Here is a 143713-nt window from a genome sequence, read left to right on the forward strand (position 1 = left end):
GACTAGCCTGAACAAAATAGTGAGACCCCTGTTTTAAAAAAATAATAAAATAAATAAACTTAATTAGCCAGGTATGGTGGCATGCACCTGTAGTCCTAACTATTTGCAAAGCTGAGGTGGGAGGATCGTTTGAGCCCAGAAGTTTGAGGCTGCAGTGAGCTATGATTGCACCACTGCATTCCAGCCTAGGCAACAGAGTGAGACTCTATCTCTAAAAAGAAAGAAGGAAGGAAGGAAGGAAGGAAGGAAGGAAGGAAGGAAGGAGGGGAAAAAACTATATATTGTTGTCAACTATAGTCATCTACAGTAGAATAGAACACTAGAATTTATTCCTTCTATCCAGCTATAATTTTGTATTCTTTAACAAATCTCTTCCTATTCCCTCCTATTCCCTCCTTCCACCTGCCCTTCCCAGCCTCTAATATCCTCTGTCCTACTTTTCACTTCTATGAGATCAACTGTTTTTTAGCTTCCACATAATGAATAAGAACATGTGGCATTTAACTTTCTGTATCTGGTTTATTTCACTTAACATAACATCCTCCAGTTGCTTCCACGTTGCCATGAGTGACAGGATTTAACTCTCTTTATGGCTGAATAATATTCCACTGTGTATATATATATACCATGTTTTCTTTTCTTCCTTTCCTTTTTTAACCCCTGGCAAGCTGTGAAACTACATTTTGTTTATCCATTCATCTATTGTTAGACAACTAGGTTTGATGATGTATTATGATTTGGGTTTGATTTGTTAAACTTTTGTTAAGATTTTTTATGTCTATGTTCATGAAATATATTGGAATGTAGTTTTCTTTCTTATAATGCCTTTGTCCAATACTAGTTTCAAGGTAATGCTGACCTAACAAGATGAGTTGGGAAATGTTTCTTCCTTTTCCACTTTTTGGAAAATTTTGTATAGCACTGGTATTATTTCCTTAAATTTTGGTGGAATTTATCAGTGAAGTTATCTTGACCTAGAGGGGTTTGTTTTGTTGGCTAGTTATGGGGGAAGAAAGTTTTTAGTCTATAAATCCAATTACTTTAATACATATAAGACAATTCAGGTAAGCTATTTCTTCTTGAGTAAGATGGTGGTTTGTATCATTGTCAAATTTATTGGCATGCATTTTTTCATAAATGTTACTATATTTTTTAATGCCAAAGGTACTATGGTGATATCCCCTATTATATCCCCTATAATATTTATTCCTGATATTAGTAGTTTGTGTTTTCTCTCTTTTCTTTCTGATTCGTATACTACATATTATCAACTTTATTGATATTCCCAAAGAACCAGCTTTTAGACATTTAAAAAGAATGAGTTCTTGAAATGCATGCAGTGGTTCACTCCTGTAATCCCAGTTACTTGGGAGGCTAAGGTGGGAAGATCACTTGGGCCCAGAAGTTCAAGGCTGCAGCGATCTATGATCACGTCATTACACTCCAGCCTGGGCAACAGCAATACCCTAAAAAAAAAAGTTCCAAGACCTTGGACCATTAGTTAATGTCTTATGAGATCATTCTAATGCAATGTCTAAAAAGACACAACTATTGGTGCAACTAAAGTATCTCTGATTGCTAAGGAATTACGCTTGAACATAAATTCACCCTCCATCTGGATATATGAGTCCCCAGCAGGATCAACAGGCTGGGCTTCCTGATACCACAAAAGCCAGTCTTTCATTGACAATCAAAAACCTGCAGATGTTCTTAGACAAATGCTTGAGTTAACTGTGTACCTATATAATTTTCCAGGCAAGTTTGTGGCTCCCTAAATGCTGCTCTTTCTGTTGAAAACTGAAGATTAGCATGACTAAATGAGAAGGAAGGGAGAAGATATAAATTGTCAATATTAGAAACAAAAGGAGAGAGATCTGACAAATATTAAAAAGGATACTAAGTCAATGATACAAACAGCTCTATGCCCCTAAATTCAAAAGCTTTGATAAAATGAACCAATTACTTAAAAGATACAAACTACAGAAGGAATAAATAAGAATAGTTCTGATAACCTTATATTTATTAAAGAAATTAAATTTGTAGTTAAAAACTTTCTCAAAAAACTCATGGTAAGATGTTATGACTGTGAATTCTACTAAATATTTAAGGAAAAAAACAACACGAACTTTACACATTCTCTTCCACAAAATAGAAAAGGACAGACCACTTCCTGACTTATTTGATGAGGTCAGCACTACCCTAAATACAAAAATCAGATAATATAACTCATAGACACAGACTAATATAACTCATAGACACAAAAATCCTTAACCAAATATTAGCACATTTAATTCATCAATACATAAAAAGGACAATACATATGACCAAATGGTGTTCATGTTAGGAATAGGAGTCTCTATCAACATTCAAAAATCAATGTAATTTACCATATTAATATGCTAAAGTGAGAAAAATTATATGACCAAATCAGTAGATACAGAAAAAAAGCTCCTGATAAAATTTTATATCAATTCATGGTCAAAAATTTTGGCAAGCTACAAATAGAAGGGAACTTTTTTATCCTAATAAATGGTATCTACAAAAAAAAACCCTATTACTAATATCATAATTAATGGTGAGAGCTTGAATGCTTTCCCTCTAAGGTCCAGAAAAAGGCAATGATGTCCTCTTTACCACTCCAATTAAACATTATACTTGATGTCCTAGTAGTGTAAACAGGCAAGAAAAATAAATAAAAGGTATGTAGATTAGAATAAATAAATGTAACTTTCTTGAGCCACACGCAATATGATTGCATATGTAGAAAATCCTAAAGAATTTATACTAACAAATATCTTGGAACTAATCAATGAGTTTAGCAAGGTTGCAGGATATGAGATTAACATACAAAAGTCGATTGTATTTCTATAAACAAGCGATGACCAACTGGAACCTGAAACAAAGAAACAAAAGCAACAACAAAATGCCATTTCCAATAGCACCTCTCCCACTGCAAAAAAAAAAAAAGACTGAGGTATAAATCTAATGAAATATGTCCAAATCTGTACCTGAAAATCTAAAAAAAACACTGATGAAAGCAATAAAAGAAAATCTAAATAAATGGAGAGATATATCATGCTAGTGGATTGGAAGACTCATACTTTGTTAAGATGTCAATTCTACCAAATATGGTCTATAGATTTAATGCAATCCCAATCAAAATCCCAGTTAACTTTTTTTTTTTGAGACGATCTTTTGCCCGGGCTGGAGTGCAGTGGCCTGATCTCAGCTTACTGCAACCTCTGCCTCCCGGGTTCAAGCAATTTTCCTGCCTCAGCCTCCTGAGTGGCTGGGATTATAGGCATGCACCACCACGCCTGGATAACTTTTGGTATTTTTAGTAGAGATGGGGTTCACCACGTTAGCCAGGCTGGTCTTAAACTCCTGACCTCACATGATCTGCCCACCTCATTCTCCCAACGTGCTGGAATTATAGCGTGAGCCACCACACCTGGCCCCAGCCAACTTTTTTGTAGACATTTCCAATCTTATTCTAAAATTCACATGGAAAGGCAAAGGAATTAGAATTGCCAAATAATTCTGAAAAAGAACATTACCTGATTTCAAGATATAGTATTACTATAACACTACAGTAATCATGACAGTGATTATAGATATAGGTCAAGCAGGAGGTCAGGGGGAATCCCAGATGGAATGTAAACTATGACAAATAAATCTAACTTTATTTTGTAATAAAGTTATAACAACATTTAAGGGTGTGGAAGAAAAGGAACTGAACTAAGTAACTTTGGAAAGTGCATTTTAACTGGAAGCTTTAAGGCTAAAGGCAAAAGAAACTGTATATCAACACTGTATTCTAGTTGGTAAACTTGTTTTTCATTGGAGTACACATGAACAATTCTGAAACTGCTTTACATGTATATGGGAGATGGGCAATTAAGTAGGTGAATGGTTGGTGGTCAGAGCCAGGTTCTCACTGCTGGGGAGGAAAGTGACAGAAAAGCAAGAAAGGTGAGCTAGAATGAGGTCTGTGGGACTGGATTGGAGTCAGAGGCATCGGTATGAGTGTGTGTGTGTGTGTGTGTGTACTATACACTTACACTTACATGGAGAAACAGTCTTTGAGTCAGCATACTTATGTATATTACCCAGCTCTGTCTACTGAGAGGAACTAAGCAATGACATCCTAGTGGTAATGAACAAAACCAGTGCCCAGATTTCCGGTTCCACCAAAATCTAGGACAACTTAAGCAACCAAATAAATACCAGTATTGGATTTATAATCCAAAAAGTAAATATACATGAGTCCCTACTGATATAAATGATTCAATAAACAATTTAATAAGTAAATAAACAAATAAAAGCAAGAAGACAAATCTTAACATAAGAACCAGATAATATATATAAATACTCTCCACTCTAGCTAGTAGAATTTAATTCCTTCTTCTTTTACTTAGTGACTCACTTTTAAAGGATAAAGTGTGGAAAGGGAGAAATACTAACTATACCATGAAGAAACCTGCAAATCCTACTTTAACCAAATGGTCAAGGTTACCCATGAGGTCATGTAGCCATGATATATCTCCTTATATGATGTGATAAGAAGGGGGTCTTATCCCTGTGATCTTCCTTCCCAAACCCCATGCTCCTAATCTAATCATGAGAACAACATCAAAAAAACCCAAGTTGAAGAACATTTGATAAAATGCCTGACCAGTACTCTTCAAAACTGTCAAGGTCATGCAAAACAAAGAAAGATTGAGAAACTATCATACATCAAAGAAGACTAAGGATATATGATTTAAAAAAAGAAAAAGAATAAAAGCAATGTAGTACCCTGGATAGGATCTGGGAACAGAAAGAAAACATTTATGGAAAAACTGCTGAAACCCAAACAATATTTGAAGTTCAGTTAATAGAAATATACCAATGTAGGTTTCTTAGTTTTGACCTATGTCCCTTGGTAATGTAAGATGCTAATAACATGGAAAATGCCGGGCATGGTGGCTTACGCCTCCCAGCACTTTGGGAGGCTGAGGCAGGCGGATCACCTGAGGTCAGGAGTTCAAGACCAGCCTGGCCAACAGGGTGAAACCCCGTCTCAACTAAAACTACAAAAATTAGCCAGGCACAGTCGTGTGCAACTGTCATCCCAGCTACTTAGGAGGCTGAGGCAGGAGAATCACTTGAACCCGGGAGGCGGAGGTTGCGGTTAGTAGAGATGGCTCCGCTGCACTCCATCCAGCCTGGACGACAGAGCAAGACTCCATCTCAAACAAACAAACAAAAAAATAGGGAAAATGGTGAAGGACTTATGAGAATTCTGTTATCTTTGCAACTTTTCTGTAAATCTAAATTTATTTCAAAATTAAAAATGTATTTTTTTAAAAAATAAAGGTGATATAAAGACATTTTCAGGCTGAGTGCAGTGGCTCACGCCTGTAACCCCAGCACTTCCAGAGACCAAGGCAGGTAGATCACTTGAGCTCAGGAGTTCAAGGCCAGCCTGGACAGGCGAAACCCTGTTTCTACCAAAAATACAAAAATAATTAGCCAGGCATGGTGGCGGGTGCTTGTAGTCCCACCTGCCTGGGGACTGAGGCAAGAGGATTGCTTGAGCCCGGGAGGTTAAGGCTGCTGTGAGCCATGTTCGTGCCACTGCACTCCAGCCTGGGTGACAAAGCAAGACCCTGTCTCAGGGGGGAAAAAAAAAAAAAGGACATTTTCAGATAAACACAAAGCTAAAATAATTTGTTTCTAGCACCACTATATTATAAGAAATTTTAATGAAAATTTTCAGTCTGAAGGAAAATGATACCTGAAGGAAAATTATTCCTTCTTGAAGAAACTTAGCTCTCCAGCACCCCCAGACACAAATCAGAAAATGGTAAATATGTGGGTTAAAATAAATAAATTTTTCTTATGTCTGTAATCCTGTTAAAGTATAATTGTTTAAATACAAATAATAACAATGTATTGTGGGAATTTATATTATATTTATTTATAGAAGGAAAACATTTGACAAGAGCCCAAAGGTCAGGAGGAGTATATAGACAGATATAGCTCATATTTAATGGGATAGAATAGTATTTACATCACAGTGTAATAAGGTAAAGATGAATATTATATATAGAACAACCACAGAAAAATCAAACAAGAGCCATAGCTAGTAATACAACAGAGGAGATAAAATGAAACACTGAAAAATAAGCAATTAAAACAAAAGAGGGTGAAAAAGGGGAAAAAGAACAAAAAAGATGAACAAATTGAAAAGTAATAGCAAAGTGGCAGACGAGCTAACCATATATGTAATTAAATATAAATAAATAAAAATATTTAGTTATAAAGGAGAAATTATCAGAGTGAATAAAAATACCAGACCCAACTCTGTGATGGCTACAAGAAACACACTTGACATAGACAGAAAGAGACTAAAATAAAAAGATGGAAAGATGTATAACATGCAAAGCTAATTATAAGAAATCTAGAGTGACTATACATATATCAAATTAACTATACTTCAGAATGAGTATTGCCAGAGATAAAGAAGGATTGTATCCATTTTCTATTGCTGCATAACAATTACCAAAGCCTAGCAGCTTAAAACAATTCCATGTATTAATTCATAGTTTTGTATATTACAAGTCCAGTGTGGCATGTATCAGCCAGGTTCAATTCTCACCTGGAAGCTTTGGGGGAAAATCTGCTTCCAAGTTAACTCTTGTTCTTGAAAGAATTCAGTTCCTTGTGATAGTATGACTGAGTTCTCCATTTCCCTCTGTTTCTCTCTCTCTTTTTTTTTTTTTTAAGACAGGGTCTCACTCCTGTTGCCCAGGCTGGAGTGCAGTGATGCAATTATGGCTCACTGCAGCCTCAACTTCCTGGGCTCAGATGATTCTCCTGCCTCAGCCTCTCGAGTAGCTCCAACTACAGGCATGTGCCACCATACCTGGCTAATTTTTTGTACTTTTAGTAGAGATAGGGTTTTGCCATGTTGCAGGCTGGTCTCAAACTCCTGGGCTAATGCAATCCGCCTGCCTCTGCCTCCCAAAGTGCTGGGATTACAGGCATGACCACACCCAGCCAAGTACCTCATTTCTTTGCTGGCTGTCAGGGAGGGGTAGCTCTCAGTTCCTAAAGGTTGCCAACAATCCTCCACGTTGGTCCCCTTCATCTTCAAGCCACCAGCAGGGCATTGAATCCTCAAGCTCCAAATTTTTGACTCTTCTTCTGTGACCAGCTGCAGAAAACTCTCTGCTTTCATATATTTAGGACAGACCTACCCAGATAATTTTTTCAATCTTAAGATCACTAGTGCCCATATAACATAACCTAATCCCGGAAGTAAACTCCATCATATTGAAAGTCCTGGAGATTATTCAGTTCACGTACTCTAGAGAGGAAAAACATTTTGTTGGTCATCCTAGAATTCATCCTGCTGAAAGGACATTTCATAATAAAATAATCAGTTCATCTAGACACAGCAAAACAATGTGTTTGCACCTAATAACAGAGCTTCAAGATACATGAAGTAAATACTAATGGAACTACAAAAATCAAAGAAATTCACAATTACAGTCGGAGATCTCAGTCTTTCTTTCTCAGTAATTAATAGAACATATAGACAAAAAATCAGTTAAGATATAAAAGACTTGAACAACACTATAAACCAAATGGATCTAATTGACATTTGTAGAGCATATTCCCAATTGCTTTAGAATGCTCCCTTTTTTCTTTCCAAGTTCCCATGGTTCATTCATTACTACAGACTGTATGTTGGGCCACAGAACAAGTTTCAATAAATGTAAAAGGGTAGAAATCATACAGAGTATATTCTCTGACCACAAAGACATTAAAATAGAACTCATAAAAATCTCGTTTTAGCAATTCTGCCATGGCACAGAGACACTCCGATTTTCTGCTTGGATGTCAACATGGCAGTAATCCTGTGGTATCATCAAATAAATATTAATTACTCACATAGTAGTAGAAGTCCCAAAGTGAGTGGTGGGGAGGATGGCTCTCTCTGGGACAAAGTCCAGAATAGAGACAGAGTGAATAGCAAATGTGTAATTGTTTATAAAAAGAAAGTCTTGCCAGCATGAGATTTAAAAGAGGTTTCACCTAGCATGAAATTTCAAAGAGGCAGCAAGAGGGCACACGTGCTTATGGGACCTGAGAGTGAGTGAGGTTTATCAGGGTACTGCAGGAGGCAATAAACACAGTCAGGAACTAAGACCTAAAGCTATCTAGCACCGAATCAAATGCCAACAGGAGTTCAAGTTTCTTTTGAATAATCTTCATAACAGTATATAAAAGGAAATTAAACAACAAACATAAATAATTCATGGATCAAGGAAAAAATCATGAGGACAATGAAAACATATTTTGAATTAAATAACAAGGAAAATACAATACTGTATATTAATATTTCTGGGATGCAGCCAAGGCAGTGCTTATAGGGAAGCTTATAACTCATCCAAAGGAAAAAGATCTGAAACCATTAACCTAAGCTTCCACCTTCAGGAACTGGAAAGAGAAGGGCAAATAAACTCATAATCCATAAAAATAAAGAAATAATAAAGATAAGAGCGGAAAATAACAAAGGAGAAAAGAGACAGATAATGAAAACAATAAACAAAGTAAAAAGATATTTTTTTGAAAGCATCAAAAAAACCAACAAATCCTTAGCTAGACTGATCAAGGGATAAAGAACAAATACCACTAATAACAGGAGTGAAGAAGAGTTACCACCACAGATCCCACAGACATTAAAAGGAAAATAAAATGACATTATGAGGCCAGGCATGGTGGCTCATGCCTGTAATCTCAGCACGTTGGGAGGCTGAGATGGGTGGATCTCACTTGAGGCCAGGAGTTCAAGACCAGTCTGGCCAACATGGAGAAACCCCATCTCTACTAAAAATATAAAAATTAGCTGGTGTGGTGGTGTGTGCCTGTAATCCCAGCTACTTGGGAGGTTGAGGTGGGAGAATTGCTTGAACCTGGGAGGCAGAGGTTGCAGTGAGCTGAGATCACGCCACTGCACTGCCTGATGACAGAGTGAAACATTATATATATATATAAATTATGAATAATTTTATGCTAGTAAATTGGAAAACCTAGATGAAATGGAGAAAGGCCTTGAAAAATACAACTTATAACTGATACCCTAAAAAAGCAAGTATTCACAACACATATTAGACAAAGGACTTTTATTCAGAATATATGTAGAACTCTTAAAACTCATGAATTAAAAAACAAACTGCCCAATTAAAAATGGCCAAAGGATTTGGAGAGATCTTCACAAAATAGGATACACAGCCAACAAACACACAAAAAGATACACAATATCATAAGTCATCAGAGAAATGCAAACTGAACCCCACAATAATTTACTACTACACACCCACTAGAATGACTACAATTTTTAAAAGTGAGAACACTAAGTGTTGGAGAAGATGTTGAGAAACTGTGGCTCTCATATTTTGGGTGGAAATGTAAAATAGTATAGCCACTTTAGAAAACAGTTTGAGCCAGGCGTGGTGGCTCATGCCTGTAATCCCAGGACTTTGGGAGGCCGAGGCAGATGGATCACAAGGTCAGGAGTTCAAGACCAGCCTGGCCAAGATGGTGAAACCCCATCTCTACTAAAAATCCAAAAATTAGCCGGGTGTGATGACAGGCACCTGTAAGCCCAGCTACTTGGGAGGCTGAGGCAGAGAATTGCTTGAACCCAGGAAGTAGAGGTTGCAGTGAGCCGAGACCGTACCACTGCACTCCAGCCTGTGTGACAGAGCGAGACTCTATCTCAAAAAAAAAAAAAAAAAAAGAAAAGAAAAGAAAAGAAAATAGTTTGGCAATTTCTTACAAAGCTAAATGTATACTTGCTATACAACCCAACAGTTATATTCCTATTTACACTGAAGAAATAAAAGCGTATGTCCACACAAATGCTTGTACATATATATTCATAGTAGCTTTATTAATAGCTAAAATCTGAAATCAGCCCAATGGTCAATATAATAGGTAATAGATACACAGATTATAGTATATCCACACTTAGCAATAAAAAGTAAGTACTAATACCTACAACAACATGGATAAGTCTTAAAAACAGTTTGATGAACCACACACAATAACCATACCATATGATTTTATATAAATGAAATTCTAGAAAATGCAAGCCTAATCCACAGTGACATAAGCAGATCAGTGGTAGCTTAGGATCAGGGTCATGTATATTGCCTGGACCACAGCATAGGGAACTTACAAGGATGACAGAATTGATTGCAGTTATGGTTACATGAGTATATACATTTATCAAAATTCATCAGATGGTATGCTTAAAATGGGTACAATTTAAGGATAAAAATTCTAACTCAATAAAGTCAAGTGTAAACAATATTCGTATAAAAGAAACTCCAGACAGGCAGGAGGTTTCCCTGATTGCTATTAAACATTCAGATGTTTTCCCTGATTTCTACTAAATAGTCAAGGAAAAAATAATACCAAGATTACACAAATTGTTTCAGAAAATAGAGGTGGGAAAACATTCATTTTATGAGACCAACAATAAGGTGATATTGAAACCAAAAGCATTACAAAAAATAAAACTCCAGGCCAACATCCCTTATGAACATACATACATAAACATAGACAAAATATTAATTAATTGAATGTAGCAATAAATAAAAATGGCCAAGTGGGACTATTCCAAGAATGGAAGATGGGCTTAACATTTTAAAGTTAGTTGATGTAACTCAATACATCAATGAAATAAGAGAGAAAAAAACATAAATGAGGCAGACAATTTTGTAGGTACTCTGAAAATACCTTTTAAAAAAGTCTGCCTCCAGGTGAATCTAGTTCAACATAGGCTTATTAAGAGTAGCTTGACCCTGTCTGCTGATTTGCCCCACACCTAATCATAGCTCTTTTTTGAAAGAGCTGTGCACTCATCAACAAATTTTCTGCCTATCATTGACCTTTGCCTGCATAATTGCATGTGAGGGTGAGAACAAGTGTTCAGAGGATAACATCACCCTTACTTCCTGACTACTTTGTTGAAACTTTCCTTTCATAGGAAGGGTTTACATTGCTATTGTGATCACAGTAGATTCTGGGATTTGTTATGTTTTATTTTCTCAGTGAGCAACATCTACATATTTGCCCCACATGTGCAGAATGCCTGCCTGGTGTTCCTCTCCTCTAAAAACTTAAGGAGAGCTAGTGCTTCCTGTCTTAGGCCTACCCAGAGGAATCCAAAGAAGACTCTTGATCGTGCCAAACCTTGCATTTAAGTCACCCTGAATCCTTAAAACCCCATCTTCCTAGTCTCTAGGTAACAAGACTTACCAGTTTGTCTCTCTCTGATCACTCACCTAAATCCTTGAAGTCGATATGAGTCTTTTCCCCTGAACCTCCTAAGAAGTTTCAGCCAAGATGCAGACACCAGGAAGACCATCAAAGGGCATCTTCTTCAACAAGAGAGCTCAGTACCACAAATTGCAAGCCATATCTTGGCCCAAAGAGCCCAGAAAGGGACTGTCATGCGGCTGCTCTTACCAACGATAAGTGGAAAATATCTGCAAGAGCCTGGAGGTGCGCCTGAATGCCTCTGCTAGCCACAGCAGGTGGGAAGAGGATCTAGTGATTGCCTTATAATAGCACAGGAGGAATCAACTTGAACTAAGAACTCCCCTAAGACAAGAATCCAAGAGACACCTGAGATACTGTTGGGGAAAACCTCTATGCATTTGTTGGGGAGCCGTGCTCAGTCCTTTCAACTGTCATCCCTAGGTCCACTCTTTATCCTGACTGGCTCCTTAAGTTTTCCATTCTTGCTGTAGTTCCTGAGTCATCTGCTGCTGCCATCAATAACCAAGGTGGCCATAAAATTAATCATCCAAATTGGGACCCTTTGAGAGTGCAAAGTGGGTGTTTTTAATTATTACACTGTGACAACGGGTATAAATTGGGATTGTCTCAGGAAAACCGGCATGTGGTCACCCTAACAATTACCTCTCCATCCCAAGGAGCTCTCTCTCTCAAAACTGGAGAGTCACAGTCACTACACTGTTCTCTTTGCTGTCCCCACAAACATACAGATAGACTTCTCATTTGAAAGGCTTTACTTCTAGTTGTTATAGGTAAATTGACAGTGATCACTGAAGTAACCAATCAGGGAAAGTTACATAAATGTTTCTAGTGTATGGCCCCGGGTCTGACCAGCCAGATTTACTCTGAGATGGTAATTAAAGTTTCATAGACTTTAGTTTTTGATTTTATTTATTTTACTTTATGTAAAAGACCATGTATTATTGCATACATATCACATGGATATTGTGGAAAATTAGAACATTGAGACCAACCAGTACTACAAAATAAAATGCTACATGACCATCACCAAGAAATTATTGCTGCTGAATGATATTAGCAAAAATAGGAGACTAAGAACCTCAAAATCTTCTCCTCCATGAAAGCAATGGGAAAACTAGCAAAAATGGTCAGGATCAACACTTTCGGAACTCTAGAAATTAATCAAAGGCTTACAGCAATTCAGAGAGCATTTATTTAAGAAAAACGCCTAAGGCCAGGAGTGCAGTGGCTCTAAGGCAGGAGGATTGCTTGAGGCCAGGAGTTTGAGGCCATCCTGGGCAACCTTTTGTAGAGACCCTGTCTCTACAAAAAAATTAAAATTAAAATTAAAATTAAAATTAGCTGGGCATGGTGGTGCATGCCTGTAGTTCCAGTTACATGGGAGGCTGAGGTGGCTTGGGCCCAGGAGTTCAAGGCTGCGGTGAGCTATAATTGTATCATTATACTCCAGGCTGGCTACAGAACAAGACCCCCTCTCTTAAAAAAAAGTAAAACAGCTGAATCTCAGTAAAAACAATGAGTTTTGTGATAATTTAACTTGCCCTATTACCATGCTCTTCTTTCCAGCTCCACAGAAACCTTGAAAACAAAGAACCCACAATTGCAGTAAAAACCAGCAGCCCAGCAGCCACCAGAGAGGGCAGAGTCCCACAACCTCCCACCTCTTTGAAGGAGCTGGAGCTCCAAAGCCTCATTCATAAAAAATCGTCATTATTTTACCTATCTGGTGTTTCCTGGAAATCCTACTTGCAAGGCTGGCTTTATTTGATTAGAGTTCATCAGTGCAAAAAAAAAAAAAAAAAAAAAAATACCTTTTCTCTAGGACGTTTCTCAAAAACAATTAAAGGTAATTGTTTAACTTCATGGCTGCTTGAGTTCATGAATAACAGTTGGAGCAAATAATAGATTATCCAAAAAACTTAATAGAAAAATCTGGGAATGGAATGTCCACAGGAGCCTTTAAATAATCTGCATATTCCTTAGACTCTAGAAGTCTACATGCATACATAGGGCATATTTGTGCCCAGGGCTGTGCAAAGACCAGAAGAGCTTACTTCTACTGACACAAAAGAAATTCAAGCCTTGTCCAGTGAAAACTACAGAACGTTGCTGAAATAAATGAAAAAAGACCTAAATAAATGAGAAGATATATAGTTCATGGGTTGGAAGATTTATTATGGTTAAGATGGCAATACTCTGTAGATTGACCCACAGAATCAATGCAATCCCTATCAAAACCCCAAATGCCCTTTTTTTTTTTGCCCAAATTGACAAACTGATTCTAAAATTCAAATGGAAATGGTAGGGACACAAAAGAGCCCAACAACCTTGGAAAAGAATAAAGTTGAAAGACGCACACTTCCACTTTCCAATTTCGAAACTCATTAAAGCTACCATACAGTAGTCCCGCTTTAACAATGGGTAGTATGTTCCAAGCCCCCCAGTGGATACTGAACCATATATATAGCTCTCTCTCACTCTCTCTCTCTCTCTCTCTCTCTCTATCTATCTATATATATATATATATATATATGTTTTTCTATACATACAGACCTATGATAAAGCTTAATTTGTGAATTAGGCACAATAAGCAAGTAACAACAATAACCAATAAAATAGAACAATTATAACAATATACTGTAATAAAAGTTATGTGAATGTGTGCTCTCACTCTCTCAATATTTCTTACTATTTTAGACCATGGTTGATTGTGGGTAACTGAACCCACAGATGGAAAGTGAAACCTCAAATAAGTGAGGACTACTATATTCAAGACTTCTATGATTCTGCCATGATAGACATATAGATAAATGGAATAGACTTGAGAGTTCAGAAATAAGTCCATACATTTATGGTCAATTGATTTTTGACAAGGGTGCCAAGACAATTCACTAGGGAGAAAATAGTCCTTTCAACAGATGTTTCTGGGACAAGTGGTTATCCCCATAGAAAAGAAAGAAGTTGGGCTCCTACCTCATACTAAATACAAAAATTAACTCAAAGTGGATCAAATACCTAACTGTAAGAGCTAAAACTATGAAACTCTTAGAATAAAATATAGGCATAAATCTTTATGTATTTAGGTTAAGCATGGCTTCTTAGATATGACACAAGAAACAAAAGAAACCAAGCAAATACAGATAAATTGGACTTCATCAAAATTAAAAACTCTTGTGCTTCAAAGGACATGATCAGGAAAGTTAGAAAATGATCCACAAAATGGGAGAAAATATTTGTAAATCACATGTCTGATAAGGGTCTAGTATCCAAAAAATATATAAAAACTCTTTTAGCTTAACAATTAGAAAACAAGAATTAATTAATTTTAATGTTGGCAAAGGACTTGAATAAACATTTATTCAAGGCTGGGCTCAGTGGCTCATGCTTATAATCCCAGCACTTCGAAAGGCTGAGAAGGGAAGACCACTTGAGCCCAGAAGTTTGAGATCAGCCCAGGCAACATAGTGAGACTCCATTTCTACAAAAGTTTTTAAAATTAGCCAGGTGTGGTGGCATGTGCCTATAGTCCCAGCTACTTGGGAGGCTGAGGTGAGAGGATTGCTTAAGCATGAGAAGTGGAGCCTGCAGTGAGCCATGGTCATGCCACTGCATCCCAACTTGGGCAACAGAGAAGACCCTATCCCAAAACAAAATAAAACAAACAAAAAATTGTTTCAAAGAAGATATAAAAATGACCAATAAGCACATGAAAAGATGCTAAACATCATTAGCCATCAGGTAAGGAAAACCAAAACCACAATAAGATAGGATGGTTATTATTATTATTTTTTATTTTATTTTATTTTATTTTTTTTGAGACGGAGTTTCGCTCTTGATACCCAGGCTGGAGTGCAATGGCGCGATCTCGGCTCACCGCAACCTCCGCCTCCTGGGTTCAGGCAATTCTCCTGCCTCAGCCTCCTGGTTATTATTATTATTATTATTATTGAGATAGAGTCTTGCTCTGTTGCCCAGGCTGGAGTGCAATGGTGCAATCTTGGCTCACCACAACCTCTACCTCCTGGGTTCAAGCAATTCTTCTGCCTCAGCCTCCTGAGTAGCAGGGCTCAAAGTGCTGGGATTACAGGTGTGAGCCACCATGCCTGGCCAGGATGGTTAGTATCTTTTAAATGGACAATAGCAAGTGTTGAAGAGGATAAGAGAAATTGAAACCCTCATACGTTGCTGGTAGAAATGTAAACTGGTGCAGCTGCTTTGGAAAACAGTTTGGCTTTTCTTTTCTTTCTTTTCTTTTTTTTGAGACAGGGTCTTACTCTGTCACCCAGGCCAGAGTGTGGTGGCACAATCATGGCTCACTGCAGCTTCAGTCTCCTGGGTTCAAGTGATTCTCCCACTTCAACCTCCTGAATAGCTGAGACCACAGGTATGCACCACCACACTTCACTAATTTTTTATATCTTTTGTAGATATGAGGTATTGCCATGTTACCCAGGCTGGTCTGGAACTCCTGGGCTTAAGCAATCCTTCTGCCTCAGCCTCCCAAAAGTGCTGGGATTACAGGAATGAATGTATGAACCATAGGGCCCAAGCTTACAGTTTGGCTTTTTCTCAGAAAGTTAAACATAAAGTTATCATGTGACAAAATTCCACTCCTAGGCATATACCCAAAAGAATTGAAAACATATGTCCACACAAAAACCTGTAAATGAATGTTTATAACAGGATTAGTCAAAATAGTCAAAAGGTCAAACCGCTGGGTATGGTGGCTCATGCCTGTAATCCCAGCACTTTGAGAGGTCAAGGTGGGTGGATCACTTGAAGTCAGGAGTTCGAGACCGGCCTGACCAACATGGGAAACCCCATCTCTACTAAAAATACAAAATTAGCTAGGCATGGTGGTGCATTCCTGTAATCCTAATTACTTGGGAGGCTGAGGTAGGTGAATTGCTTGAACCTGGGAGGAGGAGTTTGCGGTAAGCCGAGATCGCACCATGGCACTCCTGTCTGGGCAACAAGAACAAAACTCCATCTGAAAAAAAACAAACGATTAAACCAACCCGGTGTTCATCAACTAATAAATGGATCAACAAAAGTTGGTATATCCATAAAATGGGATATAATTCAGCCACAAAAAGGAATGAGGTAATAATACACACCATAACATTGATGAACTTTAAAAATATTATATGATTCCATGTACATGCACTATTCATAATAGGCAAATCCATAGAGACAAAGTAAATTATTGCTTCCCAGGAGTGGAGAAAGGGGAGATGGGGTACTAATGGATATGTGGTTTCTTTTTGGGGCGATAAAAATATTTTAGAATTATATAGTGGAGATGATGGCACAATCTTGCAAAATATGGAATGTAAATATATGATATGTACAGGAGAATTTATGGCATGTAAATTTTATCTCAATAAAAAAGGGAACATACAATTGCTAAGCCCTACATCAATATCTTTCTGGATTTTTAAAATGTTTATATGTAATGTTTTAACCAAATGACATATTACTAAATATCTCTTTGGAATCTTCAGTCACCTCTCCATCTCTGTAAGTTTTCATTTCATCTAACTCTCAATTCATATTCAAATTTCTCCATTTGCTTAAACATTTTTCTTTACAGTTAGTTTGCTCGAATTGATGGCCAGTCTAGGACCATCTTGTTTTGAGGTTTTTGTAGTCTCTTTGAACATGGCACAGTACCTTCTCCATGAGTTTGGCCTGCTGAAGGGGCCAGGTCAGTTATCTTGCAGAATGTCTTTCTGATTTTTCTGACTGCTTCGTCATGAAGCCATCTAGCTTATTCCTCCATCTCTTGTTTTCACATAAAAGTTATATCTGAACTATATGTTTCAGTTCAATACATTTTTCTAGAACATACCATAAATTATTTTGTATGCTCTGTTGAGTTACATCAGAGGACACATAATATCTAGCTACCTATCTGACACGGTTTGGCTGTGCCCCAACCCAAATCTCATCTTGAATTGTAACTCCCACAATTCCTATATGTTGTGGAAGGGACCTGGTGGAAGGTAATTGAATCATGGGGGCAGATCTTTCCCGTGCTGTTCTAGTGATAGTAAGTCTCATGAGATGTGATGGCTTTGTAAGATAGAATTCCCCTGTACAAGCTATCTGTCTCTTCCCCTGCTGCCATCCATGGAATATGTGACTTGTTCCTCCTTGGCTTCTGCCATGATTGTGAGGCTTCCTCAGCCACATGGAACTGTAAATCCATCAAACCTCTTTCTTTTGTAAATTGCCCAGTCTTGGGTATGTCTTTATTAGCGGCGTGAAAATGGACTAATACACTATCCAATAGTAACACTAAGATTGACGCCACAGATATGAGAGCCCTGACAGCCTGGACCCCTTCATTGTATGTTTTTTCCTGCCTGCCACTGGGAAGCTGTCTGGGATGTGTTTGTTTGGTACTATACAATCATCTAGCACCCCAGCAAGCATTTGCCAATTTTTTTTTTAAACACCAATTGAAGCTTTTTGCCTGAATCAGTAATTTTATTCGGGCTTCCAAAATTTTGCTTTTCTTAATTTATAATTCCTTCTGCATTTATTTGATGGCATTCTTCTGACAGAGCTTTTCCTCATCAACTGGAGGCTATTTGCTTACCCTGAAGTCAATTCCTGCTAGAAAGGAAGAATAAATGCTTAATTTCCTCCATTTAACTACAAATTTTCAGGTTTTTTTTTCTTTTCTTTGAATAGTGTTTACCAACCCCATCTTCTTTCTCTCTACTTTCTTTTTCTTTTCTTTCTTTTTCTTTTTTTTTTTGAGAGTCTTGCTCCGTCGCCAGGCGCCAGGCTGGAATGCAGTGGCATGATCTTGGCTCACTGAAACTTCCGCCGCCCGGGTTCAAGAAATTCTCCTGCCTCAGCCTCCCAAGTAGCTGGGACTAAAGGCATGCACCACTACGCCCAGCCAATTTTTGTATTTTTAGTAGAGACAGGGTTTCACCATATTGGCCAGGATGGTCTCCATCTCTTGACCTCGTGATTTGCCCACCTCGGCCTCCCAAAGTGCTGGGATTACAGGCATGAGCCACCGCGCCCGGCCCTTTCTCTCTACTTTCTACAGACATTCATTTTGACCTGAAGGAAGACCTCTCTCCGGCCCAACATCAATTCATTTAGCATTTCCTCTCAGTGATTCCATTAACTTAGCTCCTAAAGTTTTCCAGAACTTAAAGCAGCCCATCAAGATAAAGCACCCCAGGATAGCCACAGCACTATCAAAACATTGGTGGAGGCCTAAGGACCTACAGAAATTATCCAAGCATCCATTCCAATAGGACTAACTGAACCAGAGGCTGGCCATCTCCTCCTCCTTCCTCCATTCCAGTTGTGCCCGAGTCCTTGACGGGGGGAACCACAGCCAGACTCATCTCAATCTTCAGCTGTGTTCTCTAGAAGTGTTTTTCCTAATCCCTGACCTTTGAAAATTATTGCTAAGGTGCATGAATGTATTGGCAGAAACCACGGTACAGGAAGATGAGAACTGTATCATGATAAAGAAAATATGGTACATATACACCCTGGAAAACTGCATGACCATAAAAAAGAATGAAATCATGTCCTTTGCAGCAACACGGATGCAGCTGGGGGGCATTATCCTAAGCAAATTAACACAGAAACAGAAAATCAAATATCACATGTCTCCACTTATAAGTGGGAGCTAAACATTGGATACACACAGACATAAAGATGCAAACAGTAGACACTGAGGACTCTAAAAGAAGGGTGAGAAGGAGGGGCAAGGGGTGAAAAACTGCCTATTGGGTACAATATTCACCATTTGGATGACAGTTTCCACAGACGCTCAAATCTCAGCATCACGCAATCTTTCAATATATAACAGAGATTCTGGTACGTTGTGTCTTTGTTCTCATTGGTTTCGAAGAACATCTATATTTCTGCCTTCATTTCATTGTTTATCCAGTCGACATTCAAGAGCCAGTTGTTCAGTTGCCATGAAGTTGTGCAGTTCTGAGTTATTTTCTTAATCCTGAGTTCTAACTTGATTGCACTGTGGTCTGAGAGACTGTTTGTTATGATTTCTGTTCTTTTGCGTTTGCTGAGGAGTGATTCACTTCCAATTATGTGGTCAATTTTAGAGTAGGTGTGATGTGGTGCTGAGAAGAATGTACATTCTGTGGATTTGGGGTGGAGAGTTCTGTAAATGTCTATTAGGTTTGCTTGGTCCAGATCTGAATTCAAGTTCTGGATATCCTTGTTAATTTTCTGTCTCGTTGATCTGTCTAATATTGACAGTGGAGTGTTAAAGTCTCCCACTATTATTGTGTTGGAGTCTAAGTCTCTTTGTAGGTAGTTAAGAACTTGCTTTATGTATCTGGGTGCTCCTGTATTGGGTATGTATATATTTAGGATCATTAGCTCTTCTCGTTGCATTGATCCTTTTACCATTATGTAATGCCCTTCTTTGTCTCTTTTGATCTTCGTTCCAGAATTTACAAAGAGCTAAAACAGATTCACAAGAAAAAAACAAACAAACCTGTTCAAAAGTGGGCAAAGGATATGAACAGACACTTTGCAAAAGAAGACATATATGAGGCCAACAAACATATGAAAAAATGCTCATCATCACTGGTCATTAGAGAAATGCAAATCAAAACCACACTGAGATACCATCTCATGCCAGTTAGAATGGCGATCACTAAAAAATCTAGAGACAACAGATGCTGGAAGGGATGTGGAGAAATAGGAACCCTTTTACACTGTTGGTGGGAGTGAAAATTTGTTCAACCATTTTGGAAGACAGTGTGGCGATTCCTCAAGGACCTAGAAATAGAAATTCCATTTGACCCAGCAATCCCATTACTGGGTATATATCCAAAGGATTATAAATGGTTCTATTATAAAGACACATTCACACATATGTTTATTGCAGCACTGTTTACAATAGCAAAGACTTGGAACCAACCCAAATGCCCATCGATAATAGACTGGACAGAGAAAATGTGGCACATATACACTATGGAATACTATGCAGCCATAAAAAACGATGAGTTCGTGTCCTTTGTAGGGACGTGGATGAACCTGGAAACCATCATTCTCAGCAAACTGACACAAGAACACAAAATCAAACACCGCATGTTCTCACTCATAGGCAGGTATTGAACAATGAGAACACATGGACACAGCGAGGGGAGCACTACACACTGGGGTCTGTTGGGGGGGACTAGGGGAGGGACAGTTGGGGGGTAGGGAGTTGAGGAGGGATAACAAGGGGAGAAATGCCAGATATAGTTGACAGGGGGATGGAGGCAGCAAACCACATTGCCGTGTATGTACCTATGCAACAATCCTGCGTGTTCTTCTATCTCATCATGTACCCCAGAACCTAAAATGTAATAAAATATATATATAATAAAATTTTAAAAATATATATATAACAATATATATCAATATAACAAACCTGCACATGTACGCTCTGAATCTTAAAAACAAAACACTGTATCATGAGCAGAGACCAGGCTTCTGAAGAAGAGGAAAAACCCCGAGGGAAGGTCCTGCATATCAGCACTGACTGTGGGTCCAAACCCCTTTACCTCTAAGAGGAAGAGGTAAGCCCAAAGCAAGATGGGCTTGTACCTGGAGGAGCTGTGGCTGACTCCTCATACTTTGTCCTCAGCCTACACTGGCTAGGTAAGGGTGCAGTCCTTGCTAGCAAGACCTGGGAGAAGGAGCACCTCTGCAGCCCCTGGGGTGTATAAACTGACTGATCTGGAAACCAGAACACCAATGCACTCATATACAAAGAGAATGCTCCTTGCCAAATGGACCAGATGTTCATGTTGACTGGTCAGCGCGTTCTCTCCTGTTGGAAAATCTACATGGGAAGCCAAATTATAATCAGGAGGTTGTCTGTGAGCATGAAATCAGAGCAAAGGGAGGGAATTGGATGAGCTCTGTGGCATCCTTGGGGATATAGGGTGGACTGCATACTTGTGCCTCATGGTCAAAAAACAACTCTTTCCCTTGACAGAGCTGGAGACATAATGACAAATGTTTGTTTCTTGGCTCTACTTTTCAGCACTCCCTATAGACCACCCCGCTTCTGCTCACATATTCTTTCTTCAGCTGTTAAGGCCATTGATTAGGTTACAGCTTTCCTTCACATTCCGTCATGCTTTGATTAGATTTCCAGGCACTGCTGCATCCTGTTTCTTAGGACGACATTTGCAGACATTTATTCATATCCATTGGGTGCAGATTTCACCAGTTTAACAATCAAAAGATAACATTTATCAGATTGGGAGATACTTCACCATTATGTCCTATAAACTGATACACTAGACAGCAGAAAAAAAGGTAGTGAATGACCAGTATGATAAAGAGGGAGGCTTCCCATGTCCTGGTCTTCCAGGTCCCTTCACGAGCATGGCACCATAATTTCATTAACTCGACAACTATCAATTGAGTGCCGGCCATATGCCAGACACCATATCAGGCACTAGGAATATAAAGAATGAGACATGATATCCCTGCCTTCAAGGACCTGATAGGGTAGTGAAGGAGGCAGACAAGAAAGTCACCGATCACAGTACAGCATAGCAACCCACAGGTGCATTTAAAAAGAGCGCATCCGAAAGTCTGGGATGAAGGTTTGTGGTAGTCCAGGAAGGCTTCCAGAAGGAGATTTCCATCTTTATCCTAAAGCTCAAGTAGAAGGTAACCAGATGAAGAGTGGGAGAACTTATCAAAAAGAAGGACAAGCAGGCACAAAGACTCAGAGGCAGAGACAGCACTGCATATTTGAAGAGCTGTCCTTAGAATGGCAAGAACTCTTGGTATGGTAAAAGACTGAGTGGAAACAATGGCCAGAGGACAGGATTTCAAAGGCCTCATTGTGGAGGTTCACTGCAGGGTTCTAAAGCCTACTCTGAAATTAATATAGCCAGTACAGCTTTGGTTGTGTTCTGTTTGTTTTTACTGTGGTAAAACGTACATAACATGAAGTTTACCACTTTGAACATTTAGATCTGCAATTCAGTGGCATTAAGTACATTCATAATATTGCATAACCATCTATTTCCAAAACTTTAACCCTGTAACTTTAAAACAGAAACTCTGTAACTTTATTTGTTTTTATTTTTGTTTTGAGGCGGGGTCTTGCTCTGTCGCCCAGGCTGGAGTGCAGTGGCACGATCTCGGCTGATTGCAACGTCTGCCTCCCAGGTTCAAGCGATTCTCTCACCTCAACCTCCCAAGTAGCTGGGATTACAGGTGTGCACCATTCTGCCTGGCTAATTTTTGTATTTTTAGTAAAGATAGGGTTTCACCATGTTGACCAGGCTGGTCTTGAACTCCTGACCTCAGGTGATGTGCCTGCCTTGGCCTCCCAAAGTGCTGGGATTACAGGGGTGAGCCACCGTGACCAGTTGAAACTCTATAACCTTAAAGCAATAACTCCACAGTCTCCCCTCCCCTCAACCCCTGGTAACTTCTATTCTACCTTCTATCTTTGAATGACTGCCTATTATAGGTACCTCGTGTAAGTAAAATCACACATTTTCCCTTTTCTGTTTGGCTTATGTCATGTAGCATGCTTTTAAGGTTTCTGCATGTTGTAGCATGTTTCAGAGCTTCATTCCTTTTTATGTCTCAGTGATATTCATTATACATATATATACTGTATTTTGCTTGTCCATTTATCAGTTGTTAGACACTTGGGTTTGTTCTACCTTTGACTAGCGTGAATAATTGACTAGCTGCTGTGAACATTGATGCACAAGTTTCTGTTTGAGTCTGTTTTCAATTCCTTTGAGTATATACCATTGAGAAGTGAAATTGCTGGGTCATATAGTAATTCTATGTTTAAGTTTTTGAGGAGCCACCAAACTATTTTCCACAGCGGCTGCACCATTTCCCAGCAGCAAGGCACAAGGGTTCCAACTTCTCCACATCCTAACCAACCCGGGTTTTCTTTCTTTTCTTTTCTTTTCTCTTCTCTTCTCTTTTCTTTTCTTTCTTTCTTTCTTTTTCTTCCTTTCTCTCTCTCTTCCTTTCTTTCTTTCTCTCTTTCTTTATAACAATCATCCTACTGGATATGAAGTGGTATCTCATTGTGGTTTTCATTTGACTTTCTTTTTTCTTTCTTTTTTGAGACAGAGTCTAAGTCTTGTTGCCCAGGCTGTAATGCAATGGCACAATCTTGGCTCACCACAACCTCTGCCTCCCGGGTTCAGGCAAATCTCCTGCCTCAGCCTCTTGAGGAGCTGGGGTTACAGGCACCTGGCACCATGCCCGGCTCATTTTTGAGCTTTTAGTAGAGACGGGGTTTCACCATGTTGGCTGGTCTCAAACTCCTGACCTCAGGTGCTGGAATTACAGGCGTGAGCTACTGTGCCCGGCCTCATTTGCATTTCTTTAATAACTATGATGAGTATCTTTTCATGCGCTTATTGGTCATATTTATATCTTCTGTGGAGAAATGTCTATTCAAGTCATTTGCTAACTTTTTATTTGGGTTTTGTTCTTGTTGAGTTTTAGGAGTTCTTTATATATTCTGGATATTAATCGCTTATCAGATAAATGATTTGCAAATATTTTCTCATATTCTGTGCGTTATCTTTTCACTCTCTAGATGATGTTCTTCAAAACATAAGCATTTTAAATGTTCATTATGCCCCATTCATCTATTTTTTTTCTTTTTTGCTTATGCTTCTGGTGTCATATTTAAGAATTTGTTGCAAAATCCAATGTCGTAAAGATTTCTCCTTATGTTTTCTAGTTTTAGTTATTACATTTAGGTTTTTGATCCATTGGGAGTTAATTTTTATATATGGTATAAGGTAATGTCCAACTTCATTCTTTTGCATGTGGATATCTAGTTTTCCCATAACTGTCTTTTTCCCAGCCCAACTTTCTTTCCATTAGTATTTTCAGTGGTATAGTTTTTTGACCTATTTACTTTTTTCCTCCAGAGACAGGGTCTTGCTCTGTTGCCCAGGCTGGACAGCAGTGGCACAATCATACTTCACTGGAGCTTTGAACTCCTGGACTCAAGTGATCCTCCCACTTCAGCCTCTGGAGTAGCTATAACTATAGGTGTGCACCACCACACCCAGCTAATTTTATTTTATTTTTTATTTTTATTTTTGTAGAAACAAGGTCTCACTTTGTTGCTCAGGCTGGTCTCGAACTCCTGGTCTTAAGCAGTGCTCCTTTCTTAACCTCTGAAAGTGCTGAGATTACAGGTATGAACCACCATGCCCGGCCTCTTCTATTATACTTTTAACCTATCTTTAATTTTATTTTAAAAGTGTATTTCTTATTTTATTTTGTTTCATTTTTTGTAGAGATGAGGTCTTGCTATGTTGCCCAGGCTGATCTCTAACTTCTGGCCTCAAGCGATCCTCCTGCCTCAGCCTACCAAAGTGCTGGGACTACAGGTGTGAGTGATCGCACCTAGCCTAAAAGTATATTTCTTGTATATAGCATATAGTTGCTTTTTTGTCCAATCTGATAATCTTTGCCCTTTAATTGAGGTATTTATACCAGAGATCCACACACTTTTTCTATAAAGGGCCAGATAGTAAATATTTTAGGCTTTGTAAGTTTTTCAGTCTCTATTCCAACTTCTTAACTCTGTCATTCTGTCATTGTAGGGAGAAAAGAGGCCATAGACATTATCTAAATTAATGAATATGATTGTGTTCCAATAAATCTTTTCTTTTCTTTTCTTTTTCTTTCTTTCTTTCTTTCTTTTTTTTTTTTTTTGTGAAATACAGTTTCAATTTGTCACCCAGGCTGGAACACAGTGGCATGATCTCAGCTCATCTCAGGCTTGACATCCTCTGCTCAGGCAGATCCTCCCACCTTAGCCTCCCTAGTAGTTGGCACTACAGGCATGTGCCACCATACTTGTCTAATTTAAATTTTCTTTTTTGTTAAGACGAGGTCTCTCTACATTGCTCAGGAGAATCCTGAACTCCTGGACTCAAGCAATTCTCCTGCCTTGGTCCCTCAAAATGCTGGGATTGCAGGCACAACCATGGCTGGCCGATAAAACTTTTCTTGTACAAACAGGCAGCAGGCTAGATCTGAACTGAGGGCCATAGTGTATCTAACACTGGTTTAGATCATTTTTATATATTTTAATTATTGATATGGTTGGATCTTGCTATTCATTTTCTATTTATCCCATTTAATATCTCTTTTTTTTTTTTTTTTTTTTGGTTCTGCCTTCTTCAGAATAACAGTATTTTTAAATTAATCTTTTTAATCCACTATTGGCTTATTAGTTATGCCTTTTTTTTTTGTCTTGACAGAGTTTCCTTCTGTTGCCCAGGCTGGAATGCAGTGGTGCAACCTCAGCTGACCGCAACCTCTGCCTTCTGGATTCAAGTGATTCTCCTGCCTCAGCCTCCTCAGTAGCTGGGACTACAGGTGCCCACCACCATGCCCAGCTAATTTTTTGTATTTTTAGTAAGACAGGGTTTCACCATGTTGGCCAGGCTGGTCTTGAACTTCTGATCTCAAGTGATCCACCCACCTCAGCCTTCCAAAGTGCAGGGATTACAGGCGTGAGCCACCCTGTCCAGCCAAGTAATGCCTCTTTTTTAAAAAGTGGTTGCTCTAGGGTTTATAAAATATATATATTAAATTTATTAGAGATTACCTTGAAATAACACTTCATATATAGCCTAAGAACCTCCCAAATGTACATTGCCAATTCCTCTCCTAACTTTTGTGTTATTGTAGTCAGATATTTTAATTCCATGTACTATAAATTCCATTATACATTGTTACTATTGTACTTAGTACATTTTCTTTTAAAGAGAATTAAAACTTAAAGTTAATTGTCTTTTAAATTTATACTACTTTTTATCATTTTCATCATTCTTGATTTCTTTGGTCTTTGTTTTGTTTTTTGAGATGGAGTCTTGCTCCGTCACCCAGACTGGAGTGCAGTGGCACTCACTGCAATCTCCACCTCCCAGCTTCAAGTGATTCTCCTGCCTCAGCCTCCTGAGTAGCTGGGATTACAGGCATGCATCACCATGCCTGGCTAATTTTTGAATTTTTAGTAGAGATAGACTTTTACCATGTTGGCCAGGCTGGTCTCAAACTCCTGACCTCAGGTGATCTGCCTGCCTCAGCTTCCCAAAGTGCTGGGATTACAGGCATGAGCCACCATGCCCGGGCCATTTCTTCATGCATATCAAAATTTCCACTAGTATCATAGTCTTTCCGCCAAAGAACTTCTTTTGTTTTTGTTTTGTTTTTGAGACAGGGTCTCATTCTGTTGCTGAGGTTGAAGTACAGTGGCTCGATCTTGGCTCACCGCAACATACACCTCTGGGGCTCAAGTAATCCTCCCACCTCTCAACCTCTCAAGTAGCTGAGACTACAGGTGCATGCTATCACACCCCACTAATTTTGTATTTTTTTGTAAAGACAGGGTTTCATCATGTTGCCCAGTCTAAGAACTTCCTTTAACATTTTGTGTAATACAAGTCTATTGGCAATGAATTCTCTCAATTTTTATCTAAAAATTTATTTCATGTTCATTTCTAAAAGATACTTGCCTTGGGTATAGAATTAAAGTTTGACTCTTTTTCTCCTTTCGGCACTTGAAAATGTCCCTTCATTGTCTTCTGTTTTGTACAATTATGGTCAAGAAGTTTGCTGTAATTTTATCTTTGTTCTTCTGTATCTACTACTATTTTTTCCTCTGGCTCCCATGGAGATTTTTTCTGTATCTTAGGTTTTTTGTCATTGTGTCTATAATGAGTATATAGGTAAATTTTATTTTGATTTTGTTTGGTTTGATTGTATGTATGCTGTTGAGTTTCTTGAATCTGTAGTTCCTTATCTTTCATCAATTTTAGAAAATTCCTGGCCATTATATCTTTAAATATTTCCCCTTCCCTATTGTCTCTCTATCCTCTCCTTCATATTGTTCTCCAATTTTTAGATGAGTTCTGTACCTCTCTTCTCAAATTTTTCCTCTTTGTGTTTCATTTCTGATCATTTCTATCATACTGTCTTCAAGTTCTTCATCAGCTATGTCCAGCCTGCTAATGATCCCATTACAAGGATTCTTCATTTTTGATGTTGTGTTTTTTTATTTCTCACATTTTCTTTTTTTATAGTTTCCATCTAATCACCAAATTAACCATATGTTCCTATGTATTTTCTATTCTACTTGATCTTTTAATATATTAGTGATAGTTATTTTAAAATCTTTGTCTTATGTATTCTTATTGCTGAGCCTGGTTCTGTTGATTGTTTTATCTCTTGACAGTAAGCTTTTTCTTTCTGTCTCTCCCTCCTCTCTCTCTCTCTCTCTCTCTCTCTCTCTCTTCTCTCTTTCTCTTACTGTCTTGTTTTTATTTTCTTTTTTTGTATCATAATTTGTTATTGAACGCTGGGCATCATGGGTACAAGCCAGGAGAGACTGAGGTAAATAGTTATACCTGGAAATGGCCATGCTCTTCCTTTTGTTAAGTTAGTATTGTGGCAGGTTGAGTTAATCTAGTTAGCAGTTGAGCTAGTTTGAGTTATGTTTTTGCTATCACTAACCTCGGTGCACCAGAAGGTGCTATAATCTTATGCTTAGTGTGGTGAATGGAGGGTTTTTCCCAGTATTCCTGTTCTGTCATCAGCTTTCAACAGTACCTGCATACCTGTACTGTTAAGTGGGGGTTTCTTTCCATAGACTTGCCTCCCCTTCAGCAATAGACTGTTGTTGCTTGCTACTTGTTGCTAGGCTTGTTGCTTGGCCAGGTGGTGATTCTTCAATCTCCTAGTCCAGCCTTAGTCTTAGGCAAGGCCTATGCACCTGGGCTTGGGGAATGGGACCTTCTCAAATTCCTATCTTCCTCTCAACACCTGCCCCACGGTAGCCAAACTCTGTCTTGTAATCAACATGAGTATCTGACACAGTTGATCCACATTTACTGGACTTTTCACAGGGTACAGGCTTGCCAGGTGTCCACTGTGTCAGAGTGAGACAGGTACCTGCTAACACTGACTATTCCTTCATCCCTTTGGGGCAGACCATTCTGAGACCCAGGTCAGCTCCTCAAGGGCCCCCTTGGAACTAAGTCTGTGGCAGAGCATTGTTCTATGCAAATCCCATGCCAGAAACCAGATCATGGCATGTGACAACCAACTGCTCACAGATGGTAAAGAAGGTCTTGGATCTCGCTGGAAGGGGACATCATGCATCTCTCTACAACAGCCAGGAGTTCCATGTGGCCCACAGAGGTGGCTCCAGAACTGCATAGGTGAGAATGCCAACCCCATCAGGTAAGTAACCAGGATGCCAAATTCTTTGTTTCATCAGAAAGTAACACAGCCTGTAATGGTTCCAAAGAAATTCTGGGAGGTATTACTTCTCTGCAAGGGGCCATAGGGATGGCTGAACCCCTTGGGCTCAGGACAAGAACTTGAACTCTATCCTAAGCTGGAGGCAGGCAAGGGCCAGGCCTCCACTCAGAGGCTGGTATGTTCCTCCCTCAGATGCATTCCTCCACTAGGTGGAATGAAATCAAATTTCTACCACAATTGCAGGGACTTCATCGCAGAGTGGGACCTGCAGATCTGTGAGTTCACTGCTTCAGGTGTAGTTCCATTTCTGGAGGCCAGGGAAAGGACCCTGGGCCTGGACTGGATTAGGCAGAATTGTTCCAGAAGCATCTGGAAGTGCACGTCATTTAGGGAATGAGGGTAAATGAAGCCAAGGGAAGGAGCCAAGGCCCACATCAGAGAAGAAACATCATGAGACAGGTCTGAGGGGAGGGTGTTGGGCTGCAGTTAAGAAATCAGGCTTGAGAGCTGAGGGTGGGAGTGGAGAGTTCTTTGGGGGCTATGAGATTGGAGAATAAGGATTTGGGATGGGGGAAGGCCCAGAGGGCTTTAGGTTCAGGAGAGGGCCAGCCTGTTGGACAGCAAAACACCCATTTAGTTCCAGGGGAAGGGAAATAAGCACCTAAAACACAAAATAGCCCTAAACCAGCCACACTTAGCTGTCTAGGGCTTCCAGCAGCTCTGCAGAGAATAAAAGCTTTTTGGAACACACACAAGGTTAAAAAGGAAGACATCAAACAAATGGAAGTTCGCAAGGGCACTTCTAACTTTGAGAAAAATAAGATTAATCAGTGGAAGTAGAAACTTTTAAAGAAAAGAATCAGAACTTCTTCTCTTACAAACAAAGCTTGAACCTCTTAGCAATCACGACTCTGATTGCAAGACTCTTACTCAAGTGCCTGGAGAGTCTTTTACTGCCAAGAACTGCGGCACTTCAGATAGAGGAATTACTCAGAATTCAGCTCCAATCTAAATCAGCCCAGACAAAAACCATAGACAGTCTTCAGGCTGAAGTCAACATCAGGTTTTTTGTTTCTTAGAGAGAGTGTGTAATTTTTAAATTATAAAATTAATTCACAGTCAATGAAGAAAATTTGTGAAATCCACAAAAGTGTAAAGAAAAAAACAAATATCCACATTCCATAATTCAGAGGTGCTTTAGATTTTTTTTTTTCAGTTTTTCTCTGCAGATCCCTGTATTTTTCTCCATGTAAACCAGGATTATAGCAAATAAAAAGTTGTTTCTTGCTCTTTTCATTTACCATATCAGGAACAGTTCTCCACTGCCTTAATTATGCTTTGAAACAACTTTTAAATGGTTCCCTAAGATTACTTTTTATGAATATGTCAGCATTTATTTTTAATCATTTTTAAATTAATGATCAATTAGATTGTTTCCATTTTTATCATTTCAAATCTACTTCCAGTAAACATCTACGGATGTAATCTCTGTACATTTGTCCAATTATCTTCTTAGGAGGAATTCTTAGCATATTAAGATTTGAGGACTTCTCAATACCTGCTCTCAAGTTATTCTTCAAAATGATCATGCTCCTTTACATTCACACTAACAATATATGAACATGTTGTTTCATGAATCATTAGCCAGCACTAAGCATTATCATTAAATAAAAACAGAGAAAACTAAAACTTTTGTACATTTGATAGTTCAAAAATGAGATCTAGCTATCTTGCTTTGTGTTTTTTTAATGTTTATTAGATGTTTCTCTTTCATCAATTATCATTTTGTACCATTTGCCTATTTTTTAAAAATAGAGATAGGGTCTCACTGTGTTGCCCAGGTGGGTCTTGAACTTCTGGCCTCAAGTAATCCTCCCACCTTGGCCTCTCAAAGTGCTGGGATTACAGGCGTGAGCCACTGCACCCACCATTTGCCTATTTTTTCAGAGTAAGCACTTTGCCTTAGTTTTGATCCAGTTTGGCATAGCAGGATCAAAAAGGAATCCTAAAGAGAAATTCATGATGTTAAAAGTCTTTTGGTTTATAGATAAAGCTTTCCAAGGATTCCATTGAGGCCAAATGTGAAGGAAAGGGGTGACTCTTTTAAAGCAGAGTCTCCTTGGAGCCGCCCCAGAATCAGAACTGAGGGGTTGGAGAAGGAACATATATTTAAATTACCCCACTTAGACACACAGTCAGCATCTCCGACAGTTGGATTCAAGATCCAACTGGATTCTATAATCTCTCTATAATGCTTCCTGTGTAGTCCAAATTTGACAACCACAATGACTAGTGAGGCAAGTAAACCAGAGGTTCCTATGCCCTCTGGAACAAAAGAGAGACAACAAACATGCAAAGAAGTGAGTCAAAACACTGAAGAATAGAAGTCAAATGGACTAGTGGACCTACTTGTACTTCCTGCTGTTTTGGCTTTTTGACTATTGTTTTTTAACTTGATAAATGCATTATCGCTTATCTACTCAGTTCTTCAAGTTAGAAAAACTATAGCCATCCTTGATGCATTTCTATTCCATGCACCCCCTTATCTCTTCTCAGGTATACTATTGATATTACCTACGAATGTCTTTAAATCTCTCCTTTCCTCTCTTTCTCACCACCTCTGAGTGTAGTCCCTTATCGTCTCCCTCTCTCCTTTCCCCTGATTCTACCCATAATCTCTATGGTTACCCACAAGGTGCACCATTCTAAGTAGTAATGAATCTAGAAGTTTCTGCTTGCTATGCAAAAACTCCTAAATTAACATACTTCCCTCTGCCTCTTTCCAATTTTTTGCAGCCTTCAAACCCTCAGTGAGAGACTGAGAATTTTACAGGGGTTAAAGAACTGGCGAACACTATGGAAATTAAGACAAAATTTAGTAAACATGAAAGAGTGACTCAAGTGCAAGAAGCAGCTGTGGCCAGAATTCAAGATTCTGGTCAAGCAGCACTGAGTGGCAACATGATCCAAGGTGTAGCCCTAAGGTTGGGTTGCTGAAGTGCCTAAGAGGACAAGGGCATGTGAGGCCATGTTGTTGAATGGGTCATCCGCACAGAACCTGAAGTAGCTCAGATGTGTGCGCTTACTCACTAACAGAGAACTAGCAAGTATGAACAGCTCAGAGTAACCTTTCTCCATTCCTGGAAAAACAACTTAGAGCAAAGGACAAAGGGTTACTGTGTTGTTCCTTCCATGTAAAAGGAAATAATAATTTTGATGGATTTGGTGGGACATTTAGAAGCCAAGTCAAACTGTGTATGTAATTGTTTTGTAAAGGTGCTAGGACTTAATTTTCAGATCCGGAATGAGAACAGGTGGTGGCTGGTGGCAGGAGTTACAATGGTTTCCATGACGACGGGATTGGGTCCTAGTTATCCTCCCATCCTCCACAAAATCTACTGCAGTTTTTCTCGTAAGGTGCTTATTAAATATTTGTTAAATGAACGATGAACCACAGAATGGCTTGTGTGCTTTGCAATTAAGGATGTCGCTCTTTAGCTAGCCTAAAAGCTTTTAAAGCACCTATAATTATTGTATTTACACATGTACTTTGCATAATTTGCATATTAACCAGAAAATAATAAACCATATTCTCCCATTTCTCCTGAACAACCCTGGCCCATATCATATTCCTTATTGTGGCATCAGTAGCCCAGATGTTTGGTTGAAACGGCCATAAAACGGGGCTGGGGGATGGGGAGTCTTGTGCTGTGTGCTGTGCTGGTTTGTCCCGCTCTCGAGCCCCTGCCCCCGCCTTCGCCTTTGCGCAGGCGCCAGCCTTCCCCTCCCCCCGCGCCCCTCTTCCCGCCCAAAGGTTGGAGCCCGCGAGCCCAGACCCAGAGCACAAAAGGCCTCGCTAGCCGGCGTCCCGCGTTGCCCTTGGCAACCATTGAACGGAGTCTGGCCCTCCTGCGACCCTGAGAAGAAAGAGTAAACGGGGCCCCCATTGGCTGGCCGGGGAAGATGGGCCAATCGGAGAAGAGGGTATAGGGAGGCGGCTGAACGAGGTTGTAGCGGGTAGGAAGCTAGGGTTAGAGGCAACCCGTGAGGCTAGAAACCCGAGCGTGGTCAGTTGGAGCAAATATGTCCCTCCGGAGGCACATTGGGAACCCTGAGGTGAGGGCCAGGTCCCGGCCGGAGAGCCGGAGGGGGCGGGCGCACCGGAAAAGGCTCCAAGTGGGCAGGGAAGAGCAGCCAGCTACTTCCGCCGCCCGGAAGGCGGGAAGCGGCCGGCGTGAGGAGGGGTCGGAAAGTATGGGCGGAGCGGGGCGGGCCTGGGGGGCCTCTGGGCTGCGTTTAGGACCCCGTGGTGAGGGGCGATCTCTCCTCGCGTACGCACGCTAGTACTTTGTGGCTGCGAAGGGCGAGGTACACAAAGACACAGCCCTTGCCCTCAAAAGGCTTACCGTCTTGGAGTGGCAGTTACAAAACAGAAAAGACGAAGGGAGCGCTGAACACAATGGCACGAGGTGAAAGCCAGCCAGCATCTCTGTGGGGATACAGGAAGAGCAGGAGTAAGCTGACCAAACCTTTGGAAAACGGGCGGAATAGGACATAAGGCTTACCCCTCTCTCCATAGGACCCTTCAGTTTCTTCATTGTTTCACCCCTAGTCCCCTGCTGCGTTTGCGGCAGTTTCAACAAACATTGGTCTTCGGCCGTGCAGTAGGCGCTAGACGCACAAAGAAGACCTTACGTCTAGTGAAGGAAACTGTGAACAGAATTTGAGTAACATGTGGTCGGGGAGCAAGATGTTATGAGAAAATAGGTAGGACTCAACTGAGAGAAGCGTTGTGGAGATGGAAGAGGTGGCAAGGCCATTTCATTAGCCAGGTGAAGCAGCATCCCTGGTAGAACAGCCCAAGTGAAGGTGTGTGTGAACTCCGAACAAGCCCCTGTAGGAGTGTAGGCTTTCTCTCCCTTGCTGAGGTTCTTAGCCTTTATTCCAAATAGGAGTTGTAACTGTTTGATCTCTCGCTGACTGCCTGGTGCTAAGTTGAGAAAGTTGTAAGGCTGAGTCTAAGCCCTGCAGGAGAGCCATGGTCAATTAGTAATGTCTAAATGCTGCGTGATCTCACATATGTGGCATCTTAAAAAGTCCAGCTTGGGCCAGACCCAGTGGCTCACGCCTGTAATTCCAGAACTTTGGGAGGCCGAGGCTGGCGGATCACGAGGTCAGGAGTTCGAGAGCAGCCTGGCCAACATGGCGAAACCCTATCTCTACTAAAAATAGAAAAATCAGTTGGGCGTGGTGGCAGACACCTGTAGTCCCAGCTACTCAGGAGGCTGAGGCAGGAGAATTGCTTGAACCCCGAAGGCAGAGGTTGTAGTGAGCCAAGATGGCGCCTCTGCACTCGAGCCTGGGCGACAGAGCGAGACTCTGTCTCAAAAAAAAAAAAAAAAAAAAAAAGTCCAGCACATAGAGAGTAGAGTGGTAGTTACCAGAGCCTGGAGGGTGGAGGGAAGGAGGGCAAAAATGATGTGTATCCAAGGGCACAAAGTTTCAGTTAGACAGGAGGAATAGTTGTTGAGATCTCTGGCACAGCACGGTGACTATAGTTAATATACAGCAGACTCATCAACCCCAGTAGAAAATCCTTGTATAACTTTTGACTCCTCTCTCCCCACCCCCCAAAAAACTTAACTACTAATAACCTGCTATTGACTGGAAGGCTTACTGATAACAGAAACAGTTGATTAACATATTTTGTATGTTATATGTATTATATTCTGAATTCTTAAAGTAAGCTGGAAGAAAGATAAGAAAATCGTAAGGAAGAGAAAATTTATTTAATATTCATTGAGTGGCAGTGTATCATCATAAACATTTTCATCCTAATTGTCTTCATGCCAAGGAGAAAGGAAAAGGAGGGCTTGGTCTTGCTGCCTTTGGGGTGACAGGGGCAGAAGATCTGGGTATAAGTGGACCTGCACAGTTCAAGCTCATGTTATCCAAAGTTCAACTATACTGTATATTTCAAAATAGAGTAAAATGTATATTTCATAAGAGTAAATTTCAAATGTCTCATAAGTGGGTTGATGGATATGTTAATTAGTCTGATTTAATCATTCCACATTTTATGTGTATGTATGTGTGTGTACATACCAAAACATCAAATGAAGTATTAACAAAAATATTAATATCGTCCATCATGGGGGTGGGAGAGATGGCTGAGGAGAATGGCAGTTTGCCACATACTTAGCTTGTCTGCTGGTCAGAATTTGAGAAGTTTTTTGAGTTAGTAAGGGCGTGACATGGTCAGATTTGCCTTTTAGGCAGATGGCTGTAGCCACATTGTGGAAGCTGGGTTTGAGGAGGCTCCAGGACTAGAAATTAAGAGATTGGTTAGGTGGTTCCTTTTTTTTTTTTTTTTAAGACAGAGTCTTACTCTGTCACCCCGGCTGGAGTGCAGTGGTGAGATTTCAGCTCACTGCAACCTCTGCTTCCTGGGCTCAAGCAATTCTCCAAACTCAGCTTCCCGAGTAGCTGAGACTATGGCGCACACCACCAAAGCCTGGCTAATTTTTGTGTATTTTGTAAAGACAGGATTTTGCCATGTTGCCCGGGCTGGTTTTGAGCTTTTGAGCTCAAAGCCACCTGCCCACCTTGGCCTCCCAAAGTGCTGGGAATACAGGTAAGACTCACCGTGCCCTGCCAGTAGTTACTATTTTGATACAGATCTAAACTAAGGCCATTGAACTAGGGATGGAATTGAGGATAAATATTTAAGGGGCAAAATCACCAATACTTCCTGATTAGCTTTGAGAGATATGTGGTGGTCGACTTTAGTCTCAGCTACCATAAATGAGATCAAGAGTATGGGAGAAAGAAAAGGAGGACTAGTCTTAGGAGTGTGGAGAAAGAGGAGCAGAGATGTTCTGTGTGGTTATGTTTGTGCCTAAGACAAAGATGCCCAGCTTACTCTCTTGTTTGAAAACAAGACAACTTCCAGTAGGTTCTTAAGAACAAATTCATAAGAAATAATTTTTAAAATTTATGTCTAAAATGTTAGGCATGTCTAAAAATGTTCTTATTCTACCTTAACATTTATTTGGCAGTGAGTTTGAGCATAGAATTATTGGTTGAAAATCATCAGCATCTTTTTTTTCTTCTTCTTTTTGAGACAGAATCTTGTTCTGTCACCCAGGCTGGAGTGCAGTGGTGCAAACACGGCTCACTGTATCCTTGACCTCCTGGGCTCAAGTGATCCTCCCACTTTCCTAGTAACTGGGACTGCAGGTGTGCATCATCATGCCCAGCTAATTTTTTGTATTTTTTGTAGAGATGGGGTCCCCCTATGTTGCCCAAAGGGTCTTGAACTCCTGGGCTCAAGCAATCCTGCGTTGGCCTCACGAAGTGCTAGGATTATAGATGTGAACCACCATACCTGGCCATCATCAGCATCTTGAAAACATTGCTTTGTGGTCTAGTATCCTGTGTTGCTATGAAGTCGAAAGCCATTCTGTTGCTTTGTGGCTGAATTTTCCTCTCAGGAAGCTTGTGGAACTTTTTTTTTTTTGTCCCCAGTGTTAGTGCTTTTACAAAGATACATACCAGAAATTTATGTCTTTTTAGTCTGTAAAATTTTCTTAACTTTCTCTCTCCCATTTTCTCCATCCTCTTTTTCTTGAATTCATTATTCTGATGTTCTCTATTCATATAGATACCCATATGACTGGTTCTCCAATTTTTTTAACTTTCATCTCCTGTTTCTTTCATCTTTGTCTTTCTGCTCTCTTTGGGAGATTTAACTTTTATCTTCCAGTCCATCTCTTGAGTTTTTAATTTCTGCCATCATGTTTTTAATTTTTTTTTTTTTTGAGACCGTCTCACTCTGCTACCCAGGCTGGAGTGCAGTGGTGCGATTTTGGCTCACTACAACCTCTGCCTCCCAGGTTCAAGCGATTCTCCTGCCTCAACCTCCCAAGTAGCTGGGATTACAAGTGCCTGCCACCACACCCAGCTATTTTTTTGTATTTTTAGTAGAGACAGGGTTTTATCATGTTAGTCAGGCTGGTCTCAAACTCCTGACCTCAAGCAATCCACCCGCCTCAGCCTCCCAAAGTGCTGTGATTACAGACATGAGCCACCATGCCTGGCCCATGTTTTTAATTTTTAAGAGCTCTGCTTTTTGCTCTTTTGTACTTTTAAAAAACTTTTTATTTCAAAATAAGTATAGATTCACAAGAAGTTGCAAAAACATAGTACAAAGAGGTCCTATGTATCCCTCACCCATTTTTCCCCAATGATTATATTTTACATATACAGTACAATATCAGATTAGAAAATTGAAATTTGTACAATGTATGTATTGTTCTAGGCCATTTTATCTCTTGTGTAGATTTGATCAAGATTTGCATGTGTATAGATTTGCAATCAAGATAAAGAACTATTGCATTACTAGAAATATCTCATTGCTACTCTTCTGATCACACCTACTTTCTTCCCCCTCATCATCCTAACCCTGGGCAACCATCTCCATAATTTTGTCATTTTGACAATGTTACATCAATGGAATTATACAGTATGTGACCTTTTGAGATTGGCATTTTTTTTTCACTCAAGGTAATTTCCTTGAGTCACATATAAGTTGTTGCATATAGCAATAGTTCATTCTTTCTGATTCCTGATTACTATTCTGTGGTATAAATGTACAGCAGTTTTTTGTTTTTTGGGTTTTTTTGAGACAGAGTCTCACTCTATCGCCCAGGCTGGAGTGCTGTGGTGCAATCTTGGCTCACTGCAACCTCTGCTGCCTGGGTTCAGTCTCCTGAGTAGCTGGGATTACAGGTGCGTGCCACTGCTCTTGGCTGATTTTGTGTATTTTTTTAGTAGAGATGGGGTTTCACCATCTTGGCCAGGCTGGTCTTGCACTCCTGACCTCATGATCCACCTGCCTCAGCCTCCCAAAGTGCTGGGATTACAGGGGTGAGCCACTGTACCTGACCTATACAGACCTGTACAGCAGTTTTTTTTTAACCATTCAACTAGTGTAGGACATTTTGGTTGTTTTCAGTTTGGGGCTATTAGAAATAAAGATAACATTTGGGTATAACTCTTTGTGTGGATGTTAATTTTCATTTATCTGGGATAAATGCCCAGGAGTACAATTGTTGGGTTGTATGGTAAACATATGTTTAGTTTTATTAGAAACTACCAAACTTTTCCAGAGAGGCTATACATTCCTGCCAACGGTGTCTGAGAGATTCAGTTTTTGCATACTCTTGGCAACATTCAATACTGTCAAAATTTTTTATTTTAATGGTTCTAATAGGTGTGTAGTGCTATCTCATTGTGGTTTTAAGTTTCATTTCCCTAAGGGATACACATCTTTTCATGTGCTTATGTGTCGTCCACATATTCTCTTCAGTAAAATATCTCTTTGTGTCTTTTGCTTATTTCCTGTTTTTTTTAAACTGTTGAGTTTTTTTGTTTCCTTTTTTTGTTGGTGGTGATGACTATAAATATTATTGCAAAACAAAGAAATGTAGGATTACATTTCCTTTCTTATTGCCTTTTGTTTTTTCCTGGAGTTTCTGTTTGCCTTTATTTTTAATTCTATACTTTTAATGAATAATTCAGGACATTTTCCTATATCACTGCTTATTGTGTTTTCATAGTTATCTTTTCCAAAACCTTCTCTATACATTTGAACATGTGTGTGATTGCGGGGAGGGAGACAAATATAAGAGTTTTATTTTGTAGTTTTGTTTTATATAAATGTTATATTGTATATATAATTCTTTGACTTGATTTTTTTTCACTTAACAATATATCCTGGAAATCTTTCCATGTCAGAAAAATATACTATACCTCAATTTCATGATTTTCTTTTAACTCTTACCTAAGTATTTGGTGTGGTTGTATCACAGTTTTGTTTGTTTATTTGGTTTTTTGTTTTGCTAGTTCTGTTAGACCTCAGTTGTACAAATGGATTGATATGAGTTGTATGATTTGATTATCCATATATGTCAGTTATAGCCAATTTTGATTCTTACTGCTTTTATCGCCACTCTTCTCCTTTGACTATAGACATCTGCTCTCATATATTTAATGTATATCTTTCTAATTCAGCAGCCATATTTTTCTGATAAAACAGACATTATTTTGTGAGCTTAAAAATTTTACAAAAATTGTGTTATGTATTTGTATACAACTTGTCTTTATCATGTAAATTATGCTTCAGATCCATCTATGTTGATAAATGTGTCCAGTTTATTACTTTAACTATTGTATAGTAATCTAGCATGTGACTAGACTGCATTTTATCTATCATTTTCCCCATGGTGGTCATTTAGGTTGTTTTTGACTATTTGCAATTACAAACACTGATGCAATGAATATTTTTACTGTTTAGTTTTGAGAGCTCTTTATATATTTGAAATAGTAATCCTTTGTTTCATATGTATTTTGCAAAGATTTCCTCCCAGTCTGTAGTTTATCTCTTCATCCTCTTAACAGGGTCTTTTGTAGAGCAAAAAAAACCAAATTTTTAAAATGTTTTTACTTTTTACATTTTTTTTTTTGGTAAGAGCTTTTTCAAAATATAATTCACATAGCATAAAGTCACCCATTTCAAACGTGAATTCAGTGACTTTACTATATTCAAGAGTTGTGCAATCATCACTGCGATCAATTTTTTTTTTTTTTTTTTTGAGATAGAGTCTTGCTCTATTTCCTAGGATAGAGTGCAGTGGTGCAATCTCAGCTCACTGCAGCATTCACCTTCCAGGTTCAAGCAATTCTCATACCTCAGGCTCGCAAGTAGCTGGAATCGCAGGTGCACACCACCATGCCTGGCTAATTTTTTGTACTTTTAGTAGAGACGAGGTTTTGCTATGTTTGCCAGGTTGGTCTTGAACTCTTGATCACTTGAACTCCTCAAGTGATCCGCCTGTCTTGGCCTCCCAAAGTGCTGGGATTACAAATGTGAGCCACCACGCCCAGCCACTGCAATCAATTTTAGAGCAGTGTGGGTGTGTATTTTCATTTCTTTAATGATAGTTTTCTTAAGTGTTCTTTTCCCCTGCATAGTCTCTGTTTCTTCCAAATTGCTGTTTTTGTTTTGTTGGAGATGTTTGTGTTAGTCAACTTAGGGTGCCATAACAAAATACCACAGACTGGGTGGCTTCGACAACAGAAATGTATTTCTCATAGTTCTGGAGGCTGGAAGTCCAAGATCAGGGTGCCAGTTGATTTAGTTTCTGGTGAGGACTCTTCTTCCAGGCTTGCAGATGGCTACCATCTTACTGTGTCCTCACAGTTGGGGGAGGAGAGAAGGAGTCCTCTGGAGTCTCTTTTTATAAGGACACTAATCCTGTTGGATAAGGGTACTCCTTATTACCTCATTTACTTTTGTTAACCTTCCAAAGGCCCTATCTCCAAATAGTCACGTTGGGCTTCAACATACAAATTTTGAAGGGACACAATTCAGAATATAGCAGTGTTCTTAGACTTACTTTATTCCTCAGTTGTTAATTTATATTTTCCAGTAGGAGACTTTATTATTTATTTATCACAAAGACCACATTACAAGCTTCAATCAAGTAGGAGATTTTAACAGGAGATTGAGATCTCTGTATATTTGAGAGACACTTGCTGATGATAAGATTTATTATAGAACGATCTTGCTAGGCCATGATTTTGGGATACCCTCCTCCCAAATCTGTACCTTCCTCTCAGGCTGGCCATTTTCCCCAGAGAACTTTCCAGTCTCCTAAGAGTAAAAGCCTAGTTGAATTCCTGGAGGTATTAGAGCTGGAGACTAAGTCTCAACATTGGTATTCATCATTCACTTAATGCCCCTATTTTCAATAATAATATCTCTGGCTTTCCCTGTGTGCAGACCTCCTACTCAAGAAACCTTTTCCAGGGAATGAATCTATAATATCTACCAGGACTGGGCAGAGCCAATCATCCAGTGGCACAGAGAGGAGAGGGATTTGGAGATCCAGCTGCTTCTCAAAGACCTTTAACCAGCTCTTGTTTCAGCTACTCCTACTCCCCACTTCTGGAGCTGCCTAAGGCTGTCAGTTCCTCAGCCCTTCAAGAATTGTTCTTTGCCTTCCCCATTGCCCCATAGTCTTCAGCTACCTTGAGTCCACGAAGGCATTTTCACTTGCTGATTGATTTTGTAGATTTCAGAATTCTAGTGCTCTATTGCTGTAACTTCTCCCACTCTATTTTTGGGGCTTTATGTCCTCAAAATAATATCTTTTTAATGAGGTTTTATTGAGGCTTTAAGGAGTGACATTAGATACATTCATTCAGTCTACTATCTCCACCCCATAGATCATAATCTGTATTTTATTTACTTTTTTGGGGGCATACTTACAAGACCATAAAATAGAGACCTTGTCTGCATTGTTCCATTGGCTGGCACAAAGTAGTTGTTTCATAAATATTTGTTGAATGAGTAAATGAATACATGTCTGAACGGCAGAAGTGAAGTCAAGGCTGAGGTTCACTATTTGGAAATCAGAAGCATATAGGTGGAATTAAGCCTAAGTGTAGGCCACAGAAAACTTACAGATTGAGAAGTTGGAATCCTGAGAACACAATAATTAAATGACTAACAGAGGAACAATCCATGTGTTAATGGAGAATCAGGGGAGAAAGATGTCACTGAAACCAAGGAAGTGGAAACTGAAAAAGATGAGGATCTGTAGCCGTGTCATATGGCATAGAAAGGTAAAGTAAGTGAAGGACTGACTGTAAGGTGTCCATTATATTCAGTAGCTAAGGGATTGCTGATGTTGGTTAGTGCCATAGGAGCCTCAGTAGAATGTGGGAACAGCAGCCACGTTGCAATGGATGAAAGAGTAAGGTACAAATACCCAGTATAGATTTATTTCTTTCAAGGAGCTTAGCTAGAAGGGAATAGGGTGGGGTTATGTTCCAATTACATATTGGTTTATAATGAATCACTCCATGTTTAGTGACTTAAAACAATAGTAGTCATTTATTATTAGCTTTTATGATTCTGAAAGTTGACTTGGCTCAGCTAGATGGTTTGGGATTTCTCGTGGTTTTGCAGACAGACAGGAGCTAGGGCTAGAGTTTATCTTGAAGGCTTCATTCACATGTTCGGCCACTGATACTGTCTGTTGTCTGCGACCTGAGCTGGGGCTGTTGGCCGTATCACCTACAAATAGCCTTTTCTATGTGGCTTAGCCTTCCTCACAGCATAGCTGCTGAGTTCTATAGGCTGCTGTAACAAAATACCACAGACTGGGTGGCCCCAAGTATCCCAAGAGAACCAGATAGATGGAAGCTGTACTGCCTTTCATGATCTGGCCTCAAAAGTCATATGTCACTGCTTCCCTCATAGTCACAGGCCCATCCAGATTCAGGAGAGGAAGCAGAAGCCCTTCCCTCGTGGGAGGAGTGTAGCGTCGTAGTGTAAGTGGGATGGAAAATTTTCTTCTGTCTATCTTGAAAAATACAATTCGCTATGGGTGGTAGCTGCTGAGAAAGTAGGGCTGCTGCACCTGGAAACACGGGCCAAGGTTTGTGTTGAGATCAGGGTAATTAGACCAAGTTAAAAATCCCATTTTAAAAAGTTCTGCTTTAAAAGACCCATTTTAAATGTGAGATTGCCTTATATGTGGCTGTAGTAAAACTTGTATCCACTGTCTTCATTTTATGGATTTCCTCTATATATAAGTAGAAACAGTCTGAACAAAATATATAATAGTATTTTTAAAAATCTTTTAAATGTATTACTACATATGCTGCAGTTGAAATATGAACAACTTTATAAGTCCTATTTTGAGAGAGATGGAAAGTCTTGAAAAGCTCATTCATTTTTCAATATTCACCTTCAGAAAAATCCCATCTTTGACTTCTCATTTTTACCCTTTCTTCTCCAATATCCATGTATTCACATAGCCCAGACTTACTTTGCATATGTTAGTCATCTTCCAAAGTACTGATTAGATTTTGTAGCTCACAGCTCAGTGTTTTTGGCACCTTCCATTGCCTTCAGGACCTAGTCCAGACCCCTCAGTCTATATACTCAGGCTTCTCCAGTAGGAGCCTACCTGTCCCTGTCCAGTCTTAGATCACGGGGTTCCATATACCAATGATTCTTAACTCTTTTGGGGTTACATCCCCTCTGAAAATGTGGTTAAAACCAAGGACCCTTTCCCCAGAAAAAGGCACATATATACATAATTTTGCATAGTTTCATGGGACTCACGACTTCCTAAAACCCGTCAGTGTTCCCCATAGTAAGAACCCGTGCTGGAGTGAAGACATACAGTGGTTGTTGGGGATGAGATAATGTAGGTAAAATGCTTAGTGAGTGCCTGATGACATAGTAAGTGCTCAACAAATGTTAGCAGCATTACTATGTTTCTTGTTGTTGCTAAATCATCTCCCACAAATAGAACAATTTGTTCTTTAAGCTTGCTTTTAAAGTGGCTTTGCTATTAAAAATGTCTCCACTTGGAATACCTTTTCCATTCCTCCGTTCCATCTTTTTTATCCACAGAAGGTCATCCCTTAAAACATAGCTCCAGTGTCCATTCTTCCATGTAGTCTTTCTTATCACCCCCAGTGGATGTGCAGTCTCCTTTGAGATTCCTTCCTAGAGCCCTCGATGTTCATGCTGCCCAGGTGGCACCAGCATGCACACTGCATGTTGCTCGGGTCTTCATTTGGCAGGTACTTACTGCTCTCTCATTAGTAGAGGGTCTTGTAGCAGGTACAGAGATCTACAAGATAGAGCCCCTGTCCCAAGTGCAGGAAGTAAGTAGTGTCAATGGTACAAAGAACTGTGAATATCCAGGCAAGGAAGAAATTTCCAACTGAGGCCTTCAGAGGAATCTTTCCAGAAGATAAATTTGCTCTGGGTCTTGAAAGTCATGTAGAAGTAAAATAGCTGGCATGGTGGGAAGACAGAGAGGACATTATTTTTTTTATGTAAACCCACAAAGGGTCTTTGACATTTTTGGTTGTTCTCGAAGAGCCTGTAATGATACCACAAACATGAACTTTCTCAACTTCCTGCCTCCTCCAGATGAACTCCATTCTGACCACCTATCTATCTTATATATTTATCTTAAATAAATCCACAGCTGACGCTGCTGTCTGGGCTCTGGGCCTCATCCTGTCCCACGCTCTCCATACCATTTTCAGCCTCTTATCTTGCCCATTAGCCTGTATACATCCTCAAATCTCTCTCTCTCTCTCTCTCTTTTTTTTTTTCCAAAACAAAATAACAACAACAAAGATTATTCCTTGGCAACTCTCTTAAGGGAAAGAGTAAAGATCAAACAGCTACTGTCCTCTTTCCTCCCTCACCTCTCATATACTTGACCTGTTGTTTTTGTGTCTGCCCTATCAGTTTCCCATAGCTGCTTCCACCACAGCTGTCCACAGTGTCCTAGTTTGCTGCATTCAAATCCACGTTTCTCTTGGTCTCTTATCTGACCTCCATTCTTGTTTGCTTGTTCATACTTGACCTCTTGTTCTCTGACTTGACAGCATTGTTCACTGTTGACCACTCCCTTCTCCCTGATTTAATTTTCATGACCCACTTTTGTATGGCCTCCTCTGAGTTTCATCCAAGGTATCTCTCCTCTACCTGACCTTAATTGTTGGGATTTTTCAGTCTGCAGTCTCCCCAGGATGATTTTATTCATTTCCACGGCTTCCTCTGCCGCCTGTATGCTGACAACTCCCAAATCTTATTTTCTCTAGCTCAGGTCTTTCTCCTGATTTCTAGACCCAAATAGCCAACTAGATACTTCCATTTTGTTTTTCGTTTTTTTTTTTTTTTGGCAAGTGTTGCTCTGTCACACAGGCTGGATTGCAGTGGCAGGAACATGGCTCACTGCAGCCTTGACCTGGGCTCAAGGGATCTTCCCACTCCAGCCTCCAGAGCGGCTGAGACCACAGGCACATGCTACCATGTCCAGCTAATTTTTGTTTTTTGGTTTTTTTTGTAGAAATAAAAGTCTCCCTGTGTTGCCCAGGCTGGTCTTGAACTCCTGGGCTCAAGCAATACTCCCAATTCAGCTTCCCAAATTAATGGGATCACAGGTGTAAGCCACTGTGCCCAGCTGGTACTTTTATTTTGGACAACCCATAGATATCTCATACTCAGCATGCTCTACCTGACCATGTTATGTTTTCAATATGTGCTTCCTCCTTAACTTCCTTTTTTGGAGAATGGTATCACTGTCCTCCTCTTGTTACATGAATCAATTTTAAATTATATTGATTTAACATTTTAAAGATTTCTCTTGAAATGGTCTCTTCCTCTTCATCTTTATTGGCCCTTCCTTAGGACTACAGATCCTTTTAGCACAACAGCCTTTCAACTGATTTTCATGCCTCCTTTCTTGACACATATTCTCCATATTGCTGCCAGAGTCACCTTTCTAAAACAGAAATATAATCTTGTCACTCCTCCTTCAGACTTCTTCAGTGACCCCTCATCATCTTCACCAGCCTGGCCACTATTGGCATTTGGGCTGGCTAATTCTTTGTGCTGGGGCTATCCTGTAATTGTAGGGTATTTAGCAGCAACCCTGGCCTCTACCCACTAAGATGCCAGTAGCACCTCCTACCACCCAGTTATGACAACCAAAAATGCCTCTAGACATTGACAAATGTCCTTGGGGGGTACAAGGAGCAAAATGGTATCTGTTCGAGATCCACTGATCTATAGGATAAAACCAAGTGTTTTTTTACATCTACGCAAGGCTCTTGGTGTTCTGCCCCTGCTGCCTCTCCAGCGTCGGTTGTACTCGTATTTACCGCTCTGTTCCAGGCCTGCCAGTTAATGTTAGATTGCCGAAAACTGTTGGTGCTCCCTTTAGTCTCCATTCTTTTGCCATGCTTTTCCCTCACCAGAAACCCCGTAGCTCCTGCCCACTACTTTAGCTTGACTAACCTCCTCGACCCTTAGAATTCAGCTCAGAAGTGACCCTTCAAGAAACAGTTCTTGACTCTTTTAATCTGGATTAGGTGTCAATCTGATGTGCTTTTGTCATACCCCCTCCTTCCTTTTTCTTCTTCCTTATGCAGCCTGGCATCTGTTTTATCCACTTGTCTGTCTTCCCAGCAGTCAGTGAAAGCTGGATGGCAAAGACTATGTTTTTTACCTCTCTGTCCTCAGCACAGAGGCTTGCTCCTAGTAGGCACTCAGTAAATGCCCACTGAATGAGTGGTTGGTGCTCAATAAGTCTTTGTTGAATGAACCAACAGTCTTCCTTGAAAACAGCTTTTTTTTCAGCTTCTTCACTTTCCACCATTCCATCCTGTTTATGTAATTGAAAGAAAGCCAGTTGTTCAGTAGGTCAAGAAGCAGTCACCTCCCCCCTCAAGTAAGAATTCTAAAGAAAAAAGTATGTTAGTCCCATAAAATCCATGGTGCTCGGCTTGCAATGGAGCACATACAGTTTTACGTTGCAGTTGGTACTAGAAAGTCAGGAACAAGAAATTGGACTGCAGTGGGAACACAGAAAAGAAACGACATTTTTCTCCTGTAGCATATGGATTTCTCATTAGTCTATGTAAGGGAAAACTGGGGGCGGGAAGGGCTCAGCCATGCAGCTGTCCACACTCTCTCCCCTCATCATTCTGCTGCCACCACACCTGGTCCCCAGAGACACCCTCACTTCTTAGCTATTTTGGCTTAGGTATGGACAAATCCCCTTGGTTCAGCAGAGGCTAGCCTGGAATTTTTAAGAGACACTTTGCTAGGAAACTAGTGGGAAAAACAAAACAAAAGTAAAAACAGAAAATAGAGTATAGAAGTGATTAAAAAAAAAAATAGAGTGCAAAAAGAAAAAATCCCTTAGCCTAAGATAACTGCAATCTAGTATAGCATTCATTGACTCAATTTACCAGGCACATACTCTCCCGGTTTTTGTTTGTTGGTTTCACTTTTCCATGATACTGTCTCTCTGAGGAATTTGTACCGAAGTCCCCTTTTTCAGTTTTTGTACTTTTTCCTGTTTTCACTCAAGAATCTGCTCTGTCTTCCTCTGGGGAAGGAATTGAAATTGGCGTTATAGTTCCTTTCTCATATAGACAAATGACTGATTATTTGGAGAAACAAGCTTTAGTGGTTCCAAACACAATCTGAGGACCAATGCTAAGAGTTCATGATAAAGATTTGACTTGCCTGGGGTGAAGTGAAAAACACAATGTCATGAATTTTTTTAATGACACTGAAGGACTGACCCTTTTACTCTGGGACTTTTTTTTCTTACCTTTTAGATGTTAAAATAGCAGATAGTTGTGAGGCTTTTGCTTTGGTTTTGTTTTTTATGTCCTTGGCAATATTAAAAGGTGATAACTGTAGGTGCCCCTAGTTTTAAAAAATTCTCCCTGGTCCTGAAATCCAAAACTCTGGCCAACAGATATTTTGTAAGACACCAAAGTATCCCATGTTGTTTGTATGCTTTGTGGGTCATCTGAACAATTATTTTATAGGTAAATGTTTATTTCACAATTTTCCTGACAGAGCATGCTCTATATAGTTAACTGTTTTCAAAGGCAAAGGATGCAGTTTCTGTAAGTCCGATGTTCTCTTCTAAGGAACCAGATAGTTGCTGTAATACAATCTGCATTTTCAGTATTCACTTATTGACTGAATATCAATAAATGTGCTTATCATACACTAGGTCCTAGGTGAATACAAATATGAGTAAGTCATTGCCCCTGCCTTCAAGGGAATCCTAGACTAGGGAAGAAGACTGAGGTTTAAACAATGGTGCAGGCTGTGAGTACTCGGAGCCAGGAAGAAAAAAGTGCCTAACTCCGTACTGGACAGCTTTATAGAGGAAATACATTTTTACCAAGGAGTAGTCAAGGAAAGGCATTCTAGGCAGACATCTGCCAAGACTGGTAACCTGGATGAATGTGTTGCATTAGGGAGACATTCCCTGCAACTTCAACATGGGAACATGGGGGAGGGTGGCAGAAGATAAAGCTGGAAAGGCATTGCGGTCATTTCATATTCCACAGCTACTTGTTACTGAAGAAAAGACTTTCATACCTGCAGGCCAAGAAAAGGCGTTAGCAAGAAAGCTGTATTTCATAATACCTTTATTCGTTAGCCTCTCCTCACTGAATGGGTTTCACAATTGCCACTGTAATTTAATGTGGGTTAATGTCTTTGAATATGATTCAAAGAGTTAGCTACCAGACAACAGCACAAAGGAAACCTGACATATGCATTTTTGCTGACCATAAACTTATGCTGAGCCCTGGGTAAGCCTCAGCTGCCATGAGAGCAGATGCCATGGTCGCCATCCCTGGAGCCACAGACTCTGGGGAGCAGCGGGAGCCTGCCCCACCGGGGCCTGGCCTGCCCACATCTGGAGCACTGTGCTTGGGTCTGCATCCCTTGCAGAGGAAAGATAGATAAAATCTCGAGGAAATGGCCTAGAAACCATCATAAGGAAAAATGAAATGAAAGAGGGTCAGGACAACTTCCTTTGGTCATCTTAACAGATTTCTGGAGGCAGAGGCAGATGACTTACAATGGGTTGCAACAGTGGACTGAATGAAAATTGGAGAGACTGATTTGGGGTCAATGTAAGAAATAATTTTTGAGGAGCTTTTCTTTTTCCTCATCATGTAGTGCTCTGCGATGAGTTTGATAAAATATGGAAGTGTTCTGACAGAAACAGGATAAATATATTCATCTATGGAAATGCTGTAGAAAACAATCCTATATTGAAACGACAATTGGAGCTCTGGAACTCATTACATCTTTTTTTCTTTTAGACGGGAGTCTCACTCTTGTCACCCAGCCTGGAGTACAGTGGTGCAGTCTCGGCTTACTGCAACCTCTGCCTCCCGGGTTCAAGCAATTCTCCTGCCTCAGCCTCCCAAGTAGCTGGGATTACAGGTGCATGCCACCACACCTGGCTAATTTTTATATTTTTAGTAGAGATGGGGTTTCACCATGCTTGCCAGGGTGGCCTCGAACTCCTGACCTCAAGTGATCTGCCCACCTTGGCCTCTCAAAGTGCTGGGATTACAGGTGTGAGCTACCACGCCCAGCCCCATCTTTAAATTCTAAGAAATTTTAGCATTTTTCCCCCATTTTTTAAGTATCCGACTCCTGACTTTACCACCCTTATCTTTACATTAACCCAATTAATTGTGAATTTCCTTATTTTTTAGTATCTGACCAAAAGGATACCACAGAACCCAAGATATCAGCATGTCAAATCAAGACTGGACACTGGTAAGTAAAGAATAGAAAATAAGAATTTTTTTAAAAATCCAGTGGTTAATTATTGACAGAAAGCAACCTAACATGCCTAGTATAAATCACAGCTAAGCGTTTCTCACTGTTTTGCCTGATGTCTTTCTGGGCTCAGGATTTATCCTTGAAAGATGTTTTTCAGGTTATCAGTAAAAATTTATATTCATATTATTTAGCTTATTATTCCTTACCACATAAGAAATAATATAAACTGAGAAAGTGAAATTCCAGAAATGAAAACCATTGTTCAATAAGTTTCAGTGCTGAAGCTAAATAAATATCAGGAGGTCAGCCTCTATTTTGGAATACCTTAGGTATATTCCTTTAAACTGGCAGTAATAGATTAGACACATGCATATTTGTTCAATGCAGTGTTGGCAAAATGCTGACCATATATGAAGTTATGGACTATGAGAGATGTAAAGATGAGTATGAATTGTGTCTCTTTTTAGTCAAAGAGCTTAGATTCAAGTGGAGGCAGACAGACTTGAATGAGTAACCAAAATACCGGTCAGAATTTAATTAGTGCTGCAGTGCAGGTAAAATGAACTGCTTATTTCCATGCTGTCCTCATTTTTCAGTGTTGTGATAAAGACTGTTGCCCAGATCCTAGTGGATTTGCAGTCTTGTGAGGTTTTGGTTGGTTGTTTTTGGTTTTTTTCAACCTTTTAAACCCTGATGTGGAAAATTCATGTGATTAAAATGGTTTTGCTAGTGGATTGGGGTACTGTATGCCTTTAGCAATACCAGATTTTCCACCAGTAACCTCAAGACAATTGAGAAAAATAAATGACGATGTTGATTTTGTTTGAATCATCTTCTTCATTTTGTTTCTCTTTCTTCAGTCTCCTTTAAAAACCATTATCTTCCATTATGCGTGTTTCTTCATATAAAATAGACTGAAATTCAGTGTTTTAAATTCACCTCATTTGCAGATGCTATTTCTTGGTACCCTTCATTCAAACATTTCCATGCCATACAGGTATTTATCCTTGCAAATATCCTGTTTGATGGGCAGGTGAAAATATTATCTGTTTTAGAAGAGGAGGAAATTGTGGCACAGGGAGTTTGTCATTTATTCAGAGTTCAGTAATGGAGATAGAACTAGGATTGTATGCAGGATGAGGAAGTCAATACTGGACATCTGGTGCCAAGTCTGGTGTACTGTTTCTTAGGCCATACTGTTCCTGCATTTCCCCCAGCCTTGCTTCTTCTGCCACAAAAACCCTCAACTCCTTCATCTCTACCCATCTAACCCCTAATTGCAACTGTGATCCACCCTTCTGAAGTAAGTGATTCTGTGAGGTAAGCACCTAGATTTAAAATGCTGTATTTTTTCTGAGGAGTTTAGATATTATTTTACAGAGTACTATAAAGGAAGGAATTTCTTTTGGCATCTATATGCTTTCTTATAATTAAAACTTTAAGAGCTTAGGTTTATTTCAGATATATAGATTTGTCTATGCCTTCATAGTTTGTTTTTTTTCTCGTGGAAATTAAACTGGGATTTGTTAATGACAGCTCCCTTCTTCCTCTTTAATTCTTTAATTCTTTTTTTTTTTTTTTTTTTTTTTTTGAGCCGGAGTTTTGCTCTTGTTACCCAGGCTGGAGCGCAATGGCGCGATCTCGGCTCACCGCAATCTCCGCCTCCTGGGTTCAGGCAATTCTCCTGCCTCAGCCTCCTGAGTAGCTGGGATTACAGGCACACGCCACCGTGCCCAGCTAATTTTTTGTATTAGTAGAGACGGGGTTTCACCATGTTGACCAGGATGGTCTCGATCTCTTGACCTCGTGATCCACCCGCCTCGGCCTCCCAAAGTGCTGGGATTACAGGAAATTCTTTAATTCTTAACCAAAATTTAACTCAATAATGGTTCCTGAGATTAATTTCATTTTTTTGGTATTGAGATAAAAGTATATCTGCTTTTTATAATACATATTAAATACATATAGCCTTTTCTATCCTGAGATTTTTAAACTGGTTTTTTTGTTAAACTTTTAATTTTAAGATAATTGTAAATACATATATATTTTGTAAACAATGCAGAGCGATTCCACGTACCCTTTACCCAGTTTCCCAAAGAGGTAACATTTTGCAAAACTATAATGCACTATCACAACAGTCTGATGTTGATGCATACGGTCAAGATACAGAACATTTCCGGATTCCTTATGTTGCCATTTTATAGGTGCATCCATTTTCTACTCCTACCCCTTTCTTAGCCCCTGCAATCACCAGTCTGTTCTACATTGCTGTTATTTTGTCATTACACAAATGCTGTATAAATGGAATCATGTAGTATGCAACCTTTTGGAGTGGCTTTTTTACTTAGTGTAATTTTCTGGATATTCATCCACGTTGTTGCATGTATCAGTAACTTGTTCCATTTTATTACTGGCTGGTATTCCATGATATGGATGTACCAAGTTTAACCATTCACCTGTTGAAGGACATTGGGGTTGTTTCCACTTTTTGGATATTAAAGTAAAAGTGCTATAAACACTCATGCACGTATTTTTGTTTGAACTGAAATCTTTGTTTCTCTGCGGTAAGTGCTCAGGAGTACAACTGCTGATCATAACATAGTTTACTGTGTAGTTTTTTAAGAAAATGCCAAGCTGCTTTCCAAAGCGACTGTACCATTTTACATTCCCATCAGCAATGGATGAATGATTCCTTTTCTCCATATCCTTGTCAGCATTTGGTGTTGTCACCAGCTTTTTTTTTGGCCATTCTGATACCTGTATGATGGCATATCATTGCAGTTTTGTTTTGGTTTGTTTTATTTTTGAGACAGAGTCTCACACCATCACCCAGGCTGAAGTTCAGTGGCATGATCTCTGCTCACTGCAACCTCTGCCTCCTAGGTTCAAGGGATTCTCCTGTCTTAGCCTTGTGAGCAGCTGGAATTACAGGTGCGCTCCACCATGCCTGGCTAATTTTTCTATTTTTAGTAGAGACGGGGTTTTGTCATGTTGGCCAGGTTGGTCTCAAACTCCTGCCTCAAGTGATCCACCTGCCTTGGCTGGGATTACAGGCATAAGCCACCTTGCCCAGTACCCATTGCAGTTTTAATTTGCATTTCCCTGTGGCAGTGGTGAACATATTTTCACTTGCTTGTTTTCTGTATATCCTTGGTGAAATACCTGTTCATATCGTTTGTCTATGTTCTAATTTGTTTGCTTTTTTACTGTTGAATTTTGAGAGTTCTTTACACATTCTAGCTACTGGTCCTTTGTCAAATATATGGTTTGCAAATATATTTTCCTAGTCCGTAACTTGCCTTTTCATCCACCTAACAGGGTCTTTTGAAGAACAAAAGTTTTTAATTTTGATGAGGTCCATTTTACCCACTTTTCCTTTTATGGATCATGATTTTGTTATCAAGTCTAAAAAGTCTTTTCCTGGCCTGGATCCCAATGATTTTTTTTTTCTATCATAATTGTTTTTATAAAAGTTTTATAGTGTTATATTTAAGTCCATGATAAATTTTGAGGTAATTTTTATATGTAAGTGGTATGACTCACATTAAGACTGTTTTTGCTTATGGATATTCAATTGGTCTGGTGCCATTTGTTTAAAAGGTTACCTTCTCTCCATTTAATTTTGTGCTCACCTTTGTCAAAAATCAGTTGGGCATATTTATATGGGTCTATTTCTGGTTTCTCTATTCTGATCCCATGATCCATGTGTCTGTCTTCTGCTGATACCATAGGCTTTATTACTATAGCTGTATAGTAAATTAGATACTTAAAATTGGTTAGACTATGCCCACTTTTTTTTCTATTTTTCTTTCTTTCTTTTTTTTTTTTGAGACAGGGTCTTACTCTGTCACCCAGGCTGGGGTGCAGTGGTGCATTCTTGGCTCACTGCAACCTCTGCTTCCCAGGCTCAAGCAATTCTCCCACCTCAGCCTCCCAACTAGCAGGGACCACAGGCGGGTACCATCATGCTTGGCTAATACTTTTTTATTTTTTGATAGAGACGGGGTTCTACCATGTTGGGCAGGCTAGTCATGAACTCCTGACCTCAAGTGATCCACCCACCTCAGCCTCCTAAAGTGTTGAAATTACAGGCATGAGCCACAGTGCCCAGCCTTGCTTTTTCTTTATACAAGTATTTTAGCTATTCGAACTATTCTAATTCCCTTGCCTTTCCATATCAATTTTAGAATAATCATATTTACATTTACTTTTTAAATGCTGTGATTTTGACAGGAGTTGCATTAAGACTGTTTATCAATTTAGGGAGAAATGACATATTTACTGCATTGAGTAACCACTAGTCTACTTTCTGTATCTATGGATTTGGTTCTTCTGAACATTTCATGTAGATGCATGAAATGTAGCTTTTTACGTCTGGCTTCTTTCACTTAGTGTAATGTTTTCAAGATTCATCTATGTTGTAGCATGTGTCAATTCTTCATTCCTTTTTATTGCCAAATAATCTTCTGTTGCATAGCTATTCCACGTTTTGTTTACCTACTCATCAGTTGATGGACATTTGGGTTGTTTCCAGTTAGTGGACATAGTGCTGCTAAGAACATCAGTGCACAAAGTTTTGTGTGAACATGTGTTTTTAATTCTCTTGAGCATATACCTAGGACCTGAATTGCTTTTCATATGGTAACTGCTTTTCATATGATAACTATTTTTTGAGCAACTGCCAAACTGTTTCCACAGCAGCTACACCACTTCACACATTCCCAGCAGCGATGTAGGAGGGCTCTATTTTCTCCACATCATCACTAATGCTTGTTATTATCCATCATTTTCATTATACCCATCTTTGTGGGCATGAAGTGGTATCTTATTATGGCTTTGATTTGCATGTTCCTAATGACTAATAATGTTTGAGCACCTTTTCCTGTGCTTTTTGGCATTTATATATCTCCTATGAAGAAATGTCTATTCAAATCATTTGCCTATATTTACGTTGGGTTATTTTTCTTCTTATTTGTTGAGTTATAAGAGTTCTTTTGGGCGGGAGCGGTGGCTCACGCCTATAATCCCAGCACTTTGGGAGACTGAGGCGGGTGGATTGCCTGAGCTCAGGAGTTCAAGACCAGCCTGGGCAACATGGTGAAACCCCGTCTCTATTAAAATACAAAAAATTAGCCAGACTTGGTGGCATGCATCTGTAGTCCCAGCTACTCAGGAGGCTGAGGCAGGAGAATTGTTTGAACCTAGGAGGCGGAGATCCAAGATCACGCCACTGCACTCTAGCCTGGGTGACAGAGAGAGGCTACATCTCCACACACACACACACACAAAAGAGTTATTTTATGTATTCTGGATACTAGAGTCTTGTCAGAAATACGATTTGCAAATATTTTCTCCCATTCTGTGGGTTGTCAAGGGTTTTCTTTTACTTAGCTGGAGGAGTAGCTAAGTACATCTACCCATCTTTCTGGAAGCAGAAGTCTCCCAAACTAGTCTTACAAAGCTTTTAGAAGGACCAAAGTGTGTTTCATTGCTTAAAACTCAAAGTATTTTAAAGTCAGTGTGGGAGAGAAATCTTATTCTAGTGTTTGATTTTTTTTGTTGTTGTTTCAAATTTAGAAATTATTCTAAAGTCAATTTAGGGGAAAGATTTTTATTTTATTGCTTGTGATTCTGTGCATTTTTGTGACTTACTGCGCTGTGTATTCAGAAAATATTTTCTACCTAGTGTGCAGCAGCCTATGCATTATGTGCCAAGATACAGATCCCTACAGCCCTTTGGGTAGGCAGCAGGGCCTAGAGCAACCCAAACCCAGCATTTTATCTACATGTTATCATTGTATGTGTGTCATGAGGTGAAAAGGGTGAGGAGTTAAGAAAACAATCCGGGCATGGTGGCTCATGCCTGTAATCCCAGCACTTTGGGAGGCCAAGGCCAGTGAATCACAAAGTCAGGAGATCGAGACCATCCTGGCCAGCGTGGTGAAATCCTGTCTTTACTAAAATACAAAAATTAGCCAGGTGTGGTGGCGCGTGCCTGTAGTCCCAGCTACTCAGGAGGCTGAGGCAGGAGAATCGCTTGAACCCAGAAGGCGGGAGGCAGAGATTACAGTGAGCTGAGATTGCACCACTGTACTCCAGCCTGGCGAAACAGTAAGACTGTCTCAAAAAAAAAAAAACAAAAAAAAAGAGAGAAAAGGGACCTTATAGTCCAAATAAGAGGACAGCATTTCTACCTGTGGTATGTTTTTAAGCTCTGCAATCAGAGCATTGGAAATAGGTACAGGAGTGAGTGAGCATTTCTCATTTTTAGGCTAAATAGATGGATCTTTAATCTTTTCTTAGCAAACAGCAGGCAATTCAGAGTAATCACAAGAAGTCAAGAATTTTCTGATATCTCCTGTCTTCACCCAAATCACTTTCTACTGACTTCTTCAAAGACTGCTATCTTCTTCCTGGGTAAAGATTATTTTTTTGTTTTTAAACCTCTGGTTCTGCTTCTCATACAAACTCAAATACTGATGTGCAGCCATGGCTAGAAATCTCAGAATTATATTTCTTTTGTTCCATAGGTGCCTGAGTGTGTCTTACCAGCTCCCCAGCACTGCCAGACTGTGCCATGAATGGATTATACTTCTGATGAAATCCCTGGCTGCGTTTTGTTCAGTCACCACTGCAGGGTTCTTATATATTCTCAAGCACCCTCTCTGGGTTTCTGTTTTGCAGCACTGCAGGCTGATTAAGGGACACTTTCCAAACCACAGGGCTCTCCCTTCATTTGTCCCCACACTCTTTCATTGGCTGCATTGTCCTCTCATTTCTATCTGTATTCAATCTAATTTCCAATTTCTTTAGCTTCTGAAATTCTGTAGGCTTTCTCCATTCAGTCTTTTTTAGCCTTATTTTTGTCTTTTTAAAAATTTACCTTCCTGTTAATCTCTCTAGACAAACTAGTCGTTCCCTCTTTTTTTCTTTGGCCTTTACTTTTCTTGGATATTTGCTAATAGCCTTGATTGTAAGCACTCAGACTCATTATAGACTAGGTACTCTTCATTTTTATTTGTTGTTTAATTCTGTTTCTTACGTCAAAGAGAGAAATGTATGTGAAAGGCTTTTATAAACCAGAAAGCACTATACACACATATCACTTATTGAGGTTAACAAAGGACCACTGTGCCTCTTTTCATGCTTTCTGCTCTTCTGAGCCAAGAGAACTTCTCCATAAAGGAGGGAAATATTGAAGAAAAATAAAGCCATGGAGTTGTCTCTTAGCAACTGAGTTCGTGCATTATAAATCTCATCCACTTTAGACTACTGCTGCACAAAATCGCTTGCTTTTCTCATTGGCTCAGTATAAATAATGTTATTAAATTATAGGAAAACAAAACAAATGAGTCATTCATTTAATCAGTTGTATTCTGTTTTTGCATAGCACTATTGATATAGTTGGGTGGTTTCTTCCTCTTGATACTAATTATAAACTTTTGTTATGTATCTTTTATCACAACTTTAGTTGTAAACAAAGTAGAAGCTAAATACTACCTTCTGCATTTCTAGATTGCTTGATTTGTGAAGCAATATGAGTCATATATGTAGCACTTAACATACACTGTATATAAGTCAAGTTGTACATAATTTAAAGAAAATCAGATGTGTAGAAACTCAAACCAAATTGGGATGTGATTATTTACATTATAAAAGAACTCATTGTAAGGATTTTTCAGATAATAGATCTCCATAGTATATTTAATTAGCAAATACATATTTTTCCTTTTTATTTATTTATTTTTATAGCGATGGGGTCTCACTGTGTTGGCCAGGGTGGCCTCAAGCAGTCCTTCCACTTCAGCTTCCCAAAGTGCTGGAATTACAGATGTGACCTACCACACCTGGCCGGTTTTTTTGTTTGTTTGCTTGTTTATTTGTGTTGAGATAGGGTCTCACTCTGTCGCCCACATTGTAGTGCCGTGACACAATCTTGCTCACTGCAACCTCCCCTTCCTGGGCTCAGGTGATCCTCCTACCTCAACCTCTCAAGTAGCTGGGAGTACAGGGATGTGCCACCATGCCTGGCTAACTTGCATGTGTGTGTGTGTGTGTGTGTGTGTGTGTGTGTGTGTGTGTGTGTGTTATAGAGACGAGGTCTCACTATATTGTCCAGGCTGGTCTGGAACTCCAGGGCTCAAAGCAATCCTGCCTCCCCAGCCTCCCAAAGTGCTAGGATTATAGGCATGAGCCAGTGCACCTGACATTCATTCAGCAAATATTTTTTAGTGTCTCCTATGCTAGACAGTGGAAGGGGTAAAGATTGTGCATGCGTGCGTGCGTGTGTGTGTGTACGTGCCCATAAATAGTCTTCAGTGTTCCGTCTAGTAAGGTAGATAAGACAGTACAGTGATAAATGCCTTGTGAGTCATAAGCTGAGTGCTATCGAAGCTCAGAGGAGGGAAAGATCACTTCCTGCTGGGTGAGCTGTTATGAATATGTGGCGAGGTGATACATTAGAGAATGGAAGACTAAAGAGTTTGTCAAGCTAAGTAATTAAGGCAACACTGAAGAGGTAGTGAGTTGGCATCCAGCGCTAGAGCAAGGAGTTTCAGCTTTAGTTAAGAAGCAATGGGGAGCTACTGACTTTTTTTTTCTTTTTCATCAAAAAGTTTTATCTAGGAAAATGTATCTGTCAGTAATGTGTAATTTCAATTTTTTTAAAATAGTTCTTGGATAGTCTTAGACTCCTTCTGTACGAAACAAAGCCATGTTTATAAATAAGTGAATTATGAAATGGATTCATTTCCAATCTTTTTAAAAGGTAGTAAGAAACTATTTTCAGAGGCAATTAGATGCAGTAAGATAGGCTGCAATCTTAGTTAAGATCTAAGCAGTGTACAAAGTGGGATAAAAATGCTACTTTTCATGCTTTCTCAAACCATTTTTAGGGATTTTTTTGTGTCAGCCATCCTGCTATCTCATTTGTCCAATTAAAGTGTCAGAAATCCTCCATTCTCCTTTTTTCCCCGTTCTCGGATAGAATGAATGTCTATACTGAAAAGAACTCATCAGTAGTCCTCTCAGATTTGTTGAGAATTTTGCCAAATATTTGTATAACTCTGCAGAATACTTTGTTTCTCAGCCTTCTCCTTTAGGGAGAAAACAAATAGTGGGCATGATGGCTTACCCTTACCTTTCTGCATTGTGGTGAGGGTTGGCTGATACAAGATAAAGTGTTATGTGTAATTACCCTGAAATGTTCATAATTAATGGAGAAATGAAATGTAGACACTTTGTTAGTAGAAACCACTGTGGTTTGGAAGCAGTGTTTCAGTAATAAAAACTGGATAAATAAGCTTGACTAGTGTTTTTCATTCCTCAGGGAATTTACGACGTAAGATGATCCCCACCTCTCACTATTAAGGAAGTAGCATTTCCTACAAATTTATCTCATGATTAATTGTGTTTTTCTTACAACAACACAACAGGAAAAGATGTGTTTTCCAACAGGTTGGAAATGTGAATCCTGGCTTAGTTACTAACTTGCCGTGTCACCAGATAAATCAAGTGATCCTTTTTGTCCCTCATTTTCTGACTAGACTGCCTGAAGCTTCCCTAGCTGAAAGAAACTACCTGCCACGTCAGCAACACGCAACTGTGGGTGACTCAGGGACATATAACCTAAAGCTACTGGGTAAAATACTGTAAGAATAAGACTTGGGAAGCTGAACAGTGTACTGATTTGCTGTCTTCCCTCATTGTTTTGACCAAGCAAGTCTACACCCGAGTTCAGAGTTGCAGTGGGCAGGAGGGATGTGTGTTCAGGAAGAAATTGTGGCTTCTGCTCTGAAGATCTGATCACATCTCAAGTCAACTGCAGTCTGAAGAACCTAGGAAAGATCGTATTTGGTTCTAATCCTGGTGATATTTGGGCCTCTTCTGAGAGGTTCTCAGTGTCTCTCTTGAGAAGGCTTAGGCCTTCCCGAAAGAAAAAGAAAGAGAGAGAGAAGAAAGAAAAAAAAAGAAGGAAAGAAAGAAAAAATAACAATTGCAGTTTTTATTCCATGATGAATTTATGGTAAAGATTTAATAATAGCCAATGAAATAAGTTGTTTTTTGAAAATGTATTTTGGGTTTCAGAACAAGAAGAGAAGTTCATAATAGTCCTTGAAATGTCAGTTCATGCTATTAATTGAAAGCATTTCTTTCATCTGCTGTTGGGGCTGCATCTGACTGGATCCTCTCCAGGCTTAAAAAGTTAGGAGCACTGTTGTAGAAATGAAAAATTATTTTGAATGATACCTTTTAGGTGTCAGAAAGAGCTTGCTGCATTGAATTGAATCAAATCGAAGCACACTCAGTAAAAAATAATAGCCCCTGGCTTGACAGCTTAATTTCGTTGGAAACCAGAAGGTTCCCGGCTGAGTTTTTGAATCTGAAAACCTCCAAACCACCATGGCCAGTGCCTAGGATTGTAAAACCATATTATAAAACATGAGGGCTGGGGGCTGTCCACAGTGGTGAGAATCTGCTGTTATTTCTCAGTACATCAAATCTATGCTGAATACTAGTGTGTAGACTGTAGTCTAGTTCAGACTGCAGTGTGAGCATGAATAGTGGAAGAGCAAGTTCAGGAGAGAGAAGGAAACTGTGAAGACAAAGCCAAGAGGAGAGGGTTGCTTAGGTAATCACAAAGGCACATTTTAGGCATTCAAAGAACACTGCTTCCTTTTTGCTCCTCTTCTGTATATCTTCCCCACAAAAAGATTGTTGAGGGGGCAAGGGAGATAAAAGGAGGAGAAAAACATAGACTCAAAAAGAAAAATAAATTGATAAAAAATGATCATCTGTATCTCCTGGAAGTTTTCAATGTTTTGGGGGTATGCACCTCAGCTTAAACACATTCTACCAAAACATTTCCCTCAGCTCTGCAGCTTTTAATAATGCTGTATTATCCAAAAGATTTTTCCTATGTGTGGCCAGTTTGCTGCTGTCCAGAATCCCCTAAGGACAGGTTAGGAAAGCTTAGGGAATATCTTTCCTCCATTCTGTTTCCACAGTGGTACTCATTTTCTTCCATTTAAAGTATATCTAAAATCCTTATTTTCTTTTTAGGTAACAGTATGACTAAATATACTGAGAAGCTAGAAGAGATTAAGAAAAGTAAGTAACACTCTTAATGGTTTGGGGAAATGGAAGTCTATAGTTATTCTATAAGTTGGTTCTGAACTAACAATCATGTTCTACAGCTGACAGGCACAGAGAGCTATGGATGGGCAGATAAGCCTAGCAGGTACCTCAAGGGCTGTGGGAGATCCTGGGTGCTATCCTGGGCAGCTCCTCAGATTGTGGCCTGTGGGCCTAAATTCTGCCCTACTTCCATGCCATAGGAGACATTGATGTTGGCGTGTAGAGTCAGATCTGGTGGAATGAGCTCTATTTAAGCTTCTAGTGTCATTGTGCTACAGTCTTCATGCCCTTCTTCAAGATATTTCATCTTTTCTGTCTTATTATGTCTCTATTTGAGATAGGGGTAATAATATCTTTCTTCAGAACATTCTCGTATGTATAAATGAGAGTATTCATGGAAGACAGGGATATGAGAACTTAGTGTTAAACGCATTATCAATTCATTGCAGTCTGTTTTCTTTTCATTAAAAATCATATTTCATCTACATCCTTTTAAAAAACAAATCTGCAAAGATATGTTACCAGTCATTGAGTGCATTGCCCTTGCACAAAATCATAATTTTTCAATCTATGTCTAAAACTGACGTAAAGTGTACACTTCAAGGCCAGAATTAAGGAAGAAATAGAAACATCTATTTTCTAAGATGAATTTGCTCATATCTTGAATAAAAGAACCCAGTGCTAGGGAGATTATTTAGTTAATGGTGGTAAAGAGGTACTCTGATTGATCATAGTTCAGGACTTGGCTCTAGTAATGTACATCTTCTTGAAAGAGAAAATTACACATCCAGAATACACCAGAACATTTTATTTTTTTACACAGAAGACCCTTTCATTTGAAATCAAAGTGTTCCATTTGAATTGCTGCAATATTGGGAAACCCTAACAATAGATGTGGACTCAGGAGCTGCTTTATGCTGTGTTTTCATTTGCCATGTTCAGCTGTAACATGCTACAGACTTCTTAAAAATATGTAATGTCACAGTATCCTCTTTTTTTCTAAACATTTTATGTAAGTATATGTATTTTAAATATCTATATAAAATATATACTTTTAAACTCTGGAGAAAGATCTCATTTACTCACCTTCAGTTCATTGTTGCCATCCTTAACTCATCCAAGGCAGGCAGAATCCAGCTGGCCTGCTTCTTTTTGGGTTTGTTGTCTCTGTCACCTCTCATCCATTTGCAGCTGAGTGCGAGTTCACATGTCCTCACTAGAAATTTGTCCCATAAAAAGGTCCCATTCCACCCAGGTTGCCAGAACCTCACTTAAAATATTTCTTCAAAGTACAATGTGGTTTCTTTAATATCTAAACCTCATGTGGAGGTGACCTCCCAGAAGAAATACCCTTGGAATAGAGCCTTGAAAATGCTTGCTTCCCCGTCCCTCTGTAGGAGTGGAGGGCTTCCTTTTAGTAGAGCAGGAGGTTCCTGTTACCCCATTTCACACACTTTGTGCTGATTCCCTGACAGAATTGCTTTAGATTCTCATTTGACATCTACATTTTGGAAGATATTTCCTTTTTCTTTCACCATTTTCTGTTGTAATCATTCTTTGGGGTTGAAAGGGAGGAGAATATTCCTTTGTTTCATGATACCCTAGACCCATCACTTTACTCAGATTACCTTAGATGCCATTTCTTTCTGTGAAACCACAGACCTTGTTCTGTTACTTCCTTTGATTCGTCTTCCACTGTGAGCCCAACTTCCCTTTGCTAATAACACGTTTCAACAGAGCCCTGAAAATGCAGAAATCCTTTGTAATCTGAATATTCTTTCCACTCTACCTGGAGAAAATAGACACTCTGTGTCTATTGACAATTTACAAAGCCCATTCTTGGTTTCTGGTGGTTAGATGACACTAGTTGGACCCATTGTGAAACATCCTAGATAGTCAGGTCTCTGTCCTTCCAGTAACTCGAGAGAGACAGACTTAGATCCGAGACTTACTGGAGAAGCAAACCTTGATAACATATCTGAAACTAGGATTATTTGTCTTCAACACAGAGTTTGGGAGAAGACACAGTAGCAGAAGCTCCATTCTTAAAGCTCTGTTCACTCTTGCAAGGACAGACTGACAGAGCCTTCCAAGTCATCCTTTTTAGAAAAATTTAAACTTACCATAAAACGTCTAGTTTGATCTTTTATCTCTGAGTAATAATGTCAGAAAGTCCTACTGATGGCTGCCCTTCTAAACCAGAACCAGGTACGTAGAGTTCAGGTTCAAATATGTAGGGGGCTTCTAGTGCTTGTGCAGAAGACAGTAGAAATGTCAATCTTTAGAATAAAGCAGTCTTTCTATGTTTGTATAAATGAATCTCTGTTTAGTTAAAGGGGATTTTAAAGTGTGCATTTTATGCTTAGAAGCATTTCAAACTATGTTAACCATACCAAAAGAATATCAATGGATAAATGTCACAGTGCAAACTACTTGACAGCTGTTGGCTGTTTCCATTTGCTGATTTATTGTTGTTTTGGTTTGCCTAAATGACTTTTGGTGGGCAAGTTGGTGGCAATCAAAAGGAACACTGTAGTTATTTGGTTGTACTTTGTAAAGCCTCAGCTTGGCCTATTTGGGTCTGCATCCTGGCAGGTTTTACAAGTTCCACTGCATATAGTTGTATCTAGAAGAAGCATCTCTAAGCATTTTCTAGAAGTAATGGTCTGTTATTAGCCAAACTGCTCTCTTTAAGACATTTTGGAACAGAGAAGTTTAATCCCCTGTTTTAAAAAAGCCTTGATATATTTATAGAAGGTTAGTTTTTAAAGCAGTATCATTTCCTGACTCTTGAGCCTTAAGTTGCTTAGTAAACCAAGATTACATTATCCTCCAAAGTAACCACCCAGTCTGTGCTGGTTTTTGGAAAGTTCATGGAAGTGATTAGTAACACCAGGTAAATAATCTTAAATACCTTTAATCCTTTCCTTTGTCGCTAGGAGTCTTGGTATATGAGACATTTATGCCGTGAAGGTCATAGCAGTTAACCAGTTAACCTTTAGTAATTCTGAAATAATGAGGTAGCATTTAGGGAGTCATGGGTACCAATATAAAAACCTAGGTGAGGAGGAAAGGATGAGGGTGGGCAGGGTTCAACACTGAAAACCATTCAGAATTTGGCTGTCATCTTCAAAACAGTTTAAGGAAGCTAACCTTTAACACGTATCTCTGGAACAGATACTAGATAAAGTGAGATTGGCTTAGTTTTTAATAACTGTTTAGTGTGATAGGAAGAATTATTAACACAGGTGCAGAAGTACCTATATTTGAGTTACAGCTCAGAACTGTAAAGACAGCACTGAAAAATATTGATGTTTTAAGTTTATTTTTTTTGTTGTTGAGACACAGTTTCACTCTTACCCAGGCTGGAATGCAGTGGTGCAATCTGGGCTCACTGAAACCTCCGCCTCCCAGGTTCAAGTGATTTTTATGCCTCAGCCTCTCTAGTAGCTGCGATTACAGGTTTGCACCACCACACCCAACTAACTTTTGTATTATTAGTAGAGACAGCATTTCACCATATTGGCCAGGCTGGTCTCAAACTCCTGAACTCAAGTGATCCACCTGCATCAGCCTCCTAAAGTGTTGAGATTACAGGCATAAACCATCAAATCTGGCTTAAGTTGGTTTTTATTTTGTTTTTTTAAATGGTGGGGCTAGACGTGCTGGCTCACTTCTGTAATCCCAGCACTTTGGGAGGTCGAGGCGGGTGGATCACTGTGGATCACTTGAGGCCAGGAGTTCAAAACCAGCCTAGCTAACATGGTGAAACCCCATCTCTACTAAAAATAAAAAAATTAGCTAAGCATGGTGGCAGGTGCCTGTAATCCCAGCTACTCGGGAGGCTGAGGCAGGAGAATTCCTTGAAACTTGGAGGTGGAGGTTGCAGTGAGCTGAGATCACACCACTGCACTCCAGCCTAGGTGACAGACAGGCTGGGCAACAGAATAAATATAAAATATTTATTTATTAAATAATATTATTTATTAAATATTTTATTAAATGTTTAAATAAAATAAAATGGTGGTAAACAGCAAAAACAAAAACACATAACACCTACCATTGCAATGGTTTTTAAGTGTACAGGTCAGTAGCATTAAGTATTTTCACACTGTCGTACAACAGAACTGCAGAACTTTTTCATCTTGTGAAACTGAGTAGGTTAATTTTTTGGCCAGGCACGGTGGCTCACACCTGTAATCCTAGCACTTTGGGAGGCCGAGGTGGGTGAATCACCTGAGGTCAGGAGTTCAAGACCAGCCTGGCTATCATGGTGAAACCCCATCTTTTAAAAAAAAAATTTTTTTTAATGAAGTGAAGTTGGAGAGAAGCTGAGAGATGATCAGAACCAATCACAACTGTGTGCCCAGCACGCACATAGAAGTGTCATCCTATGACTCCAGCATAATGTGGAATGGCAGAAATATCACTGCTCTCTTTTTAAGCTGGAGTCAGAATAGTGGGGCATGAATGTCTTGCTAGCTGTTTGAGCTGGGGTAACTCAGCCTCTCTGAGTCTCTGTCCTCATTTGTAAAACACAGGCATTTCTTCCCTGCTTTGCTCTGAAAAGGATTTGAGGTGGCTTACAAAAATGCATGCAGTCCAATGTGGTCAAAGAAGAGACAGCTTAGTTAAAGGAAAATGATAGACCAATAAAATAAAGGCAAGGGGTAAACTCACTAGACCGAAGGTAGCTTATAAATTCAAGTTTAAGCTTCCTAATGACAAAGCAAAGGGAAGCAAATTGAACGGATGATAATACCACCTGCCACACCTAAGTTTGAGGATATCATGAAGAGCAAATGAGATAATAGATGTAAAAGCATATAAATAACTTGAAAGACCACATAACTTCATAACTAGAATTAATAGCTCTAAAAAGGAAAAGTAAACCTAGATAAATATTTGTCTTACCATATTTTTCAGATTATAGGTACAAAAAAGATGAGCTTTTCAAGAGACTAAAAGTTACAACTTTTGCCCAGCTGGTAAGTTTCATGATCTTTGCATTGGAGTAAAGACTGTCTAATTTGTGTCACTTTATGTGAGTATTTCTAAATTCAACTCTAGGGAATGTTTGCAGAGGAGTTTCTTCTGATTCTTTGTATGTTGTTCAGCTATGGGAGGATTAATTGGTATGTGGTGTGTGTGTTTACATGAGGATGGTGAGAAATTTTTCTCTCTTCTTTGATAAGAATTCTATAAAGTAAATACTTGTCCTACTTTTAATTCATTAAATTTGTGGTTTAGGGGTTTTTTCCTTATCCATTTAACTTAATATTTAGAATCTAAAATTTTGGATCCTGGATCGTTTCAACATTTTTCTTTGGAAACCAAGTGATTTCCCCTCTTCTTTGACTGATCTTTTCCAAATCATCCTACCATAAGCTATTTTGTTATTTTGGGCAAGTCGCTTTCTTCTTTCATTTGAAAATTACGGAGAAGGTGTCTCTCCAGCTCCCAAGCAAGAGTTCTACTGGCATAACTCAAGTTGAATCTTGGGTCTTGTGAGCTGAATTGTAAAAAGTGCTTTAAAAATGAATACTGTATAGAAGTATAAAATGCTGTAATCAGTATATTCATTATTACATTTATTTCTTCATTGCATGGAGAATTGCTGATACCATTCTACGTTATGGTAGGTCAGTATTGCATTTTCAAGAAATAATGTGTAATGCTTGGACCAGGTCATATACAGATGTGGTTTTAAACTCTTATTCATGTTTCCTGTCCTAAATTATCCTCTTAGCATTCTAAGTTTATGTAGTGTTTTAAGTGTGTCTTTTCTTCTGAAATGATCATGTGCAGTATATTACCAACACAAAAGGAAGGATGCCTCAGATTTAGTCTTCAGTCGAGGACACTGACAGCTTCTTAAAACAAGAGATCTTTGATGTTTGTTGTTTCCTCCTCTTTTGTAACAGACAAAATTGCCTCTGTTTAAAAACAAACAAACATCCACACATCCACACATTTCATTCCTTTTTCTATCAGGTCATCCAAGTTGCTTCCCTCTCTGATCAAACACTGGAAGTGACAGCTGAGGAGATTCAAAGGCTGGAAGGTAATGAGAATTGAGGGTGTGGGGAAAATAACAGACCCGACCATTTGACTGAAACACTCACCCTGTACACATTTGCTGTCTGTTCCCAGGGACTGGGACTTTGATGTGTCTATTTGTAATTAGATTGTTACTCTCAGGGAAATGCTACCTGATACTTTAGTTGTTAATGCTTATTTTAAAAAGCCATCTGGTTTTCTTGTTCTAACACTTACAGCTTTAAATGTTTTAGATGTGTTTAATATACTAAGTACTTTTTTCAACTAATATTTTTAGCATTCTGTGTACCTACACTTTAAGTGCTATGAGACTACGGAGATGAACAAAGCACAGCTCTGCTTCCATGAAATTTACAGTTACATATGTGCATGTGCACACATCTGTGTTGGGTGGGCTGAATGATAACAGTACCACAAAATTACTAAGGTGGCAGAATTTGAAAATGCAGGAATGGAAGGAAACCACCGTTTGTTGGTGGTATATTGCAAGGTAAATTCACATGAATTTTCTTACTTAATCTTCTCAAAAACTCTGGAAGGAAGGTACACTTAACAGATGAGAGGCCCAAGCTGCAGAGGTTAAGCTGCCTCCTTAAAGTGATACAGCTAGTAAAGAGGAGGCCTGGGTTACAAATCTGAGGGTCTCCAGTAGCATCTGGGGTCTTCTCACTGCCTTCCTTGTACCCTTAAGGGATTCTAAAAAGTACCTTTAGGAAAGATGCAGGATGTTGTGGGAGAGTTCCAAGGAAGGAAAGACACTTGCAGTTAGAAAACCGAGGTAGGCAGCTGAGTACGATGGCTCAGCCTGTAGTCCCAGCACTTTGGGAGGCCAAGGCAGGTGGATCACGAGGTCAGGAGTTCGAGACCAGCCTGACCAACATGGTGAAACCCTGTCTCTACTCAAAAAAATACAGAAATTAGCCAGGCGTGGTGGCACACACCTGTAATCCCAGCTACTCAGGAGGCTGAGGCAGGAGAATGGCTTGAACCCAGGAGGTGGAGGTTACAGTGAGCTGGGATCGCGCCTTTGCACTCCAGCCTGGGCGACAGAGCAAGACTGCATCTCAAAAAGCAAAAAACGGAAGACCGAGGTAGGCTTCCTCAAGGCACTGGAACTAGGCCTTGAAGTGGGGTAGAATCTTAACAGGTACAAGTTAAAGATGAGGCTGCTGCAGGCTAAGAAGCAGTCTGGGAACGGCACGGAGAGGAGAGCACACCAGTCATGTTTGGGGAATCGAGTCATCCAATCTGGCTGTGGTCTAAAGGACCAGTAGGCGCTGGGTAGGAGATAAGGCTAGAAAGACAGGTAGGCTTCAGATCTCTTTTCTTAATTGCTAAGTTGAAAATAAAACCTCCTAGTTCTACTCTCATGAAAAGAATACACAGAGTTAAGGTCTTTATTTTATCCTGAAGTACCCAGCAATCAGTGTGTGGCTGTTTATTGAAGAGGAATGTGTTTTGTTAAGGTTGATGTAGGTCAGGAATTTGACTTCTGATTTCAAGACAAGTTTCTCAGGAAGTCTGAACACTGGATTTGTGCAACTCAACTGTCATTTCCCTGGGCTGGTTTTTGTTAGGGAGGATAAAGAGAATCTGAAAACGACAGGAATTTATCTTTGACAGATGCCTCTCACACAGCAGAGAAATAAGAGCTCTTTGTAACAGAGATAATTGAGTCTCCTCATACAAGTACTCCCAATTTTAACTGGGTTATATAAGCACCTAGATTTGGTCCTTTAATTCATTGTTGAGATTGCAGCACCAGAACATATGGGCACATGCAATTTTCTCTTCTGAGATAAATTTGCACAGCAAAATAGGCTCTTGTAAAGTAGGACAGCATAATGTGTGAGTAATATTAGTGTTTTTCTAGTGCTCTACACAGATAATAACTCACTCAGGAGTGCCTGGGGAGCAGATTGTATCTGTATGCATATTGGCTATCTCTGAAGGGATGAAAAAAAAATCTCCTTTTATAATGTATATTGCTTTTTCATAACTTAAAAGTGTATTTCTAGTAAGTTAGGAAACTGTAAAAAGTATATAAAGAAGAAAATTAAATAATGAATAATCATTGTTAATGTTTTGGTCCACTGTCCTGCTCTCTAACCCCTCACTCCAATTACATCTATATTCTTTGTATATAATTTTGTATTGTGCTGTTTTTAATTATCACTTTTTCATTCATATTTTCCCATGTCATAAAATAGGCTTCAAAAGCATGATTGTAAAGATCGTGTTGTCATCTAATGTCTGTCCTTCGGATAAACCATAATTTAATTATCTTGTTGAGCATTACAGTTTTTTTCTGATTTTTCACCTTTATAAAATAATGCTATAATGTATATATGTAAATGTTGGTATGATTCTGATTTTTCTCTGAAGATAAATCGCTGCAGAGGGTCAAAGGGTGGAACCATCTTAGGCAACCAGTACTGATCGCCCCATTCTCTCCAGCGTGGCTGTACCTGTTTGCATTCCGACCAAGAGTGAATGAGAAGACCTGTTTTTCCTCATCCTAGCTAAAAATGAATAATTATCATTTCTGTAAATATTTTCCAATTCGACAGATGAAAAACAGTGACTAATAGTTTTTTATTTATTTGATAAAAAGATTGAGCTCTGCGTGTGTGTGTGTTTACTGGTCATAAATACATATTTGTTCTTTTAAGGAGCTTACATGCTCTTTTTCTTTTCTTTCTAATAGGATGTTCATCTTTTTCTTATTGATTTGTAAGAGTTCTGAATAATTATCTTTATACAATAGAGAACAATACTAACTTGACAATAAATGAGAAAAGTCTTGATTAGGTGGAACAATTTCCAGGCTATATTATTAAGTAAAAATAAAACAAAAACCCAAAGTATAAAATAATATGAATACAGTTCTCCTGGATATGTAAAAGGCGGAAGAAGTAAAATATATACAAGCTGTAAATGTTTTATTTCTAGAATGAGACATAAATACTTGGAAGTGTTTAATATACTAATACTTCCCTTGGGGAAGGAAGAAGGAAGGCCGGCATGTCTTCGGTGGGAAAAAGACTTCCTTTCAATGTTAATAATTTAATCTTGTTTGCATTTTTACCTCGTGCACATGATCCTACTGCATTTTTACTCTTTTCACATTATGTTAAAGAGCTAATTTTTAAATCTATAAATTAAGTATATTAACCTTTTTAATTCATATGTATTACAGATATCTTTCCTAATTTGTTATTCACCTTTTAATTTTCTTTGTGTTGGTTTTTGATATATATGAGGTTGCATTTTCACATGATCAAATCTATTAGCCTTTACACTTGTTTCCTTTGATTGCTTTAGACTCATAAAATTCAGTGTAGGTAAATTATTTACCTACATTTTCTTCTGTTGACTTTTTTGCATTTAAACTATCTGTTATATATTTTGATATATGACATGTAGTGATTGTCTAAATTAGATTTTTCCAGATAGTTGAGAAATATTCCCGGCACCATATACTCAGTAGTTCTCCTTTTACCCACTGATTTGTGATATGGATGTTTTCACTTTTTATTTATATTCTTTTCCATGTTCTCTATTCTATTGTTCTGATTGTAGTTCTGTACAATTTTGATCATTTACCTTTTTAACATATGTTGCTATTTGATAAGGCAGAGTCTCCAAATCACCCCTAATTATGTATGCATATACATGTATTTTCCTATTTCCTCATACATATAAAAAACCAACATATCAAAAATGCATGTGTATAGATTGCTTCCAGAATATTTAAGTCTTGTGAATAGGAAAAAAAAGGATCTGACTCTGTGTGTGTGTGTGTGTATGTGTGTGTGTGTGGGTGGGTGTGTATTTTTTAAATCCTTGGAAGTTTTAAAAAATCTCTTTGGGATTAGTATTAAGGCCAAAAGTTAAATTTGGGAGGGGCTAACATTTTAGTTTTAGTTTCCCAATCAGGAATATTCAGAGTGTGTCACTGTCTTCATTGAGGTCTTCTTTAAGGGCTCTAAGTAAAATTTTTATAAGTCCTAAAAAGTGTTTATACATTTTTATAGGTTATTTACATTTGGTTTAGGTTTATTCCTTGGAGATTACATTTTATAGCTGTAGTTGTTACTGTATATGAGATTTTTTCCATGTTATTTTTTAATTGGTATATAGGAAAATTATTTTAGCATTTTTTTTATCTAACCACATATTTATTGCACTTACTCTCATATGCTCTTAAAATTTCTAGGTATATTATCATATGATATGCAAAATAAATTTAATATCCTCTTTAATAATTAGACTTATTTTAATTTTAATTTAATTTTATTTTATTTTGAGATGGAATCCTGCTGTGTTGCCCAGGCTGGAGTGCAGTGGCACGATCTCAGCCCACTGCAACCTCCGCCTCCTGGGTTCAGTGGTTCTCCTGCCTCATCCTCCTGAGTAGCTGGAATTACAGGTACCTGGTACCATGCCTGGCTATTTTTTGTATTTGTAGTAGAGACAGGGTTTCGCCATGTTGGCCAGGCTGGTCTTGAACTCCTGACCTCAAGTGATCCACCCACCTCGGCCTCCCAAAGTGCTGGGATGACAGGCGTGAGCCATGGCGGCTGGCCTGTTACTGTTATTTTTTTAAATCTCATCGTATTGGTTAGGACAGCAAATTCTCAAACAATTTGGTCACTTCTTCCACTCTCTTAAAAATTAATGAAGATCCCAAAGAGCTTTGGTTTATGTGCTTTATGTCTATTGATATTTAGTATATTAAAAATTTAACCTGGGAACTGAAACAATACTTATTTATTATTTCACTTAAAAATAACAATACTAAACCCATTACAAACATGAATAACATGTTTTTATGAAAAAAGCATTGTTTTCAAAACAAAACTTTGCTGAGAACATCATTTGGTTTTACATATTTTGTCAATCTCCTGAGTGTCTGGTTTAATAAAAGGATCACTGATTTTCCTCTCTGCTTCTGCAGCATATGTTGCGATACGCTGTTTGGGTTAAAGCGTATGAGGAAAATCCAGCTCACACAAATCTGTAGGTGGAAAAAGGAGCATTGTTTTAATAGCCCTTTCAGATAACACTTGACAACGGCTAGTTTCTTAAGACTTAGCTGTAATGTAAAAATCTGAAATCGTATCAATGAATCTTTCGTACTCTGTTAGATTAAAATCAGGCACTTTCAGTGTAAATCTTGTACTTTGAATCTTTTACCCATGCATGATCGTATAACATCATGCATTGGCCATTTAGAAAATATTGGTTCACTGAATTACAGAGATCTTCCCAAAAGTTAATGCATTTTATTATACAACTGTCAAGAAAATGGCACATATTAATCTATCTATCTTACCAGAAAAGTCTATAAGCATGGGAAGCAGCTCCCCATACTTCAGTTCCTGATGGCAAATACAGTTTCTAAAATTCTGAGTTTTGCCCAAATACAATCATTGGCAACAATGCCATCAATAATATTCCTTGAGATAACAGGCTTATTTAGTTCATTTTTGAGAAAATGTCTGCCAAATACACAAGTCTAACTAACCATAGTTTTTCTGTCAGTTTTTCTTCCAAGCAAAAATGGTGTGCATAACAAAAGTTACTGGTTCAGCCTGCAACTCAGCATTCACACTAATACTTTTCCTTGAGATAACCCTGGTAATTTGGTATATAGCAAACTTAATTGTATGTGGACTCCTCGCTTCACCACACAGAACATTAAAAAGGCATGTACTTACTTCAAGGTGAGATTTAATAAGAATGGTAACTGTTACTGCTTTATCAGGGACCTTCTTGTAGTGTGACTGCCATACTTATTTACTGTGAGTGCATGTGTGATAGTGAATAATACAATGATTGCTAATAAAGTTTGGTACCACAGCTCTGATTCTTCCTAAGGTGCTAGCAGCTTTATTCACCATTTCTTTTGTACCATCAGTGCAAATATAAACACACTAAAAAAGACAAGTAACATCTTTTGAGCATGATTTTTACCTTACAGATCCCCTGAAAGGGTCTTGGGGATGTCTGGGGTCCACTACATTCTGGGAGCTTGTACATCAGCACTTCACAACAATTTAATAATGATGATAAGAGTTCCTTTTCTTGACTGAATTTCAATGTATAATAAGTAAATACAAATCCTGAGGTTCAATCTAATCATTTCTTCATTTGTAAATATTAGACAAAGATTCTACAGCTTCAGACCCTGATGCTGAAACCACTGCCAGGACCAATGGGAAAGGAAGTCCAGGTGAGCAGCCACCAAGCCCTGAGCAGTTCATAAACAACGCGGGAGCTGGGGACTCCAGCCGCTCAACTCTTCAGAGGTACTCGAAGCTGATTCATATTTTCACTGTATTTTGCCTTTATATTAATCTAGAGGCCAATTTCAGGGATTTTTTTTTTTTTTTGCATTAGAAACAACTGGCAGGAGTAAAGTCTCACATTTTAATCCCAGCCTTCTACTTTTTCCCTATATAAATGCCACCTCCTGATTCTTTTTCACTGCATTCTTACTGAGTTAATGTGAGAATATATTATTAGGAGAGTTTAATTTTCATTTCTCAGTTCCATTCTTCTCCCTCCTACATGGAAGTTTGTTATGAGGAATTAGCTTTAAAAATACTATCTTTTGATTCAGAGAGTATGATTTTTCCCCTTTTTCTGGCTGCTGCAGCTTACAGTACCCTGTCCCTGTCCAGAAGTGACAGTGCCACACATAGCGCTCCGATACTGAGTTAGGTGCAAAGGAAAAAGCAGAACTTGGTGTTGATTCTAAAACTGAACGTGGCTGTTCTTTCTTTTTATTTTATTTTTCTGCTCCTTCTTCTAAGGCATGGGCCTCCTTATTTCATGGATTATGGGGACTTTAGTTCTTTAGTCCATGCAGTACTTTCTCACAAATACTAACTGTTGATTATAAGACAGTACTGATTTTCAGCAGATATCCATCCCTTTGACTGATAAAATAGTTCTACTAGAGAAATTAGTTATACCAGAGAAAGAATTGCTATCATCATCCCACTATTCTTCTTCTTTTAGCTTTATATTATTATAGTTACTTTTGTGAAAGTACTCTAAAATTGCACTCAAGAAGAGATAGGCCAACAGGACTTCCACTGAGGATGCAGTTTCCTATCAAATAGATGTTCTTCTCCTTTGATTCAACAAAATATGCACTATATAGCATGGAGTTACAGTGTTTACTGGATTTAAATGCAGAATTTGATTTGCTGTTATGGGAAAGGAACTAAGCTACATACTCATCTGCGGTTTGGCATATGTGTCTTAATATTTCCTAAGAAAGTAACCATCTTCTTATTCCAGTAGGGATAGTCACTGCTTGACATTTTGTTCATAACACCTAGTCTTCTTATTTTATCCATGTTTTTACCACATTTTCCCTATAATATTAAGACAGTGACCAGTTTCAGTGATTAAGTGACCTTAGATTCAGAACTGTTAGTGGTAGTGGTTAGCTTCCTCATTTTAATCCCAGCTCTTCCTCTGTCTCATTCTGTGAATGCCACCAAATCTAAAGCCTCATCAACCTCAATGTTGTAACCTACAAAACTGAAGTAAGTACAGAGAGCTATGGAAGTATTAAGACTCAATACCATAGCAGATAGGTCACTGACTACGTATATGGAATTTATAAAGCATTATTGTTACTTTACATTACATATAAAATACCTAGAAAGAAATGCCTTTCCTTTTTCCTGTCCTACCAACCGTATTCTTTCCTCTTTCGCTCCACTGAATTCACTCTTCCCCTCTTTCTCCCTCTGATCTGCCCTTGTGGCTGGAGGCAGCGTGCGCCCATCAGTCCCTACCCTGTCTGCCATGTAATGCACTGCCACTCATTGTCTGATGGTGAGTGTGGACATGTGGGTCTCCTCTATGGGGTCCAGTGTGGTAAAAGAGGAATCCACAGGATCCTGCATTCAGAGGCAGAACTGAGACACCACATCGATTTTCCTTTCCTTTTGAAGCACCCTTTGAAAAGACATTGAGCACTCATCTCACTATTCTGAAGAAACACGTTCGACCTTTAAGCCACCAACCTCTGACTAGTTTCTGCTGACCTACTTTTTCACTTGCAGTGTCATCAGTGGCGTGGGGGAACTGGATCTCGACAAAGGGCCAGTGAAGAAAGCAGAGCCCAATACCAAAGACAAACCTTATCCTGACTGCCCCTTCCTGCTGCTAGATGTGCGTGATAGAGATTCTTACCAGCAGTGCCACATTGTTGGAGGTAAGAGAGAGAAACCTTTGAAGTGCCTCACTCTCAAGAACAGAGAGCCTGCTCTTGAGTCTAGGCAGGCTGGAACCACAGCCCATGGCAGACAGTTAAGGAAATTGTACGTTAGCTGGATCCATTATAGAATCCTGTAGGGTTGGCTCCACCATAAAATACTCTGAGAGGCTGCTGATTTTCACAGGTGGCTGTCAGAAGCAGTGAAGTGAAGCTTCATACTTTGTTCGTGATGCCTTCTTTCTTTTCTTTCACAGAATTGTTTGGGTTTATGGCTCGTTGGTTTATTTTTTATTTTTATTTTTTTGTCAGTTCCTTGCTCTGTTGCCAAGGCTGCAGTGCAGTGGCGTGATCATAGCTCACTGCAACCTTGCCCTCCTGGGCTCAAGTGATCCCCCTGCCTCAGCCTCCCTAGTATCTGGGACTATGGGCACATGCCATAACACCCAGCTAATGAATGTTTCTGTATTTTTTATAGAGATAGGATCTTACCATGTTGCCCAGTCTGGTCTCAGACTCCTGGAATGACTGACATTCATTCCATTTAAGTGGGGGAACAAAATGATCCACCCACTTTGGCCTCCCAAGGTGCTAGGATTACAGGTGTGAGTCACGGTGCCCAGCAGCTCATTGATTTTGAACATATATTGAACTCTTAGATTTTAAACCAGCTGGGAATTGAGGCCAAGTTGTACTAAGAGAACTACAGACTTCCTAAACTATTTCTTCTCTTTGCAGCTTACAGTTACCCAATTGCAACTCTGTCTAGAACAATGAACCCTTATTCAAATGATATTCTTGAATATGTATCCTTTGTTGCATTTCAAGGAATTGGGTGGTTTGAGGATTATAACAATCAAAGTTATTGTGAACCATGCTCCTGGTAAGAGTACTGTGAAGGACCTTTGACATTAGTCAGCGAGCATATGTTAGAATTTGGATTCCTAGCTATCACCAAGATTCCTGACTCTTTAGACAGATGCTTTCAAACCGTCTAGCCCTGGGCCAGAAAACATTAGGTTAAGAGTTATGATCCATTGAGAGTAAGTCCTAAGAGAATTTTTTTTCCTCCCAGAAAACTTTCCATAGCAGAACTTAGTTTTTTTTTCTATTTTAATTTTTCTTTTAAAATTTTAATTTTTTATTCATAAAAATTATACAAGCAGAAAATAATTTAAATACCAAAAAAATGTAAAAAGGAAAATTGAAATCTCTCGTAATCACACAATTGAGCAGTAACTCCTGTTACGTTATTGGTATATTTTATTCTAGACTGTCTTCTGTGTGGTGTTTTTTTTCCTAAACAAAGTTGAAACCTTACTGTATGTGTAATTTAGTATCCTGCTTTTTTTCAGTTCATATTCCAACGTATTTCCCCATGCTAATGCAAGCTCTCTGTATACCGCATTTTTGATGCTATATAGTATCTTCAGATTTACTGTGATTTACTAAACTCTTCTTTTATTTTGGACTTTTTAGGTAGTTCCCATGTTTTTACTATCATAAATAAGGCTTCAGTGGACACATTAGGCATAGAAGTTTTTCTATTATTTCTTCATCTGTAAAATGGGGATTATAATATTTACTTTCCAGGGTGATGGGGATAAGAGAGCTAAAGGATATGAAGTCCGTAACTAATGCTGTCTTTTAGACTATGGTAACATCAGTCTGTAAAAGAAATGAATACTAGCTTGTGTGGTTTCAATGATGGGAAACAATCCAGTCCCTGCTGTGAGGGTAGCAATGGCCTTGTCCATCATTCCCAGGAACTCAGACAGGTGGACCTGACGGTCATTTTATTCCTTGGGGGTTTCTCATAGTCTTGGGACATCAGCTCAGTGCCTTGGAACCTTAACTCATCTGACTCTTAGAAAAATGCTCATGGCAAGATCATCATTCTGTATGATGACGATGAAAGGCTGGCTAGTCAGGCGGCCACCACCATGTGCGAGCGTGGATTTGAAAACCTCTTCATGCTTTCCGGAGGTGAGCAAGGTGATACTCTGCTTGGGACTTCAAAGGCCGATCATCCTTCAGTCCCACCTGCATCACCTTTTCTCTCTTGGTGCTCAGAATTCAGTGTTCTGGAAAGAGAGAAAGCCATGCTGGCTGAAAGGAGTCAGGAGTTTTGTGAAACTTCCCTTAGCTTCATCAGTACATGTTTTTAATTCCTAAAATAACAATGTTGATTCAGGGCTCTGTCAGAAAGTCCTAATGCTGAAGACTCCAACAAAAGGATTTCTTGTGGAATTCTCAGAATCCCATCTAACAACAGATATTTTCTGGTGTAATTTGCTTAATGATGAAATTGTTGAGAAAGATTTCATGTCCTTGTGTTGGCCTCAACTTGATGACCAGAGATTAGAAGACATGCAGGCTTCTTTCCAGGTTTTGGCTTGGCCTTGCCATATTAATGCAGCTTTTTCTGATGCTTTTCTAAACCTAGGTCTAAAAGTCTTAGCTCAGAAATTCCCAGAAGGACTGATTACCGGTTCCCTGCCAGCATCTTGCCAGCAGGCCCTTCCTCCTGGTTCTGCCCGGAAGCGATCCAGCCCCAAAGTGCCACCCCTACCAGCTGAGAACAAATGGAGATTTACCCCAGAAGACTTAAAAAAGATAGAATATTATCTGGAAGAGGAGCAAGGGCCTACCGATCATCCTAGTAAGATCTTTTGACCTTTAAAGATATTGTTTTCTGTGGAGCTTGAGGTTTGCAGCTTTGAATATCACCTCATCATATGAAAACCTTCATTTCCTATATTTAGATTCTTAAAATATTGGGGAGGTGTGTTACAGGTGCTGTGAAGGGGAGCAGTAGAGGTGATCCCAGATAGTGGCAAGAATTAAGCATTGAAGAGAGACTTTATCAAAATGTAGAGAGACTTTTTTTTTTGAGACAAAATCTCACTGTGTCACCCAGGCTGGAGTGCAGTGGCATGATCTTGGCTCTCTGCAACCTCTGCCTCCCAGGTTCAAGCAGTTCTCCCACCTCAGCCTCCCGAGTAGCTGGGATTACAGGCACCCACTACCACGCCCAGCTAATTTTTTTTTTTTTTTTTTTTTTTTTTTTTTTTTTGAGACGGAGTTTCGCTCTTGATACCCAGGCTGGAGTGCAATGGCGCGATCTCGGCTCACCGCAACCTCCGCCTCCTGGGTTCAGGCAATTCTCCTGCCTCAGCCTCCTGAGTAGCTGGGATTACAGGCACGCGCCACCGTGCCCAGCTAATTTTTTGTATTAGTAGAGACGGGGTTTCACCATGTTGACCAGGATGGTCTCGATCTCTTGACCTCGTGATCCACCCGCCTCGGCCTCCCAAAGTGCTGGGATTACAGGCGTGAGCCACCGCGCCCGGCTAATTTTTTAATATTTTTAGTAGAGACAGGGTTTCATCATCTTGGCCAAGCTGGTCTCAAACTCCTGGCCACAAGTGATCCCCCCGCCTCAGCCTTCCAAAGTGCTGGGGTTGCAGGCATGAGCCACTGCGCCCAGGCAAAAATGTAGAGACTTCATCAAAAAGTATATCCAAGCAAAGTTGAGAAGTTAAGCATCAGGCATTCAGATTCCTTCTTGGAAAGTTTTCTATTCCTTTTGCTGCTTCTACTTCTCCACTCTGAGAGCCTCCATATGTCTTCCTACCTTACTTTCATCATACTGCTTTCTCTTTTCCTTCCCCTAATCATTCCTCATCTGCATCCTCTCTACCAATGAAGGACTGAAGGACAGACGAGGTTTGTTGGGGTTAATGGAGAGGAAGGGAAAAAACCTATCTGGGTTTCCCTTCATTCCGGTCCCCTTCCCTACCTTCAGGCTGATCTCAAGGATGAGGTGTAGGTCATCACTGGCCTAAGTAGACACTGCATAGGACTTCATTAGCTTAAAAGTGGTCATAGGCTAGGACTTCATTAGCTTAAAACTGTACTTGGCAGATTGTCCCTGGAATTATTCTTGCAGCTCTGTTCCTTCCTTCTTGCTCCCTTCAGGTCGACTGAACCAAGCTAACTCCTCCGGAAGAGACTCCAAGGTGCCTGGTGCCCGAAGCGCTCAGAATCTGCCTAGTGGGGGCCCCACCAGCCACTCAAACCCCCGCTCCCTCAGCAGTGGTCACCTGCAAGGCAAACCCTGGAAGTAAAGACTTTGTCTCACTTAGGCAAATAAATGTTTTTCCTCTTTTCAGAACCCCTGAGCATTTCCCAAGTTGGGTCATTTCCAGAAACTTCTGCAGAGGAAAGACCATGGTAGATGTATGGGATAGTCCCTCTTCCCTCTCCCTGTTTCTGATTCCTCTCCCCTCGGCCACTTCAGGAAGGATTTTAACAGGTGGCCACAAAAACCAGAGTTGTGACAGGCTCTAGTGTCCTCCCTGTTGTTTACAGCATATTTATGTCTTGTGAAACTCTATGGGAAAAACGGATCTACGTTTTTAGTTGTTTTTTTAATAAGGTCCAGCTTGCTGTATCTCTCTTCGTTGTTTTGTAAATACTTCAGTCACATCTGCCCATGTGCTCTTCTTGACCGCCTTTTCATTTACTGTTCTTGACTTCATGAAGGCTTCTCTGGGCAGTGTGGGTGTGAGAAGCTGTTCCCAGCGGTGCAGACGAGCCTTAGGTTCCAGCCACCTGCAGGTCCCACACCAGCAGCTCACTCAGCAAGGAGCTCTCTGCCCAGCATATTGCAGGCCCTGTTTTGAGTTTGGAAACCAACGCCTGTGTGCGTGACTCAAATGTAAAATGAGGAGAGTAGCTGTACGCTCACAGAGTGCTCCCCTCATTAGGTATTTTCCTGGAGCCAGAAAGGTGTGCACTTTCTGTTTTCATACCGGGAAGGAGGGCTTCTCACAAGAAAGCTCTGGCCACCGCACTGGCCTGTGCTGAGAGCCCCCTGAAGCCCATAGAAGTGGCCCTTACTTGTGGTCCGTATAGCAGTTATAATGCCCATGGCCCCAGCTTCAATCTATCCACATTAGATGAATAGAAATTATGGCCACTTGAAAATACAGATTCGGCTGGACAACTGTGGACACACAAGGTGAAAAGGACTCCAAAGTCCTTTGTCAGGGCTGACAACCTCGTAAGCCCTTGCTTAGAAATACAGTATTAGTCTAATTGAGTAATTAGTGCAATTTCCTGCTTACTTTTCATTCTTGTGACTGAGCTGTGATTAGGAAGTTGTGATTATAGATTCTGGTTTTGGCCGGAATTTTGAATCAGCATTAATTGAATTGCTAAATGACTGACATTCATTCATTTAATTGGGGGAACAAAAGGCCTCAGGTAAGGATGGGGAACTCTGAAATCATATGGAAAGGAAAAGAGCCGTGTTAATTTTTATGGTCTGTGATCGTAGCTGTGATAAGGGACCGAGGAATAAATTGTGCTCTTTGTCATGGCAACCAGCTTCTGAAAAGCCAACTGAAAATTGCCTGTCCTGCTGGTAACTGCTGCGGGGTAAGATTTGCCTTAACAGTACTATTTTCTCGCCACCAAAAAAAAAGTACCACAGTATTTCTAGTGTGGGGGCTGTGTTTGTATGAGAAATAAACGTAATAAGTATCTCATAGAGACATATGGAAAAATAACTTTCAGATTCAGCCCAGTTCTGCTTTAGAGTGTGTTTATTCTTTTCTACTTGATTTCCAAAGTCCAACATTTTCTGATGCTTTAAAAATCAAACAAACCAGGGATATTGTTCAGATGTCAAGCCATGCCCAATTTTCCACAAGATTCAAGAATCTTGTATAAAATTCAGCCAACGTACACATAGCTTTAATGAGGAGCCTGTCATGTTTCCCCATAAATTTATTGCCTGAGAACTTAGTTCAGCCTTTGCTAATGCCAAAATGCTCTGGCTTTTTATTTTCTTTACAGCATAGATAGAAAAATGCACATTTTTCTACACTCAGCTTTCCCCTAACATGGACAAGATTTTCAGCCATTTTTGCCACATACACATTTTTAAGGAAAAAATATTTTTCTCTGTAACAAAGTTCTGGTTATGCCATTTTAAAGGTGACTTGTCAGGATTTGAGACTTCCCTGCTGGATTCTATTTTGAAAGTAAATGGTCATCCCGCCTTGTTCCGATTCTGCATTCCCATTGTCAGACAACTTTGAAGTGTTAGAAACCACTGTATATATGTGGAAAGCCAGGATAGCCAGACCTATTAGAATTGCTGTGCACTCACCTAAGAGATCTGGCAGGTTGAATATATTTATGTGTATTGCTCCATTGTGCTTTCTTTGCCCTGTTGGTAAGGATTTTAAATAACCATGCTCAAAAGAGCTGTTCTCATTCTGCGCTTTGCGTGTTAAATGTTACTATTATTCTTTATGTGCTCGAGGTATTGCTTTTAACATTCTACTTTACCGGTTTCTTCATTAGATTAATTGACATGTATTATTTAAATGACCAGTGATGCTTTGTGCAATTATGAATGTTGAAGATTAAAGTACATAGCTACTAATTTGTCGTTTGCTATTAATATGCTGAAAACTGCCAACTTCTCTCTTCTTTTCTGTCAAGATGATTCGGGGGAGCCACAGGAGACTGGTGTGATTTTTACTGCATCTTCTAGAAAAGCATTTTTTAAAACAATGAATGAATCAGGAAGTCAGTCCAGTTAGGGCAGGGGACCTCAGCTCTCCCTTTAGAAAGCCTGGGTTTCTTTTCATGCTCATGTTGGGACCAAAGCCACCTTCAACAACCGGATCATGGCTTTCTGCCAGTGTCTCAGAGGTTGACTAGCTGCCCTTGTCTGGGACTTGTGAACCCTGAGATGAAAGGTGCTTCATCGATGTACAACTACAGCTCCACCTGAACAGCAGTGATAGCCAAATTGAAATAATACCTTCAGTGCTTTAAAGGGGTTTGTATTTAGGAAGGGAGAAAGGAAGGAAAGAAGCAAGGAAATAGGAAGAAGAAAGGCAGAAAGCGAGGGAGAAAAGAGAAAGCTACATTACTTATTTGAAAACAAAAGGAACACCATGGGCTGTATCAGTCTCTTGAAAAGTATAGAATGATTTAAATGGCCTGCAAGTCATTTTATCTTACCTTTTTTTTTTTAACCTTTAGTAGTTAACCAGAACCAGTACAGTCATATTGGGCTTGGTATAAAACAGAAGGAAAAGAGAACAAATAACATTCATTAGTTGCTCAGGGATTTTTCCTGTGGTGCTATTTAAATTATACAAAAATTCTTAAGACTTTAGGCTACTCAACCAAGAAAACAGAACAAAACAAAAACCGTGTTTTCTCTAATTCCCTTGTGGAATGTAAGTGAAATCAGAGTCCTAGGCTAGGAAGAAATATGTAGGTAGTTTTTCTTGTGTTGGTTTTGGTTTCTGTCACGTTGTTTATTGGCTATAGATTCTGTCTTTTATGTTGTCTCACTTTTTTAGAGCGAATAATTAGTTTCTGTCCACCTGGATTTCAATCCATGACCACTTTCTTGCCCTACTCTGAAGATAATCATTAAGAACCTTTCTTTCCCCACTTCCAAAATGTTCTCAGTGTCTTTCGTGTGCATTTGTTTTCTTCCCAATTCTTTCCAAGATTTAACTCCTACGATGCTTTTTTCTCCCCAGGAAACACCAGAAATGTGTGGATTGTAATTCACCAGTTTAATTATGTGAGCATGTTGAGTACTTACATGCAGTTCATTAATTTATTCACTAACAAATGTTTTTTCATGCAAAAGCAATAAACAACATTGTGCTTCCAAAATGTCCAGAATACATTTGGGCAGGAATACTTTCCTAGACTTACAATAATTATTGAAGTTATTATTATGACATCTTTAAATGGATACACAGGTCAATTACAACATTAAAAATGTAATGGAAAATTGTCAGCCTTGAATTCGGGCAGAACAGGATTCAGTGCATGATTTTATGTGTTTTCAAAACTGTATCTGTCACATTACCGTCCTCTGATGGCCTCCCTCTCTGTTGCTGAGCCTCTTTGTTCTGTGCAGCAACAAATTCTTACCTGTGTGACGTCCTGAGGCACCTGGCAAAATGTGTGGCAGAGAGGCCACTTCCGAAATTCTGTTGACTGAGGGGCTACATCTTTTAAAGGATATCAATATGTCTTCCTATTAAAATTATTTTGACTATAAGCTCCCAGAGGGTGAAAATCACCAACCCTATGACAGTGGCCCTTATAAGTGTTCATGAATAAATGAATTGAAGCTGTCAAGATTGAAGTCTGGATGCGATGCCCATTGTGGTGACCACCCAGTGCTAATCTGTCATTCTGGAGACCCAGAAACCTTGTTATCTTCTCACCCCCTTGTGTATCCTGCTTTTTTAGGTGAGGCATCCACAACCCTGAGGTTTTTAGATCTCTCTCTAAGGAAGTACCCAGAGAGCTGTTGGGGGTGTTATTGCCCTAGCTGTCTCTGTCAGGCTTAAAGTATCCTTCAGAATTCAGCATGCACAGGTTACATACCACCCCCATCTAAGAGTGGGTTATTTTTCTCTTTTTTTTTCAAATCTTGAAGATTTCCAGAAAATAACAATAGTAGTTAATGTTTGTGGAGAGCTTACTTTGCTCCTAGATTCTTCATTATATGTTTATATGTTCTGACTAATTTAATTTCCACAATGGTCTGATGAGGCAGGTACCCCCATTTTCAGATGAGGAGACTGAGGTTCGGGTAGAAATTAAGCAACTCAGGTTTGCCTTCAGTCTCTGAGCTAGGGGGTTGAAAAGCCAGGAGCCGGCCATGCATGGTCACTCATGCCTGTAATCCCAGCACTTTGGGAGGCCAAGGCAGACAGATCATGAGATCAGGAGTTTGAGACCAGCCTGGCCAATATGGTGAAACCCTGTCTCTACTAAAAATACAAGTTAACTCGGTGTGGTGGTGTGCACCTGTAGTCCCAGCTACTTGGGAGGCTGAGGCAGAAGAATCACTTGAACCTGGGAGGCAGAGGCTGCAGTGAGCCAAGATCGTGGCACTGCACTCCAGCCTGGGGGACAGAGTGAGACTCTGTCTCAAAAACAAAAAAAAAGCCAGGAGCCAGCCTAAGAACTGTGGCTCCAGAGGTTGTTTTTTTAGCCACTCTGCTCCGTGCTTCTTACTCCAGGTGGGCACAACCGTGTTCTCCCTTGGTGATGCCTCTAATTTACTGTGAAAATGTACCTTTCCCTTGGCTGTTGGCTCCCTTTCCCTCCTAGTCACCTGAGATTCTTTTGAAAACTTTCCTCCACTTGCCTGCATAAAAGGCGATGGAAATTCAGGAACTGAAACATCTGCTCTGGGGAATATGTATTTGCACATTTCCACGGCCTGTGTCTGGTGTCCTATCTTGAAGACAGATGCTCCAGGGTTTCCGAGGTTTTTTTGTCTATTAATGGACACCTTGAGAAGCACCACTTTAGGAATGAGAGTTACAAACTTGTAATCATATTGTGGGGGAAAAAAGTAGGCTGTTTTCATGATAGGTCGAGCCATTCATTCAATAAACCATATTAATATGATTTGTGCCTGATCTTTTCTTTCTTTTGTGGTGATGCTTCTGGTTTAGGCTGTAACATAAGTTGCATGAATTGGCGATGGCCATAGGCCTGAGTTCCTGCGGGAAACGGGCAAACATCCTTGCCCAGTCCTTGTCAGCAGAGCCCTTATTCTACTGCACTCTTCTAAAACTGTAGCTGATACCACTACTGTAGTTAGGCAGAATACTTTTAATTTTCTCCTTCTAGTTTGGCAATAAACATTTGGCAATCCCAGTCTCTGAGGTTGTCGGATGATGCTTGGCGTTTGAGTTGCCAAATGAATGCAGATCCTGAAAGCTTTGGGGAAGAATTCATTCCCCTTTGATAGTTTTTTAGATTTGATGATAGATGCTCTGTGCTTTTCCGAGAGCTTCTCCTTGACTTGGCCAATTTTAATGTTATGGTTGGTCATATCAGCTTTGTCTGAGTAGCATCTGGGTCTCAGTGTGTTCACAGAATGGTGTTGCTGTAGTCCCTAAAGCAAGAGCCCCTGTGCGTCTTCACATCCACCTCGTCCCACTTGCCTTTGCAAAACAATTGCCAGGATGATGAATCGCCCTGCACCGGATGAAGGACCAATGAGGTCATATCTGGAGTGTATTCAATGACATTTCCATTTCAACTTTAGGCCAAAGACAGAAAGCTAGCCGTGCATATCTGAGTGTTAATTCAAGAGACTACCCTAAGGATTCTCATGGACCACCAATATTGGGCCCACAGGCCATTAGAGAACCATATGTCATGGTCTAAGTAAAAAGTAAAATGAGTTCATTTGAAAATAAAGATTTTGAAAGGCCCTGGTGAATAGGTATTAGCATAATCAATTCCCAAGATTGCTACAAGAACTGAATGTGAGCAGGAAAGGCTTTTGGGAATTTTCATCAAGCTACAACAGGGTGTAGGATGGGGAATGGCCCCCAACTGCAGGACCTGAGAATCTCTTCCTTTGGTAGAAACACTGCTGCTCCCAGTTGTATCTTGGAGTGTAAATTTTTCTGAAGATAAGACAAACTGCAGCGTTCTGGGCAAGATGATGAAATATGATACCAGAACAGAAAAAAATGAGTTTAGACAAATTTTAAAAAAGAATCTGAGCAAAAACTAAGGTGGCTGTTTAGCTGTTTGATGTTGATAATAAATTGATGTTAGATAACTTTACACACAGGTTATCCACTGTGTTTGAAATAGCTCCTTTCCTTCCCTGCCCATTATAAAAGCTGATTTTAAAAGCTCATTGCGAGAAATGGTGAGACATATAAAAGGGAAAGTTACCACAACATCTCAGATTAGTTATAATTATTATTGGGGAATATATGCTTGCATTCTTCCAGGAAGAGAGAGAAAAGAGAGAGAGAGAGAGAGAGAGAGAGAGAGTGTGTGTGTGTGTGTGTCTTTTAAACAAAATGGGATTTGGACTCAATATTTTGTATTCAGCTTTTTTAAAACAACTGTATTGTACAAATCACATACCATTAAATTCACCCATTTTAAGTGTACAATTCAATGATTTTGAGTAAGTTTGCAGAATTACACAGCCATCACCACAATCCAGTTTTAGAACACTTCCATCCAGTTTCTTTCACTTAGTATATTGCAAACATTTTTCCATGTCAACACAGCCCTTAATGGTTTTGTGTTGTTCCAGTGTGTGCATGTGGTGGGTCAGCATCAAGACAGGTAATTATCTAGGTTCTTTATGTTGTTTACTTTTCCAATCTTGTACATACATGTTTTTGAACCCATCCAAATATTTTTATAAAATAAATTCTTCCAATTGGGTTTTCTGGGTCAAAGATACAATGCATTTAAAATTTTGATTTATATTGCCAAATTTGCCCTCCAGGAGGGTAGTGCCAATTTCTGCTCCACCAGCAATGTATGTTAAACACTGGAGTCATCAGTCTTTTTATTCTTTGCCAATCTAATGAGAGAAAAATATCTTCATTTCTCCTTAATGAACAAGAAATCACTTAGAGGATCAGTGTCTTTCATACATGTAGTGATTTGTCTGTGTTTCTTCCTTGGGGGATTGTCTATTTTTCTTTTGAAAGGTTAGTCTTTTTCTTTAACTCCTTTTATTATTTTAACCCCTCAAAGTTATTAATATTTATTTTCATATCAATACTTTAATTTTTAAGTTGCAATATTTTCCAAAATTGTCTTTTAGCTTTATGTTTTTACTTAAAAATTTTAAATGTTTTCACCCATAGATTTGTAAAAATATGTATCTGTAGTCCCAGCCATTCGAGAAGCTGAGGCAGGAGAATTGCTGGAACCTGGGAGGTAGAGGTTGCAGTGAGCCAAGATCATGCCACTGCACTCCAGCCTGGGCAATAGAGCAAGACTGCCTCAAAAAAAGAAAATCTACAAACAAAATGTAAATCTCTTCCCATGCTTGAAAATATAAAAAAAAAAAAAAACCAACTTTCATGTCTCCATTTAATAAGCATTTATTATTTTAAAATATTTTTTTTATTATTATTTTTAGATGGAGTCTCCCTCTGTCACTCAGGCTGGAGTACGGTGGTACAATCTTGGCTCACTGCAACCTCTGCTTCCTGGTTTTAAGCAATTCTCATGCCTGAGCCTCCTGAGTAGCTGGGACTACAGGCGTGCACCACCATACCCGGCTAATTTCTGTATTTTTAGTAGAGACGGAATTTCACCATATTGGCCAGGCTGATCTTGAATTCCTGACCTCAAGCAATCCACCCACTTCGGCCTCCCAAAGTGCTGGGATTACAGACATGAGCCACCACACCCAGCCTAAAATTGCTTTTTTGTAGAGACTGGGTCTCACTGTGTTGCCCAGGCTGGTCTTGAAATCCTGAGCTCAAGCAATCCTCCCACCTCAGCCTCCCAACGTATTGGTTACAGGCATGAGCCACTGCACCTGGCCAAGCATTTATTATTATTGATGTTAATAGCAATATTTTTACTATGTGCTATGCACTTGGCCAAGCAGTGGGGGTTAAATGGTGAACAAAACAAAGCAATCCTTGCCCTTGTGCAATTTCCATTCATTACTTGACTTTTCAGCTTTCTTAAGACTTACTTGCTCAACTCTGGGAATTCAGAATGGCTTGCACAGGGTATTTTCGGCAAGCCTACAACATACAGATCATAAAATGTATGAATTCACTAATAAAAATAGAGAGCATTCACTCAACAGGTATGTATTAGGCATCTATGTGTCAGGTACTATTAATGCTATTAGAGATTGAATGCCAAACAGCGTGGTCCCTGCTGTCGGGGAGCATAGTTTATTTTAAATTCAGCAATTCTACCATCAAAGTCTAGTGATCCAGTTTTATAAAATGATAAATTGTCATGCTAACTTAATATTTCTTCTGTTATCAGTCTTCATTAAACAAAAGATGATTAGCTTCCTACTCACCCAAGCTAAGCAGTTAAAATGGGTTTTGAAAAGAATTATAATCTCTTGTTACATAGATTGAAGGGAAACATTTTCTAAAAGATAACTTGAAGAGGGTGTTACCAAATCGTCTAGGTCATCTTTCTGTAAAGACTGAAACACTATTTTACCTTGTCTCATAAACTTACATGTTTACAAGTTTATATAAATGATATCTACACATAGAGCCTCGTTCTTTTTTTCTTTTTCTTTTTTTTAAGAGACAGGGTCTCACTCTGTTCAGGTTGGAGTGCAGTGGCACCATCACGGCTCACTGCAACTGCAAACTCCTGGGCTCAAGGGTTCTTCCCACCTCAGCCTTCTGAGTAGCTGGGACTACAAGTGCCTGCCACCACACTAAGCTAATTTTTTATTTTTTGTAGAGAAGTGGGGAACTCGCTATGTTACCCAGGCTTAACTCCTGGGCTCAAGCAATCCTCCTGCTTCGGCCTGCCAAAATGCTGTGATTACAGGTGTGAGCCACTGTGCCCAACCCTCATTCTTTTTTTTTTTTTAGAATGTTGATAGCAAAGACGATAATAAAAGCCCAAGATGAAAATTCCATCAAAGATTTTTTAAAAGGCATTTTTGACCTTCAGGTCATTTTATGTGGACAAGACTCAAGTCAATGGAGCTGGGTGCTTCTTGAAACCTGACCTGGCTGATAGAGGGAGAAGCTGCCATCCTCACCCAGCCCCAGTCCACTCACTTCCCCAGCAGAGTCTGGGAGAACCTCCTGCTCTACATTCACATCTGAAGCAATATGGAGGAAACAAAAGGGAGATTTTTTTTTTTTTTTTTTTTGAGACAGAATCTCACTCTGTCACCCAGGCTGGAGTGCAGTGGCACCATGTCGGCTTACTGCAACCTTCACCTCCTTGGTTCAAGGGATTCTCCTGCCTCCGCCTCCTGAGTGGCTGGGATTACAGGTGTGCACTACCATAGCCAGCGAATTTTTTGTATTTTTAGTAGAGACGGTTTCACCATGTTGGCGAGGCTGGTCTTGAACTCCTGAACTCAAGTGATTCACCCACCTCAGCCTCCCAAAGTGCTGGGATTACAGGGGTGAGCCACCACAGCCCAAAAGGGAGATTCTTGCTTTGAAACAAGTTGGGATGTCCTATGTGCTGTTAATTATAATATCACACGCATCAGGATCACCAAGCCGAAGAAAGTAAGCTAAATCCTCGGAGCTGTGGTCTCAACAGGAGAATGGGAATGAGTGGGGTGGATGGAAACACGAGAGAGCAGAACTGTGTACCAAAACACTGGGAAGGATGTAGCAAATGAGAAGTGGATGACTTCTATCCCTAAAGGCAAAATATTCAGAAGGTACAGTTAACTTATATAGTTAATAAAATGTCTTGGCCAAATGTGATGGCTCACACCTGTAATACCGGCACTTTGGGAGGCTGAAGCAGGAGGATTGCTTGAGCCCAGGAGTTCTAGACCAGCCTGGGCAACGTGGCAAAACCCTGTCTCTACAAAAAAAATTAAAAATGTCTTGGGATTAGCCTTTGGATTGGTTCTTTATCTTCAGTTAATGATTTTATTTAACCCAATTGTTTTCTTCCAACATGATTCAGGAATGGGAGATGGTATTTTACTCTTTAGTAATCTGTTTTAGTTGGCTGCAACAGCTATTTTGGACAGCAGTGGCCACCTGGATGAGTATATTTCATCTTCCAGGTTGTTGCTTTTATAGATGAATGGACACAGCTCGCTAGACCTTTGTACACGCTGAATTCCATGCCACCGTGGGGTGCCAGGCATTTGGTTAGCAGCTGTGGCTGTTGCTTGCTACTAAGGTATGAACAAATCATCCCACTGGTGAGCTGAGCTCGGGGTGGTCTAATTAAAACAGACGCCACTTGGATACGACTTCACAGGACCTCGGAATGCAGGGGAATTTAGGGGTCATCTAGCCCAACCACCCACACATTTCCAGGGAGGCCTGCAGGAACTAAATCACTTCTGCCCCAGCTTGAAGAGGCAGGCATGCCACCTGCTTTCCACATGCAAGCCCCAAGATTCTGTTCCTGGTACACTCAAACTTTATTTGGTTGCCTGGGTGGGGCCAGAGAGGAGGACAAGGAGGGTGTCAAAGGGTCAGCTCAGTAGGGGTGATTCAGGGTGTGCTCCATGATGGTCAGAAGCGCCAGCCACGTCTCTTGGGCTGTGGGGATGATCTGGGAGGCTGGCAGCAGGAAGCCATAGCGCCCAGTGTCCCGAAGCTCGAAAGTAAAGGAGTACTTGATGCCCTGGCTGTAGGTCCAGTCAACAGTGCTTCCGCTGGCTTGATCTGGGGCAGGAGTAAAACAGGAGAGCAAGGGTCAACCACTTTGGGAACATTTACATGGGTTGGGTTAATGATCCAACCCTGTCCAAAGCTCTGTGTCTTGTGTAATGCTGAGTGGAGTCAGTGGCTACTAAGGTCTGCTGTTGACCAAGCAGCCTGACTTCTGAGAAACTCCCACTGAAAGGTCTAAGCCAAGAGGTCCAAAGAGGAGACCAGCAATGGTTCTCCTATTCACTGGGGGATGCAAGGAAGTCTCTGCAATTGCACAAGCCCCTCTGAAAACAGCCTCCCTCCAACAGCCGCTTGGGTGAACCCCAAAATATACCAGAGTTCCCTGCTTGGGTAACCAGGATTTGTTCCCCGGGGGCTCTGGTCTTCGAGGGGGAAAGTGCAAAGAGCCTGAGTCAAAGGAAAAGCCCCTGTCGTTCTCTTAGGAGGAAACTTTGCCCGGGAAACTATAATTAACAGCGGGTCATGAAGCCACTTTTGAATTGGCTCAGGAGAGAGCAGTAGGCTGCATATCAGAATTTAACTTGACAGTGTTGAATGAAGCAAAACCTGGACTCAGAGTTGAATCCGTTTCCAAAGAAGGCCTAGGGTCCAAAAGTGAGGTCAACCCCTGGGTAAGATTGTGACCCACTTGTCCACCAAAGCCCAAGCACTCCGGCAGGAAGCGTGTGAGGTGTGTACGCAGCCCTCCCCACTCACCCCTCTCCCCAGCTTTGACCTTTAGGCACTTGGAGGCAGCCACACTGATCTTGTTATTCCAGCAACATCCTGGCCAGACCACTCAGCAGAGCCTTTGCTCTAGAATGTTCCTCTGCCTGGAAGGCTCTTCCTAGATGGGTAGCCTCCTGGCTGCCACAGCCCCCGCCTATTTCCTTTAATACTTGCCCAAATGTCACTCTCTCAATGAGGCCCGCCCTTCAACCCACCTGCCCCGCCTCCAACCCCAGTGACCCCAGTTCATCTCGCCTGGTCTAGTTTTAGTCTTCTTCCCCAGCATTTGTCACCTCACTTACTGTATCATTTACTTATTTATGCTCGTTGTTGGTCTGCCTGGCTAGAAAGTTTCCTGATCTTTGCTTATTTCATTCATGGCTACATCCCAAGCACATGAAACAGGGCCTGGTGCATAGCAGGTGTTCAATAAACATTTGTTGACTTAATTCCATTTTGATTCAGTAATGCTTCTCCCAGGGGCATTGCATGAGTCAGTAAGTGGGAAATAGATCAGGCCTATTCTCTAATTGAGGGGCACTGGAGGAGAAGTGTTTTTTTAAGTTGAATTTCCTGGTGATCTGCACATCCTAGCAGGACTCTCCACCCCATCCAACCAAGAAACTAGACTTGGCCCCAACACAAGAGGACAAGAGCTCTCGGAGGAATTCACATTTGTCTGAAAGTATCAAAGGAAGCAGAGTTCATGTCAGGAAAAGGGACTGCCCACCCCTCAGAACAGCCCTCACCAGCAGTTGGCAGATCTGAGTGCCCTTGGCCACTTCCCTCCATGAGGGATACTCCCTCGGTCAGGAAGAGCCAGCCGATACTCTTCCCAGGCCCACCAAGAGAGACCATACAGCCACTTACAAATTGCCTTGATGATGCTGCCATACTTGAACTTGGTCCCGTAGAGCGAGGCCAGCGCTGTCACAGCAGCCTCGGAAAGCTGATCCTGGACAAAACACCAAGCAAGGCCACCTGTCATGGCCAGGCTCCTGGAACAGCACGTCCAGGCTAGTCTGGGGGCTGGCAGGGGAGCACAGGAGAAGCACCCTGCAGGCGGGGAGGACAGGAGAAGCACCCTGCAGGCGGGAGAACAGGAGAAGCACCCTGCAGGCGGGGAGGACAGGAGAAGCACCCTGCAGGCGGGGAGGACAGGAGAAGCACCCTGCAGGCGGGGAGGACAGGAGAAGCACCCTGCAGGCGGGGAGGACAGGAGAAGCGCCCTGCAGGCGGGGAGGACAGGAGAAGCGCCCTGCAGGTGGGGAGGACAGGAGAAGCACCCTGCAGGAGGGGAGCACAGGAGAAGCACCCTGCAGGCGGGGAAGACAGGAGAAGCACCCTGCAGGCGGGAGGACAGGAGAAGCACCCTGCAGGAGGGGAGCACAGGAGAAGCGCCCTGCAGGCGGGGAAGACAGGAGAAGCACCCTGCAGGCGGGAGGACAGGAGAAGCACCCTGCAGGCGGGGAGGACAGGAGAAGCGCCCTGCAGGCGGGGAGGACAGGAGAAGCGCCCTGCAGGCGGGGAGGACAGGAGAAGCGCCCTGCAGGAGGGGAGGACAGGAGAAGCACCCTGCAGGAGGGGAGCACAGGAGAAGCGCCCTGCAGGCGGGGAAGACAGGAGAAGCACCCTGCAGGCGGGAGGACAGGAGAAGCACCCTGCAGGTGGGGAGCTCAGAGCCTGCTTGGCCTGTGGGCTCAGCCCAGGAGCCTGTCAGCACAGGCCCCTCGGGGTGTCTAGCTGGCCATCCCTGCCCTTCTGTCATATACACCTCCACATGTGGTGCCTAAGATCAAAGTCTAGCCCTGCCCCTTGCTCTGTCACATGACAGAAGTGACTCCATCACTCCTGTGCCTCGGTTTCCCAGAAAAAGAAAGGTTAGTCCACACTGCTGGTCTTCCCAAGCCATCAGGGTCTGCGGGAGAAAGAGGTGACAGGCAATCTGCAGGTGTCTGTGCCTTACACAGGCCTGATGGGGGAAAGCCCGGGCCTGTCCAATGCCGCCTTGGGGATGAGAGGGCAAGCAGGGGTCAGTGCCTACCAGCTCATCCTGGTCAGGGGCTGGTTCTGTTGTGTAGCCATAGGGATAGAGGAGGAGCTGGGAGTAGCTGTGGATGGAGATGAAGGCTTTGATGTTCCCATGGTCCTTCACAAAGTCCACGATGGACTTGACCTCCACTTCAGAATTGGCAAACTTGCCGTGGTAAGTCTCCGAGCAGGGGTTGCTGCTGGCTCCGGCCACTGCGGGTGGACAGAGGGCATGGTGGGGTGGCTCCTCCTGCCTCTGCGGCTTGTGCAATGCAGTTCTTTGCATGCAGTTAGGGGTGAAGTCGGGTGCGGAAGGGCTCACTCCCACCCCTGGTTTCAGGAAAGCCCAGAGGACTTCTATAACCTGGGGCGCTGCCCTCCCAGCCTGGTTTGGGCAGAGCTGATGGGCATGCTCAGGGAGGGAAGACAGGCTCCTTAGTGGAGACTGGTTCTCACGGTGCCGTGGCTGAGGAGGGAGGAATGAGGTTAAGCTAGAAACCCCCTAGATAGAATTTCAGGCCTTAGCCCATTTGTGAGGAACTTGCCTTTTACAGACAAGGAACAACCACTCTCAGAGCACAGCCTCCACCCCCAAGAGCCCTCAGAGGCAGAGCTGCCACCCCCCACCCTCCCCTCGCTGCAGGGGCAGGAGAGAGGCAGGGAGCAAGAGCAGTGGTGAGGAGCTGTTCCAGGCCATCCCATCCTTGCTCCCAAGACACTCTGGACCTTACACCCAAAGCCAGCGTCCCAGTTCCTGTTGGGGTCCACGCCAACACAGAGGGAGCCTGTTGTGAGGGATCGAGTCTTGCGCCACATGCGATTCTGAGGGAGGAAGCGGGATCAGCCACCTGAGACACGTGTGGGACTGGTCACAGTGCTAGGTGGGGGCTGGTTCAGAGGCTGCAGAGAGCAGAGTGGACGAGCAGGGAGGGCTCCCTGGAGGTGGAAGCCCGCAACACAATCGCCCTGATCCAGAGCAGAGCTGCAGGCACAGCTTGGGCTGGGATCCACCCCCAGCTGGTTGTCAGGGAGGAAGATCAGCAGACGGGGTGTCAGGCGCAGGAGAGTGAGGGAGGCCATGGGGTAGCACTTGGCCAGAGGGTTCTGTACGGCAAAGAAGCCGTGAGGTGTCCCCCACCAGCACCATGGCTTCGCATCATTGGTCAGATGTTTTATTTGCCATAAAAATAGAAGTAGGACCAGGAAGTAAGGTCCAGGGCAGTGGGGCTCCACTGGGGAAATTCTTGACCCTCCCCTGTAGACATTTTGCAATATCTGAAGACATTTTGGTCGTCACCACTCAGGGGGATGGGGGGTCCTACTGGCATTAAATGGATGTAAGTTCAGGGTGCTAGAAACACCTTGGGTGCACAGGACGGTCCCTGTGACAAAAAATCATTCACCCAAATGCCAATCACACCAAGGTTGAGCCACCCTCAGCTAGGAGCACAGGTCTAATTGCCCCTCCCTTGATTTCTGGGGGTTGACATTAGGGGTGAGCTACTTGTGTGGCTTAGAAGCCAGAGGCCCATCCTGCTTCCCCCAAGGACAGGAGAAGACCAGTACCTGGCTGTGGGTGAAGGCAAAGCCATCAGGGTTGGTGACGATCTCCAGGAAGATGTCCATGGTGTCCAGAATGGCAGTGAAAGCTGCATCCTGCCCGTAGTCTTGAGTGATCTGGGGGGGTTAGAGGGGCAGAGGGGCAGCGTGGGCCAGGCCAGGCATCTGGCAAGCCACAGCAATGGACACTTCCCCCTGCCCTCCTCTGTGGTCACTGCTTCTGGATGGGCAAAGGGAGGTCCCGGCTTCTATGGGCCTTGGATACCAATGCCCCACCAGGTGAGAGACCACCTCACCTCCCCACCTTACCTTCTTTGCAAACCAGACCCCACTGGCCTGGGTGACCCACTCCCGGGAGTGGATGCCTGTGTCGATCCAGATGGCTGGACGCTTACTGCCCCCCGTGCTGAACTGTAGAGGAGGCAGGGAAGTGATCAGAGGCAATTTCATAGCTGGGGCCTCATCTCACTGCCCTGAAGGAGACCCCAATCCAGGCCAGGGGCCACCTGCTCTCTGTGCATCTCAGGTAGAGGCTCTGCTGATGGGGACATCACTCCACCAGCATGGGGCTGGGGACGGGACAGGGATCCCACAGAGCTTGGCCTCCTGCCCTCAACCTGGGCTTGGAGTGAATATGACTTGACCAGGCCCCTGGCCCTGCCCCTGTTCTGCTGCCCGGACAGCTCTCCGGGAGACATTACAAACAAAACACTTTATTTATCTGGGTTGGGTGCAAAGGCTCACGCCTGTAATCCTAGCACTTTGGGAGGCCAAGGCAGGTGGATCATTTGAGTCCAGGAGTTTAAGACCAGCCTGGGCAACATGGTGAAACCCCGTCTCTACTAAAATTACGAAAATTATCCAGGCATGGTGGTATGTGCTCGTAGTCCCAGATATAAGCTGAGTGAGGAGAATCACTTGAACCCGGGAGGTGGAGGTTGCAGTGAGCTGAGATCGTGCCACTGCACTCCAGCTTGGGTGACAGAGCAAGACTCCATTTCAGGAAAACACTTTATCTGGACTGCCCAGACTCCACAATACTTTCCACAATGTGACACTTGATTGGGAACACTGGATCACCTAAGAGTTTGTGTATGGGCAGGTGTGCACAGACCCTGACCAGACTGGAGGCTCAGACCTTTCCAAATGTCTGCATGGGGAGTCCATTTAACAGTGTTCTCATGGCCATGATTTCCCCATGAGAACCCATGCCCATCACGGTGCCACATGTGGGTCCATTCTCCCATGTGTATGTCCACATGTGGCTGTTACCTTCAGCACGTAAATGGGACGCCCTTCATAGGTGTTGCCGATCTGGATCTTGCTGACAAGATGTGGGTTCTCAGCCACCAGCAGGTCCACGAAATCATAGATCTGAGGTGGGAAGGAAGAGGTGACTGGCCTTACTAGCTTCTGGGCACCCAGATGCTTTCCTTAACGCTCCACCATCCCAGCCTGCCGTGGCCCTGCAATGCAACGGAGCCACGACCACACAGGCCACACAGAAACAGAGCAGGTGACATGCACACCCAGGCTGGCCCTGGCCCTGCCCCGTTCCTACCAGCCATGATAAAGAGCTGGTTGCTGCGGGGAGTGGCGGCTAGGGGCGCCCTCACCTCCTCCAGGGTGTGGTACGTGGCGTAGTTAAAGGTGTCGGTGGAGCGGGGCTGGGAATGAAAGGCGAACATCTGCGCCTGCTCCTCATCCAGCAGTGACTGCACATCCTCGATCATGATCTCGTAGCTGATGCCATGGGATTCCAGAAAGACCTTGACCGCCTGGATGCTGGGGAAGGGCACTCGGACGTCGATGGGGGAGCCAGGGTAGGCAGGGCCCCGCCAGAAGTCCAGCTGGGAGGACAAGAGCCAGCACGGTCACAGCAGGCTGGAGGCACCAGCCAGGACAGCAGTCAGGGACAGGGACGGCCTGGGAGCGGCTGTTGGTGCCAGAAGTTCTCATATAATTGGGGATGAGACAGGGGTAATAGTGGCAGAGAAAGACAGGGAAACCCCGGGGACTGGAGAGTCCAGTGTGGTCAGGGAAATGTCCCAGAAGCAGTGGAGGGCCTTTGAGACAGCAAGGCAGAGCAGGGAGCCGGAAAGGGGCCTGCCGCATTGCCCAGGTACTCATGGGTAGCAACACTCTGGAGCTGGGAGTTTGAAGTAGCTTCCTAACAGGGGTTAATTCCACGTCTCCTTGTTGGGTGGAGGGACAGGCACAGTCAGCCACAGGGGCTGGTGGGGACTTCAGAGGGCCCTTCTCCCGATTCTGACCTGCAGGTGCTCCAGGTCCTCCAGCTCCTTCACCTTCTGCACCTGGGCCTCATCGGCTGCAGAGATTCGGAGCACCTGGTGCCTGGGCCGAGTGGGAGTGGGGAGTGAGCGCCCGAGGCCGCAGCTGCCCTGGCTGTGAGTGCTCCCCAGGTGCAGCGGGGAGGCAGCAGCCCCAAATCCCCTGACTGGGCCTGGTCCTCCTGGCTAGGAGGGGAAAGCACCGAGGGTCTCAGCAAGGAGAAGCCTGGGCTCCCTCACCCCTTCTCTCCCCATCTTTAGAAACTTCTAGACATGGTTACTGTCTCCATCTCAGTTTGGACTATTTCTCTGTTCCAAGCCAGCCGGGCCTTCTCCTTTCTCCTCTCCTGAAAGCTCCTCAGAGCTCAGATTTCTCCAGGGCTCAGGATACTGTTCTGGGAGACACAGCCTCTTCCCACCCTGGTCCCCCATCTGCCAGCTGCCCCAGGCGGTGCCAGGCCATCCTCTCTGGTTGTATTGCCATGTGTCTGTCTCCTCCACTGATTGGGGGCCGGGTCCTCCCCATCACACTCAGAGAGCACCCCCTCCTCTCCACATCCCTACCCCACAAAGTCCTCCCTGCCAAAGGCAGCCCCCAGCAGGACACTCAACACCAGCAGCCCCCGCATGCTGTCGCCAGGAGGGAAGGTCAGACTGAGGCCAAGACAGCCCTCAGGCTTTTAAACCCTCCCAGGACAGAGGACTCCTGACTGTGCCCGAGGGCTGTTCTCCACTGCCCCCCACAAACCCCGCACCTGGGTCCTGTCCCACGGGGAGGGTGGGGTGGGAGTTCTGAACTCTGACACCCTCTCATCCTTCTTGATAAAGTGGCAGGGAACTGGGCAGCTGGAGAGATAAGCCAGGGCTCCACCCCCGGCCATCTGGGGCCAATGGGGCCTCTGGGGCCAGCAGGGCCTCAGGGTCATCGGGGGCTGGGGCCTCTTGGAGTCCCAGCCGGGACTCTGCCTGCCCACAACGTAAAGCTGCAGTTCTGTTTGCCTGCTGGGCAGCAAAGGAGCCAGGATTCCAAGTGGCCACCCTGCTGGGGCCTCATTCCAGGCGTCCCCTTGTTCCTTGCTCCAGAGCGCCAGCCTTTCATTCCTGGGATCGAGCAAGCGGGGTCTCTGCCCCCTCTCGTCCCCAAGGCGGCTTCAGGCAGGCCCAGGCTTTCCCCCATTAGACCTGTTTAAGGCACAGATACCTGCAGAGTGCCTGACACCTCCTCCTCCCACGGACCCTGATGGCTTGGGAAGACTAGGCGGGGGGACCAATCTTTTGTGTGTTCTTGGCCTCTCACCACAGCAGCTTTGTCCAGGCTGCCCCGGCCCTGTGCGGGGCACATTCCCCTCTGGGGGACTTCCCAGCCCCCTCCTGCTGGCCTTAGGGTCCTGTGGGAGTGCGGCCCGGGCAGCAGCAGTGGGGGCAGGAGTTCAACCCTTGCCAGCGTTTCCCTCCACCCCCACCGCTACAGGGCCCCGAGGTCGGGGTTGCCCTTGACGGGAACAGTAACCAGATGTCATCTGAATCACAAGTGTGGCAGGGGGAGCCAGGGCCAGACCCCTGTGGAGACTACACAGTGTCCAGGAGAAACCAGAACCCACACAGGGGAATTCGATGGGTTCTGGGTGCTAATCTCACCCCAGAGACGTCTCCCAAAATCCACCCTCATCCACAGGCCCCCGAGGCTCTCCTGGCACCATCTAGAAGCTCTGCTCTGTGTCAGGACCCTGACCTTGGGAGCTGGTGACAGCCACATCACCCGTTCTGGTTTCTATCCACTCCCTCTGCCTCCCTACCCCAATCCCTAGCTGGCCAAACCTCCCGTGCCAAGGCAGAGCAGCCCCTTATATATATTTACCCACAACTCTCTTCCGAGCCTAACTCTAGGAAGGTGAGGAAGCCCTAAACCCGCATTTAACAGAACGTGGACCCTGCACAGAGGCTTCTGCTCTCCCCTATAACAGCCTTGCCGGCCCTGCAGGCCTCAGGCAGGGCTCCTGAGCTCCCTGGAGCTTCCTCCGGCTGCTTCCTGGCTCACCTGTCTGCTCCTTCTCTGAATGCTCACCCCTTTGTCCATTTATTCAACCAATACATATTCTTCTAGGCCAAGTACTGGGCTCCATATGGACATGACACCCAATACAGATGCTCTCTGACTTCAGGGAGCTTACAGTCTAGCGGGGAAGACAGAAGTAACCAACTAACTTGTTGGTCCTCTAACAGGTCCTCCAAGAAGCTGTCACCAATACAGGATTAGTCACACAAGGGACTTTTGGGGACTGCTGTCCTCCCTGCAGGAGCCCTGAACAGTACATTTTCTGTGATGTGGCATGGAAAGTACCACAAGGGCTAAGAGGACACACACTAGCCCCAAAGTCCAGAGGAGACTTTACCAAGAAGGGGACATTTGACCTAAGACAGTTTCTTGCTCTGTCACTCAGGCAGGAGAGCAGTGGCACCATCATGGCTCACTGCAGGCTCAACCTCCTAGACTCCAGCGGTCCTCCCACCTCAGCCTCCCAAGTAGCTGAGACTAGAGGTGTGCACAACCACACTCCACTAGTTTTTAAATTTTTAGTGTAGAGATGGGGCCTCCCAAAGTGTTGAGATTATAGGCTTGAGCCACCGCGCCCAGCTTAACTTGGGTTAGTGACAGGATTTTGCCAGGCAGGGAAGGGTGTTCATCACACTATTTAGTGCTTGAACACAAACTCACCTTGATTTCTTCTTCATTGTTTCTAGAATGTTATTTTTGTCTCTCCATGGAGACTGTAAACTTCCTTAGCCAGGCATGGTGACACCTGCAGTCTCAGCTACTCGGGAGGCTGGGATGGGGGGATCACTTGAGCCTGGGAGTCCAAGGCTGCAGTTAGCCATGGTTGGTCCACTGTACTCCAGCCTGGGCGACAGAGTGAGATGCCATGTCTTTAAAAGTTAAAAATGAAATTAAAACATTTTTTTAAAAATAAAAATTAAATCTCCCCGGGCCGGTAGCCAAGTCTTCCCCACTTCTCATCTGGTGCTCTACAGGGCCCTCAGCCTTCTCTACCCTGCACCCCACAGGGAAGGAAGGTTTTGTAGAGTCTTTCTTTGGTTTGCATTATAAAAACAATATTTCTTTTTCTGTTTCTAAATTTGAAGCTGTCCTATAATTTTGAATCTCTTTTGGCTCACACTACACATGTTGGGGGATGTCAGCTGGTTCTCGGGCCTTTTGTGAATTCCTTCCAGAAAAGACAACCCGTCTGAAAAAGGGGTCAGCCTAGGGGAGAGGGTGCAGACTCGCCAAGGGAGCCTCTTGTGCCTCGAGCCAGCAATGTAAGATGCCCAAGAGTCATATAATATATTTTCTTGCAAGTCTGGAAAGGATGAATTCAATGCTATGAGTTCATCAGGACCAGCACCAGCAGAAAGTGGACAGCATCGTGGCAGAGGAATGTGGGTCTCAGGTGTGATCTAAAGCTAATCCTCCAGGCCCTCCAGACCAACTCAGGAAGCCAAAAGGTACCTCTTGGTAAAGGCCAATTTGCTAGAATGTAACCTAGGGCAGAGGGCTAGGGTTCTGCCTTCCCACTCCATGAGATGGTTTCACATTGGTCCAAGGAAGGCAAGGGCAAAGATGGAGGCCACTGGGCCGAGGGCTGGGTAAATAGAGAATGAGGACCTATCGCCATGAGAAAGAAGCCACCAGGCTGGGACCTAGATTCAAGAATGAGTCACGGGCAAGTGCCAGAATGCAAACAGTGAGAGGCCTGAGGCAGCTGCGCTGACTGTGGTCCACAGAGTCCCTCCCCGTTTCTTCCTGGCTAAACAAACCAGATTGTGTGTTGGCATCTGCCCCCAGGAACACTGCCACCCCCAGCTCAGGGACAAATTCTGATTGGTCTAAGATGATTGAAGAAATCTCATTCATTTTGCAACTGACTGGTTTAGAGGTGGGCACATGACCCAGCTTTGCCAATGAGACATGAGAGGAGGTCTGTGAGGAAGCTTCTAGAAAAGATTTCCCCACTCTTAAAAAGAGGGCACCTTTCTCTGAATACTGTCAGGTCTGTTGCCTCACCTTCACACTATATATATATATATATATAACATATGTGTGTGTATATGTTTGGGTCTATATATATATATTTAGGTCATATATATATGAAAGAATGTACATTTCTTTTTTGTTAGTTGGAGTTTCTGTTGTTCAAATAAAGCATTCTAACTGATACACCTATTAAGCTTTTAAAGTGTTTATATTTTCAGAAAAGGGGACCAATTCTAGCCTATCAGGGCCTTTATGTAAAATGCAGAAAGGCACCTGTATTAGTCCATTTTCACACTGCTGATATAGACAGACCCGAGACTGGGCAATTCACAAAGGGAAGAGGTTTATTGGACTTATAGTTCTACGTGGCTGGGGAAGCTCACAATCATGGCAGAAGGCAAGAAGGAGCAAGTCATGTCTTATATGGATGGCAGCAGGCAAAGAGAGAGAGCTTGTGCAGGGAAACTCCCCTTTTTAAAAACCATCAGATCTCATAAGACTTATTCACTATTACAAGAACAGCAGGGGAAAGACCTGCCCTATAATTCAATTTCCTCCCACTGGATCCATCCCACAACATGTGGGAATTCAAGAAGAGATATAGGTGGGGACACAGTCAGACCGTATCAGCACCTCTCCTTGTCTGGGCAGGCATAGTCCCTCTCTCTCTCAGCAGGATGACTTTGAGCAGTGCACAAACTGGACAACTATCAGTGGCAGCCCTGCTGCCAGAACATTCCCAAACATGGTAGACAGAGGCTCTAAGGCAATGCTCAGGAACCCCCAAACCAAAACCTAGAAAATGAGTTGTCAAAGAAGCAAAAGGAGAACTGGTCCCCAGTGTCCACATTAGGGATCAACAGGGACAGTGAAGAAAGATCCTTGTAGAGAACATAATGGGTGTTATCAGAAGGGCCAGATACAATAGCCAGATGAGACTTCAGCTGCCTCCCTTTGGCAGGTGTGTTCGGGGTCGGGCATGACACAGTCGTGCAGATGGAAGGGAAGTCTGAGAAGCTGTGGCAGCCGAGTGGGGGACTCAGTGTATTCCTCTCATCCTGCCTGGTAGCCTCTTCCTTCTGAGAACAGCACGGCCATTTTCTCCTAGAGACCACTCTCTGCCCACTCTGAGGCCACAAGATTCAGGTGGACTTAGCCATCCCACCCCAACCCCAGTTCTCAGGATGAGCCAACGAATTCATTTCTTCTTTTCCTCAAGATTTTTCAAGTTGGTTTTCTGTTACATGTGACTGGGAACAGGTGATACAAAGATATTCTCTAATGTGCACAGGTGATACAAAGACATTCTCTAACTTGAGAGCAAAATCAAACAGGAATACTTTAGGTAGTTTGCCACGAACTCATTATGGGACTTTGGGCAGGTCACTTCACATCCCTGGCCCTCGGTTTCCTCATCTATTAAATGGGGGAGTTGATCAGAATACTCTCCATGGTCCCTTCCAGCAGTGACACTTTACAAAGCTAGGATATTTGGGTTTTCCTTCTTTCTTTCTTTCTTTTTTCTTTTTTCTTTCTTTCTTTCTCTTTCTTTTTTTTATTTCTTTCAGATGGTGTCCTACTCTGTTGCCCAGGCTGGGATGCAGTGGTGTGATCATAGCTCATTACTGCCTTGAATTCTTAAGTTCAAGGGATCCTCATGCCTCCAACTCCCAAGCATCTGGGAGATGCATGCCACCATGCCCTGCTAATTTTTAGAGTTTTTTTGTAGAGATGAGGTCTTGCCATGTTACCCAGGCTGGTCTCAAACTCCTGGGTTAAAGCAGTCCTCCCACCTCAGCCTCCCAAGATGCTGGGGTTACATGCATGATCTACCGGACCTGAAACACTTGGATTTTTTTACCTCAAAACAAATTAAGCCATGGTCTGGGAAGGGTGGAGAGAGGATGACAGGTTTGCAGGATTAAGCCAGGGAGGGCCTGAGGCTTGGGATGGATCCGCATGTCCAGGGCAGTATAGGTTGAGAGGGGCTGCGTCCTGCTGAGGCTGCAGTAGTGGGAGGTCACCAGGGCTTGGGGGCGTCGTGGAAGGCTGAGAGGATGAGGTCCAGTCAGTGGCCTCCTTAAGTTCTGCTTTTATAACTAAGTGTCCAGTAGCGCCTATCGGTGTGTTTGCTTTGAAGCTGCAGGACTATGAAAACTTTAAAGTGGCTAGTGGTCTTTTTTCTCTAGAAGTAGAGGCTGGATGTTTTTCTCTGGTGGAAGAGTCCCCTGAGGAGAGAAGCTCCCCAGTGTTCAGGGTCTTGAGGGAATGTTGAAAACAGAGCCCCAGTATCAGAATGGAGATCTGCCACCAAGAGGAACTGGGCAGGGGTGCACCTCGGGTGGCGGGAAAGGTGGCAGAACCTGAGGGGCATCAGGAGCACCTGGAGGGCATCCGCACCGCGGGAGGGGAACCAGCTGAGGGTCGAGGAGAGAAGGAGAGTGAAGGCCTATTGGGGTGACCCCATGGTGGGACACGAACCACCAGCTCCAACACCAGAGACATCCAGCGTCCGGCTTCCACATTTTATTTTCTGTATCATATGTTCCTTCTGCATCCCACGTAAAGTTGTGGGATCTGCTACCCGTGGCCTTAGCCATGCTTTGGAGAATTGAGAGAGGTGGCCTGGGGGCAGGGAGGTGGAAGGAGAGCCGCAGAGCTTGGCAGAGCTGGTTAGGAGAGAGCAAGAGGAGAACTGCAGGCCCCAGGGCCAGAAGCTGGCAAGGGACGAGCGGAGGGAACGGATTCTGACGCTAAGGAACGTCCTAGAAACTCAGGGAAGAAGAGCCTCAGATGGTTGAGCAGGCTGGAGTTCTCCTTCAGGGGCGCCTCCACAGAAGGACATTGTTTGCCCCCCAAGTTTGAGATGTGGGACAGGCCTGTCCCCCACAGGCAGGCTGTGCTGGAGGACAGGGCAGGGGGAGGCTGCTCCATGAGGGGTATCCGCAGGACCCCCGGCTGCAACCCCGGAAGTGGCCCTGTTGTCTGGGAAGATTCCATAGAGTTCAGTCGGCCTGTGTCCCAACATGCCTGGGACTGGGTCTGGGAGCTGCAGCAGCCAGGCCTGGCTCAGGAACGTCAACAAAGTGACAGCCTCAAATAATGGGCGGGGGGAGGCGTCCGGAAGGACAAATCCAGGCAGCCTGTTTGGCCTTCAAGGTTCTCCTACCCCGCGCACCTGGGACAGTTCTTGGAAATGATAACAGCTTCCCACATCCGTTGGGTCTGGCTTGCCTCCTAGCCTCTGGCCCTGGGGCCGGCAGGCCTCTTCCTGCCTGCCGATCACCCTGGGCCGGTGCGGTCCCCACCACCAGGCTGGGAAGCTCCGGCAGGCCCCGCGTTCCCTGCATTCTTCTCCCAGCCTGTGCTGATGGGCTGCCTGGGCCTTTTTGTTTTCCTAAAGGAGCATTTTGACACTGAATTAAATGTTTCGGTAAAGTCCTTTTCTGTCTGGCCCTGTCTCTCGCTGGAGTGGTCAGAGGGGCCGTGGAGGAGGATGGGGGCGTGGAGAGCCCCTCACTGCCCTCCCTGGATCCCAGCCCTCCTGGCCTCACACAGGCCTCTCACATTCCAAACTGCCTGCCTGGTTTGTTTTTTTAAGAAGGCAATAACCCAGCACATTCGCTGTGGGTCTTTATGGCTTTCCATATGTAGAATTGCTCTTTCTCTCTTCAGTTTTTCCAATGTTTTTTTTTCTTTTAAATAAATGCTCATAAATTTTGCTGGTGTAAAGGATGAAAAAACATACCTAAAAAGAGCAGTTTGTTGGAAAAAGAAAGAAAAAAACAACACCCAGCAGAATGTTGAAAAACGGAGCTGCCGTTCAGCATTATATACCTCAGAAAATGGGTGGGAGAACGTTCAGGGTTTAGGAAAAGAAGATTCTTCTATAGCAGCTCTAAAACTTGCATGTCTACGTCCTGAACTTTTATTCGATAAACTTAAGCCGCCGCCATCATCTCTCTGGGCTTGCTGAGGAGACCCAGAGTGTGGGCCCTCAATCTGTGGGGGAAGGAAGCCGCAGTGGGGCTGGGACTAGAGCACCCCCCTGGCTTTAGTCTTCTCCCGGCTGTTAAATTCACGTGGGGCCTTGTGCAAATCTCATGATCCAGAGGCCCCTGTCTTCATAACTGCAAAATCAGCGGGTTGAACTAAAACATCTGGAAAATTCTATGGCTTTAGGATTAAGTCCATCACTTGATAAACAAGAAATGGGCTCTGAGGCCTCTTCAGATCCTCCCTGCCCCTCAGAGAAGCTGCTGCAGACTCTTCTGGCTCCTTCCAAATACCCGTTCTTCCCTTCCTCCCTGCCCACAGAACTCTGATTTTATTTGGGGCAGCAATGTGCCCAGCTATAGAGCAATTTCCCAGCCTCCCTTGCAGCTGGGCGTGACCACATGACACAGTTTCAACAAATATGGTGTAAGGTAAAGTCTCTGGACCCACCACCTTGGCTGGCTCATTTGTCTCCCCCCTGGTCTTCCTGCCTGCAAATCTCCTAGGCCCCACCCCACAGAGACTTGGATTTAGTAGGGGTGGGTTAAGCTCCCAGGTGATGTGATGCCTGTGGTCTGCAGATCACACTGCTTCGGGCTAGCGCCAAGGCAGCCCCCAGGAAATACTCTAGAGCATGACTGGCCTCCCCCTGTGGCAGCCACCTCCAGCCCTGGTGGACAGTGGCAGAGGGGGCACCCAAAGCTCAAGTCCCCCTAGAAGACTTGCATATATTCTTCCTGGGAGGCAGGGGAACAGGGATCAGTGGCGGTATTTGAAGATCCCTCAGAACTCCATGGGCAGTTGGTAAAAATGCAGATTTGGGGGGTCCACCCCCAGATATTCTAACTCAGCCTGGAAATGGAACCAAATCCCTTCCTTTTAAACAAGTCTCCGTGGATTCTGCTGCAGCTGGGCCACTGGCCACCCTTGGACAAACAGTGACATAGCAGTTTCAGAGTTCGACAAACCCAAGTTCAAATCTTTCTCAACAATTTTCTCTTGTATAGCTTTTAAAACGTCTCCACACCTTCTTTCCTTATCTAAAAAAAATGAGCTTATTAGTACCAGGAATACCCTCCCCAAGAGGATGAAAAAAATGTTTGTATAGCGGGCATAAAAGTTATAATCACAGACTCCACTGGGCAAAGGTATAACTTGCTTTATTTACCTCTAGCTTATATTAACTTAGCCCATGACCTCGAATTTCCACTAGCAGCAGAAAACTTTGGGTTGGAAATTCTAGCTCACTCAGACCAATTCCAGCTTAACAACAACAACAACAAAAAAGTCTCTTGTGGGAAACTTCAGCCAGAATCAAGATTTTTGTCCTCCTCTGCTGCTGTGGCTGTTCCCCTGAAGACGGCCTGGGTTCTTTAGGGGTTAATTACCCTCACTTCCTCTGGGCTTCTGTGTGGCACAGCTGGCCCCGGGCATCTGCATGCCCAACCAATGTCCCCTGTGCCACCATGGCTGCTGTCTGCACGGCCCCAGGCTTGGCCTTCTGACCTCTATCCTAGGCCTCCTCACCTGCCAACCTTGTTTCTTTGTTCAGAGTTCTACACAGCTGCACCACTGAGACACGCTCGGCCCCTGCGGCTGCCTCTAATCTTCTGTCTTGTTCCCTTCGTCAGCCACTAGTCATTTGCTGCTTAGATGCCATATTGTATATGAGCCTTACTTGGGGTTTTAATCATCTCCCATCCCCTTCTTCTATCAGCTGGCCCAAGCACTGTCTCCCTTCACAGGTTCAATGCAAAGGGAGGCTAAGTTAACATAAGCGAGAGATAAATAAGGCAAGTTATACCTTTACACAGTGCAGTCTGTGATTCTAACTTTTATGCCTTCTACACAAATATTTTGATTTCACTCTGTTTTCTTCCCTGTCTCTATATCCTCCAGGTGTCAGCTCATGGCCATCCAGTTTTACACACACACACACGCACACATGCACACCAGCCTGACTCTTGCAAATGCAAGTGTTGCTCTCAAGACTAATGTTTCTGCCTCACACTTACACAACGTCATTTGGCTCTTCCTGTTTCTAGGGGGTATCAGCCTTCCTGAGGGCAGAGCAAACAGCCCTGCTATCACTGCTGCCCAGTACAGCCTGCCTGTCCCACCATTTCCCAGAAGGCAGCAGGCGGAATGAAGAGGCAAAAGGTACAAGGAAGCCTGGGGCTGGGGGAAGGCACTTCATTCGTATCTCACAAGAGTGCCCCTTGAACTCTCTTGGGGAAGTGCCTGCTTAACGCTGCTCAGAGATGACAACCAGGATGGTGTCAGTGATGACAAGGATGATGAGAAGCTCTTCTTCTTGGATACGTGGTGCTTTGCTGTGCTGGCTCCAACTGGCTCTGACCCTGTGTTCCCAAGACCAAGGGACCTTTGAGGACACCTCAGGGGAGCAGGTCACAAGCCAATAACTTCGTGTTGGGTTGAGGGATGACTGGTAATCTCCGAAATGTGCCCCCGCTCCCTCCCCACATGGAAAGTAAAGCAGACCGAGGTGAAGGCTGCCTGTTTGGGCCCACCTTTCCATCAGAAATGCTCTCCTTCAGAGCAAACACTGTCCCCTCCGAGGCCATCTTAAAATGTAAACATGCTGGGACGCTGTGTGCCTGAGTAGCTCCCAGGCTGACTTCTCTGCTTCGGGCCCTGAGAAGACTGCAAGAGGACAAAAGCTTCAGCCTCTACGCCCTAATTTTCCTGAAGGCAGCAAGGGGAGTGAAGAGGCTTCCCCCACATTTCAGCCTCCCCTGGCGAATGGGAAGCAGCCCTCCTGTCCCCTGGTCAGTGCTGAGCCCATAGGGGTTGTAGCCAACACGAGAGGCAGCGAAGCCTGTTCAAACTTGTATTTATTTTCTAAGAGATCCGGATGAGGGCACGGGGACGGGGGCGCATAACATGGGTTTTGGGAGGAGCCGCAGACCTTGGGGAGAAGGATGGAGCCTCCGGCTCTGCCCTCAGTCGTGCTGCTAGTAGGGGTGAGTCAGGGTATGCTCCATGACGGTCCGAATCGCCATCCACGTCTCCTGAGCTGTGGGGATGATCTGTGTGGCCGGCAGCAGGAAGCCATAGTGCCCAGTGTCCCGGAGCTCAAAGCTGAAGGCGTACTTGATGCCACTGTCATAGGCCCAGTCGACGGTGATCCCACTGGCCACATCTAGACACAAAAGATCCAAAATGTACCCCCAGAAAGAAGAAGGGGAGGTGGCCGCAAGGTACAGAGGCATCCTGAGTGGAAAGTGGACTCTGGGAGCCAAACCCTCACCCACCCCAGACCACACCAGGCTTCCTGCCCAGGCCCAACCGGCATCACAGCCGTGCACCCAGCCCATTCTCAACACCTGCCCACCAGGCTTAGGAACTTGCAGTAAGCCAGGCACTGGGAGCTGTGCACAAAAGCTGCCAAGAAACACCTGCGTGGGTACCACTGTTCACCCTTCTACCCAGTGTGGAAGGCAGCTTTGGGCCAGCCCAGATAGATCCATGGCACTGTCCTGTGGCCAACCCCAGGTGGATGTGATGTCTGAAGCAGGGCCAGGAGAGGTTCACTCACAGAGGGTGGTGCTGATGCTGCCAAAAATGTACTCGGTCCCATGGACCTCATACAAGGCCTTCACCGCATCCTTGGCAAGATTGTACTGCAAGATGACATTGGCAGGGTGAAAGGTGGAGGCTCCCCATGGCTCCCACACACTCCCCACCCTCACCAACTGGTGAGAAGCATGGATTTAGGAGTCCTGGAAGTTGAAGGTGCAGGTGGCCCTTGTGAGAAGGGAACACAGCACCTCCGGCTTTGAACTTGATCACACGTGGGAACAGCAAGCTCCCCCACCCAGCCCCACACCACAAGGCCTATCGGTCTAGACGCTTGCTTTCAGAGTAACAATCTGAGCCCTTTGGGAGTATGACAGATACGGATTTTCCCGAGAAGGAGTCTCCTCCCCCCAAGCCCTAAGCAGCCAGTCTCACCAGCTCCCTCTGATTTGAAACGGGCTCCAGCGATCGGCCGTAAGGGTACATGAGCATTTGAGAGTAGCTGTGGATGGAGATCAGAGCCTTGAAGTTGCCATGGGCTGTGATGAACTTCACTATGGCAGCCACCTCCGGCTCCGACTGAGGAAAGGGCCCGTGATAAGTCTCTGAGCAGGGGTTGCTGTTAGAACCATTTCCTGGAAGTAAAAGAAAGCCACCCAAAGAGTCGTCGAATCCCCAGGCGAGATACAGACAGCGCTCACAAAATATCTATGTGTTCCCCTACATTTCCCAGCCTCCTTTGCAGTATGATTGAAGTCATGTGACTACTCTGACCAATGAAAAAGTGAGCAGGAATGACGTGGCACTTCCTGGTTGAGATTGTTCAGAGCAAGTGTGACTTCTCCAGGCTTTTTTCTGTCTGTGTGGCTGGAAGCAAAAAAAAATTCTAGATAGAAGCAGCTTCCGGATCCCTCTCTCAGTGCTGGAAGAATGCCGCTAAGGAGAATCACCTATTCACATTGGACTTCGTGCGCATGAAAGACAAACTTGTGTAAGCCACTGAGATCGGGAGTGGTGTTTGTTACTGCTGCGTCCTCTAGTCTAATATGTCAGAGACTGCAGCTCCACCATAACCCACAGTTCTGAAGCCCTGCAGGTAGCCCCCTCAGCTTGTCCTGTGGTTCCTTTAGGAAGGTGGGCCTGGCTCAGAAGTTGCATGCAGCGGAAAATCTAAGTCTCCGTCCCAACCCCGGCTTCCCCTCCTGAGCAGCAGCTTCTTTAGGCTGACCCTTCCTGGGTTTGCCGTCAGTTGAAGGCTCCGACTTGGTGTCAGCTCAGGATTTGCCACAGCCATGGCCCCAGATGCGCCACGAACTTGGGGTCTGGGGATATAGGAAACCGATATGGGAGAATAGTTCCCCAGAGTTGCCTGAGGCTGCCCTGGGAGCCAGAGGTGCAAAGAAGTCTTTGAAAATTCTTCCTGGGGACTTAAGATGAGGGAGAGAACAAAGAGGAGTAGGGTTTTTATTCTTTTCCCAAATTTCATTTGTTTCCATCTTCTCCTAGACTCTCTGCCCTTGCCCCATCTCTTTTCTTCCTCTTCCACTCCTTCCGTTTTCCCTTATTCCCAAGGAGAGGGTTGGGCTGCACTGGGCTGTTCAAGACTTGGTAGGCTAACTTGGAAGGAGTCATCCCAGTTTCTCCTCTCTCTCCTTTTCCCTGGAATGGTGGCACCGTTTAGAGATCAGGGATCACCTCAACTTCTGAAGCCTCCTGAGGAGGCCATAGCATTCCTCTTGACTCCTGGGGCTGGGGGCTGCCCCATGGACCACTTCAGATGATACTCTAGGAATGCAGCCCACGAGTCCTCTTCAAGAATGCACGGGAGGCCAGGCACCGGAGGCCAGGCACGGGTAGGAGGGATGGTCTACAGATTACTCATTACACAGCCATTCAATAAAGGCAGCAACAAAACCATAAACAAAATCGTCCAGCCTGAGTCACCAACTCAGACACACTCTTGCTGACCCCAGGGAGGCCTAGGGAGCATACCCCCTCTCAGTTTAGTGGTCCTCACCTGGAGTGGGGACCCTGGTTAGAAGGGGACATGCCTGCAGAGCAAGGGGGTGAAAGGCAGCCCCCAGGATGGAATCAGCCCAGCTAACAGTGGCCTGGTTTGTTGTGTCTGTCGGGAGCCCCTGCACCTGCTCCACTTGATGAATGACAAACAGCAACAGATGCGCAGAGTGGGGGAGGTTGAAGGCTTTGTCTGCTTTTGCAGCCCACGCTCAGAAAGCCGTTCCCCTGCCAACAACCAGGTGGCTTTGCCCAAATATGGAGAAACACTTCAGGCCATTAGTTCTGGTTTGAGCTAAGCAGAATAAACTAATCTTCCCCCGGCCAAATGGGAATTAGCTGCCTGCATCTCTGACGTTCGAAGTCAAGGTCCTCTGAGCCTGCCTGTTTCACAAGTACCTGCTAATGGATTCATTAGCTATTTATTTTTCCTTCTCTAAAAATGTAATTTGTAGCAAGGGGAAATCTCTGGAAGGACATGGTAAATTATTAAAAGCAGTGATCTTTGAGTGGTGGGATTATGGGAGCTTTTTGCCCCCTCTGGGCTTTTTTTCCGTAATTGTTTTGTACATTGTGTGTATACGGATTTTTTTTTCTGTGGTGAGACCCACAGAAGTTATTTCCTTTAAGAGGCAATTTATCTTTCTACCAGCCAGCCTAGCATGGGGTCCATGGGTACTCACTCCAGTCAGTGCTGAGGGGCCACTGGATACCCATCCGGGCAAGCGTCTGTTCATTTGGAGGCGGAAATGCCTAATTTTGCATGGTCTTGTTCCCTTACACAAGCAGTTACAACCCCCACACTGTGAGCTAGGGGCCTCACTCTCAGTGCTTTGGGGCCAGCCTGATTTTTTTTTTCTTTTTTTTTGAGACGGAGTCTCACTCTGTTACCAGGCTGGAGTGCAGTGGTGCAATCTCAGCTCACAGCAACCTCCGACTCCCTGGTTCAAGAGATTCTCCTGCCTCAGCCTCCCCAGTAGCTTGCATGCGCCACCACGTCCAGCTAATTTTTGTATATTTAGTAGAGACGGGATTTCACTGTGTTAGCCAGGATGGTCTCAATCTCCTGCCCTTGTGATCCACCCTCCTCGGCCTCCCAAAGTGCCGGGATTACAGGTGTTAGTCACCACGCCTGGCCAATTTTTCAATGAGAACAGACCCCAAGAAGCCAGATTTTCAAAGCAATGGGCATCCAGATCTAAAATGTTCTATCTCATTGGTTTGGACACCAGCCTATAGGTCTGATTATCAACAGCAATGACACTATCCCCAGTGAAGCCAAACCCTGAGTCCCCTATGGAGTGCAAATGCCACGTGTAGGGGACAAGGCTGTGTCTGTTCTGGAGACTCTGTCTTGACTAGACCCATAAAATTGTCCTGCCCATCAAATTGCTGTATTTCCAGGGTCCATGTACCTGTCTCTGAGCTTTCTGGAGGCCTCAATTTCCCAATCTCCATGCCCCTCTCATGGTAATGGAGATTATCAGAGAAGAACACCAAGGAACTCAGGAGAAAGCTGCCCCCTCCCTCTCACTGGAATCAGACAGCTCTGCAGATATGTGCCAGGGTCATAAAGTAATGGGTCAAAAATAAAAACCAGGCTCAGGCCAGCCTTGATGATAAAGAATTGTCTTGAGGCCGGGTGCGGTGGCTCATGCCTGTAATCTCAGCACATTGGGAAGCCAAGGCAAGTGACTCACTTGAGCCCAAGCATTCAAGATCAACCCAGGAAACATGGCGAAACCTTGTTTCTACAAACTTTTAAAAAAATACAAAAATTGGCCTGGCATGGTGGCTCATGCCTGTAATCCTAGCACTTTGGGAGGCTGAGGCAGGCGGATGACCTGAGGTCAGGAGTTTGAGACCGACCTAACCAATATGGGGAAACCCTATAAACCCTGTCTCTAGGAAAAATACAAAAATTAGCCAAGTGTGGTGGTGGGCACCTGTAATCCCAGCTACTCAGGAGGCTGAGACAGGAGAATTGCTTGAACTCAGGAGGCAAAAATTGCAGTGAGCTAAGATTGTGCCACTGCACTCCAGCCTTAGCAACAGAGAAAGACTCCGTCCCCCCACCCCCCCAAAAATTAGCCAGGTGTGGTGGTATGCACGTGTGGTCCCAGCTACTTGGGAGGCTGAGGTGGGAGGATCACCTGAGCCCAGGAAGTTGAGGCTGCAGTGAGCCATGATCACACCACTGCACTCCAGCCTGGGTAACAGAGCAAGACCTTGTCTCAAAAAAAAAAAAAAAAAAAGAAAGAAAGAAAGAAACAAGGAAAGAAAGGAAAAGAAAGGAAAAAAAAAGTGGCTCATTCTACTAGATACTTGAAACTATTGCCCTGGCGTCCGCAAAGGGCAGAGTTCAGGTCCTAGCTCTCAGAGAATGAGTTCAGAGGCTTTTCTTTGTGTTGTGCTCCCTTCGGGGCAGGGCTAGGGATATTTTGGGGTCACCATAAACAAGCAAGACTACTTTGTACCTCCTTTAAACCTTTCTCTGCCATATTTAGGATTTTTTTTTTTTTTTTTTTGAGACAGAGTCTCTCTCTGTCGCTCAGGCTGGAGTGCAATGGTGCGATCTCGGCTCACTGCAACCTCTGTCCTCTGGGTTCAAGCAATTCTGCTTCAGTCTTCCAAGTAGCTGGGACTACAGGCGGGCGTCACCACACCCAGCTAATGTTTGTATTTCAGTAGAGACCAGGTTTCACCATGTTGGCCAGGATTATCTTGATCTCTTGACCTTGGGATCCGCCCATCTCGGCCTCCCAAAGTGCTGGGATTACAGGCGTGAGTCACCATATTTAGGAATTAACCCATGCAGTTAATCCTCATTTCAGGAGCTGGGGGAGGTCCCTTTAATGTTTCCCATGAAGGCTTGGCATATGTGTACATTCAACACACACACACACAACCTCTCCCCATGCCCACAGCCCGTCTGTGGCATGTGCTTGCCTGTCCCTGGCTGTGACTCATGCATATTAGCTGACTGCATTGTCCCGTGCCTCCCAAGTTGGGTCAACATGATTTGACTGAGTGGGAGTACCTGCCGCAGACCAACACCTCTTCTCCAGCCCTGCCCCAGGACAGCAATTGCCATACCTCCAAAGCCTGACTTCCAATTCCGGTTGAGATCCACGCCAATGCAGAAGGTTCCAGGTCTGATGGACTTGTTCTTCCGCCATAAGCGGTTCTGGGAAAGCCCAGGTCAGGTGACCTCACTCACTGGGCCCATTCCCAGGGATGGGAGCCTCTGATATGCTGGCCTGTGGGGGTGGGGGAGCCTGGTAGGGCAGGGAGGAGCAAAGGGAAGGAGTCGCCAGGACAGGATAGGGCTGGCATGGGGCTGGGCCAAGTCTGCAGCTCAGATACTGTGTAATTGAAGTTGGGGTCTGGGGAGAGGCCTGGGCACAGGCTGCCAATAGTGGCCTTCCCTGGGCAGCAAGAAAGAGGTCAGAGGGCAAGAGGTTGCAGGTGCAGTATCAGAGCAGCCCACCTGCCTTTGGTGAGGCTTTCTGCAAAGCAGCCCTGAAGGGGTTGGTTCCCAAAGCACAGTGACCTTTTCTCCATCCCCCTAGGGCTCCCATCCTCCCCAGGTGCCCTCACCATGCTGTGGGTAAAAGCAAACCCATCAGGGTTTGTGACGAGCTCTATGAAGATGTCCATGGCCTTCAGTATGTCTGTCAGGATGGGGTCTTTGCCATAATCACTGACAATCTGCAAGAAAGGGTGATGAGAGATGGGGAGCCCTGGGAGGTGCCGCAGGACATTTGCACAGCAGGTGGCTGCAGGAAGTGGGGGCATGAAACCCTCAGGTGTATCTTTTGTGCAGAACCGAAGGCTCGGATTTTCAACAACTAGAAGGCAGGGGATCAATGTGGGCTCTGTGCTGCAAAAGGCAAGAGCACGCGGCAGCTGCTCCAAAGAGCAGGAGGGCGACAGCACCCTGAGTGTCATTGTTCAGCGGGAGGTGCCCTTCAATAGTAAGCCCCGACCCTCAGGTGCAGCCTCCATCATGGGTGCACCTTGACTACAGGTCCCTGCTGACCTTATTGGCAGTCCAGATGCCGGTGGCATGGGTGATCCACTCCCGGGAGTGAATTCCAGTGTCAATCCAGATGGCTGGGTGCTGAGAACCTCCAGTGCTGAACTAAGAAAAAGAATTGGTCCCAAACCGAAGTTTGAACTCAGACAGCTACTGTCTCCAGGCTGCCCAGAAGGAGGTTCTGGAGGCAGCCTCACTGCCCGGGGCAGCTTTGCGCACCAGGTAAGAGGGTGTGTGCACCTGTCCCTGTGCCCAAAAGTGCGAAGGTGTGAGGGCCTTTGGCAATATGGTGGTGCCCTTGGGGAGTAAAGTGATCCATCCAGAAGGACAGAATTTCCCAGGATTGAAAGTATCTGAAGACCAGGGTTTCTCAAACTCTAATGGGCACATAAGTCTCCTGAGGATCTTATTCCAGTGCAGATTCTGACTTAGGAGGTCTGGAGAGGGGTCTGAGGTTTGGCATTTCTCATAAGCTCCCAGGGGATGTTGATACTGCTATGCAGGGACCGTGCTTTGAGTAGCAAAGATTCAGACAACATTAGAGAGAGAAGATCATAGCCCCTGGAGAAATGGAAGCAGGGACAGGTGAAGTCAAGTCCCCAAGTTACGTGAGTCCACTTGGCTGTTCAGAAGAGCCCACAGAGAATTATTGAGAGGGGCAGCAGGCACCTATCTTTCCTGACAGCTGATGCTAAATGCCCCGCAGGGTCCACACTCCTGGGTGCCCTTTTGGGCTCAAACTAAGAGTTGCTTCCTGAGGGCTCTGCATGCACCTCTCCTACTTCCTTATGACCCAGGGAACTGCAGGGTCCTGAGTTTGCTTGAATTCTGTTCCAGTGGCCACTGTGAAGGGTTGGAAAGTTTCTCTACAGACTCCAGCCTGTCTGCAGGGCTGTCTGAGCCAGATGACCTCATAAGCAAGTGGGCCCTTTGTGTACCTCTGTGCACCTCTGTTCCTATGAAACAGATGAAGCAACTGAGGTAACAGAAAGAATGCCAACTCATCCACACTCACACCCCAAGTCCAGGGTGACAACTTCCACACTGCAGCCCTAACCCCTTAGCCATCCTCCCACCTACTTTCTGACCAAGGACATGCCAGGTCACCACACTGTCACCTCTTCATACCTACAAGGGTGGATCTCTGAATGTCACAACCTCAAAGCTTATAGGTCACCTGGGGACAAGTGTATACACATTGTCCTTCTCCGCAAAACTCCCACCCAGCCACTACCCCACTTGAGCTCAGTCTTGTGCCAGAGGGCCTCAATGTAGAGTCTACAAGTTGACTCCATTGGCTTTTTACCTTCAGGACAAGAATGGGCCGGTTTTCAAAGCTGTTGCCAATCTGAATTTTTGAGACAATATCAGAATGCTCCATTACAAAGTTGTCAATCCAGCTATATATCTGAAGGGAAAGAAGCGTGTAAGATTGGCAGTTACACAGGCTGAGCACCACGGCCTCTCTGATGTTCTCTGTGCCCCTTCCCACTCTCCGCAATGCTTTCCCACCTCCTCAGAGAATCTAAAAGAACCCAGATAAAGAATTGCAAAAGTGGAGCATTCCCTCAGAGCTAAAGGAAGTGAGTTGTGGTCTTGCTGCATTCCCAGGCTCCTTGCTCTGTGCCTTTGCCTGGGAGAACAGTGTGTGCTGAGTCTGCTCAAATCCCCAGGCTCGACCCACACGGCTCTCTCTGGTTGGAAATTCTCTCTCTTGCCTCCATTCTGTGGCCTATTCAATCCATTTGACAGATCTCACAGACCATGTAGTGTTGTTTTTATCTTCTTGCTCCTTTTAGACTGTAAGGCCCTTGAAGGCAGGGTTTTTGTATTATTTATCTTTGGCATCAATAAATAGCGACAGACTGTATTATTTCATTCTCTTGTTCTTTCAATACATGGAATTGAATTAACAAATATATGAAAGAAAATGGATTTTCTATTCCATGACTTGTGAAGTGGGAAAAGTGATTATGATAATAGATGGATGATATCAATAATGTTATGTCCTTGACACGCAAAATGAGACCTGTGCCTTGAGTTCCTTTCTGGAGTGGGCATCCCTGCACGCTCCATGTTCATTGTTCTTTATAAACAAGTCACAATTAGACACACCTGCCCTGGCTGACTTAACTATGATCATGAATTTTCTCCAAGTGAAGGCAACTCCCTTTTATTCTAAAAATATGGCTCTCCAATGTCCCTGGCTTCCTGCCCCTCGTATATACCCCAGCACCCACCGCTGGGGCCATAAACACCAGGGCTGGTCATGGACAGGCTGAGAGCCCTAGGTCCCCAGCCATAGGATTAGATGTGTGTAAGAGTTAAAGAAAGAGGAAAGAAACACAAAATGCAGCTTAACAGTCAGGTTTATTTAAGAGAAATAAACTTGAGAGGGGTTTCTGGTCAATTTTTGTCCTTTTTATAACAATAGGGACTGGATTTAGGCAGTTTTTTAATCTCGGGAAACTTAGAATTGTAATGTTTGTTCAAGATGGTGATGCTCTTGCTCTGTCAAGATGAAGGTAGCTTCTACCTGCTCTATTCTGGCCCATAATGGGTCCCTGCCTTAGTGTTCTGCCTAGGAGACCCATTACTCTGCTGTGTTCCTGCCTAGGGCTACACAGCTGAACTACTGTCCCTTCTATCTGAATCCTGGCTTCTGGACCTCTTTGAAGCTGACTCTCTACCTAGCAGACCTAATGTCTGCTGTACAGTCCCCAAGTGTCAGTCACAGTCTCCCATAAACCCTAGAGTCCTTCAGTAGTTTCTGCCTGAGTCAGGAGACCCTAAGGGGCCCAAAGATAGAAGAGAGCCCACAGCTTCCCCGGGCAGACCTACCTCCTCCAGGTTGTGGTATGTGGAGTAACTGAAGCTGCTGGTGCTGCGCTCCCGCCGGCAGGATTTTGCCATGGCCTCTCTTTCCTCATCCAGCAGCACCTGGGTGATGAGGAACATATATTGGAAAGGAAGGGGAGAGCTGGGCTGGCTATGCCTCTTCTGAGCCCTGCCTCTGCTGGCTGTGCATAAAGACAGCAGCAGCACAGGAGAATGAGCCACCCTGAGTGTGAACTGCACAGCAGAAGGAAGCTCCAGGTTGCTGGGTGACTCTTCTGCCTGGCAAACTGGCAGTCATGCTGCCATTTCCCAAATGAGCACAGGACAAGGAGTCTAGAGAGCTGGGTTCTAGGTCTGCCTCTGCCACTAACTGGCTACGGAACTTGCTGTGGCCTTAGTTTCCTTTGCTTGAAAATTTGGAAAGCAGTCTCTGCCTTGCCACCTCATAGGATAAAATGTAATAATGGATTTGAAGGTGTTTTTTTGGGGAAAAAAGGGTGCTCATGGTCTACTGCCAACATTCCTTTTGCACCTGATAAACACACTGTTGATTCAGGGCCCTAGCTGGACCATGTGCACTGACCCCCTGGAAGAAGCAGAGGGTTCCTCTGACCCCCAACATTAACTCCACTTCCAGGAAATAGCCTAGACAACTGGCATGCAAGCCATTCAGAAAGCCAGGCATGGCCAAAGTCAGTCCAAATAATTATGATTCATGTGCCAGTGGTCTTTCACTCACCTCCTAAACACGTCTGGGTGAGCCAAAAGCAATGTCCTTGGGTATCAACATGGAGTCGGCATTCAAACCTTACATGGTACTTCCCACTGCCCATACAGAGGACAGTGTAGTGCCTGGTTGACTTGACCACTCACTCACTGCTCAGACCACCAACATCTTGGGACATTTTTCCCTGCGTGGGTCACAGTGAGATGAGCTGAGATGCTGAGAAAGCATCCTCATTAACCCACGTTGCCCTTCCTTTGCAGCACTGGGCCACAACTAAGTCTTGCCTGTTACTTATTTGGGGCTAGAACCTTAGTTGACCAAGCTTCTTTATCCTCATGATCTCACTTGATCTGGCCAGATGACCCGATAACAGGACAGAAATGAGCTATTTGTGTTAGCACTAAAGCAGATTGGAGAGGTAAAGGGACTTAATGGCAAAGCTAACAAGTGGCAGAGGTGAGATGAGAACCAGTTATCCTAGTCTGTAGCCTTGGGTTCCTTAAGGCCAACTATCAAAACTAAAGGCCAACACTAATAACATATATACAGGCTGGGCATGGTGGCTCACACCTGTAATCCCAGCACTTTGGGAGTCCGTCCAAGGTAGGAGGATTGCTGAAGCCCAGGAGATTGGGAACAGCCTGGGCAACAAAGGGAGACCCTGTCTCTACAAAAAATTAAAACTGAAAAATTAGCCAGGCTTGGTGATGTGTGCCTATAGTCCCAGCTACTTAGGCTGAGGCAGGAGGATTGCTTGAGCCTGGGAGTTAGAGGCTAGAGTGAGCTATGATTGAGAGTAAGTTATGATTGCACCACTGTACTCTAGCCTTGCAATGGAGCAGCACTCTATTTCTAAACACACACACACACACACACACATACACAGATATGTTTGTGTGTGTGTGCATGTGTGTGAACAGAAAGAGCGTACAAACGTTAACAACAGCTAAAAACGCCACTGTACTATTCTTGCAATTTAGAAGTTTTTTACAATAATGAAAAAGCAAAGACCCCTGAACATAAGAATACAAGACACTAAAATGCCAAAAATATAGACCAAAATGTTCACAATGCCTGCTAAGATAGAAGAAGGCGAATTCTGAGTAAATTTTTTCTCTCCTCTATTTTTACATTTCGGCAATATGCTTATCCTACTTCAATAAGTAGGAACTTTTAAATGAATAAATAATAGCCAAACCAAAAGGCTACTGTGTGTAAGGTCTTTTAGGCTGACTGATGGCGCCACGGACGCTATGGCGACCCCCACGACCCACACGTACACCTCTGGTGGGCCTTCTGGAATTAGAAAACCTGAAGTAACTAGAAGACCATGAAAAGCAGAAGAACGATCAACCCCTGCGGTGCCTAAGTAACTTGAGACATTCTTCTATTGTTTCTTATTCCAGCCCCAATCGATAAGACCATTGGACTTTGTAACCAACCTTGGTCAACCTTGTGACTCCAGACCCTATGACCCCCTCCCACCTTGCAAACCTATGACCCCCTCCCAGCTTGCAAAAAATCCATCCTAAACTGTAACTTCCGTAACTTTCCACTGCTTACCCCAAACCTATAAAACCAACTCCTATCCCACCGCCCTCCACTGACTCTCTTTTTGGACTCAGCCTACCAGCGCCCGGATGAATAAACAGTCATGTTGCTCACACAAAGCCTGTTTGGGGGGTTTCTTCATTCAGAGCGTGCATTTTAACACTGCGGAGGCTTCCTTCCCGCCCCAGCTGCCGTAGATGAGGCACAGCCTAATGACTCACTCATCCCCAAGGCCTAGTGGGCTCACTCACAATGCTCAAGTTCGTAGATTTCAAAATGGGACTGAAAATTGATGTTTGGGGCTCACTTTATTTTTAAGCACTGACTCCATGCGAGGCAATTACAGTTGCCATGTTTTCCAGCTGCACTGGCCGGCCGGAGGCAAAGCCAGGATTGCTGGGTAAGTTAGATATGGCTGGAGGAGCCCTGTCCTCTCTGGCCATTGGCAATCACTTCTGGGAAGCTCTAACAAAAGGAATTTGTCTTCTTCCTAGGAAGCTGACCCAAATCTCAACAGCCTACCATGACCAATGTGTGCCAGCCGCTGTGTGCCTGGTGCCATCAGCTGTGATGAGCAGCTGCAAGGAAGACAGCAGCCTGCCAGCCGTGAGGACAAGGTAAAGGGTCTCCAGGGATCTCGTAGAAGCCTGGAGTGGGGGTGGAAGTGGAGGACAGGAAGGAAAAATTGGGGAAAAAAGGACTAGAGGACCCAATTCTGCCCACACAGCCCTGGGACACCCACAGGAAGCCAGGACCCAGGAGGCTGTCCCTTCTTCCACACAAGAGCTTGGAGGCAAATGGAAAGTCAGCACCAAACTGCACATAACTTTCCAGAAACCCTCACAGCCTTGTGAATGGAGGTGACACCCTCTTTCAAACTGGGAATCCTCAGCCCCCACAGCTGGCCCCACTCCCAGGAGCATGAATCTGCTTTGGCCTGGAAACCGCACCAACGTTTGCTCCATGTGTGGGGCCGAGGGAAGGGGATGAGAGAGGGAAGAATGCAGTCTGGCCACAGGCTGAGAAATGCCTAATGACAGCCCTGTCAGGCTTCTCAGGAAAAAATAACAAAACAAAGAACCCAACCAACTCAGAAGTAAGCCATCTGCCTCCCTGGAAGCCCTAACCTGACAGGGAAAGTAATACCTCAGTGTGAATTAATTTACGATGAGTCAGGAAGGATGGGGACCCTCTGGGGAAGAACAGCCCTCCAGGGTTGGGCAGGAGAGGAGGCAGGGGGGCCCCAGCACTGAAGCTGAGGCGGGGGAGAGCAGGATTTCTCACAGCCCAACTCCAACCACAGATGCAAAATGGACGCAGCTCCTGGAAACAGCGTGGGTTGGGGGCTCCGGGACAGCGGCCGCGGCCTCTCCTCCCATGCTCCAGGCCTTCTCTTCCAGGCCTAACATCTGCAGTAGAAGCTGCATGGCCAGTAGCACCCCAGTCCCATGGCCCTGGATGTGCGGGGTGGCTGCTGATCTGATGTTTTCAGAATAGACCCCCTCAGAAGTCAAGGCCAAGCCACAAGGCTTCCCTGTCGAAAGGGCAAAGTTAAAATGCCACACAGACAACAGTGATGACCGCTAAGGAGACGGATGGCTTGAGAGTGGAATCTGAGGGTGTGGGAGCTCAGGCTAAACCCCGATCCTGCCACCAGCTCCAGCAAATTACTAACTTCTCTGTGCCTCAGTTTCCCCTTTGCAAAATGCAGGTTATATTATCACATACTTTGGCACATACTTTAAAATGGTCTCATGAGGGCTGGGCGTGGTGGCTGACACCTGTAATCCCAGCACTTTAGGAGGCCGAGGCAGGTGGATCACTTGAGGCTGGGAGTTCAAGACCAGTCTGGACAACAAGGCAAAACCCTGTCTCTACCAAAAATACAAAAATTAGCCAGGCATGGTGGCACATGCCTGTAATCCCAGCTACTCAGGAGGCTGAGGCAGGAGAATTGCTTGAACCCACGAGGTGGAGGTTGCAGTGAGCCAAGATTGTGCCACTGCATTCCAGCCTGGGCAACAGAGCAAGACTCCATCTCAAAAAAAAAAAAAAAAAATGTTCTCATGAGGATTAGAACGGTTATTACAAGCTAAATGCTTAGACTTTTGCCAGGCATGTAGTAAATGCTAGAGAATGTTAGCTATAATGATGAGGAAGGTGACGACGATAAGGAAGGTGATAATAACTTTGGGGTGACTCCAGGGCTCTGTGATGGAGCACTACAAGGCATGACCAGGAAGCGTGGATTCCTCCAGAGGTAAGATGGCTTCTGTAGGACGTGGAAGGCAGAAAGCCCCAATGCATGGTCATATGAGTGAGAGAGTCAGCTGGTAAGACAGTCAACAGAGGGGCCCAACAGAAGGGCCTGGGTCCTCTTCTGTCCCTATGCCCATGATGCAACCAGACTCTGTCTCTCCCAGGGTCTTGCCCATCACTTTTCCTGTCTTCCCTGGCTTCTCCTGCAATCCTCCCTGCTGTCTTCTTCTCCTCTCTGGAGCTGCCACTCACCCTCACACCAACCAACAGCATTTCTACCTTTACAACTCTGCTGTTCAAGCCAGGCATGTTGGTGCATGCCTGCATACTGGCTATTCAGGAGGCTGAGGCAGGAGAATCTCTTGAGCCCAGGCATTCAAGGCTGCAGTGTGCTATGATTGTGTCTGTGAATAGCCACTGTACTCCACCCTGGGCAACATAGCAAGACCTCATCTTAGAAAAAAAAAAAACTCCACTGGCCTGTAATCCCAGCACTTTGGGAGGCTGAGGCAGGTGGATCACTTGAGGCCAGGAGTTTGGGATCAGCCTGGCTAACATGGTGAAACCCTGTCTCTACTAAAAAAAAAAAAAAAAAAAAAAAAAAAATACAAAAATTAGCCAGATGTGATGGGATGTGCCTGTAATCCCGGCTACTTGGGAGGCTGAGGCACAAGAATTGCTTAAGACTGGGAGGCGGAGGCTGCAGTAAGCCAAGATCGTGCCACTGCACTCCAGCCTGAGTGATGGAGTGAGACCCTGTCTCAAACCCAAAATAAACAAATAAATAAAAACTGTACCCTTCAGCTAGCAAAATAATCATTTTCAAAAGTAAAGAATTAAACCATATCAGTGATGAGAAAATGGTCAAAGAGTGAAATGGGAAGGAAAGAGGGAGTTGGGGAAATAGGGAAGAAGAAGGGTGCAATTTAAAATAAGGACCCATCTAGCATAGTGACACCTGTAATTTCAGCACTTTAGGAAGTTAAGGTTGGCGGGTTGCTTGAGCCAGTAGTTCAAGACCAGTCTGGGCAACATGGTCAGACCCTATTTCTACAAAAAATACAAAAATTAGCTGGGTATGGTGATGTGGGCCTATAATCCCAGCTACTTAGAAGGCTGAGGCAAGAGGATGGAGTGAGCCTGGAAGGTCAAGGCTGCAGTGAGCTGTGATCATGCCACTGCATGTCAGCCTGGATGACAGAGCAAGACCTTGTCTCAAAATGAAAAAACAAAATAAAATGAAAAGAAAACCTTATGACCCTTGCAAGGGCTTTGGCTTTTACTCCAAATCAGTTGAGTTTTAAGCAGAGGAAAAACATGCTTGAATTGGCATAGTTTTAAAGGACCCTTCTGGCTGCTGTTTTGAGACTAGGTAATAAGGAGTCAAGGTTGGGAATGGGGAGGAGCAGTTAGAAATCCACTGAGGCCGGGCGCGGTGGCTCACGCCTGTAATCCCAACACTTTGGGAGGCGGAGGCGGGTGGATCACGAGGTCAAGAGATCGAGACCATCCTGGTCAACATGGTGAAACCCCGTCTCTTTCCTTTACTAAAAATACAAAAAATTAGCCAGGCGTGGTGGCGTGTGCCTGTAATCCCAGCTACTCAGGAGGCTGAGGCAGGAGAATTGCCTGAACCCAGGAGGCGGAGGTTGCAGTGAGCCGAGATCGCGCCATTGCACTCCAGCCTGGGTAAGAGCGAAACTCCGTCCCAAAAAAAAAAAAAAAAGAAATCCACTGGAAGAACCCAGGTGAAGGATGAGATGGCGCCCGGGCCCTGGGGCGGGGGTGCTGGTGGTATGGGATGTGCTAAGATCCATTCTGAAGGCAGCAATGAATCTTGCTGAGGAGGGGTTAGAGGAAGGGGTCAAGAATGCCTCCCAGCCTCTTGTCTGAGTGACTGGAAGGATGGTGTTGTCATTTCCTGAGACAGGGAGGGCTGTGGAGGCACCGATGAAGGGCCAGAAGAGCTGGGTTTGGACCTGGAAAGTTGGAGATACCCGGTTGAACCCCCAGGTGGAAACAATGAATAGGCGGTTGCATCCAGGAGAGCAGGTGCTGGCTGGAGACAGAACACAGAAGTCCTGGATGCCAGGAGAAGAGACAGGCTCCAGGAAGGAGAGAGCAACCAGTTGTGCTGTTGGAAGGGGAACACTGAGAGTCGGCCATTGGGTTGGATCTGGGAGTTGCGTGTGACATTGTCGAGGGCAGCTTTGGTGAAGTGAGGGGTCGGGCAGCCTGCTGGCGGAAAAGGAAGAGATGGCAGAGAGAGTCAGTGTTTTCAGGAGTTTCACTCTATGGGGAAGCATAGACGATGGCTGGAGGGGAGAGGGAAGGGATCAAGAGAGGATTTTTTTAAATGGGAGAAATAACTCTATTTGCATGGTGATGAAAATGATCCACGAGGGAGAGGGAAATTGGCAAAGCGATATTTGCACTAAATTGTATTCTGCTCTAGATGGTCGGAGCATGGGTGATTTTTGTTTTCTCCTTGTGCTTTCCACTATTTTCCAAATTATCTAACATGAATATTTATTAATTTTGTAATCAGAAAAAAGCCATTAAAATCCACAGAGCTGATTGCTCAAGTGAAGCTTTTCCATGGTGACTCCTCCTAGGGGAAAAAAAAAAACAACCAAAGGGCTAAAAAGAACGAGGAGGTGAAGAAAAATTAAATGCAAATAGAGCTCGCTTGGAATCAGATAATTTCTTGCCTGGCCCGCTGCAATTTCCTCACCACCCTCCTGCCTGTCAGTCTCTCCCTGGGCCTGTCCCCAACTCAACACTCTCACTGTCAGGGTGGGTTTTCTGAAATGCAAATCTGATCATGTCAAAGCACCTCCGGTGGTTCCCCCCTAGTTTTCAGGATAAAATCCTGACCTCATCTTATGGTGGAGGACACTCTTTGCAATGGGGTCTGGCCTCATCGCCAGTCTGGGTGGGCCCCCCCCTTCCTCTGGCCAGCCCCCTCACCTGCTCTTCAGCACACCGTAATTACTGCCTTCTCAGAAGCACGGCGTGCAGTGCCTCTTGTATGTGCTCCCATAGCAACGGCCCTCACTCCATCAGCCACTCATCCACTCCATTGTAATCACCGATTTACTTCCCTCCATCCCCATCCCCCCGCCCGCCTCGACCCTCCGGCTCCACTGGATACAGGGCCGGGTTTTTATCTCTGTGTTTCTAGCCCCTTGCCCTATGTGCAGCACACAGTAGGTCTCTCTGTGTCTGGGAGTGGAATGAATGGCCCTGCCTCATGTTTCTGAAGCATCCCTCTGATCACAGGGCAGAGGGAGAGAGAGATTCCAGAATCTCCCCTGCCTCTGGCAAAAGTGAAAACCAGCATCCAGGTTTTCCAGCCTGGTCCTGGCCACCAAACACGGCCACTCCTCTTTCCTTTCCTCCTCCTAATGAATGTCCATTAATTCCACTGACATTTATGAATCCCCAACAGAGCGGCAAGTCCTACTATAGGTGCTGGGGTAGAAAGATGGATGCGGAGTGTGGAGCTGGACCTTCACTGAGGGGAGGGGCCAGGGGAACAAAGACCGACGTGTGAATAACATCGTGCCTGTCCTGAACACCCCAACAGAGCAAGTAATTCAGCAGGCAACCGCTAAGGGCCCACCCTGCAGGGGCATCGCCAAGTACTTGGCTGAGGAGATCCAGAAGACAGGGAGAAAATTGGACCCCTGCCTCTGTATCTGAAATACAAGACTGGACACCAACAACCTGAGGGGTGCGAAGCCCTTAGGTCCTGTTAGCAAATCTCAGCTTCCCTCCTCCTGGACCCCTCCCCATCATCAACCACAAATCCACACAACAGCCACCCCCAGCCCCTGCTCCCTCTAAACCAAAACATGATCATAAGTATGTCAGTGAGCACTTGAACACTGCAGGAAGAACCAGTTGGTGAAAATCCTGCCTGGCTGGATCAAGGCTAAGAGGTCACAGCGTTTTCCTGAGAGGGAGGGCAAAGCGCTAGAGGGACTCGGGGCTGCGGATGTGGCGAGAGCCCTTGGGGGAGATTCAGAGGGGACTCTGGGGCCATCTCTGATATGCAGAAACCAACAGAAAGTTTTTAGAGACTTCTGTGTATCTGTTTGCCAAATGCTGTGGAGTTCCCAGGGTGGGGCTGAACCAGGGAAATGGAAACTTCAGAATAGAGGCCTGGGCTAAAAATGAGAATGAAGTTCTCTTTCTTTTGATGTGGTAGCCCCTTTTGTCTGTGGGAGTTGCCCCGTTTTTGTTTGTAGGGGATTTAATTAGAGAACTATACCACCCCCACATGTTGAGCGGGAAACAGCTGTGCCTGATGAGGGATAAAGATCTTTGAAAGGACCACAGTGCCCCAGCGCTGCACTCGCTCGCCTGGGAAAGGAATGCTGCCTAATGCGTTGATCCCTTGGCATGCGGTGTCAAGTGTGTGCGCCCCGCCCCGGGAGGCTCTGTATTCCCACACTCGGAGCCCTCAGGGGAGATTAGCGCCATACAACAAGGATGGGAATGAATCTTTATGGATACAGTTCCACAGGTACACAGCCAGCAGCAGCAGCTGCAGAAAGATGCAGCGGGTCGGGGTGGGGGGAACTTAACCAAGGAGTGGTACCCACAAAGATCTCTAGGAAGGAGGCCGTGCTACCAAACACCTTTCAGGGGCTCTTTAGGATATTCCAGAAAATAGAACAATTGAAACAGAATTTCACAATGTTAAGAAAAGACGCAGGGAAAGCAACAGGGAGACTGGGGTGTCCAGGATGAGGGCTACTTGCCCTACCCAAGAGTGGGTCTATAGCTGCTTCTCCCAAAACAGTTCCTCTGGGAGAATCCTGCCTGGGGAAGATGCCCCGTGCAGACAGCCGTGCAGTGGAGGTCAGGGGAAGGAAACCACACCAGTGCTTTCTCTGCTTCTTTCACCATTTCCCACTTCTCTAGAGTAAAGCAGTTCCCCCGGGTACTGGATGGCTGAGACACAGCAGGAACAGGAGGGAGCGATCAGATAAGCAAAGGAAGAAGCTATCCAGGGGCACCTTCCCACGATGCCCCGGGAGGACCCAGCTGCATCTTCCGGTCTCCATTCTCCCTGCGCCGTTGCTATTTGTTAGCTGCAAATCCGTCCCCAGGAGGACTCATCACAGGCACCCTCTCCACTCCCACACTGTGAGTGCTTCCCCCATGAACTCTGTCCTAGCTTCAGAGTCTTTCTGAGAAGCGTGTGGCTCACTTTCTTCCACAGCGTGTCCACAAACACGCCGATGGAGACCCAGAAACAGCATGTCCACTTTTAGCCCTGAGGACGTGTCCTCCATGCTGGGCCCCACTCAGAAAGGGAGGCGGAAGGCAGGGCCCCAACGGTCGCAGGGCCTCACCTGGATGTCCTTTATCATGATGCTGTAAGCGAGGCCATGGGACTCCAGATAAGCTTTGATGTCTTTCAGTTCAGAGGAGGGAGCTCTCATATCCACAGGGAGGCTGGGTCTGGCTGGGCCACGCCAGAAGTCCACCTTGTTCACCAAGGACAGAGAGACAGGCGCATTGATTACTCCATGTCCCCAGAGAACCAGTAGACCCTCTTTCTATGCAGGAGATGGGGACGGGGTGATGTCCCAAGGCCCCCAGCGGATGCCTGGAACAGCAGATAGTACCAAACCCTATATATACTACGTTCTTTCCTTAGACATACAGACTTAGGATAAAGGTTTTCTTTTTTTTTTCTTTTTTTGCGGGGAGTGGGATGGGGGATGGAGTCTCGCTCTGTCACCAGGTTGGAATGCAGTGGTGTGATCTCGGTTCACTACAACCTCCACCTCCCGGATTCAGGCAATTCTCCTGCCTCAGCCTCCTGAGTAGCTGGGATTTCAGGTACCCACCAATGAAACAGGGTTTCATTGTGTTGGCCAGGATGGTCTTGATCTTTTGACCTCGTGATTCGCCCACCTTGGCCTCCCAAAGTGCTGGGATTACAGGCGTGAGCCACTGCGCCCGGCCTAGGCTTTTTTTCAATTTGTTATTTTTGTGGGTACATAGTGGGTGTATATATTTATGGGGCATATGGGATATTTTGATACCGGTATGCAATGTGTAATGATCGAATCAGGGCGAATGAGGTGTCTATCACTCAAGCATATATTCTTTGTGCTACAAACAGTCCAAGTACACTCTTTTAGTTATTTTTAAATATATAATTACATTATTATTGATTATAGTCACCCTGTTGTGCTATTAAACACTAGATTTTATTCACTCTATGTTTTTGACAGACCTATAATAAAGTTTAACATATAATTTTTTTTTTTTTGAGATGGAGTTTTGCCCAGTCTAGAGTGCAATGGCATGATCTCAGCTCACTGCAACCTTTGCCTCCCAGGTTCAAGCCATTCTCCTGCCTCAGCCTCCTGAGTAGCTGGGACTACAGCCACAAGCCACCACGCCCAGCTAATTTTTGTATTTTTAGTAGAGTCAGGGATTCACCATGTTGGCCAGGCTGGTCTCAAACTCCTGACCTCAGATGATCCGCCCTCCTTGGCCTCCCAAAGTGCTGGGATTACAGGCGGGAGCCACCGCACCCAGCCCTAACTTATAAATTAGGCACAGTAAGAGATTAAAAACAATAATAATAAAATAGAGCAATTATAACAAATGCCAGCATCACTACTCTTGTGCTTTGGGGCCATTATTAAGTCAAATAAGGGTTAGACAAACAGAAGCACAGCAACACTGAGGCAGTCGGTCTGATGGCCGAGATGGCCCCTAAGTGACTAAGTGACTCAAGGGAGGGGAGTGTGGACAGCGTGCAGGTGCGAGACTTCATCACGCTACTCAGAACAGTGTGCAATTTAAAACGTATGAGTTGTTTATTTCTGGAATTTTCCATGTACTGTTTTTGGTTGACTGCAGATCAGGAGGGACTACTACACACTTAAAAGGGCCCCAGTTCCATGATGAAACCCTCAGGCTGAGCGGAAAGACTGGGACAAACAAAATCCCCAAGGCGCTGAGGTTCGTTCCCTAATTCAAGCCCTGTTGCCTCTACACCTCACTCATACCCCTTGCAACTTCTCCTGGATCCAGAGAGCCCTGAACAGTTCCTGGCTGGGTGCAGTGGCTCATGCCTGTAATCCCAGCACTTTGGGAGGCCAAAGTGGGTGGATCACCTGAGGTTGGGAGTTCAAGACCAGCCTGACCAACATGGAGAAATCCCTGTCTCTATTAAAAATACAAAATTAGCCGAGCGTGGTGGCACATGTCTGTAATCTCTCAGGAGGCTGAGACAGGAGAATTGCTTGAACCCAGGAGGCGGAGGTTGCGGTGAGCCGAGATCGTGCCATTGCACTCCAGTCTGGGTAACAAGAGCGAAACTCCGTCTCAAAAAAAAAAGAAAATTTCTTAATGCAAGGCCGCTCATCATCTGGGACATGAACATGGACAAGCACCTGGTCAGGAAAGGGAGACCTCATTGCTCCCATCCCAGCAGAAGTAGGAGAGGCCAGATCTGGGTCCCTAGCTCAGCCTTTTGCAACGCCTATTTTTCAATTAGTAAAATGGAGAGAATGATCATAAAGCATCATGAGTCCCGGTCGATGGGGACACTCAGACAAGTAGGAGCACAAGGGCTTCTGCCACAGCCAGGAGTATCTGGTGGTTCCAACGGCCCCCTAACAAAACCCTTTTACGTAATAGTCCAAGTCAAAGAAAATGTTTTCCATTGTGAAAACCTGCAGAGGACAAAAGTTCTCAGGAAAGATGCTCAGGCTGATGATGGGGACCAACCCAGATAAAATCCAGGTTTGCCAAGCTAGGCCATTTCACTTGGGAGGCCAATTTGTCCAATCTCCATACTGGGTGGCATCCCACCCAGAGACCCTGTGCCCCCCCATGTGACTTTAGGAAATTCCCGCTGTTTGGAGATCGGTGCCCTGATGGCTCATAGCAGCCCCCTATCCTGAAGAGAGCGGGTGGCTAAAGGAGCAACAGCCTTTAAGGCAGCCTACATTTCCAGGCAGGTGTTTCTGATTTTTCTCAAAGAGGAGCCACCTGTGATTTCCCACAGGTCTGTGCTCTTTGCAGGGACCTCAGGAGGGCAGGTTTGGGGTGAGTGGGGCAGGACAAGGAGCTGAAGTTGTGAGCCGCTGCAGGGGGCGGAGATGTCCCCAGGCCTGACAAGTCCTCACCTTCTGGGGCTTCAGACCCTCCAGATCCCTGAGAAGTGAAAGCTGCTTCTCATCTCTGGCCAGGACTCGAAGAACCTGGTCCCTAGAAAAACACAGAGGGGGCAGAGGAAGCTGCAGAGAAGGATCCCTGGAAGGCTGTGTGTGTCACTTGGATGGGACTGAGTGGAGCAGAGGCCCAGCTGAGGGCACCTGGCAGGGAGGCCGGAAGGCACCACATGAGCGGAGGCTGAAGGAGCCCTGAGCAGGCAGGACGCGCAGGTGGCCCTGAGAAGCGCGTGTTCCCTCAGTCTAGAGTCAGTGAGCTCTCCAGCCCCCAGGACAGACCACCCAGGGGCTAAATAAAGCTTGTCAGTGCTACTGATGGACTGAAGGCCAAGCCAGGGGAAGAAGGAATGGAAAGGAATGGGGAGGGAGTGGTGTGTGGAACTGAAGGAATGAGGGGGAGAAAGGAATAGACACAGGGCTGGGGGGACCAATGGTGGCCCCAAAGGCTCTTCACATGGGGGCACCAAGGCCATGGTCTGTCTCAACGCCAGGAAGGTGAGATCAGGTAACCTCACCTCACCTGACAGGGAGGAAGTTGAGCTCCTTCCCTTCCCAATGGAGGTGGGTGGGAGGTGGCGTAACCGAGTCCTGTAGTGCAGGTACGACGCCTGAGATGGGGTTGGTGCCCTTGCTGGCTGGCTCTGAGACCGTGGGCGAGGAACTCCCTCTCTACACTTGCTGTGCCTCTTCTTCTCTACTGTGGAGTGCCGTGAGGCATCCAGCTCAGGACCTTGGGGAGACCTAAAGCACATCCATAGAGCACCTGGCATGTAATTTACTAGAACTTCCTGTCATCCATTCTTTGTAGGGGACGTAGTCTTGTGGGGGCTACAACTTCTTTGAGAATTGGAGGAAAGCTATGAATGCTTCCTCCCCACAGAAGCCCCTGCTGTATAGAAAAATCATTGCATGTGGTTTTGGGGGATCTTGGAGCCCCAGGGGCCTCCTCCTGGACTCTGGATTTGGGGAGGACTGCCAAGCAGCCAGCCCTGGAGCATGAGAGTGGGTGACTGCGGAGCTGCAAGTGGGTTCAGGACAGGAACCCACATCCTGACTCTCCGCCTCCATCGGGCATCAGTGGGGCGGCCACCTCCTGCTGGGACATCCGGTCCCCTCCTCCCTCCCGCTACCGGGCAGCCACTCACCCTGTGAAATTCATTTGGCCCAAAGCCACTGCCAGGATAAAGCTGAAGTTCAGGAGCATCCGCCTGTCCATGGGGGACGGCCCAGGGCGTGTCCCTCCTCCAGGGATGCCCTGCATGCTTCCTCCTCCTGGAGAGCTTCAGGGGCTTTCCTTGTGCACCATAGCCCAGGCCTCAGGACAGCGCAGCACCTAGAGACTGGAAGCCCGACCCAAGAATGAGCATTAGGCTCTCTGGGGGACCCAGCATGTGGCCCCCACATGCCAGGCCTTGGGAGAGCTAGGGCTGCCCCTCCCTAACCCAACACATCCTCTCCTGGGAAGGGGAGAGGGAGGAGAGAAGGAGGAAGACAGGCCCTTCGCTTTTCTTTTCTCTCGGGAGTTTTGCCAGGCCAGCCCCTTCTGAGCATCAAAGCCTCCATCTCTGGAGAAAGACCAGAGTAGCCAGCAGCCCTGGGACACCCCTCCTTTCCTCCTCCTCCTCCACGGCATCTTCTCTTTTGCTCTTGTTCTCCCCCCGGCCCAGTCACGCTTTCCCTGTGCCATATCGTCCTTACACATAAGGGTGTGATGCCATTGCAAGACGGCTGGGCTTAACAGACAGAGACTGGGCGCTCACTTCCCATCTAAAAGATCTGGAGCAGCTGCCCTAATCCCTCTAAATCTCAGTTTACTCATCCATCAAATGGGGTTAATCATACCTCCCCTCCCTAGCTCACAGGGTTTAGAGGGGTATTAGATGAGACAACTTGAGTGAATTGGCTTGGTAAAGCCTGCAAAATGCAATGCGTTATTATTTCAAAAGCATTAACTGTTAGTCACAGCTGCATTTGAGGTCGGTCCTCCAGTGGCAACGAGGAGAAGGGGAAGAGAGGAGAATGGAGAAGAGAACAAAGGAAATAACTATATATTGTCTGAGAAGGAATTCAATCAAGATTCCCTTTTCTCTATCTTCAGGTGGTCACCATTGTGCTAACACAGATCGTGCGTTTTCTGCTAGACACGAAGGTCACCGCAGTGATTATTATAGTTCTCAACAGACAGCAGAGTCAATTTCTCAGTCCTGCTGAAGCCCCACACAGTTCCCTTTACAGTCTGGGAATCGCAGAAGTAAAGCAGGGGCCAGCACACAAAGCAGTCATATTGGAAGGGGAAAGTGAAAGATGATGCCTGAATGGCAAATGATGAATCTAACAGAAAATCCGCAGGGGGTGGGGGAAAGGCAGAGACTGAATCCAACCAAGTTGTTCAGCAGAGGACGTCAACAAAAGGCCACTTAACTGTCACCGGCGATTCTCAGAAGCCTCCCTCCCCAGCCATACTATCCCAGAATGGCCAATTAACTGGCCATGTGTGCAGAGAAGGGAGCTCTTTTATCGACAGAATGCCGGGCTTCCCCGCCCGCCTACCCTACTCCATTATTTTGTAGTTCAGCTGTTCAGACACACCAGACTCTCCTAGAACCCTGGCTTTGGGGACTCTCAAGCAGTAACATTTGCAAAGGGTTTAAGGACCTAGAAAAGAAGGCAGTTACGCTTTTCACCCAAGTAACATTCAGCTTCAGTAGCAATGGAAATAAAAGGGAATTTCAAAGGAAAAAAATGGAGATGGTGCTAGTCACCAAAAGAACCCAGTGTCTTCTTGTTCAAAAACATCATTTTAAGCCACGAATATGAGACGACTATCCCTGTACTTGGCTTAAGGGTGGGGATAGAGAGAGTGAGAGAGCAAGAATGAGAGTGAGAGAGAGAGAGAGAGAGAAGCACTTAGGAATTTTTGGGAATTCTATGACACAGCTTCCAATAGAACTTTCTGTGACAATGGAAATGTTCTGTGTCCACATGGCCCAAGAGGATAGTCACTAACCACTTGAAATGTGGCTAACGTGACTGAGAAACTGAGTTTGGGGTTTTATTTAACTTTAATTAATTTAAATAAAATTTAAATAGTCACATGTGGCTAATGGCCACCATACTGGACGGCAGAGTTCTATGGGAATTCACCAACCCTGAAAGCACCATCTCCAATGGCTGGATTTGTTTTTGGTTTTTCTTCCTCTAAGTTCATATAAGACGGGTAATGTGCTGACATCGTAACAAGGTTGAGGGTGACACATCTCACACGTGCATTCGTGAGCACCCAATTATGCTTATGAACTACCTTACCAGCTCCTGGCTGGGTTTGAAGCAGACACATGGCTATGCTTGATCTAATACCTCATTTTGGCTTTTCACTCATAATTAATTATTCAGCTAATCATTTACTCAGTAAATTTCCGCTGAATACCTACTATGTGCCAGGCCCTTACTAAAGTCTGGAAGTAACATAGAAAGCAACACATACCTGGCCCTTACATTTCTAAAGGGGTAAGTAGACCATGAATTTAAATAGCATGCAGATAATGAGTGACCTGGAGACATAATGGTAGCCCATCTGACTCCAGATAAGTGTAAAAATATAGCTGGTGTTTGTACTACAAGGGAAAGGTGCATCGTACCATGTGGATGGGTCACATGGGCTCCATGTAGACTGAAGGAGAGTTTCCTTCAATTAGAAATTTTATTGGAAGGCTTTTATTTCCTGCAGGTGGGTGGGTTAGATACCTAAGCAATCCTATCCAAATGAAAAACTCAAATGCAGGATAAAATATTTTTAGTAACAACTTTTTAAAGCCATCACTGGATTGGCACAAAAATAAGAATCTACAGATCCCCAAAAGAAGGAAAAGCCAGACAGACACCCAAGAGGTAAGCAAGCTTTGCCTCGGAGAACTCAGAATGCTGAAGTTTTTGATTTTCCTACTGGCATGTACCTTGTATCTCGAATCATCTTCCCGCTGCTTCAAATCTATCTTTTCAAACCTTCCTTTAGTGAAGGTTTCTGTTTTTATTTATTTGAAAATTCTTGGCCATGTGTGGCAGGTCACACCTGCAATCCCAGTGCTTCGGGAGGCCAAGGCAAGAGGGGCCCAGGAGTTTGCTTAACCCCAGGAGTCCGAGACCAGCCTGGGCAAGTCAGGGAGACCCTATCTCTGCAAAAATAAAATAAAATAAAATTAGCTGGGCATGGGGTAGCATGCATCTGTAGTCCCAGCTACTCGAGAAGCAAGCAGATCAATTGAGCCCAGGAGTTTGAAGCTGCAGTGAACCATACTCCATCCTGGTGACAGAACAAAAACCTGTCTAAAAAAAAAAAAAAAAGAAAGAAAGAGAAAAAGGAAAGGAAGAGAGGAAGGAAAGAAGGAAGGAGAAGGGAAGGGGAGGGGAGGGAAGGGGAGGGGAAAGGAGGGGAGGGGAGGGGAGGAGAGGGGAAAGGAGGGGAAGGGAGGGGAGGGGAAAGCAGGGGAGGGGAGGAGAGGGGAGGGCAGGGCAGGGCAGGGCAGGGGAGGAAGGTTTTGCTCTCATTCTTGAAAGGGTTTTTGGAATAGAAATTCTCAACTGATTACTGTTTTCCTCTCAGCACATTGAAAATATTATCCTACAGTCTTCTGGCTTCCATTTTTGCAGCTAAAAGGTAATCAGTTTGTTGACTTACTGTTCTTCAGAAGGTGACCTCTCTTTGTTCCTGGTTGCTCTAAAGATCTTCTCTTTGCCTTTGATGTTCCACAATTTTATTATCATGTATTCTTCAGATACACCATCGTATGTCCAGGTATGGATTTTTGTTTTGCTTTGTCTTGCTTGGGAATCATTTGAATTCCTGTATCTGAGTACCACTCTATCACTCGCTTTCCACTATTTTCCAAATTTCTCAGCCATTATATTTTTAAACATTGCCCCTTTTCCACTCTATTACCTTCATCTGGAATTTTTGACTCGTTCTGCGTCATTCTAGCCCCCAAGACTCATAACCATTCTGTTATATTTCCATCGTGTTGCCTCTCTGGGCTACATTCTGAATAATGTATTTGTAAAAAAAATTTGTGTCTTTATTCCAGTTAACTGATTCTTTCATTGACTGTGTTTAATCTGCAATTTAATTGATCTGTGAAGTTTTACATTTCGATTGCTACAGTTCAGTGATTCTGCAACCTTTTTTTTCCACATTTTAACACTGCTAAAATCAGGATACATCTTACAATTGGTGGCATCGTGCAATGACAATCGGCAGTATTTTTGATGGCACATAAAATGATGATGCATCCTATAAAATCAATCCTGTTTCATAGTCAACACAATATAGTATTCATTTTTCATTTTTGGAAGTTCTACTTGATACTTTTTTTTTATTCAAGCCCAAATGACTTGAATTTCTTATCTATTTTAGAATTAGTCGATTATTTCTTTAAACGTGTAAGACAGATATTTTATATTCTGTGTCAGATGATTACAATTCCTAGACGTTTTAAGCCTATTTCTGCTGCGTACTCTTTCCGCTGGTTCTCACTCATGGTGCGTTTTCTCTCATGTCACATATCTGTGAACCAGTCATTTTCCTTGAACATTTATCTGTGGAACTCCCTTGAGGCCTAAGTTGAAGGTGGGTTCTTCCAGAGGAGATTCGCATTTACTTCCGTAAGTTGCTGGGGACACTACCAACCTGAGACCACTCTAAATTAAATAGTTTAAGGTCGTTTTTTGGACTGCATAGTTAGCATAAACTTAAACCACAAACTCAGGTTGGGGGCTTACTTGTGGTTATGAAATCTCAGGAAATATTTTTCCCAGCATCATCTAACACCAAAGTTTTAAGTCCCGGACAAGAATAGCATGTAATGTGCAAGTGAGTCATCAGAGTTGAAGTGTCTTAAGGTCCCAGAATTGTTGGGAGAAAGGAGAGATACTGATAATTTTTCAGATTTTGGTAAATATGAATGTTCAACGAGCTAGAGCAACAACTAGAAGAACAGGCCGAGTGCATATAACTTCCGAACAGGTAGCAAGGGTAAAGGTGAAATGAGACGAAGGCAGAAGCACAACCCAGAAGACGATGAGGAAAGCAGGTCTACAAAAAGGAATTTTTAAAAGCAGAACATAAAAATACCCCAGAGCCTAGAAAAAAAAAGTAGAACAATTTGAAAGGGCATAAAAAGAAGAAACTTGCCTAAATATAGCTGAAATAATCCTAAATGTAAATGGATTCAACTCTTCAGTAAAAGCCAAAAACAATCATTATTTATTTATGTATTTATTTTATTTATTTTTTGAGACGGAGTCACACTCTGTCGCCAGGCTGGAGTGCAGTGGCACAATCTCGGCTCACTGCAACTTCTGCTTCCTGGGTTCAAGCAATTCTCCTGCCTCACCTTCTCGAGTAGCTGGGACTACAGGTGTGCACCACCACGCCCAGCTGATTTTTGTATTTTTAGTAGAGACGAGGTTTCACCATGTTGGCCGGATGGTCTTGATCTTTTGACCTCGTGATCTGCCCACCTTGGCCTCCCAAAATGCTGGGATTACAGGTGTGAGACACTGTTCTTGGCCCAATATGATTTATTTAAAATGCTAACTATATGGCCAGGTGTGGTGGCTCAGGCCTGTAATCCCAGTACTTTGGGAGGCCAAGGTAGGCGATCACCTGAGGTCAGGAGTTTGAGATCAGCCTGGCCAACATGGTGAAACCCTGTCTCTACTAAAAATACAAAAATTAGCTGGGCATGTTGGTGGGAATAATCCCAGCTACTCAGGAGGCCGAGGTGGGAAAATTGCTTGAACCTGGGAGGCTGAGGTTGCAGTGAGCCAAGATCATGCCACGGCACTCCAGCCTGGGTGACAGAATCAGACTGTCTCAAAAATGAAAGAAAGAAAAAAATACTAGCTATATGGTTTCACAAGAGGCACTCTTAAAACATAAGAACAAAGAGAGACTCAAAGTCAAGAATGGAAAAAATATATTCCAGGTAAATACTAACAAAAGAAAGCACATGGCCAGGTGCAGTGGTGCATACCTGTCATCCCAACACTTTGGGAGGCCAAGGAGGGAGGATCACTTGAGGACAGGAGTTCGAGACCAGCCTGGGCAATATAGGGAGACCCTGTCCCTACAAAAAATAGAAATAAATTAGCCAGGCATGGTGGCATGAACCTGTGGTCTCAGCTACTTGGGACACCCCTTCTCAAAAAAAAAAAAATCGGTAATAATTCTAACAAGCAATGTGCAATGCTTCCTGTTCTGAAGTAAGCAGGTGTATGCAAACCTGCCTCCAAAGTCTTAGGAAGCTGAGAGATCCAAGAAAGAGGCTGACAAATCTGTTTTTTAGAAAGAAACATTTAATAGGGACTTACAAACAGAAGCCATGTCTGTGTCTCAGGTGTTGGTGAAGCAAGCTGGTGGGTTCCTGTGCCATTACCCCTCAGACCCATGGCCCATCCCACAGAGACAGGATAACTCAGAAGGGATGTGTAGGACAGTTGAAGTATGATAGCATCAAGCCTGTGCCAAGCCGAGGGCAGGATTCACGGCAAGCACATACTCCCACACAAGGAACAGCAGACAAACTGGAAATCCTGAGGCCTTCCCCGATCTGGGGGCAACCAGAAGTCAACATGGCAGATTAGCATCCAAGATGGAGTTGCTTTGGCCTCCATACTTCGTGGAGACAATTATAAAACTATTGGAAATTGCTAGCATTCCAAACAAATCTAACAGTATACTATATTCTTAAACGAGAAAACTCAATGTCATCACGCCACTTTACTCCAGCCTGGGCGACAGAGTGAGACCCCCATCTCTACAAAAAGTTAAAATTAGCCCGGTGTGATGGTGTGCACCTGTGGTCCCAGCTACTTGGGAGGCTGAGGTGGGAGGATGACCTGCAGCTGGGAGGTAGAGGCTGCAGTGAGCTGTGATTGCACCACTGTACTCCAGCCTGGGCGACAGAGTGAGACCTTGTCTCAAAACATAAAACAAAAATAAAAAGAGAAACTCTTGCACATGTCACCAGAACATATGTACAAGGTTGGCTGAATAAATGTAGATGTCATCGTACAGTGGAATACAACAGAGCAGAGCAAAGGGGTCAACTACAGCGCCACGCAGCCACATGGCTGAACCTCAATGTAATGTTGAGTGAAAGAAGTCAAGTCAGAACACACACTGTGTTTCCATTTACATACATCCACGAAACAACATATCGTTTAGGAATACGTCCATATGCGGTTACTACAAAGAAAAGAAAGAAAATTATTAGCATGGATTAGTGGTTTTGTCTAGAAAAGGAAAGGGAGGGAGTGTACTTGAGGGACGTGCAGGCTACTCAATGTTACATTCTTGTTCTTAAGCTGAACAATAGGGTAAGAGTGTTCATTTAATTTACTTTGATTTTTTTGTTTGTTTTTTTTGAGATGGAGTCTCACTCTGTCGCCCAGGTTGGAGTGCTGTGGCTAGATCTCAGCTCATTGCAATCTCTGCCTCCCAACTTCAAGCGATTCTCCTGCCTCAACCTCCCAGTAGCTGGGATTACAGGCACCCACCCACCACATCCAGCTAATTTTGTATTTTTAGGAGAGATGGGGTTTCACCAGGCTGGCCAGGCTGACCTCAAGTGATCCACCTGCCTTGGCCTCCCAAAGTGCTGGGATTATAGGCATGAGCTGCCCCACCTGGCTATTAATTTTATTGTTAACAGCCACTGAAGTTTTATACAGGATCTTGTACATATGATATATTTCACAATAAAACATATTTTCAAGGAAATATGGGAAAGTTAATTTACTTTTTACAGTGAGAATCAATAAAAAAATGCCCAAAACTGAAAAATCAAGAAGTAGCAATGTAAGTAAGCACTTTATCAGTCTTATGAATGCTGAGCATCAAGGCTAAAAGAACTCAACATGGTTACTGCCGGAGACAAGACCTGGGAAGAAAGCGAGGAGCAGGTCTGTGGTTTTTTTTTGAGACAGAGTTTTGCCCTTGTTGCCCAGGCTGGGCAATGGCGTGATCTCGGCTCACCGCAACTTCCACCTCCCGGGTTCAAGCAATTCTCCTACCTCAGCCTCCTGAGTAGCTGGGACTACAAGCATGCACCATTATGCCTGGCTAATTTTGTATTTTTAATAGAGACGGGGTTTCTCCATGTTGGTCAGGCTGGTCTCGAACTCCCAACCTCAGATGATCCACCCACCTCGGCCTTCCAAAGTGCTGGGATTACAGGCGTGAGTCACCACGCCCGACCTTCTGTTGCTTTTTATAACAAGTCTTGTAGAACTCTGACTCTTCATACCCTGTGCTGTGTAACCCATTAAATTACAGAGAAGTTGTAAAAGTAGCATTCAATACCTAGAGTAGTTAAGTTCATGGAGACAGCAAGTGAAATGGTGGTTGCCGGTGGGCAAATGGGAAGTTGTTTCATGACGATGTAGTTTCAGTTTAGGAAGATGAAAAAGTCCTAGAGATGGATGGTGGTGATGGTTGCCCAACAGCGCAGATATACTTAATGCCACTGAACTCTACACAACAAAATGGTAAACGTTATGTTATATATATTTGATCACATACGCAAAATTAAAGCTTAAAAATAAACAGCTAAACAATAGAATTTGAGCTGAGTTAGGTAAAATGTGAAGGAGTTAACTAGACAGAGCGTGATGGGGAGATTGCAGGAAATCTGACTCTAGCCCTGAATCCCTTCCTCGTTAAAGGTATTAATTCCCCTGTCTGGCTGGGGACCACCCTGGGGGTCTCCAGAGATTGAATGAGGTGCTCCAATATCTACAAACAAAAGTTCCAAACTGAATTATGTGTTGTTAGTCTCCAAAAGTCCCCTTTGGGTGCTTTAGGAAAATAAATACATCTAGTGTAATCTTTAAAAACAGAACAGGAGCACGATCGTTCCCGTTCTAAAAGGATTCTTTGATTATCGAGAGGATTTGCCACCGTTTCTTAAAATGGAAACTCCCCCAGTACACTCAAAATGTGATTTAATTAACAAAAAATCCAGGCTTATGCCACCTTTCAGAAATATGTCAAGCAGGTGCTTTCAGGAAATGGAATATTAAAAGTCCAAGAAAACAATGAAATGCCAAAAAGGCTGGTTAATGCTGCTCTGGACTAGAGGTTCGAAATCTACTTTCTCATGCAAATCCCAGCCTGGGGCCACCCATCGTGGGGAACCCCAGCCTACTGACCCTATCTCCCCAGTTTAACTAATCATGCCTTGTGCCTCCATCACACACACCAGAGATTCTAATTCTTTACAAGTATCTGCAAACACAAAGTCTTCGTAAGCTAGGGCTGTGTCATATTCATTTGTGCTGTCCCAGGAATCCTGTGTGTAGCCAGGCCACTGCCCAGGACCTATTTGTTGACTACTTTGTTGTTTCACTCATTCCAATGACTCCCCAAAGCTCAGGGGAACAAGCCTTCGCATCTGGGCCTTCACCCTTGCCTGCTCCGCTCAGCTCTGCCTCCATCAGCCCAGAGCTCCTAAACCTTTGCTCCGACCTGCTCCCCATGTTTAGTTACTGGACCTCACTCTCACCCCCCACAACCAGGGACCACCCTCCCCTGGTGTCATCCTCAAATGCAGGCCTCTAACACCAAGGTCTTGCCTCCGTCTCCCCCAGGACGTACGTCCCTGCCCAGACATACGCCCGGCAGTAGATATAATTCTTGGGCAACCCTCTGCCACATGGCTGCCTCCATCCAGGCACCCAGCTGGCCTCCTCTCAACTGTAATTCAGCCACCCCTTCCCCGCCAGCTGGGTGCCTGGCTAGAGGCCAGACCCTGCCCCACCCACCCACCAGACACAGGGCAGCAAGAGCTATGGGTTGGAGTGCCAGGGCATGTCACTTGCTAAACCCCTCAGAGATACTGGGAGGAAGTGGGCTGGGGCTGGGGCTCCTTGGGTGGGTGCCTAGTGTCTGGTCCTCTGGGACCTACCTAATGACCACCATGAGATGCCCAAGAGCACAGGCTGAGGGCCTGCTCCCAGTGAGGCAGCGGGTTGGTAGCCTACAGGTGAAGGAAGGGATGCAGCTGCAGCCAAGGCGAGCCCCTTGGGCCTGGAGAGCCACCGTACAGCCCTGTGCGGCGCTTTCAAAGACCTCACCATGTAGAGGAAAGGTAAAGGTGACCCACACGCTTTCCCTTACAGGGGCCAGAAAATTTTTTTCTGGAAAGGGCCAAAAAGTAAATATTTTAGGCTTTGGGGATCCAGAAAGTAAGACAGAGCAACTGTTCTCACTGAAGAGCCTGGCTTTTTCTTTATTAAAAAAAATTTTTGGCCGGTCACAGTGGCTCACACCTGTAATCCCAGCACTTTGGGAGGCTGAGGCGGGCAGATCATGAGGTCAAAAGATCAAGACCATCCTGGCTAACATGGTGAAATCCTGTCTCTATGAAAAATATAAAAAATTAGCTGGGCGTGTTGGTACACGCCTGTAGTCCCAGCTACTCAGGAGGCTGAGGTAGGAGAATCACTTGAAGCTGGGGGACGGAGGTTACAGTGAGCTGAGACTGTGCCACTGCACTCCAGCCTGGGCGACAGAACGAGGCTCCGTATCAAAAAAAAAAAAAAAAAATTTGTAGAGATGGGGTCTTGCTATGTTGCCCAGGCCAGTCTTGAACTCCTGGGCTCAAGGGATCTCCCACTTCAGCTTCCCAAAGTGCTGGGGTTACAGGCACAAGTCACTGTGCCCAGCCTGAAGAGTCTTTTTTATATTTAAAAATGTAAAAACCATTTTTAGCTTGAGGCTAGATTTTATCTGCAGGCCATAGTTTGCGTACCGGGTCTACTTGAAGAGGCAGACATTCGTTTATGAGATCATTCAAGTCTATTAGAGAGCTCAAGGTAAATCAGAGTCAAGAATTAGAAGCATTTTCAATCAAATCCAGTGATTTCCAAAGTGAGGCATTCATTTCTACCAGGGGGTAAAGGAAGAAACTATTAAGACTAGCTATATTTTTATCTCATTCTTTTTATTTCTATTTTTATGTTTTATAAAATATATGAGTGCAGTGGCATTTGAACATAATTTATAAATACGTAAGTACACATGTTGGGTGTGACAAGCTAGTTTTTTTTTAAATTATAGGGATGCAGTATGAAAAAATCTGAAGACTTCTGCCTGAAGTTCTTACGTGAGTTTGTATTTTGCACACCGCCGTGCCTTTGTTTCTCTAAGTGCCTCTTCTCTCACGTAGTGTTGGGTGGCAAAGTCTGATTTTTAAAATTAAAATTGATTTAAATTCATGTTGATAGATATTGCAGAATTTCACTGTCCTTGAAAGCTATGTATTATGAAGTGAACGCTGTTTCCTGAGCACCACTACGAGCAAGGTTCTGCTTTTGTAACCTCACGTCTGGTTGGGAAAAAATGGGCAAAAGTTTTACCACATTTTGATCAAAGTTCACTTTCAAATAATATTAGACCACTTCACATGTAGTACAGGTACCTTCTAACAAAGTGTTCCCAATTTTTTTCTCCTGTCCCTTATGACATTGCTGAAATTTATTTCACTTATCCATGTTATAATCACACAATACATTGCTACTATTATTGCTTTAAACAAATAGTTATCTTTTAGATAAATTACGAAAAAGAAAATAAGATTATTTTACTTTCATTTATTCCTTCTCCTTCCCTTTATGTATATCTGAATTTCTGACATACTGTTTTCCTACTCACTGAAATACTTCTTTTAGCATTTCTTGTAGAGTACATCTGCTGGTCCTTAATTCCCTCAGTATTTGTCTGTCTGAGAAAATATTTATCCTTCACTGTCTTTTTTTCTCTCCTTCCTTCCTTCCTTCCTTCCTTCCTTCTTTCCTTCCTTCCTTCCTTCCTTCTCTCAGACAGAGTCTCACTCTGTCACCCAGGCTGGGGTACAGGGGTGCAGTGGTGTGATCTCAGCTCACTGTAACCTCCACCTCCTGGATTCAAGTGATTCTCCTGCCTCAGCCTTTTGAGTAGCTGGGATTACAGGTGTGTGCCACCATGCCCAGCTCATTTTTGTATTTTTGGTAGAGAGGGGGTTTTGCCATGTTGGCCAGGCTGGTCTCAAAGTCCTGACCTCAGGTGATCTGCCTGCCTCAGTCTCCCAAAGTGCCGGGATTACAGGCGTGAGCCATCATGCCCAGCCTATCCTTTGCTCTTGAAGGATAATGTCACTGGGTATACAATTCTAGGTTGGTGGCTTTTTTCCTTTCAACACTTTAAATATTTCACTTCACTTTCTACTCACTGGGATAGTTTCTGACAAGAAGTTGGCTGTGGTTTTTATTCTTGATCTCTATAGGTAAAGTGGTAAAGTGTTCCCTCTGGCTTCTTTCAAGACTTCATTTTTTATTTTTCAGTTTATGTTATGCGTAGGTATAGTCTATTGGTATTTATCTTTCTTGGTTTTCTTTGAGATTCCTAGATATGTGTTTGGTGTCTATTAATTCTAGAAAATTCTCAAGCATATTACTTCAAATATCTATTTGGCTCTGTTCTCTCTTTTCCTTCTGGCATTCCCATTACATGTACATTACACCTTTTGAAATTGTCCCGCAGTTCTTGGGTGTTCTGTTCTGGGTTTTTTCATCCTTTCTCTTTTGCATTGCAATGTGAGAAGTGTTTTTCCCCCTTCAATTTCACTGATTCTTTCCTTGGCCGTGTCTAGTTTACCCATAGTGAGCCCATCAAAGGCATTCCTTGTTTCTGTTACAGTGTTTCTGATTTATAACACTTCCTTTTGATTCTTTCTTAGAGTTTCCATCTTTCTGCTGCTTACATCACCTGTCTACCTTTTCCCTTAGAACACTTAACACATTTATCATTGTTATTTTATTTTTATTTTGCTTTTTTTCTAGAGACAGGGTCTCACTATATTGCCTAGTCTGGACTCAAACTCCTGGGTTCAAGCAATCTTCCTGCCTCAGCCTCCCAAGTACCTGAAACTTAGGCATGAACCACCACACTCAGCTTTAATCATTGTTATTTTTAACTCCCTGCATGATAATTCCAGAATCTGTATCATATTTGAGATTGGTTCTGTTGCTTGCTTTTGCTCTTCAGACAGCTTTTGTTTTGTTTTGCTTTGTTTTGTTTTTCCAGAGACAAAGTCTTATTCTGTTGCCCAGGGCAGAGCGCAATGGCACTATCACAGCTCACTGCAGCCTCGAACTCTTGGGCTCAAGCGATGCTCCTCATCAGCCTCCTGAGTAGCTGGGAATACAGGCACGTGCCGCCACACCCAGCTATAGACAATGTTTTTGATTTTGATTTTGGGTTTTGTTTTGTTTTGCCTTTTAACATACCTTGTGTTTTTTTTTTTTTTTTTTGAAAGCTGGACATGGTATATTGACTAATAGAAACTGAGGTAAGTAGG

At 43.5% G+C, this 143713-nt stretch overlaps 3 protein-coding genes and 1 non-coding gene across 9 annotated transcripts; 1 reads left to right on the forward strand and 3 right to left on the reverse strand.

Moving 5' to 3' along the window:
* Nucleotides 1-32629: 32629 nt before the first annotated feature.
* CEP41 (centrosomal protein 41) lies at nucleotides 32630-83774 on the forward strand. Of its 6 annotated transcripts, none has more exons than XM_012474054.2 (11): nucleotides 32630-32751; nucleotides 48787-48850; nucleotides 59918-59965; nucleotides 64919-64980; nucleotides 65987-66056; nucleotides 72222-72366; nucleotides 74143-74294; nucleotides 75033-75100; nucleotides 76166-76280; nucleotides 76741-76956; nucleotides 78276-83774. In XM_012474054.2, exons 1-11 carry the CDS (start codon nucleotides 32719-32721, stop codon nucleotides 78422-78424), a joined length of 1122 nt encoding a protein of 373 aa, XP_012329477.1. In that variant the 5' UTR covers nucleotides 32630-32718; the 3' UTR covers nucleotides 78425-83774. The 6 variants fall into 6 exon arrangements, with proteins under 6 accessions (XP_012329477.1, XP_012329479.1, XP_012329480.1 ...); XM_012474056.3 differs by lacking the exon at nucleotides 32630-32751 and adding an exon at nucleotides 33015-33149; XM_012474057.3 differs by lacking the exon at nucleotides 32630-32751 and adding an exon at nucleotides 33275-33504.
* Nucleotides 83775-89224: 5450 nt separating this feature from the next.
* On the reverse strand, nucleotides 89225-96764 carry CPA1 (carboxypeptidase A1). The gene is made up of 10 exons (XM_012474053.2): nucleotides 96673-96764; nucleotides 96091-96172; nucleotides 95434-95667; nucleotides 95090-95191; nucleotides 94127-94228; nucleotides 93824-93934; nucleotides 92989-93079; nucleotides 92271-92470; nucleotides 91097-91181; nucleotides 89225-89509 (listed from the first exon to the last, which is right to left on the reverse strand). Exons 1-10 carry the CDS (start codon nucleotides 96735-96737, stop codon nucleotides 89322-89324), a joined length of 1260 nt encoding a protein of 419 aa, XP_012329476.1. The 5' UTR covers nucleotides 96738-96764; the 3' UTR covers nucleotides 89225-89321.
* Nucleotides 96765-106982: 10218 nt separating this feature from the next.
* On the reverse strand, nucleotides 106983-130581 carry CPA5 (carboxypeptidase A5). Its single transcript, XM_012473956.2, has 11 exons — nucleotides 130466-130581; nucleotides 129276-129357; nucleotides 126474-126608; nucleotides 116574-116672; nucleotides 115039-115140; nucleotides 113736-113837; nucleotides 113294-113404; nucleotides 112790-112880; nucleotides 108113-108312; nucleotides 107697-107781; nucleotides 106983-107300 (listed from the first exon to the last, which is right to left on the reverse strand). The coding sequence occupies exons 1-11, from the start codon at nucleotides 130579-130581 to the stop codon at nucleotides 107113-107115; spliced, it is 1311 nt and encodes a 436-aa protein (XP_012329379.2). The 3' UTR covers nucleotides 106983-107112.
* Nucleotides 130582-132527: 1946 nt separating this feature from the next.
* On the reverse strand, nucleotides 132528-132631 carry LOC135274550 (small nucleolar RNA U13). Its single transcript, XR_010342348.1, has one exon. It is a non-coding gene; the product is annotated as a small nucleolar RNA U13 (small nucleolar RNA).
* Between the last annotated feature and the right edge of the window lie 11082 nt (nucleotides 132632-143713).

This window comes from Aotus nancymaae, unplaced genomic scaffold, assembly GCF_030222135.1.
Source record: "Aotus nancymaae isolate 86718 unplaced genomic scaffold, 86718_ANA_hifiasm-v0.15.2.pri h1tg000002l, whole genome shotgun sequence".
NCBI classification, from domain to species: domain Eukaryota; kingdom Metazoa; phylum Chordata; class Mammalia; order Primates; family Aotidae; genus Aotus; species Aotus nancymaae.

Bases quoted from the DNA above. Each gene is read 5' to 3' on its own strand.
- CEP41 (XM_012474054.2), top strand. From the start codon at position 32,719: ATGTCCCTCCGGAGGCACATTGGGAACCCTGAG. The intron at 59,966-64,918 runs GTAAGTAACACT...CATATTTTTCAG, and splicing joins GCTAGAAGAGATTAAGAAAA to ATTATAGGTACAAAAAAGAT. The intron at 74,295-75,032 runs GTAAGAGAGAGA...TTCTCTTTGCAG, and splicing joins GCAGTGCCACATTGTTGGAG to CTTACAGTTACCCAATTGCA.
- CPA1 (XM_012474053.2), bottom strand. From the start codon at position 96,737: ATGCGGGGGCTGCTGGTGTTGAGTGTCCTGCTGGGGGCTGCCTTTGGC. The intron at 96,173-96,672 runs GTAGGGATGTGG...CACTCGGCCCAG, and splicing joins GGCAGGGAGGACTTTGTGGG to GCACCAGGTGCTCCGAATCT. The intron at 93,935-94,126 runs GTAAGGTGGGGA...TAACCCCCCCAG, and splicing joins GGGTCTGGTTTGCAAAGAAG to ATCACTCAAGACTACGGGCA.
- CPA5 (XM_012473956.2), bottom strand. From the start codon at position 130,581: ATGCAGGGCATCCCTGGAGGAGGGACACGCCCTGGGCCGTCCCCCATG. The intron at 126,609-129,275 runs GTGAGGACTTGT...TTGGTGAACAAG, and splicing joins AGGGTCTGAAGCCCCAGAAG to GTGGACTTCTGGCGTGGCCC. The intron at 108,313-112,789 runs GTATGGCAATTG...TTTTACTTCCAG, and splicing joins TTGGAAGTCAGGCTTTGGAG to GAAATGGTTCTAACAGCAAC.